This window comes from Argiope bruennichi, chromosome 2, assembly GCF_947563725.1.
Source record: "Argiope bruennichi chromosome 2, qqArgBrue1.1, whole genome shotgun sequence".
In the NCBI taxonomy this organism is placed as follows: domain Eukaryota; kingdom Metazoa; phylum Arthropoda; class Arachnida; order Araneae; family Araneidae; genus Argiope; species Argiope bruennichi.
Genome location: NC_079152.1, coordinates 1,425,395 through 1,548,624, shown reverse-complemented (window position 1 = coordinate 1,548,624; position 123,230 = coordinate 1,425,395). Strand labels below are relative to the sequence as shown.

Here is a 123,230-nt window from a genome sequence, read left to right as displayed (position 1 = left end):
CTTTACACCAAATTTGTAGATTTCTGTCAAATTTTGAGCAAAATCTGTTCAGAGGAAGTCTGTCTATCCAAATATAAGTGAACACGATCACTACAAAACGAAAATAACTAAATGGATAAGAGTAAGCGTATATATTCAGTACCTATATTGTAGAAAGCTGCCAAATCCAACTAGGAATGAAACGTCTATCGGTCTATACTTTCAAAGGCATGTAAACTCAATAACTTGAATATATCACATTGGATGTGTTTTTATAACTACAATCTTAGTTCTGTGTCAAATTTTGATTGGGTGAAAAGCGTCTAAAATACAAATTCAATTTCCGAACACTATTAGCCGTACGCCAAGGATTCATCTCGAAGAAATCACCAAAGATAACACGATAGATTCAGTAAAAAGGCTGAAATCACGCCAGAGGTGAATATTTCATAACTACTGTAATGCCAGGTAAGGCATTCTCTGCCTTACACAAGGTATACATTTTTTTATATTTTTCAAGTTCTCGGGGTAAAATTTTACACGCATAGAGTTTGCATTTCTAGTTCATTCTATTCAATAAAGTTAATTTTCTAATTTGAAATGTATTTAACTTTTAATAGCAAAAATGGCTACAATACAATACAATTTTATCCAATATTATGCGATTTGTATAAAATTTAAAGCCGAGTTAAAATGGACAACAGAAATCTTTCAGTTTAAAGGGTTACAAAATGATTTATTTAAAATTTTGCGGATGGCTTTAAAAATATGTTACGCAAGGAAATAAAGTCGCATCTCTGTCCACGCTTTAAATATTAAAATTTAACTTATGTATAACATGACATTTTCAATCCCCCCCCCCTATTTTGAAGCGTTAAAATAATTAAAGAATATTTATAAATGAATCGATTACTTTTTCTCTAGATTCGAACTGCAGATATATTGAAAAATTTGTACATCAAAATTTTAATAAAAAGTATTTATTAGAATTTATTTTATAAAGTTTCTTTGTAAGAAAATTCCACCAAAGATTAGAATTTCAGAAGATAGCATTTGAAAATGTAAAACGGCATTAAAACTTATATGAATGCAAATATAAAAAACAAAAAAATGAGAAACAAATTTCAAACGGATTTTTTATAATGAAAATTGTTCTCATATTGAACATATTAAATAAAAAAAAAATCGTATTTTTACAAGGAAAAAAAACCCCGACTTTTCAATATAGTCAAATTACAATAGTTTTGTAAAAGAACAATATTTAAACTAATACATTATTTTATTAATAAATTATTGCAGAATATACAAGACAAGCATAGAATGGTACAAAGGGCGTTCAAAAAGTAAGTGACACATGCTCCCTCACAAATGCAGCATAGCGAAACAAGAGTTAAAATTGCCCAGACTATAACTGAGTTCCACGACTTCTTACAACGGTAGCAATTTCATTCGGACAGTAAAAACTGTTGCTACGTAGTAGAAATAGTGCCGAAGCAATTCGAAGACGATTGCACACACTTAACCGATGTGAAAAGGTAAGGAAGGCCAACACCGGTGACCACATCAGACATGGTGCAGCGGGTGGAAGACACTATACTCAGCAATCGCAGAGTGAGCATCGCACACATTGCGCAGGAACTTGGGAATATCAATTGGCAGTACTCATTCCATCGCCCGTCCCCAACTGAATTATCGCAAATTGTGTTCACGAAGGATTCCTTATTCTTTGAGTTCCGAACACAAAGGAGCAAGGTTTGCAGTTTCCCTGGAATTCCTTCAACCTTATTCTGCGGAAGGTAATGCTTTCTTAAGCCGCATCATTACGTGTGACGAGACATGGGTGCATCACTTCACTCAAGAAAGAAAGGATGCGTCAATGGAATGGAGAAACACATCATCGTCTGTGAGAACAAAGTCCAAAGTTATCCCACCAGAGGGTAAAGTCATGGCTACTTTTTTTTTTTTTCGATTGCGAAGGAGTTGTATACACCGAGTTTACGCAGGAGGGAATGACAATTAATGCCGAGTCGTATTACGAAACACTAAGAGGTTTGCGCAAGCCTGTGAAAAAAAAAAAAAGAGAGAGAGAGAGAGAGAGAGAGACGTGGAAAGTTAAGCAGACATTTTCCTCTTGCACGACAATGCAAAACCGCAAAAGGTTCGATGCTTTGCATGGGAGGTCTAGCAACATATAGTCCCTATCTGGTGCTTTGCGACTTTCATGAATTTTGCAAGCTCAAAGAACATTTGGGTAGAAGCCAGTCAGATAGCTGTTCTAAGCTGGCTCCAGGACCAAAAAGCGATTATCTGTAGTCAGAACATAGAATGATTAGTACAACGTTCCAACACATGTCTCCACCGATTGGGATATTATGTAGAGAAATAGTGTGCTAGTATGTGAGTGATATTGTATTGTAGCGTACTTGTCAATAAAGTGTTTCAGTGTAACTTACTTTATGAACGCCCCTAGTATATAAAGCAAATGATGAATGAAGCTGCTTGAACTAGAATAAGAAATACCATGCTTAGACTTGTTTATAACCTCTACTATAAAAGGGTGGTTTCATTACAAAACAGCATTGTTCTTTTCAATACATCAGTGATGGTAGCAAGTGCAAGTTCGTATTATGTATGATATTTAACTCAGTGTAAGTTGTTAATTTTTAAAGGTAATAAACTGATCTATACTGTTAAATTTGATTTTATTTCCTCATAAAGGGAATATAGAAATGAATTAATGAAAGTGTTTTTGGATTAAATAAATATTTTATTGATGCAAAAAAGGCTGTGTAATTATCAATTGAATAACTTAAATATCTTCTCCAAATATACGCTACTAAAACACCGTAAGATTGGGAATGTATTTTAATCGACGAAAATGGGTTAGTCAGCAAAGGAATTTCGGCAGAATCTGCATGTTTCGGCAAAACGGTAAGAGACAAATGTAGTAAAACTTAAGATAAAGTTAAATTTTCTGTTTAAACTTATTGCTAACTATACCAATAACTGGATCATGTAACAAAAGGAATTCCTCTAAATTAATTAAGAATTTTTTTACATTCTATCACTCTGCAAATCATTTTATGATTTAGTCATTTCGGTGAATGTTCATGAAACTGCTGACAAAATAAACTTAAAAGATGTGATAAAAAAGTTTGCAAAATTAAAAGTGAAAAAAAAAAAAAAAGAAAAGGTTGGGGGTAGTGGAGTTAATATTATCTTTGTTTGATTATGCAATAATACATTTCTTTTTAAAGACATTAAAAATGCAAAAATTTTTTCTGATCAACAGTTTGTGAGTAGGTACAGATTTTCTTAATTTTTACAGTTGGCACTACATAATTACCAATTTTATGCCATGTTGCACATTTCTTTTTAAATATATGTGTTTACTATAATTTAAAACGATATGAGGTGTTTATATATATATATAAAGTATTTAAGGACCAGCATTTTGTCTAGGATGATGTAATAGCTAGAGCAGACTCAGACTATATTCCAAACATTTCAGAAATTCCTTGAAACTGCTGAAACCAAATGGTTTGAATTTTTATAGCTGATGCTTTCTCTTTTAATATCAAAATTTTTATATCTTTTCACTTAATAATTCGAAGTATAAATCTAATAAATTTATAAAATAAATGAAGTGAACATTTTCTCATTATGTTATGCAGCAATTTAATGGAAATAAAGAATTATTGTAATTGGTCAATAATATTTAGAAATATACCAAAACATTGACAAGCTTCATTTTATATAATGTGGTCCAAATTCCTTTTTTGAAGCAACTTTCAGGCTATTATGTGATAGAGTTTTGATATTGAAATTCTGCACAACAGCATTTACTATATGAGGTCTGGCTATAAAGGAAATGGCTCTTCAGTCACATGCTCAGGAATAACAAGATTTTTTTTTCTTTTTTGTACTGTCAAGCATAGAAATGATATGATTTAGACCTCAGGCATGCTGCGAATTTATTGTCACAGCAAATGTTTAAACAACTTTAAGACAAAGCAATAAATGGAAATAACTTTCCATGCATAAATATACTAATATCGAATACATTTCTTTAATATCAGTATAAAATGAATTGTAAGTACAGAATATCATACCATGCATATTTCTAATTACAGACATTTTGTTAATGTATAAGGCAGATAATGTTATAGGAGGTATATTAGTATAAAGAAAAAAAAAATACATCAAATGAAATAATAATTTATTTTACCATGCAGTTTTAGTCTTTTTAACAATGCAAATAAATCAATATGAACTTGCAACAACTTATAGAACTATACAAAGAAATTACTTTTACCAACGTGCAAATTTATGTGTTTTGTGCAAGTACGTTATTAGAAATATAATAATTTCATCTCATGTGGGGGAAAAAAAAGCGTACAGTTCAATTTTTGAAAATATCATTCTATGAACCAATCAGTTTAAAATTAAAATAAAACTCTCTTATTTTATATGTTTTACAAATAAGTGTTGTAATGAAAGACAGATATTCATTTTTACTTTTGTATTCTTTCACTATATTAACCAAATTACTTTTTGTACTCTTTCATTATATTAACAGTTTCATTTATATTAACAAAAATACGAAGAAAAATAAATCAGATACATGAAAAATGAGGAGCTTAAAATCCTTTTAAATAACATTTGCCACAGAATTTTAAAAATAGGAACTATCTGTTAGTTATAAATGAATTTGAGGGGGGGGGGGGCAGGGAATCATAATTTTCATGAGATGCCATTAAACTTAAGAAAAATGAAATATAAATGAAAAAATTTTAATATATCAAAATTAAGATACACATAAGTAAAATAAGAAGAATTAAATCTAAAGTGAAATGTAATATGTAATTGAAAAAGGGATATTGTATCCACTAAGCCTTCATATAATTTAGAGGACTAACAATTCATAAAATTTAGAAAGTTAACAGTTTTAAAGCATATCATATTAAATATTTGTTTTTCTAGGCTAATACATTCTTAAATAATTTGATCAAAAAGGTTAATTAATGTGTAAAAATAATATTAATAAGAAAAATTTTTAAATGCTCTTTTAGGGTTCTTAATTTATTACAAGTTTCTATTAAGAAATGCAGATGACTGAACTAAAATACTAACAACATATCAGAACTTTTATATCAATTTAAAAACTAATTAATAATTCATTTCAGGCTACAATATTAACATACTACCTACTAAAAAACTTTTTTTTTCTTTTTTAGATTTGATAAAATTTAGTGATGAGAGTTACTGCTAATAATATCAATACGCTTCATCATTAAATTTTAGCAATGAACATTGCTGCTATTCATTTAGCACTAGCATTCAAGTTTGGCAACTACTGGAGCACTGCTAATGATTTGCTACTTATTTTTAGATAAATTTATATTTAGCAACAATAATAATAAAATATTAAATAATTTTATTTAAAATATCTGGTCCAAAGTTCCATCCTTTATTTTTTATTTATAAGTGTAAAGCTCCTGATAAATATAGCTCAAAAGTGGCTAAGCTCATTTTATAATTTTAGTTTGAAAAATATAAATTATTGTAATGCTTTTTTTAAATATTTTCATTTCATCTTTTAGTACAGAATAAAAGTTAAAGAAAAACATGGGTAGTTTTGTCGTTTAATATTCAATATCACAAAAAATGACTTTTACGGTGTAAATATCGACTATAAGGGTGAGAAAATCTTAAAGGGCACAAATCACAAAAAAATGGCTTTTCCCCCGTATGCCTATTCATATGTGTTTTCAAAGTTTCTTTTCTAGAAAACGAGCTATCACAATAGCTACATTTAAAAGGGCTGTGTTGTGATATATGTTGTCTAATATCTATATACTGGTTTGTAACATAGGGACACTCAAGACACTCAAATCGGATTTTATGAAAATTACCCAATTTCACATTATCAATGAATTTTTTGGCTTTGAATTTCACATTAGGAGAGGCAAATGTACCTGGAAAATAAGAAAATAATTTTAGCTACAGCTTTTATTTACAATATACATAAATGTCATTTAAAAAAAAATGAAGATATCATAAAAATAAATGAAAGGAAAATTGTATATAAATAATATTAATTTTTTTTAAATGTCACTTTTAGTTCAGTAATATTTATTCATTTAAAAACAACATAAATTTATTATGAAATATATAAGTTTGCATATTTTTAAAAATAAAAATATACGAATAATAAGAACTTATGATTTAAAATACTGAAAAGCTTTTAATTTCATTTTTATACGAGAACTGAAGTGACTAAATATTGAAAGGTGTAGGAAAAAAATTATTAATCTGCTTTTACATTTAATTATGCATCAGTAAAATCCATAATAAAACTTAAAAAAGATTTTTCAACACTACTAATTCCTTTATTCACACTGATTTTTATGCATAAGATATATGACTTTCCAAGAATGTTTGCCGCACTTTTAACTTGAACATTGTACAAATTGACTTGCATTCGTGTTTAGATAATCTAGTCATGTTAATAAATGTCTGCGGAAAATGCAATTTTTTTTCAGTATCTTAATTGTATAAACTGAATATATTTACTATTTGCATATTAAAGAAAACACCTTAGCATAATTTTTTAATACTTCTTATCCATAAAGTAACCAAAAAATATTTTTAATAAAGCAGAAACATAGTGAGAAATGTCTACACACACACACATTAAAAAGTTGCTCAAAATATCAAATGATATCACAAACCATTCACAGCAATATAGATATAAAAGTTAGTCAAAAATATTTATTCAACTTGACTGGAATTTCCCAATGGCACTTACAAACATTAACTGATTGAAACATACATTGAAATAGGGCATAAAATGCATATTTTTGAAATTATTAATGTTTAGTTTACCTCCATTTACATCCAGATAAATTTTGAAGGATGAAATCAAAAATGGAGTACAATAATTAACACCACTGATATTTTTTAACTACAAATGAATACATAATATAAAAAAAATGATAGCAGAAAATATTTAAAACAGAATGCTATAGAATAAATATTATTTTAATATCTAAAAACATCAAAAAATTAGAGAGATTATTATTGAATAAACTATCTACAAAAAAAGTTACTTATAGACTCCTGTAACACTGAATACAGTACAAAGCACAACTCAAATATTTGCAGATCCCGTATGCTTCAATCTGTGGCGGTTACGAGAATTTCGATGCATAAAATGCATTGGACAAAGTCCACAAGCATACGGTTTTTCACCAGAATGGGTTAACAAGTGTTGCCGTAAGCTATCGCTACGTTTGAAAGTGTAGTTGCACACAAAACAGGTATAAGGCCGCTTATCTGAATGAACAAGTACATGTTTTTGAATCTGCCTCCTGGAGGGTGTACTGTAAGAACAATGTGGCTCAGGACAATCATATGTTTCATCATATATGATGGACATTGCTTCTTCTGGAGTTTGAGTTTCTGCACTTTTTATTCTAAGAACTGCAGGTTTGATTACTGTTCTTTCTGGATTCTTAAGGTTCTTCTTTGGTTTAAAAGCATGGACTTTGTTATCTGTCAGAAAATATATATATAATTAAAAATGTGTAAGATTTTTCATCTTTAAATCAAATCATGTAATTCATTTCAATAGGACAATGACATAGCTAGAATATTAGGCACGAAAGATATTTAAACTCATTTTATTCATGCATACTAATTTCAGATTCAAATAAAAAGAGACATTTTTCAGCCCTTTTTTTTAATACAAGTAATTTAGACTAATTAGATTAATATTCCATTTTAAAGCTATATAAGGATTATTTTTTGGGTATTATAAATGAAGCACCGTCTTTGTCTCCAAATTTCTATATCATACCAACAAGAGGGTGTTTGATGTTACAGAACATTCAATTTCAATCAGAATTATATAAAAGCTAAATTGTCAATGTAATTGAATTTCAAATTTGTTGTCCACTGCTTTTGCAGCATAGGCTATTTTTTTTTATGTGATAGTGTAAAGCAGGTAATCACATCATACTCTACCTCTAGCTATATCACAGTTAAAAATCATTAAATAATTAATGAAATATTGTCATAAATTGTTATAAAATAACTCATTTGCTTAAATAACGTAGCCATAGCTATATAAATAAGATCAGAGAATAAAAATAATAGTTTATATAATTAAATATTTCATGAAATTATTCATTTTTTTCTAGTCAAAATATTAAGCAGTTCAAACCAAAATAAGAAACTGAAAAAATAAGAAAAAGAATTAAACAAAAATATCTAATCAAAATTGAGAAAAATGCTTGTGCTGCTAAAATTTTATATTTCATTCATTTATAATTTCTTAATAATCAAAACCAATAATAATAGGTAGACGTATTTATTAAAAACAAATAACTCAATCCAAATCCTATTTTATTAATAAATATTAGGAAATAAAATGAAAAATAATAAGAATATATTTAATAAATAAATTAAAGCATAAATTATATAATACATAACAAAAGAATTTTAAATATAAACAATTGGATATCTAAATATTAATTTTATTGAGTTATAAGTGAAAGTGCAAAACAGCAAGCAAATTCAAGATAATAGTGCAATAAAACCAAATTGTCAGCAACAATTTTATTTCAGCAATTTTTTTTTTAACTTTTTGAAATATATAAATAATAAACTCAAAAGAGTGTCTTTAATTTTTTACATATTTGCATTCCAATTGTATGCAATTCCTGCAAAACAAAATTCTATCCATAACATATATAAAATAGCAATTTGAAATAAAAAAAGCTTAAATAGAAAACATATTAATAAATAAAACACCTAAAAGAATTTAAGAAGCATCAAACAAACAAACAAAAAAAAAAAATCCACATATGCTGTCATGTTTCAGTACATATAAATTTAAACAGAATGCTGCAAGCATTTATAATATTGTGAAATCTTCTAGTGCAGAGACCTTCAATAACGCATATACTTAGAGAAAGAGTTTTAAAAAGTCACTAAATCTGAATAGTGTAAAAGATTTTATGAAATTTACCAACATAAATGCCACAATGAAGTTTAACATATCTAAAATTTTCATATGTACACAAATAAGTACAAACAGTTAAATTCTGAATATCTTTCCATATAAAAATTTTATTTAAAAAAAAGGGAGGAAATTGAGGAGAGGATTTTTAAATTTGAATATTCAATTAAAATTTATGTATCTGTTAATAATAGATTTTTAAATTATAATTCATGAAAAACTATGTTAATTACATTTATGAAAAAGAAAAGGTACAAGAGATTCATTAATTATCATTCTAAATATTTTTATAAGATTATAAATCAAAAATTCTGCAAAAAATTATTTCAAATCAAAATAAAATTATCTCTCATTTCTACACACAATAAAAACAATAAATTTAAGAACAGCAAAAAGGCATTCACATAACAATTAGAATCAAAAGGACAGAATTTTTTTTAAAGAATATTAATTATTTAAAGGAGATTTCATTTATTTCAAACATTCAGATGAAGCTAACACTGGTATGTATTAGCAGATATTACTGAACACACAGTATTACTGTTACTGTTTTTTATGTGAAAAATATTTTATGCCAGAAACAGTTTCTTCTCAATGCCCATCAAATGTTTTATAATAAAATACATACTTTTCACTTTGAATTATTAATGTCTTCAAGTCTACATGTTTATGAAAATAATCATGTTCCAACAATATTTCCTTAAATGTAAAGTGAAGAACTAACTTATTAATATCTACTTGCAATTATATAAATCAGAAAACTTAAGACAGGTTGCAAGCAAATAGTATAATGCCTACTTATTACCAAATTTTAAATAATTTTTCTTCAAATCTATAAAAACAGACCTTCTTCCCTATACATGTTTTACAGTAAAATATCAAACTTGTCATTAAAGATTCAAACAAGTTAAAATTTTTTGCTTAAGTGGGTAATATAATGTCGTTTTAAGTTTTCTTTCAAAGCAAAGCCTCGGCCACACACATTGCATGCATGAGGCTTTTCACCTGTGTGGGTAAGAATATGTTTCTTTAAATCAGCATTCGAAGCTGCTTTATAAGGGCATAGTGAACACTGAAATCTATGTCGAAATTGAGTATCAAGGCTATTTTCCAAAATACTTGGCAGTCGGCAACTGTATCTCCAATTTGATGAAGAAGGAAAGTCTGAAAAAAAAAAACCCTAATAATATTAATTAATTTATAATGTCACCTACAATTTTTTAAAAATATTTTTATAGGAAACAGTATTTTTTATGGATATAAAATTCTGAAGCAATATTACATAAAAAAGTATATTTACAAAATAAACTTATAATGAAATGGAAATTTTAAATATAAATTTAATTATTAAATGCCACATCACTCGCCCATTATTAAATATATAATTTTTTTAAAAAAAATTATTAATATTAATAAGAAGAAATAACTTTTTAATTAAATGTATCATATTTTGCACATCAAATTTAAGGAAAAAAAAATAAAAAAAATTTACGATGAGATCGTAATTCTCTAAAAAATCAAATAGGACTTCAGTATAAATAACATTCATTCCATTAAAGTAATAAAGAAGATATTGCCTGATATTGGCATTAACACTAAAATTGTCACAACATGAAGCATGTGGTATTCAAACAAAAGAATAGTTTTTTTTTTCAGTGAAGCACAGCATGTGGAATATTTGTATGTATAATATTAAGAAAAAATAATCTTTTCTGATGAAATGAAAAAAAAAAAAAAAGAGATTTTTTAATTAGTCATATGCAACCATTAATTTCTATTACAAAGAAAATAATTTTTTAAAAAAAATCGTCCACAAGTTTGATATTGGACACATTTCATGAATTAAAAAAATAATAATAGAATATTTTTGCAGATAAAATTTTTAAAGTAATAATATTTCTCTTTTTATTATGAAAAAAAAATGTAAAGTTCCAGAAATATTAAATTCATTCCTTAAAATAATTCTTAACTAGATTCAATTAAGAAAATATATGCAATTAGTTATATTAAAATGATAAACTGATATTTTTACACATAGGATACTATTTTTGAAACAATTTTAATAGAACAGAACAAAATTTTTCACACTAATCTAGCAAAAATAAGGAACAATTAGATTCTTCTTATGATTTCAATTAAATATAATTAGAGCTATAAGATTTATTTTTTCTTTCAGCCACATAACTGAAATTATATATATATATAATCAAATAATATTCCTTTTTTTAGTGAATGCTAAATTACAAGTTTTTTTGAATCGTACAAAAAACGTGTAATGGATAAATATCAGAATCATATAATTTTATAATTACAATAAGCATTTCAAACAAATACAATTAATTAAAAAAATCAGATATCATTTAAAAGTACATAGATAGCAAATCTTTATCTCACAGAACTAAATACTGAATAGAAAAAATAACTGCAGATGGAATCATTTTTACAGCAACTAATTGTTACAGCACAATAAAAAAATGCACAGAAATTAATTACTTAAAGACTATTAAAAAATTCACAATAATGTCTATTTATCTAATAAGAAATATTCATGAAAAAATTCAGGTAATAATTAGAAAAAATGTACAATGATTTTAGTAAATAAAAGTACACGATACAAAAAAATATATAAATTCTGCATTTTATTGAAATTCATTTGTATACTTTGATAGATTTAATCAAAATTTTCTTTTTTGTTGCACAGAAGATTAATAATTATAACATTGTTGTTTTCCAATCAGATTTTGGTTGTAGCTCTCTTGGACAGAACATTTAATGCATACACACAAATATACAAGATCATACAGCATTTTCTGTTCCGTATCAAAAGGCGCATGTCATTTTTTTTTCTTTTGAAAAATTAAATGTATGGTTATTAAAAAAAATCTAAAATAATTTGATGCCTTAATACTCTTATCATTTTAGATATTCAACAGCTCTATAATACATTAATTTATACAAAGATTAGAAAAATCAAGTAAATAATTCAACAAATGTACAGATTCTATGTGAGATTTCAAATACATTGCTAATGGTTACTAATAAGTTTTATTAAATAGTGAGTAGCCAATGAAAAACAAAAATCACAGGGCTATATTTTAGTCTACAATTTTAAATAATATTTTATAATTGAGTACAGACAGGCTTTTAAATTTTTATAAACTGGAGTATTGCTCTTTATATACACAGTAATTTTTTAAAATATAATTTTATACATATCTTTCAGGAAAAATTTCATTTTCCCCTAAATGTTTATAAATTTTATTTTTGACACTAAACAAATGAAACTTCGATCATCTATCAAGATAAATTATTTTTTACTATGCAACTATCTGGCCTAGTTTTCTTTTATAGGAATTAAATGAAGGCAAGGCATTACATTGGCAACGTTGCCAAACCCAAACTAAAAATTGTGTGTTCAGACTCTTACCTAAGGATTACCTTTTCAAATTTGTATAATCATTTAGCAATGAATATTAAAATCAGTTTTAAACAATTTGCCGTGCAGTATATAAACTCTCAGTACAGCGCTGTCTATTACATTTCAGACAACTGCTTCTATTATTCGATACGTTGTGTCTGTGGACATATTCTGCATGGCTTGAGGTAAATGGAGGGCATAGTACTCAATAAAAAGCAAGAAAATTTATATTATAACAGTGAGTTTTGGTATAAAAACTTTGCTCTCTGGTATTGGTGTGCAAAAAAATGTGTTAATAGAACTTCAGCCAAAGCGGCTTTTTTGTAATCCAGTCTGCCCTCCCGCCACATTAGACAAGATACTCGAGTGTATTGCACTTCATTTTTCAGAATAACATATATACATACATATGTATATATAGATAAAGCAATGATTGTTTGTGTGTGTGCCCTCTTTAAACTAAAAAACTACTGGACAGATTTTATTCAAATTCTGCATATAGATTCATTCAGGCATGCAGAAATATCTTAAAATATTTCATAATTCACCAAATAATTATTTTTTGCTAATTAAAAGCTATTTTTCAAAATTCCATCCTCTCTGCCTTGAATCTTTCTACTTCTTTTCCAAATGGAGATTTCCTTTCCCTCTCTGCCAATTATTTTCCCATGCCAAGGAGACAAGGCCTATGATGGCATAGAATATTATTTACACATGTGCAGTATGTTAAAATTATTTTACCAGCCTGTAAAATTTCACAGTGGTTTTTTTTTTCCTTTCTCTTTTTTATGGCAATGAGTATTAAAAAGTATTTTGTCTATTGTTTAAAAAGAAAATATATTTTTAATATTTTATGCATTGGGAATTAAATATTGCTAATTAATTGGTAAACCATATTTTTTTTTGTTATGTACTCTTGAATTAAATTTAAAAATAAACTAAAAGCTTCAAATTTTCATGGCATATAAAGGTGTGGAAAATTAAAATTTATTTTCACACATACACAGTGTATGTTACTTACATTCTAACGAGAATGTTAAATTTTATGAAATTTCTTAATGTTCAGTACTGATTGTGGTTATCTCTATTTGTCAAAAAATGATTTTTATTATTTTTAATTTGGTGAATTATTAATTGTTATCTCTTACTCTTTGCTAAAATTTTACTACTTTGGATACCACGGAATTAATTTGAGTGATATTGAATTTTAAGTCAATATTCTCATTTTAATAAAAAGTTCCAACATCATGTGTACTTAAAAATTTATACATTCAATAGTATTGACCCCAGGCAAAGTCAAGCATATCAACTAGTTAAAAATATTTTATTCTTTAGAACAATATTCTATAATTAACAATTATTTCCTTTTCCTCTATTTTATGAAATGAATATGCTCAAACTATTTAATTTGAATTATTAACTAAATTTGAATTTTAAATATTATTTTGAATTTCCATGAAAACATAATGTAAAATAAATTAAATATCTGTGACTCTATTCGTTAGTTTCGTAACCTAACTTTTTGGAAAAACAAAAATGACTGAATTAAAGAGCTAATACATTTCCATTAGCTTGTCAAGAATAATGCAAAGCCTTATTTTTAAATGAAAGTTTCTAAAATATGCATAAATAAACTATTAACATAAAAAATGATTGTTTTCAATAATATAAAATTTATCTAATTAATGTTAATTAGGTTTACTACTTATCTAAATTTGGAATACATTTCGGTATTAATATAAAGTACTTATAGTAGTTTCCAAGATTCATTTGTTTAAGAATTATGATATATTATTTCAATGTTGGTGAAATTTTGCCAAAATATTTGCAGTCCTATAAAACACAAGTATTACTTTTTTTATATACTTTTCATAGCTGCAATTTTGACATAATCCTAAAGATATCATGCAATCCTGGGGATATTATAATAAGGAAGTACTAATATATGTATATAATTTTAAATGAGTATTTCATTCATTAAAGCTTCAATAGTTTTTTGTTGATATTTAAAAAAAAATCCACATGTTTGAATTCAAAACATTTTAAACAACATTAATAAATGAATCAACAATCAATATTTAGAAAAAACAATGAATAAAGCAGCATTTTAGAACTTAAATTATTTAATATAATAATAAAATATTTTTAAAATGCAATCCTGACAATTTTTATACAACCTTTCATTTTAACCTACTGGCCACTGACTACCCAGCATCTGAACTCCTTAAAATGACAAAGCTTGAATGTCGAATGACTTTCTGTGTTACAGCCATTATTGTTTCAGCATATCATCATCTGTACATTCCAACCAGTAGAAGAGTTAATAATTAATAAAATTTCAATAAATTTATGTACATGTTTATAGAGAAATAGACAATACAGTAACACATTATCATCCATACAATATAGTGCTTTAATTTGAAACGAACTTTTAAAATTTCGAAAGATTATAATTCAAATAATATAAAATAGAAATATTTTTTTTTACAACTTACAACTAAATATTTATAAATAAAATCATCAACTTCAATAATACTCCAATTTTTTTTTTTTTTTTTTTTTTTTTTTTTTTTTTGCAAAAAATATATATGATTTCATTGCTGACTTCCTTCTTTCAAATAAAGATTTGAAAACGGTTGCATTAAGATATGAATGAAGTAACAAATTCCGACAGTTTCGGCCATACACCAGAATCGGATACAAGGAGCCAAGTTGCAATTTTTTTTTCACAGTTAATCACAAGTGGTTAATTCATCAAATGTGTTAATCTTTCTTTAAGAAGATTTACTTTTCTTGTTACTTATCTATATTAATTAGGCGAGCTTTGATAGGATTGGCTAAAATTTATTCCGTCTTGGCAAGAAGCCTAGTATCCGATACTCCTGTCTTACAATTTTTTAAAAAACTTTTTCGTACATAGTAAAATTTCTTTTCTTAACTTTGCTTTATTTTATATGGGGTTCTTTCATCTTTACATCAAGGACAAAACTTACACATATATTTTCTTGTTTAACTGTTCTTAATACCATAAACATGTTTAGAAATAAAAATTAGCTTAGTGTAACCAAAGCATATTTAATCTAAATTCATAAATAATGCAAGATTTTGTAGAACAGAACAAAATAATGATTAATTTTGATGTCTTTTATAAATATAATAGTTATACCCTTTCAAAAAAATTAAAAATCTATCAACATATCAAATAAGAATTCATAAATTCGATGTTTTGAATTTTTGCATTGCCATCATCAATAATGTAATGTTTTCCACTTGCTTTCTGACTGAAACAAGTATTTAAAAACAGCTATTTACATTCTAAAGAAAAATAGAGTTTAACGTATTTCATTTCATTTTTAAGAATAAAAATTATAACGTTTTTTATTACGCTAAAAATTATAACACTAAACGTTTTTTCGAAACTGTAGGCGAAACTTAATGTGCTTTGTGCATATAGCAAGTAGAAATTTTCTGCTGTTGTAGTGAATTAAGAAACTATTAGAATATTACTATCTACTTTAGATACTAAATGGAATGAGAAATTTTGTTTTACGCTTCTCCCCAAAATTTACTGTTTTTGTTTTGTTTTTTATATTATTCCAAGACCATATTTCAAAAATTCAGAAAAAAATACAGCTCAACTCAGTCAAGAAATTATCATTCTGGGATCTTTCTCAGCGTTCAACGCCATTTTGTTAATGTTGTTGTATTCATGAGTTTACTTATACGAAATAATATTCAGCCATGAGTTACTCAAGAGTTCCAAACATTGATGGAATGACTTCATTAAAAGTCGATAATCTAACTTATCGAACAACTCCTGAAGACCTCAAGAGAGTTTTTGAAAAATATGGCGATGTAGGTGATGTCTATATTCCTCGTCACCCTTATACTAGAGAGAGTAGAGGCTTTGCGTTTGTTCGGTTTTATGACAACAGGGATGCCGAAGAAGCCATGGATTCTTTAGATGGTTATATTCTGGATGGACGTGAGTTGCGTGTTCAAATGGCCAGGTATGGTCGTCCCGGCGATCCCAGACGCGGATCCAGGTCTCGACGCCGGCGATCGCGATCTAGGTCTAGAAGTCGTAGTAGAAGACGCTCCCGTTCCCGTTCAAGGTAAACCGCGATTTCTTTTATTATTTTGTCGTATATATTTATTCTGTTGCTTGAAATATTCCTTAACGATTTTTCAATAGATTGATATGTGAAATTCTTCATTTTATATGTTTGATTAAAATTAATTTGGGATGAATGTTAGGTAACTAGAACTGATAAACTTTGAGATTTTCATTAGATGTATAAAGATAAAGCATATAGAAGGGTATATTTTAAAAAGTTTTCATTCAAATCAAAGAATAATAAGTTTTTAATGCTTCTGACCTTAGTTTTTGTTTTTAGAGTGAAAGCAAAAAAAACATATTTTGCATGTAAAGGAAAACAAAACTGACTCTTCATTAGCTGATTAACATATTCCCCTTAATGTTGTGGACATCCTAGGATGAATTGATGCAGGCTTCTCTTCTTGTTAATTACTGCACTTTTCTGTGTCAGCAGTTTCTCTTCAATAGAAGACAAGCTGAAGAACACACATGCGCATAGCTCGTTATTTATCATAAAAATGTTTCATTTCCATGTTTAATGCTTCATATCATTTTTTATTGTTGTTTGGAGTTGATATCACATTAATGAATATTAAAATCATATATAAAGTTCTATGTTAAAATTACAAGAAATTTTTGATTAGAAAATAGTGTACAATGTATTAAAATAATACTGAATAACAATATTGGGTAATGAACAATAATAACATTCTAAATTGCATCTAAAAGAACAACTAAGTAGAACCTTGTATAATGAGCCTGATTGTTTTCCAATTTCTTGTAATGCAAACGCTTTTTTTCAGCAAAATCAATATTAAATAGAACACTGCATTCCATGGAGCATAGTTTCCTTAAAAACTGCTAATTTTTTATAATCTTTAAATAAGGGCCTTAGAAATGCTTTTAAAATGAATGGTGCTTATATTTTCCTTCTAATGGGGGAGGAAAGGGGAAGAAAGCGACTATTTCACTGCATTAGAATTGCCTCGTTATAGACAATTTTCTTTGTGGTATTGAATTTTTAAATGAATCCAGAAGTCAGTGTAAAAGGATTTATCTCAATTTAGCAAAATACTGAGAGAATGAGAAAAGTATATAATTTTCATTTACTTGACTAGGGGAAAATCCTTTCTCTTTAGAGATAATTTTATGTATTCATATAAAACCTCTTAACATCGCTTTTTAACAGACAATTGGTGTTTTTCTTCTCGTCAATAGTTGTTTATAGAGCATTTATTAATTATATTTCATTTAGTGACTCGCCATTAGTGGATTATTTGAATACTTTTATTTCAATTAATTTTTGTGCAAAAGTTTAGAATTTTTTAACTATATTCTGGAATTTGTATTTTATTCATTGTAGATTTCCAAAATTGATTGCTCTGAATGATTTATGTTTTTTAAAAATATAAGTAAAGCAAAATGTTTGATGTGCCAGTTATTTATGTCATTTGTTACTCTTACTAAAAGATATTAAAAATAAGTCAATGCCATTAAAATTCCTTTCTTACTTTCTCTTAAAAGAACTATTCAAAAAGAAATCTAATCACCAAAAATAATTTGAAGAGATTTTGTCCATTCTACCTAGTTTAAGCCTCTGAATAAAACATTGTTGGAATTATGTCTGTTTGTACACAATAACACAAAAGGTTTTGAGTTGAAATTTCGTAACAGTAAATTTGCATATTTCTATCAAATTCTGAATTAAATCCATTTCTGTGATTTTTTCTGTATATTCATGTATAGGAGGACATTTTAAAATGCAAACCAGTACAATGGTAAAATTTGATGTGCAGTTTTAGCATCTAAAATATACTTCTATATCAAAATTTTAAACTAAATCCATCAATGAATTGACCATCTGTCTGTCTTTATTTTCGCATGCATGTAAACACTAAAAGAAAAACCCAATACTAAAAATAGATAAATGAAATTTGGTAAGTAACCTTGTTTCAAAATTATAGTTCTGGATTCATTTATCCAACCAAAAATTTCCAAGCCTTTTTTTTTTTTTTTTCTTTTTCTTTTGCTATACTGAAACTGAAATTAAAAATCTTTCACATCCTTGTCTAAAGCTCTTATTTATGCTAATAATATCCTTGGCCTGATAATATCCCTAGGGAGTATGCAATGAAATACTGGAGAGACATTTTGAGCTGGTGTCACTTTGTTGCAGAGCATATTAAGACATTTTTCAAATGTATCAGAGTGATGACCACATTTGGCTTTTTATACATCTGATATTTATAAATTAGTAAAAATATCACTTTTTTTCAGAGTTTTGAAAGAAAATTTCTCAGTTCAATTTATTTTTTCTTTAAATTTCTAATGCCAGTTTAATTTTTTTTAATCGTGCAAAATTGGTAAGTGAGTGCAGGTATAAGAAAGAACAAATTATTGCCAGTCTTTCATTTCAGAAAATTCATCCAGTAAAATTATTTTTTCAAGTGTGATTGTCAGTAGCATATTTTTAAAAAAAAAAACCCTTTGGGGTACATAATAAATAAATCTCCAACAAAGTTTGCATCAGTTAGAAATTGTTTTGGCAGAGAGACAAATAAGTAGGGAGGGAGGGGGATAAATATGTTCTATATGGTACCTTCATCAGAAAGGATAAACAGATGGCTGTTCTCATAGAGTTTATAGATTTCTTGGTCAAATCATCATTACTTGATTTCTAGAATTTCAATATCAGAAAAAATGAGACTAGATTAGCTGTTTTTATCCTTCATTTGAAGACCTTAAATTCAACAAAACTGTGGAGAATTTCGAAAATTATTTTCATTCTTTCTTGTGAACAATCATCTTTTGTGTCATTTGAAAGAGTATTCAGCATTAATAAAAGTATTGAGGTGAGAAATTTGAATGCAAAATATCATTTCACAACATATAGTCTGTGGTCACAAAGTAATTTGGTAGAATCCACTTGGTAAACATTACTGAAGAATTGCGAATGTTAGCAACATCAACACATTCAAAATATCTATTTTTGTAGAAACGTGTAGCATAAGAAATAGTTGTCAATGGCATATGATTAGGATCTGATTTGTTTGTCTCTTTAAGGGAAAAGAATTTTTTTAGAAAAGGAAATTGCTAAAATTGAATATAAAGCAAATGAACTTTTTCAGAAAAATAATCTAATGAGTTGGGAAAAATTATTTGTGTGGAAATTGAGCAAATTTAATTTAGAAAAGTCTCGAAATGAAAACAACTTTTATGTTCTTAAGCTTTTGAGGAATTGGATTAAGTGGCCAGATTACTTTTTCTCCTCTTGTGCTTTTATCTGTAATTTTTAATAAATTTAAGATATGCAATGAAATAATTAAGTGCACCCAAATAAATCTTATGTAAAAAAAAAATTTAATTTTGATATTGGTGAAAAACATTTGATACTTCCTAGCAATATTCTATGTTTATATTTGTATAAAATTGGACACATAGTTAACAACCAATTTGATTTATTTAACTAAGCTCATAAATCTATAATAAATACTTTATGGTTGGTTTGTATTCCTCCACCCCAACCCCTCTAAAAAGGACTTATAGAGTGCTTATTTTTTAAATAAAAATTAGTCTGTGTACCCTGTTCCATTCTGAAAAAAATACTCAAAGATTTATAATACCACAATTTATTATTTATATAATACATTTTTTCTAATGAAATATAATCCTTTTTCTATACTTCAAAATTTGGTGAAAATGACACAGCATTATCATTATATAAATTTGTGAGTTATATAGCTAGTGTCTGATCAGGATCTGATCAGCTATCTTCTATTCTTTCAACATCGTTCTTTCACAGGAAGTTTCATGTTGTGTTGAGTAGTTATCGCCTTAAAAACTTAATACTTAATGATATTATATATTAAAACTTAATGCTGTGATTTGAATGTGAGTTCCAGAAAATTAAATGATGTATTTAAAAAAAAAAGGTTAAAATACAATTCCTAACTGTACTTGTATTTTTGCTTGCTTGTTATTGAAATACTTCTTCATATAATGTGAAAATAAGATGCTTACTAGGATTATTTCCCCCCCCCCCCCTCTTTTTCTCTCTCTTTCCTGGGCCCTCTATTAACTACGCATCTATGCGAATTCTATATTGGAGAGCCAATTTCTGTTTCAAATGCAGGATGTAAAGCAGGGACATACTTGGTGATAACTCGTTACGATTGAAGTAAAGATTAGTGCCTCCCCCCCCCCCCCAGTTTGTCACCAATATGGCAACCCAACGGAACACTCTTCTAGCAACCATAATGCTGTTTTGTTTATTACTTTTTATAATGGTTTAGTTGTACATGAATTACAACTATTGTATGAAAAAAGTTAAATTAAAAATAATAAAAAATACCAATTAAAGATTTTAATTTTGTTTTTATTATAATTAAAAGTTTTTTTACACCTAGTAAGATACTGTAATTTTATTTTTAATGTGAATATGCGCAGAAATCCTTGGTGCAGCAAGTTTTGGCACATTAAACTTCACTTTTACCCTCATTACATCCTATACCCCTTGTTTGAATCTGGAATCATCCTGCCAAGATAGAATTTACATAGTCAGAATGTTCCAAATTTATTAATAAAATAAATAAAATGTGATATAATTTTTGTTTGCAATAATAAATTTTGCACAATTAGTGTTATAAACAAGTGAGAAAGTTATTTTGTCAAATAGGAACTAATTAGATAATAAATAAGGTACTTATTAATTAATGGGCAAGTGCCAAAACTTGCTAAATATAGCACCAAATTGATATTGAAATCCTATAAACACGCTTCTAGCTTACAAGATAATAAAAACTAAATGATGAAAGATAATTGTTAATAAACATTTCGCTTATTTTTGACGATGAATTGTCAATCCATCACCATTAATTAATAAGTACCATTAAAAAGTCCAAATTATTTTGTGTTTGCTTTTAAATTGTACATTCTGCCAGTTTTATTATAATCAAAATATCTATTGATATTTTGGTTACAGAAGGTCAAGATCACGTTCGCGCTCAAGAAGACACCGAAGCCGTACAAGAAGCAGGTCTGACAGTCGCCATCGCCGAGATGATAGGTATACTTTACTTCCAAAGATACATTATATAGTTTTAAAATTTTATTTCTTATATTTGTTTGAAAATAGTATATGAATATTGCTTATGTATGTCAGACTTACTAATATGTTTCATATGTGAAGAGTTTTTTGTCTAAGTGATAAAAAAAATTAATGTATTTCAAAGTATTCTGAAGTAAATTAAAGTTATTTATACTTGCTTAAGAAATGTTGGGGGGGGGGCGTGTAATATTGTAACATAACATGTTAATGACATAATTTAAGTGAAAGTAAATTTTTGGGGAAGAAAATATTGAATAATTATGGAGGTTTATTGAGTTTGGATGGCATAATTCAAGTTTAAAGCCCTCTCCTCCCCCCCCCCCCCCCATCTATTGGAGAAAATTTTTGCGTGACAGATCGATTTACACACTGAGAAAAGCAAATACGCATTTTATGTACAGGACTATGAATTGTAACAGAAGATAAGTATTAAGTTATATCATGAATGCTTTTACAGTAGGATGAAACACTGGACCACAAAATTTTTTCCATGCTTATGTCGCCAGCTTTGCAAGGGTGGTTCATTTCATGTCAAAAAGCTAGACCCAGGCTATTCAGGGTTTCTTGTTATTTCTGCCTACACTTTTCGTTTTTGACATCATGTTGCTGTAAAATAAAATTTTACATGCTTTTAAAGTTTGGCCATTAATTGTAGAATTGCCTCCAGAATATGTATTTTAAAATGAACAATTTTAAGTTACACTATTTGTTTTTATATTTGAATTATTTACTGTTGGTATTTATGTATTGATTATGTGCTATTGCATACATAAATTATGCAAGAGCTTATTAGAGTGCAATTTTTTTTCCATTAATCACTTTTTGTGGATAATACGTAAGTACTTTTTTTTCTCTATAATATTGTTGATGCAGCCAAAGTTGTGTGTTCATTGTCAAAGAATGAGTAAAGTTTGATATTTTTAAATTAAAAATTAGTTAATTTATTATCTGGTTCCGATTTCGGAAATTGACATGATGTTTGAACAATTACACCCTGCTAATGTATAAAAGGAAAAACCTGTGTTTAAGTGTTGGATTGTGTGAGTACATTATAATATTGTGTTAACAAAAATTGGATTCATTAGCAGTTTCTAGTATTATAATAGTAAGTGACAAATATTTTATTTTTTAGATCTAGGTCTGAAAGTCCCAGTAAGAAAAAACGAGATAGCAAGTCCAAGAGCCGTTCTAGAAGTTTAAGCCGGGATAAAAACGGGGATCGGGATAGAAGTGGAAGCCGAAATAAATCTCGAAGTAGAAGCAGGAGCGATAGTCCTTTAAAAGAACACGTTGGAAATGATGCATTGAGGAGTCCAAGCAGAAGTCGTTCTCGTAGTCCAGAAATGGAGGGATGAACTCCAAAATAATGTGTTAAGCATTGCCATCATTGTGCAGAGAAGCAATTGCAAATGCAGCACTTTTTTAAAGGTTAAAATTTTTCTTGTATCTGTGTTATTTTGTACTTTTATTATGTATGCTTTACGAAATAACAGCTTGTCTTCAAAATTTTAGTAGTTGTGTGAGCATAATATTTGTGTTTCAAAATATCCTGTTAATTTTCATCATTCATGTTTAAGTATAATTTCAATATAAAACTAGAAAATATATTTGTTTTGCAGTTAGTTCTTTGCCAGTATACTTTACTGAAGTATGGTATGTATTTGAATTTAAATAGCTGTACATGTTGTAAGCATTATTATAATGTAATGTGTGTCCATTGTGTATCTTCATTTATGGCAGAAAGCATTTTACCTGTACATTTTGAGACTACCATCGTATCTATTATATGTGTTATTTCAAATTAAAAGACTATTTGTAAAATTTAATCTAGGTGGAAATTTATTTATAATGACTTTCATTTAAAAAATTGTTCTGACACAATTTTTGTATTGTCTGTAACCACAGGCGCAGTAGTATGCTGTAATTGGTGAGCTGTGCCAGATACTTCGTGCTGTTGCTGTGGTGTGCAGTCCCTGACCTGTACCTGATCCGGTTGCTGATTAATTTCCGGGTTCCAGCGTAGCTGTTGTTCCAGGGAATTGCTGATGAAGTTCTAATTTCTCTCTTGATGAGACATAATGCTTAAATTTCAGTTGGAACCCCTTGAAATTAAAATTTATCATTCAAAATTTTAGTAACTCTGATTTTGAAGCACCTGCTTCTGAGCAAAAAGTTAATATACACTGGTTCTGTTTATTAAACAATCCTTTCAATAATATTTTTAATTAAAACTATTGGGATTAAGTTTCTTAAATAATTGGAAAGTTTTGACCTTAAAGTGCATGTGATTAAAACTTTTATTTTTATAGTAAATCCATTTACGGTTTGAGCGATTAATTTTATATTTTACCTTTTTTCCCCCTCACCTTGATTTGTTATTTGTTTACTTAATTATTCACACTCTATTTTCAGGCTGAAGCAGAAAATATTCCATTTGTCATGTGATTTGTACATCATATTTCAGTGTCAATAATAAAGGGGAAAATGAAAAAAAGAAAAAGTGTTTTTATTGAATACGAGCAAGTGTGTCCTTTCCATATTCCAAGACATATTTTAATAATATAATGGGATAAAAAATGTTTATCTGAAAATATGACAGAATTAAATGTATATATAAACTTATATTTGCCACTTTAATATATAAATTTTTCAATATTCATAATACAACCCATGTTATTTATATACTAATAATTGAAATTTTACTCCTTTTTTAAGCAAACCTTATACATTAATGATCAGCTTAAGAGTAGCATTTTCATTCAACCAGGTACAACATTAAATATTTTTTGCTTAATTATTTGTAAGTGGGGACTGAAAAATGACAGCAATTTCAAAATACTTTCACAAAACATTAAAACATTGGCATATATATATTCTTAAGGGAATAATCACAGTTTTATTATTAATTTATTTAAGTTATTTTCACCATGTTTGTTTTATTTGTTATAACCTTATTGTAATGCTTTTTCTCCTTCCCTAATAAAATGCCTCTTTATAAAAACCTTAATGTACTCCTAGGTTTTCTCTAGGAGTTTTTCATATTTCAATTTATATGGCTGTTTTGCATACTTACCTTTTTTAATGCTGCATCTTGGCTGTTTTTACATTAGTGAAGAATATAAGTTTAATAAATAATAGATTTAACTAAACAAATAATAAATTTTGCTATTCTTAAGTTCAAATTCTTTTCTGTTAATTAAAAAAAGGTGAAGCATTCAAAGAATTTCAAACTTCAACTCTGCTTATAAGGTGAAATGGTATACATGGCCTATTGATTTGGTCCAGTTTTCCCCAAATTGAGTATTTTTGCTTCAGGAATTGCACGTTTTAATATAGAGAAAGTAGCAAACCTAATACATTTGCTCACATATATTGCAATACTTTTCATGGCAATTTGAATATAGAAATTACACTGTAAAATTTTTGTTCATATTAAAAAGATAGAGCATGACAAATCCTACCTTATAATAAGGGTAAGGATTATTCTGGTGTGCATATATATGCCTTATTCAAATAAATTGGAACGTTTTTTGATGAATTAGTAAAGTAAGTTTTTTAGTGATAGTAAATATGTATGTCCAAAATTACTTCAGAAACATTTAACTTAAATAACAATTTCATGCATTAAATTCAAGTTTAATATTTTCTAGCGAACTTTATCCAAATAATAGTAGAATTCCATGTTTTAGAGGTTTGTTTAACTTGTAGCATTGTGTTATTGATAGATATTTGTGAAAAGGTCTATGTTCCATTTCCTAAAAGACGTTATGCTTTTGAATATGAATATGTGTTCAATACTAGTCATTTGTAAGAAGAGGTCTAATTAGAAAGTAGTTACACATGGAATATTCGGGAGGTAATAGAATTGCCCCAAATAAATGAATTTATTAATCTATTGGTGCCTAATATCCTGTTGACAAGATATTGTATTTTCTGCTTTACTCAGCAAGTCAATATTTTATTCCCTAAAAGGTTTCAAGAAACAAACATTTCAACCCATTATTTGTTCTATTTTAAATCAATTTCTTTTTCTCATCTTTTTACCCCCTTCCAATTTTTTTGCATTATTATTTTAATATGCATGCCCATGAAAAAGTTTAAATTGTATGATTTTGTAATGGGAAGGCAACAATTATCTGATAATTTTTTATTTAGAATTTCATGGAAATCTAAGCTTTAAATTAAGTTGAGAATTCATATAGAAAAAGTAGACAAAGGTCTACTTATCAAACTGTAGGGGGGAAAAAGTTGTAGTATATAAATGGCTGTAAATCATGCAACATTTTTTATAATTGAAACACAAAATTTTACATTTAAGATTGTCTGTTAACAGAGATGGGTTTGTTTTGTAATAAATTTTAATAAATCTGCTTTTCCCTGCAATTTTAAATTAAAGTTTGAATTATTAATTATATAAACAATAATATTGTTATAGGCATAACATTAATCTTACAAATGGTCATCTCTTGTGTAAAGTTCTTTACTAAATTGTGTTAATTTTTGGCTTTTGATTCGGAATGTATATTCTTGAGGATTAGTTACATCCACAAGTATTGCTTTTTAGAAAATAACTGTAAAAAATGATTGGCCTCATTTCTTTTCAGGTAGTTATAAAATGCCTTTTAGATATGGTGGAAATTATTAGGAAAAAATGCATGATTTTTTATTTGTGGTATAAGTAATAATGCAAGTTATTGGCAAACAAAATTTGCTAACAACAACAACTAAATATTTCAGCTTAACAGATTATCCATTAAGACTTTAAAAGAATATATTTTGTTTTTCCTTATAAATTTCTATTATAACTATCAATTTTCTTATCACTATTGGTATTTCAACACTTGTTCATCTGATAACATCAAAACATAACATAGACTGCCTTTTAATATGGATAGCCTTGTACTTTTAATTGTTTAAAATTGACCTGCAATATTTTATTATTAGCTCAGCATGAAAAAGAAAATTATTGTTGTGTTCAGCCCAACATCAACATTAAAAATTCTATTCGAACAGAATATGGGAGGAAGTAATCATTTTGAAGCTACGCAAAGATAGAGTTGCAAATTTTTTCATGCATAATCACTTTCGTATCGCAAATACATGGCAATTTTTTTCTCAAAAGAAATTCAGTTGAAACTAAATCCTTTTAAAGTTATGCCTTAATTTTTAATGTGTGACTTTAATAAAATGTTCTAATTTGGAATACACAGTAGATTGATAGAATTAATTAACTTAATTATTATACTAAGAAAATTGCTCAAGTACATTTACTTTCCCAAGATAAAATTTAGAAAACAAATTAATTCTTTAAATAGTTAATCAAGTATCTATTTTGTAATTAAGACACCAAATGGGTCTTACAATCATGCAAAACGAAAACCAAGAGATTATTATTAAAATATCTTGCATAGAAAGTCCATGGAGGAATATAATTCGTCATGGTCTTAAAAAATATTCAAATTTCTTAAAACCAAATCAGAATTTTTAAAAAATTAAACATGATCGATCTGCAATAATGAGACTTTAATCACATATATGTAAAATTATATAAAGAGAATACTTCAAGCTATAAAAGAATCTTCACCAAAGTATAAAAAGAAAATGACAGACAAAACAATTCTTATTTAAAAGTTTAATCTGCTCATTTCATGAGATAGAATTTCAAACATTAACATAACATAACAGGTTTCTGAAATTGTAATATTTTTTAAAAAAATGCAATAAAAATAAGTTTTCATCATTTACAAATATTGTGCTTCTTCCCCAAGCTACTATTATAAAAAGAAAAAAACTATACATAGTAAGAATTGGTATGTTGAATATGAACAAAAACCAAATTATTTTCTAAAATTTAAAATATTCATATTCCAGAACATATCACAATTTCAAGTGAAAAGTAATTTTATACATTATAGGTTAACAATGTCAACAGATTTTTAAAAAAATTAATATTATTATATTGACTAAGGTGTTGATTAATTGCTTAAGATATTTTACTAAAAATAATTTCAAAATGAATAAATAATATACAAGTTAAAGCAAGCAATACATTTTAATTTATATAACCAAATATTAAGAATTACATTGAATGGATTCTATTAAAAAAATTAACTAACTAAATAAATAGTTGTTGCCATTTAGAAAAACTGTAAAGCAAAAGACATAACAATTCAATATTATCAACCTCTCATTAGGCTCCTTTTTTAAAATGGGAAGAAAGCTTAAAAATATTTTATTAAAAGATAATTTTCATGTGGACATTTTGGATAAATGTGTATTTTCATGCCGACGTAGACTTTTAATATGTTTAAAAGTAAGGCCACACTGTTCACAAGCATAAGGTCGGACATCATAATGAACAGACTGATGTCTTGAACAATCTGATCTATCAGCAAATCTTACCCAACAAATACCACAAGCATAAGGCTTTTCACCTGTGTGAGTTCGAATATGCTGTTCCATATTCCATTTTGTGGTAAAAGCTTTTCCACATATAACACAAGAAAATGGACGTTCGCCACTATGAATAAGAAAGTGCCTTTTTAAATGAGTTATTGTATTAGTTGAATAAGGACACATTGAGCAAGTGTGACGTAATTTAACTTTGTCTTTTTGATGAGTTTTTTGATGTTTCTCAAGCATTGACTTTGATGAAAATGTTTTACAACACTGTGCACAGGAAAATAATGGAATAATTCCTGGAAACATAAAAAAAAATATATATAAATTTTTGAAAATTTATAATTATGTACAATTATAATGAAACTTCAAATACATAGAATATACTCATAAAATTTGAATTAAATTAACAGATCTTACACTAAATAAGAAAAACTAATTAACTTATAAATAATTTAAGTAAAATAATATATTATAAATAAAAAAAATAGCAGAAAACAAGAGTAACTGAAACTATGTATATATATATTGTAACTCCTAACTTTACATTTTCAATAATATGAATTTTTATGAATGTAAATATCTAAGACTAATACAAAAATTAATATTCTTCATCTATAAACATAAATGCTAATTATAGTATCAAAATAAGAAATCAATTTGTACAAAAATGATAGAATTATGAATCATATTCATATATTGAAATTATAAACACAATGCATGTATCATATGCAATATTACCAATATATTTCAACATTTTCAATGTTGTATTACAAAATTATAAATGATACATTCCTGTTGAAGAGTAAAAATTTCTTAGTTAATGAATAATAAAAAATATTTTAACATGCATAATAACTTTATAGAATTAAAAAATGATAAGAAAGAAATCATTATAAATGAATGTAAAAAAAAAATCAGTTATTCTTTTTTTAATTACATGATAATAAAAACAACCAAAATATCAAATGATAATTTTTCTTTATTTTAACTGTATATTGCAATTTCATTTTCAGTAATTGGATGATTGAATTATAGAGAAATATAAATTTTTAAAGCAGAACATTGTTAAATCAAAAGCTGAAAAAAATAATGAGATACAGAAAGAAAAATCCAATTTTACATTACCAACAGTAAGTAAATTTTATTTCTAAGAAACACTCATTGAACCGGATAATAATTATGAAATTCAAAGTAATTAGTTAAGATTACTAAAAATAAAATTGCTTATTCTGTTTAAATGTATAATGGTAAAATTAGAATCAATCAAAAATATTATTAAATAAGACAGACAGAAATCTATGAATCAGTTTAAAATTCATAAAATATTTCTAAATCAGCAAATAAATGCTAAAAGTAAATTTCTATATGTGTAGCATGATTGTTAAATGCTATTATTAAGCACCAATTCCGTTTGACAAATACAATCATAGTAATGAACTTTCCTTATCATAGTATCTATAACAGAAACACTTGTTTTCAAAATTATAATAGCATATTAAAGAATTGAAAACTTGTATTTCATTTCAGTACTGTAAAAAAAAATCATTTTAAACAGTAGTATCTGAGAAAATTTTGCACTAAAATAATAAAGAAAAAAACACCATAAACCCATTTGTGCTTAAAGACTAGTTTTTGGATTTAGATGTTATACATTTCGAAATCTGACAAATTATTTGGAATGTGTGTGATTGATACGATAGTAAATCGGAATATCGATATATTTTTAAACGTTTAAGAAACTTATCAGTTTGATCACTAATTGATTCATTTAAAAAGAAAAGTGTATTGTTATCCACAATTTTTACAGAAATTAGATATTTTTCAATTTCTTGATACCATTAATTTTAAAATAATTGTTATTTTCATAAACCCTTAAAAAAATTTACAGAATTTATCTGTAACTGTAATTGGAGATCTGAAAGTATATATAAATATTGACGTTTATGTATGAAATGTAAACATTCTAATCTTCATTTCATATTGAATTTTATTTCTGTTTCGCGCAAATTTTATAATTTTGAGAGAATAATAGGACACTTGATTATATATATCAGAAACAAGAGTAGCGAAAGTGCATGGTTGTGTTAATTATTTTTTTTTTATTCTGTAAGGTTATGGCTTTAATAATTACCACTGTAAATGTAATGCAATTAATCACATAACTAAAAAAATTATTGCTTTACTCTCGCTTATTAATGTATATATTATTGATATTTTCAATTAATTTTCTTGTATTTACTTTCTGTATTTTCATTAAGACTTTTAATTATTTTGCTTTTTTACATGCTATTGATTATGAAACTGTTTTTCTCGTTGTTTGTAATAATTTTAAGAAAACTGATTTGTGTATATATTTTTTAATTTTGATTTTCGCTCAATCTTTTTATAATTGTATTGGTATATTTTTTAGCAGCTCACATATTTTTACTACATTAAACGTTTTATTAAATAAATAGAATATGTCTAATCAGAATGAATAATGCCATACATATGTTTTATTTGTACTTCTTGATTTAAATTTTTACTTAAAATGATTTTTCAATAAATTGCATGTTTTAATTACCTGATAAATTTAAATAATATTATTGCTTTAAAGAAAAGTTTTACATAATGAGGAACATTTTCTATTAATGTTATGTTTTTAATTCTTTGCTATAATTTATTTTTATATGTCTGTTATATACCTTACTCATTCACTTATATAAATTCATGAGTGTTATTTCCTCTGTAGCATTTAGTTCCTATTAAACTTTTTTTTTTGCATAAAGATAACAAATTTATGTTGTTGAAATATTTTTTCTCATTATCAGTCTTCTTTAATATACTTGTGATTTGTATAACTAATAAATGAAATCCAAACTAATACTTTAAAATTAAATTAATTTTTGTATTGTTTCAAAATTTGCATTTAAAAAACTTGACTGTTAGTCAATATTTTCTTATTGTAATACTTAACTATTGTAATATTACAGCATTTGTTAACTCTTATTTATAATAATTATTTATAAAGCTATAAAAGTTTATGCAGTTAGGAATATCCATTCAAAAGTCATTTTATGATCAGCATATAACTATGATTTGGTATATATATTTTGTTAACATAATGTAAATTGACTTAGATTGCATGTTCTGATTGTATCTTAAAGCTACTTTGATCATTTTATGAATAAAAATATTTTTTTCATCGCTTGATGCAATATGTATTTATGAAAATAAATTAATTTGTATCCATTTCCATTAATATAAATATTAGTAACATTTTCTATTTTGTAAATGTGTATTTTCTAAAATGTAATCTTTAAAGTATTTAGTATCTGTTACATAGTACCAAGAAATAATTTTTTTTAAGATTAATTTACAGAAATAATTAAAATAATTCTACATTTGTACAAAAGTAGAATATAATTTATTAATGAAATTTTGTTTACTCATTCTATACATTGGCAAGATTTTTTTTAAAAAGGTGGGACACCAAACAAAGTCATAAATTTATTTGAATTATACAAGTAAGTCATTAGTGGCATTGGTAATGCTAACAACGACTGGTCATATAAAAATATGGTTGTAAGAATATGGAAGGGATATAATAGAATATTTAGGGCACTTATTCACAGTTGAGAATTTCACTAGGAGATGTTATCCTAACTTTTTTTGGTACAATAGTTGTACTTTTCTGCGAGAAAGTATGAAATATTTTCTGTTACACCATTTGTGCTGCCTGTAAGGAAAAGGTTAATATTCTTAACCTTTTGATTCCTAATTTGGATGAGATGGCTTGTCATTCAAGCTGAAGCAGCCAAAATGCCATATGCTTACTTACTTCCCCTTTTTGAAATGGTCATAAAACAGGCCGGCGTGACCTTATATTTTTGACAATGGTTGCTTCCTCTCCCATCGCCAGAGTTCATTGATGTTCCAGAAAGTGTTTGAGGGCAGATGTGTGATTTGCATTTTTTTTTTTTTTTTTTTTTTTTGCTTAATAACTATTAAAATCTCTTACTAATGGTTTAACAACAGTTTTGAACTTGCAAAAGACATTTGAAAGAGAAGGGAGATATTTTAACTCAGTCATGTTAGGTGACATACCTACAATATTTGTGAATATTAGCTAGCAAGAGAATATTTTGTCCAGGTAAATATTCTCTGTCCTATGTTGCACCTTTTGCCATTCCATCATTTTTAATTGTGAAATTTCTAATAAATTTAGGTAATTTAATTTTTAAGTAAAGTTATTTTTTTTATGCAACTACATACATCTTAATAGGTTTTCAAATTTATTCTCTTTAAATACTAATGAATAAATCTGAACCATTGCTTTGGAACTAAATTTAAGTTTAAATAAATAAAAAAATTATCTTAATTTTTAAGGATCTGTTAAATATTCACAGTGAGTTATCTAGATTAATTAATCTTAAAATGGAAAAGATGAGAAATTTTGAAGGAGAATTTGTACACAACCCTTCAATAATAGTTTTGATGTTAGAAACATAGTGACACAAGAGCTTTCTTGACGTAAACGAAGACTTGCTTGCATTAAGAGGGAAGGAAATGTTTATTTTCTATTATTTTTACTTTTGGCATTTTGGATTTTAAAAGAACTACATTTCGAAGAGTGAAGGTTTCGGAGGGTTAATGCACAATCTTATTAATTTATAGGAATATATGCATAATTCAATCTTTATACAATTTTTTATAAATAACATTAACTAATTTTTAAAGATTTTATATATGGAGAGAAGATTTTTGCCAGTATTATGTATATTTTTATAATAAGTATTTAAGAATTATTAAAATAATTTAAAATTAATGTTTCTGTGTTTTTTTTATTTGATTAATGTTATTGTTGCCATTAGTAACATTGTTTATTTCAAATTATTTAAAATAGCATCTGTTTTTTGGGTTTTTTTCTATATAACTTTTGTACTTGTAAAATTATGTAAGCATTTATAATTCATTACACTTCTATTACACGTAGTTATTCTCAAAATTCTTATTTATTTTTAATTTTATGTTTTAAAATCTGCAAAATCTTATTGTATTTAACCCATGATTGTTTTTATTTAATATAGAAATTCTCATTTATATTTCTTCAAACACAGAATGTTTATCACTTTCTTTCCAGCAATAAAAAAATAGAATAAAGATATAATAATGATATTTTTTACTATTAATTAAATCATTTTTTTTTAAATTTGTGTTTTTAAACTTGCACTACTCTTAAAAAGTCATGATTATTTCACTCCCTCACTTAATGAATTGTTCTTATAGTCAGATATTTCTTTTCATCTATAAATGGATACAATAGAAAAATGATTGTGTTAAATTGCAAAATTATCGGGAATTTCTACAGCATATTATTGATAGATTTCATAGTTTTGTGTATATGTGTATGCATACATCTTGATACTTTTCAGCTTTTTAATAATATTTTATGTAATAATCATGTTTAGAATTTATACATTCAAATGTTATTAAATGATGTGATTTATTAACATTCCACTTTTTAATATGATGATGTAACCTATATTTGGTGTAATTAATCTGTTATTAAAAATTATTGATTATTGTTACTATGCACTGATATTTCTGAGGATATATAATGTTAATTTTTTAATAATAATTTTAAAATTAATATGTTATACATTCGTTAATGATTGAAATATTTCTCTGTTTGATTACAGTTTGAGTTAAATGATTAAAATATTTATTATACAAAAACTTTATTGCTTTTACTTCTGAAATATTTTTAAAAAATGTCAGTAATTATTCTGTGATTTTTTAAAGAATGCTTTTATGTATGTATTACTTTTTAGGAGTTTCTCTTCTTTCAAGAATGTAAGTTTATGGGTATATTTATTACCACAGTTTTTATATAGTTGTATTTTTATATAATTTTTTTATGAGCTTTGATAAATTTTTAAGAATTCTGAATGGTATTGTTACTTTATCAAATTATTTGCTGTCATGTAAAAAGTTTATTAAGTTATTCTCTAGATTTAGATAAGATCTACTTTTCTTAGTATTGCTTAGATTAGAAAGTTACTATTTTCCCTTCTTAATAGAATCATAGTTTAACATAGAGTTTAAAATTTATCTTATATCTTAATTCATATATAAAACTAGTTAGTAGGTCAATAAATTAAAGCTCAAAATATATGGAAAACTCAAATAATTTGTGCATATTAAATATACAGATTTATTTATATGTTTTAAGTGCATTTATTAAACAAAAAAGAAAGGAAACTTTCTAAAATACTGCTTTGAAAATACTTTTAAAAAAATGTCATAGTTTACATTTTAATTTATATGTATCAATTTGAATTAAAAAAATTAAAAAAAATATTATAATAGAGAGCGATATTTGTTCTTCCAAATGCTGGCAGATAAATTTCAATGGAAATAAATTTTAACTTGAAAGGATTAAAGGCATTATTTTCATCTTTTAGAAAGAGAAAAATAGCCAAGAAATAAAAAATGGCCTATATTTTATCATGTTGGCTGAATTATAAGAGAATTTTATCTAGTAGAATTGCAATTGTAAAACATAAATTAACAAATCAGTATATTATTTTTAGCTGGCTTGATATATTGTATTAAAGTTAAAGATGTTGGAAAGATTAAAAAGAGTTCTATTGATTATTAATTATTAGCTTTTTTACAATGTAGCAATGTTTGCATCTGCATGATTCTTAGATTACTTTCAATAAATTTCTTCTGAGAAATACTAAGGTATTGTTTTCCAATGGATTTTAAAACCTTTTGTGCTTTTGCACATGCATTAGGATGGGTTTAATTTGACAAAATAGGGGTGAGAGGAAAGATGAAAAGCGGAGATGTTGCAATAAAGTAAATACCAGAAATGCACACAGCCTTCTCTGTCTCACCGCTAAGTGAGATAGAATTGTTGAAATGTGGTCATCTCAGGATACTAAAACAAACAATACTATATTGATTTTTGATGTATAAAATTGATGTAGTTTTTTTTTCGGTGTATTCTTCAAATGGCTGAATCTACTATTCTTGCCCTTACTATTTTGTTTCAAAATAGATTGATCGTACATTTTCTTTAAAAATATTCATGGTTAAAACATTTTTGTTGCTACAATGATTTGACTACATGTCAAAAATGGAATTTGTCATAAAAAACAATTACTCAAATCTGAAAAATTATTAAATGAAAATAAATAGCCTTTTGAAAGGTTAAAATGCTATTATTTTTTTCAAAATTAAGATATTAATTCTTATTTTAATTAAATTTAAATTAGTTAGTAGCAGTTATTTAGTTCATTCTATGTATTTAAAATTTTCAAAAACTTATCATCTTTATTTTGTTTGTAACAAATAATACATTGCAACATTTTATAAACTGATTTATATTTGTGAAAAATGTATCAATTCTGTTTCTTTATCATAGGGAACAAGTTGTATTTCCAAGAATCCTCCATGATGTTGACTTTCAGAAATTTTGCCAAAACATTCAATTCAAATAAAGATCAGTCGGAATTGCTCAAATGCTCTATGTGCAACTACTCTACTCAAGGGAAACAACAATTTGATATCCACTGTGCTCGTCATCTGCGACAACACAAATATAGCTGCGATTACTGTAAGAAAGGGTTTGTCACTAAAAATGAAGCTATTGTTCACATGCGTGTGCATACAGGTGAAAAGCCATTTGCTTGCAAAATATGCAAAAAAAGTTTTCGTCATAAGCATACCCTTAATGTGCATTTAAGGACCCATTCCTGTAGATTTTGTAATAAAACATTTGATGATAGAACTATTCTTCGACAGCATGAAGCTGAATGTTGTGAGCAAAATCCATAGATATTAATTTTGAGCACAAAATAGTTATTAGAATTCAGTTTTGCATTTAAACCATTTGTAATTATCATTTGTATGTGTCATTCTATATTAGGATTTATCAAATGAAACATAGAAAAGATTCAGAAATGATTATGATTACTTATTCATCTTGATAAATGTATAGTAAACAAAATATATATTTATCAAAAGATTTTCAGCAATTTGCCATGAAAATTTAAGTTGATGTTCGACAATAAAAATTAATAAGATATTATAACTTATTCATGTAATGCAAGTGAAAATTTTAATGATAAATTTTATTCTTGGTATATTAATTGTTTGACTGATTTATCTTCTCATCATGCATGTGTCTAATCCCATTTTTAAATTCGTTCATTAATTTATTGGTTTATTAATTATATTAATTGGTTTATTAGATGTAATAATTCTATGATATTAGCTAAAATTCGGGAGAGGCACATGTTTGACATTTGATAGCTCATAACAGCAATTTTATTTATTGAAATGTTGTAAAATTTATAACATTTTCCTTATAATTTAATCAAGAATTTAATAAGGTAATTTTTATGATGAATATTTGTACTGGAAAATAAAGAAGCAAAAGGAAACATATAAATAATGACTTATAAAAAGAATTCACCCTTATTGTAGTTAATACCTACTTGGATAATTTTTTTCATCATTAAAATTTTTCATCATTTTTCATCATTGCAATGTTATCTCATGGCTTTTATCAGTGATTTTAGTTTATCAGCTCATATAAGGTGATATTATGATTAAATTTTGCATCATTTAATTGGGTTTTATTTCTAGGCTACTTCTGTGTTGCAAGCTTCTTTAGTTTGTTCTATAGATTTTCTATTAAGTTAAGGTCTGGTGCTATTTCTAGACTATTCAAAGTGAAATACAATTATCTTGAAACCAGATTTTGCACATAATTGCAACATGATGTGGAATTGAATCCTCATGAATTATAAATTCTTCATTGCCTGGGGTAACATCACATGTGGAAGATAGCAATTTCATAATAAGTATTTCATTTATATGTTTTTTGATACTATTCTCATTAATCACACAACTATTACTCATGACTTTTCCTGTTATTAAACCTTAGATCATAACAATAATTAGTTATTTAAAAGTAGGTTATTTATAATGTAACCAGAATGAAAAGCTTTTCTTCTTCTTCTTCTTTTGTATTTTATGCCATCACTACCAAATAGTGAGATTGTGATCTCAACACTCCAAATTATACTCTCTCATTGCGTTGTGGAATTTTTACATTTAGACAAGATTCCTGCAACCTGGATTGAATAGCCCTCCCACTCAACTTCACATTGCATTGTGTCATTCCATTTTGTATGCTCCCATATAATTTTGATCTATCAAGTAGACAGTCTTAATTATTCTATTTGTACTTGGTGTTGTTCACCTCTTCTTGCCTTTACTAATTTGATTTTATAGTGACCTTTTAAAATTCTTCAAAAATTTAAAAAAGTCATTTTTAGTTTGATTCCCTCAATTTTTTTTATCTAATTTCATTATAATTAAAGCTTTTTTTATGCAATAGTAAATTTTTATAATTTGTTTTGTTTATGCAGTAGTGATTTTGGGGGGGGGGCAGCCAGCTTTTTGTGTCCAACTTGAGAACAATCACTAATACACACACACAAACACTTCCTCTCAGCCACAAAATATGTCAATTTCTGAATTTTACTATTAATAAGATGTCACTTTATTGACTTTCTGAAAATTCATTCTTATTGTCGCCAGTTAAATGAAGAAAAGCTATCAACTGAAGCAAGGTGTATTTCTTTATTCTGATTATTTAGGTGTAACTTTAAAAAATAATGATAATTGAATGTAATTTAGCCAAGAATGTAATGCATTAAATTATCTTTAAAAAGGTAATTTAAGGTATCACTACAAATACTATTTCTGTTATGAGTTATCAAATTCCAATATATATATATTCAGAAGGTTTCCACAATTTTGGCCACTGCTGTGTACCAAAATTAAGTGAAATGCATAAACATCTCAAATGTTCTGTGGATTTTTAATGTTCTAAAATTGGGAGGATCATTTAATTAGATAGTAAAGAAAGCTAAAAGTAAGACGTTTAGTATCAGTAAGAGGGTTTGCCCCAATAAGATTGCCTTGAGAGTGGAGTCTCATGAAATGATTTCAGTTAAAACATATTTGACTAAAACTTTTCAATTACTTAAAAAATACTGATTGTCAAAGTATTGATAAAATATTAGATCTTAAAATTAAACAGATAGCATTAACATTTTTAGATAACCTTTGGGAAAAAACTGGAGTATAGTACACAATACTCCAATACAAATAGGAGTTAGATACCTATATGACCAACCAGTAAACGAAGAATAACAAATGTATTCTTCAAAGAATTCTTCTAAAGAATTTTTTCCATTTTTATTATTATTATATATTAATAATCTTATATGAAATAAGATTATAGAAATTGCTTTTCAGTATTTTATTTTACCTCTTGGTAAATGTTTAAAAAAGGCTTTTTTTTTATTATCCTTATGCATATCAATATGTTAATTTGCTAAATACATGTAACTTTTCCTTAAGAATTTTCTTATTGATTAGATATAGTTAATCTACAATTTTGGAAAAGCTTTTTTTGCTATAATTTGTTTTAAATGCTATATGACCTTTTGTTATGTAAATAAATTAACTTTCTTCGTCATGTTTTGATAGAAGTAACTGACCCATTTTTTCTTTTTGTAAAATTTTATGCAATTTCTTATTATATAAAAGTTTTGTTTCATTTTGATAAATTTAATTTGAACAAATGGGGGCAAAATTGTATGAGTTATAAAAAATTATTAGCTCCCTTTTGTCGATCAATTGGTTAATCAATATTAATGACTGCCAAAAATGTCAATTAAATATTGTCTATGCCTTAATCGTAATGGCTTATTCAGCAAAATGTTTTTAAAATTTTGATTGACATATAACTTAAAATATTTTATAAGCCTTACACCATTCTGTTTTTTGTGTATGCATTTTTCTAATTTTCTCTTTATATCTTTATATGGCCAATTATATCACATAAAAGAGCATTATATATCAGACAGTTTAAAAATAGTAGTATTTACAAAGATTTTTCATCATTGCTTTATTCTGAATTTAAATCTTAATTGTAAGTTCAACAAAAAATTTTAAAAGCTTCTTAAAAAAATGTCTTGTATTGAAAGTTATTCAACATGAGAAAATTAGCCAAATCTTCATATTTCATCATCAGTTGAAAGAAAGCCAGTATCACAATAGTATTGATGATATGTGTATCAATGATGAAAAGGATTTAAATCACTTCAACAATGAAATATAGTGATGTAAAAAACATTTAAAATATTTTAAAAAAAGAAAGAAAGAACTTATATGACCAAAAAAATGATATCATTGAAAAAAAAAATAATTTGGGAATTTTAAAAAGGTGTAAAAATAATTTTTTGTGTTGTAAAATATTTGGAAATTATTGTTAAAAAACACCCAAAATTTGCTTAAATTTTAATTAATATTTAAAAAACATAACTTCATTCCCAACTTCCCAACTTTTTATGTTCCAAATTTTGTAGTTCTATTTGAAATTATCTGGCGTGTTGAGTGCCAACAGGCGTACATGCATTCATTTTAATTTTTAATTGAGATAAATTTGGAATTTCACCAATTATTAAATCAGTTATGCATTTAAAATCCTTAATTAATAATATTGTTTCTTACAAGATGCTGATCTTAAATTGACAGAGTTTTTCCTCATTTTGTGCTGTTTCCTCCTACACTATTTGAACGATCTATGTTTCATTTGAAATATCCTTTTATATGAAACATATATGAGATCCATGATTTTTCTTTGTATTAGATCTGATTTAACCAGTAATATTTTCTTTTCATATATCCTAGTACAAGATGCTTTGTCTCAATTTCACTGATATGTCAAAAGATGATAAAATAAGGATTTGGCTGTAAGGATTATTAACAAGATCAGCATCTTATGCTGGTATAGATTCTCACATTGAATTGTTCAGGTGAAATGTCATTTTTTCCCTTGTATAGAAAGATAGCACCCTCCATCTACCTCATCAGTGAATCATTTTAATGTTGAGAAAAGGCTCAAGAAGTAAGTCTGCGTGTAAGTTTCAAATAAATAAACAAATAAAAGCGTAGTGTCACTTATATATGATAAGTGGACTTGCTGGAAAATGTACAAAAACTGTAGAACTTTATAAACACAAAGCATGCAGTTGATATGTATATTATTAATTTATAGTTGTTAGCTTAGATATCAAAGTGTGTGTGTTTTACTCAGTGTTCACTGAAGCATTAATTGCTATAAAAAAAAGACCAAAGCAACCTCACATATTAATAAAATAACCTTGAGTACAAAAATTAGGAAATAGCTTACCTTTTGCAGGTAGGGGAGATTGTCTTGAAACTTTTATTATATCTTTAATACTGTTTGATGGTATGTTTTAATACTGTTATGCCTTTAATACTATGTTTTTTGTATGATGATCATAAGAGTAAAAAAAAAAAAAAAGTTTTTCAGAACAGCAGATTTTTGTGCTACAAATAGGGAATAAGTAGTATTTAATTAATTCAGATTTAAATTTAAAAAATTATTCTTGAAAGTTAGCTATTAAGAGTCATTTAGGAAAGAATAATTTAAAATTATATAAATATGTTTTAAATATTTTTTCCTATGTTTACCATTTAAAGATTAAATATGCTGCATTCTCTAGAATAGAGTTTGATTTGTTTTTTAATCCCCTTCGCTTTTAAGTGTCCTTAATATACTGAAGAATATATTATTTTCAAACTGTGGCTGTTTGGAACTCATACTATTAAAATTAAGTAAATGTACAAATTTTCAATCATTTTTATGTATACATTTTTTAATTATTTCTTATTAATTGCTATTTTGTAAAACTAACATAAATACGCATTTTTTAATCATAAAATTTTCTATTAATCCAAATTTCAAAAATAATTTGTAAGTAAAAAGAGTAGTGAAAGTGAGGATTTGTCAGCTGAGTGAAATGGACACATGTTTTAAAATAAGCAATAATAAATACTTACTTGAGATTTACCAGTTATCTAGATACCTGAATGTGTGTTGTATTGTGAAATGTGTCTTAACTTATTCTATGTCAATGCTTCCTTTGACTTTGCATGTTAATAACGCATTATGATCCACGAATGTATGTAGTTTGAACTTGGTAGGTCTTGATAGGTAGGTATGTCGTTTTAAGCTTCAGAGTAACTGCATGGGGTTTGGAAGTCAGTTTAATTAGTAACCCACCTATTCATTTTTTGACTGTATGAAATAGTTTCACTTTATCATGGGTCCTATTTTTTTTTTTTTTTTTTTGTATAGTTTTTCTTGAACTTTATCATATTTACTTATTTGCTTAAAGGATGTGGATTGTAATTTTCTCCTTTATTTACAGCAAATATATTTAATTATCAATAGCATTTGATTTACTTATACTTATAATTCAGCTAAAAATGTATATTGTAAAAAGGACAAAAGGAAATTCTATTTTATATTAATTTGTGCTCTTTATAACTATACAGTTTGAAATAATTCACTTTAAAAAATAATACTCAATTTCTGCAGTGGTTTTTTTTTTTTTTCCCAGTTTAAATTTTTTTTGTGTGTGGTGTGTTTCTATGAAATGGTGTTTCCTAGTGCTCCAAGAACTTACATGGTTAAAAATGCACTGCTGCATGTGTTAATCAATTATCATTTCAATAGATTTTGCAGATAACATGAAAAAACTTTAAAATAAGTAGCTCAAAGGATAGTAATTTGATGCAGTTTATAAATGAAATTTGAAGCATGTGAAATGATGAATTCAGAAATTTTCCTTTTAATAATGTGAATCAGTACTTAAACAAATGCTTGCTAAAAACATGTTAGATTCACTGGTGTAGCAAGAGTAACTGGTGCCCAAGGTATATTATGATTTTTTATTTGCCCTATGCCATCATCAGTGGCATAGCAATTACAAATGGTGCCTAAGACATGGCATTACTTTTTCTTCCTTTCTAACTGATAAAAAAAAAAATTGATGCAATAATTTGTCCCTGTGATGCCCCCCTAAGATTTGTGCATCTATAACTGCTTCTATGCTTCCGGTTAGATTAACTCCCAAATGTAAGTGGGTTTATATATATATGTACATATATATAATAATTCAAAAAATTATTTGATTTTGCTGAATTAGAAATTCTAACCCTTTAGAATTTTCTGCTTAAATCATTATAAGAAAGCAACCTGATTCTTAGATTAAAATACATATTTATACCATTATTTTAATGTATACTAATTGCTGAAATATATTATATTGCTGAATCTAATAATAGGTACAAAAATATAGATAATACTATTTCTTTGATTTTGAAATTAACAAAACTATTTATTTATTCTTTATAATATGAAAATTTAAAAAGACACTTCAAGTACAAAATTTTTAATACAAATATTTTGCATATAAAACAAGAAGTACAAATATGTGTTTTTAGAAAATTTTATGAAGAGGGATTCAACTATTGCCTTAGATCATTAACGGGTCAAATGAACTATGCAATAAAGTAGTCAGGCGATAACATTTACTATAATTTTTAAACTAAGTAAAATGAATAGTAACTGTTTACCTTATTTTAGAGGATGTACCAAAGGCTCAGTTTGTTTGTTCAATGTTTTTTTTTTTTTTTTTTCAATATTGTTACATGGCAGATTTTGTCAATTTATAAATATGCTAACTTGTAAATTAGCATTATTGATTTATTAACATATTATCTTTTCAAATTTATGAAATTTTTTTTTCTATAAATTGTTGAATAGAAAAATTGGAATAAAACCAATTTCTTTTCTAATTAAAAAATCATTGTTCATTTCAAAAATAAACATTGGGATTTTATTACTTTTACATTCTTTGTTCTAACAAAGATTTAAAATCTTTATGATGTGGGGGGGGGGGATTTTAAGTATCATTTATGATATTTAGTTTTTAAAAGAAAAACTTTTAGTTTTTAGCATATATGAAATAGATTTAATGCTTTAAAGTTTTCATTAAAAGGTTATAAAGTTTTTTTTACAAATTTTTTACTACAAAAACTTCTTAAATCATTAATTTTGAACAATGAAGGCTCTTATATTGCATAGAAATTTTTTTCTATTTTTCATGTGATGAAATCGTGAAAAGTTTGCCATTTCATTTGTAACATTTTGTATATACTATTGTATAACACATTCATAATTATACATATAACATATTTGGAAACAACTATAAATATCACCTATAATATATGAATAAGCTTTTCCATGTGAGCAACATAGATGTAACTTTTCCTTTAGTATAGTGAATGAATACAAACCAAGACTTTCACTTCCTTTTGGAATTGACTTTTTTTTTTTTCTTTTAACACATTAGCTGCCACAATCCCCATTTAGGGAATTTGGAATTTTACATACATCACTCGGCACCAAAAAAATATTTTTTACATCTGATAGTTTAATTTCATTCTATATAGATTAATCAATATTATGTGCAGAAAATGTATATTCTGTGCTTCAGATCTTTGCAACAAGTGAATAAATTTGAATTTGTCGGCAAGTTGAATGGAACATATTGTTATATTTGAAGCATTTTATTTTTATATTATGATGAAATACCGTACATAAATTTGTAATTTAGAGGTTTTAATAACAATCTATTACTTACTCATTTTTTAGGGTTTTTTAAAAAATTTTATTATTATTATTGAAATAATTTTATTGATCATTTTATAATGATATTCTTTTTCAAAAATGTCAAATATTTTCGCACACACACACACACACACACAAAAAAATGAATATTATTATACTGTTACACAACTTTTTGTGCATTTATATAACTTATCCAGCCAAAAGCTTAAAAAAAATGGCAGTTAATGGATTAATAATCCTATGAATAGTTTTATAGCCATGTTCTATTCAGTTTTCTCACACATAATAATGGGATAACTAAATTAATAATTTAGAAGATACTTCTAATGAACTTCTTAAGGGATTTAAAAGAACAACAGATCTTCCATTTATCTAAAATGATAGAAAAGTGCTTTCCTGTTTCTTGATCAAAACTTCTATGTTTGCTCACACTTTCAATCTTAAGACAGCTATGTTTCTATGGTAACAAAAGGCAATAACTTAATGTCCGGAACAGTTCTCTTTAGTAAAGAGACTGTTCTAAATAATATAGCTTATTTTTACTTACACTATGATGTGCAATTATTTTTTGTTATTTACTGAGGGTTTTTTTTTTACAATGTTTGAGTGTTTATTGTTAATAATTGTTGTTTCTAATTATACTTATGAAGTTAAATTGTGTTTGTTTTGTTTTCCATATTTCTTTGTATCACAAAACTGATATATAATGTGATTTAATATTTTATTTATGCATTGTTTTTCATGCAAACTCTGTACCTGATGATCTATAGCCTTAGAGTAGCTTAGAATCATATTTGTGTTTATTGTGCAATGTCTTTTGTTCATAAAATGCATAGTGTTGGAAGTGCCAATTTCTGTAGAATCTTGAATCTAGTGTGATATTTTAGTCAATGTGTAGATTTAATGTTTGTTACAGTAGAAATATTTTTAAAACTACTATTTTAATTAAATATTAAGTACAAATAATTACCTGCAAATAAAGTACAAAATTTCAAAAGAATCTCCGTACCTGTTCAGATATTTTTATGTTTATATTAAATATTTATATAAATTTTTATATATAGGAAATTTTTAAATGTTTGTCATAAAATATGACATGCATAATCTTGATTTTCATTTTTAAAAGTGAGTATATTTTTTTATTCATGTTTTTTTTAAATGGAATTGCTTCTGAATCAGCTGTATCAAGAAATTTCTTATTTATTTTTCAAATAATGAAACTTTGAATTTTACCATGATTGATTATAAAATTTCTTTCAATTTACATTTAAAACTATTATTTTGGATATTTCATCTTGCAGAAAAATGATTATTTATTTCAGTTTAATCATAATGAAAATACATTTTGTCATAGTTTGTTTGAAATACTACTTAATTGTAATACAAATTATAATTGATAAAATTAAGATGTAGATGAATAGAGAATAAATAAAGATTAGAATGAATATATGAGTGTTTTTCTTTAGTTATTTAATTTTTGTAGTAAGAGAAATATCATATAAAAGGGAAACTAAAAAACAATAAAAAAATGTTGCAAAGGTTGGTATGTTTATTCTACATTGTTGTATCATATACAATATATAGATCCACTATTAAATGGTAGCAAGATATGGTAACTATCTTTCCCAGATATGCAATATTATTTTAGCTTGTTTAAATGCAATCTAAACTGTAACTGATTGGCACAGTCAGTTTAACTTTATAGTTATTACTTGTGGAAGAAAACAATGCATATACATACGCAAAACTGTTTAGTGCAGAGTTTAACTTTTTTCTACTCGTGACTATCTTTGATTGATTAGAAAATTCAACAACTAATATGCGACAGCTGTTGAATCTGAAAAATTAGTTATTTAGTTATTTACCTTGAAATCGTCACTAAACCTATCTGAAACTTGATAGTAGCTTGGATTTCTATTGAGTATGAAAAATTGGCATTCCAGTTTCAGTTACATAGATACAGTATCTCAGGTTGGAAATTGCTATTTAATATGTACTGATCTATATTTATTAATACAACTGGAATAGAAATCTCAAGATCTAGAATAACTTTTTCCACTCTAAAATATTTCTTACATGAAAATTGGATATATATTTGATGCAACAGGTAGTGTAATTTTCTCCATATTAGATTTCAAAAAGCATACCTCATATTTTCACAGCTTTCAAGAAGTTGAATAGGGATGAAACTTTCGAGGGATGGTAAAAGGCCTTAGAACAAACATTTTAGGTTTATCTATATATATATAAGTGTGTGTGTGTGTGTGTGTGTGTGTGTGTGTGTGTGTGTGTGTGTGTGTGTGTGTGTGTGTGTGTGTGTGTGTGTGTGTGTGTGTGTGTGTGTGTGTGTGTGTGTGTGTGTGTGTGTGTGTGTGTGTGTGTGTGTGTGTGTGTGTGTGTGTGTGTGTGTGTGTGTGTGTGTGTGTGTTTAACAAAGTTGTTGACTCCATGGTTCCTATGCTGGGAGCGAAGGGATAAAAAATCCTTAATACCTGCACCTCTTTTTAAAAGATACCTAAGATTCCCTTGCCTAAGTTGACATGTGTCAAAGAAATTCCAATCAGAATTCTGAATCTTAAAGTAAAATTTCTGAAATACTCCTTTTTTTGCACCTGTGTCACAATGTAGATAGATGCTTATTGCTTCGCCCTTGTGCATAACATCCCTCCCGGTTAAAATAAATCGAAGTTAAAATTTCAAAAGTTTCTTCTTAGGGACCATGCTTTTGCAAAATTGTTTACACACACACACACAGTAGTAGGCGACATTGTGGAAACGTTTTTGAAAATTTGAAGATTCATAACCGCAACATTATTTAGAGTAATATCATATAGTTATGCATCATTTTAAAGATAATTTAATCCAGAATGTAATGCATTAAATTATGTTCAGATGTAATTTTTAAAAAAAAATTACAGTTTAGCAACTTGAAGAAAGAAACACTTGTTAATTTTGCTGATAAGACATAACTTTTCTTAAATTAAATGTGATAACTGAGCAAGAATGCTTAGACTGCTCTTGTTATTAGTAGAAATTAGCAATTGATAATAGGATTTGGAGGTGAGAGAAAGACCTTTTTTTTCTGTATTTTTTTGTGTCTGCTATCAAGTTGGTTACTTTTTTTATATTCAGTTTTGTGAATTGTGAGTATAAAATAAAAGAAATGGCACACAAAAAAGTGTAAAATTTTACAGTTGCACAAACAAGGTTTTATTTATGATGTTATTAGAAAAAAAAAATTAGTGGAAATCTAACTAAAGGCAGTATTTCATAATTTTTGAAAAATTTTAAAGACATTCAGTCACGAGAAAACAAAATTGGTTAACGCAGGAAAAGATGCTAAAACCAAGTGATGGTAGAATAATCAAAAGAAAGTGTCTACATGATGCATCGAAATCATATGGGAACAAACTAAGTGAAATGGAGCAATGTAATGTGAAATTTAGCGCGAGGCCTATTCAATCTAGATTGCAGAGGTCTTATCTGAATGTTAGAATTCCACAGACAAAAACATTTTTAAATCCTAAGTAAATTTTGAAAAAAAAAAAAAAACATGTTAACTGGATTGCAGAACAATGAGAAAATGTGATTTGGAATGATGATATCACTATTTGGTAGCGATGGTATAAAACACATAAGGAGAAGAATAAGAAAAGATTTTCATTTTGATTACTTCTGTTAAATATCCATTTATTGTTAAGATGGGTTTACACTCGGCCAGTTATAAGACAGCCAGTAGGCAGCGCATGCGTAGAAAGGCTGAAAAATGCTGTACGATTTATGGCAAGTACTTGTCCCAATGAGACAACAACATGCTGCTGTATTGTATTTTTTCCTCCTTACTGCGCATGTGTTTTGTAGAATTTGTCGTGTTTTTTAAAAAAATTTATTTATTATTTTTTTTCGGGCGTGAAAAAAATTGATTACTTATTATAGATTAATTCCATTTTTTTTTTTTTTTTTTTGTTCTTTGTTTTATTTTATACGAGATTCCATCTCCATACCTATAGTTTTCCAAATTTAGGTATGTTGACTTTTTTTTTTACTTTACCATGTTTCTTTGTGTAAATATCCAAATGAAAAAAAGAAAATCAGGGACGGCAATTTATAGCCAAGCATGGAATGCCTGAATCTATCTTATGAAATCGTGGCTAACATAAATCAGTCCCTTTCTGCGCATGCGTTGTCTTACTGGCCGAGTGTGGTTAATGACGGGAAAAGATGTCGGCAAAAGTTAGTGTGATGACTGGGAATATGTGAATGAAATGCTCTTTCCTAAACTGCTGGCTTCCGTGTAAGAAAATTTCTCAGAAGAAGAATTTATATTTCAATGAGATTCAGCTCCATATCTATGCCACCATGTGTGAAAACTGCTTTCGACAGAATCGTATTTCGCTACTGGAAATAGCGCAGATCTTGGGTCAACCGAAAATTTATGGAGCAAGCCGAAGGAACCCAGATATAAAACTCAATTAATTAAAGCAATCATTCAAACATGGAATCGCATTATAAGAGCCGAGGAACTAAAAGCGTTCGTGAACCCCATGACATGTATCACGACACTAAAGATTACCCAAGTATTAATTGCCTGAAGTGAGAACTGGGTTTAGCATATATCATTATTCCCGTCTTCCCTTTTCTTCTTTATAATTGCTATTCCAATACTATTCATTGTCCAAAAAATTATTGTATAATTATTGTTATTTCTTCTTAAGAAAGTGGGTCATGCAGGAGAATCGGGTACATAGAGGGGAATCGCGCCAAGTTGTAACGGGAAGACGATTTGTAGCCAAATGTGTGTACCTTTTTTTAAAAAAAAAATACTCATTATAATAGTTGGTGAGTTTTGATAGGTTTGATTAGAATATTTTCAACTTTGGTGAGAATCAAGTGTCCAATTCTCCTGTTTTACCGAAAATTGTTTTTACGAACTATCAAATCTCAAAACTGCCCTTTTTCCAAATGGTTATCATCATTTTGGCTACTACTATTTATAAAATATGGGAATACAGAGTAATAGTGGAAAATCTTAAAATTGGCGAACTTGGCGACTTCTAAAAAATAATGATGTCAAGGCTAGAATGTTAACTATTTCTAATAATAATGTGTCTTAAAAGAACAAAAATGATTCCAAAAGACAAACGTTTTAAATCCATACAATTGAAATTTTAGCTTGTTTATAAATAAAACGCGTTATTTGATAAATGAATATTCTGAAATAACAATCCGCTGAATTCGGATATCCGTAGATGTCTGTCTCACGGACGTTTGACGATATTTCTGCTTTAATAGGGTACACTCCATTCGTAAGATATTCCTTCACGAATGGGGATTTCGAATGAATGCATGCATCACACTTTCTCGGGACTATGAGAATCCACTAATGCGTTTTATTATGAACATTAGCATCTGTCGTTGAAAGGCTTATCCGATGGAATTTCTGGAACTTCCTGGTTTCTTCTTTCTTTTGGGTTTGAATTAAAGATATGCAGCTTTTGGTACCTTTAGTAAACATGTTTTATAAAAACTTGACAGATTTAAAATTTTTTCTAGCCAAAATAGATTGTCTTGCCTTGGAAAGTTATGCATTTACGTGCTTCCTTTTTTAGAAAATCACTTGCTTTTACGTATGCAGCAGTAAAATCTGGACTTATAAAATCCAAGTGCAGTTCAGATTTGATTTCCTTCTTATATTCATAAGGAGGAAATCTTCTTGCATTCAATGATACCTGTAAGTGAGGAAGAAGATCGTGAGAAGTTATTTCTTAATCCATTTATAGTCCCATTTTATTTGTGTTCTAAAACTTTATTTTTTAATATAGAAACAGATATTAACAGTTTAATGGTAACCAGCGGGAGCGGTCAATCCAAAACTTTTTCTCCTATTTTCTAATAAAGGTATTATCCCAGAGAACGCCTTATGAGGCACTGGCTTACAATAGTTACGTAACATTAACCTTTGGAGTGAATTTGGCATTTTTTCTGAATCTATTTTGTGATTTTCGGCGAGTGTTTTGAAGATAAATCCCTGACATACGGTTAATAGATCCAAAAATCAAATTCATGTGTTAGACGCCTTTTTTTCAAAGGATTGAAACAAAAATGTAACACAAAACCACATAACAAATTGGATGCATTGAAGCAATTGTGTTTTTGAGTGTTGCGTTTACATGCTTCTGAAAGTACAGATGGCCAACACAGAGCCCGACTTAGCCTCATTGGGGCCTGGGGCAAAAACTTCTTTGGGGACCCCCTCTGCTTCACTACTTTAATAATGAAGAACCGATTCATTATTAAAGAAGGAAGAAAACTAGAGATAAACTTTCTATTCGATTTCGGGGGTCCCTCTGATGTGGCGGCCCGAGGCAACTGCCCGGTATGCCCCTGCCTTAGTGAGGCTCTGGGCCAACACTTTGTTGGATTCGGTTTAAGATTTGATAACTGTCTGTCTATACTGTAGATGTTAAATCTGTGTGCTGTTCATTACTATAGATGTTTGCAGTTATCGTATTAACTTATATCCGAACGGCCTCAGATAGAGATCTCCTGTAAACGTTGATAGAAATATACAAATTTGCTGTAAAGACAGTACACCAAATTTCGTCCATTTATCTTAAACTGTTTTTGAGTCATCTTTGTCACATATAGATGGACATTTAAAAAATATATATATTTTGAACTCGGAAGGTCTGAAATAACCATCAGGAGGAGGAGGTCTAATGTAACCATCCTGTAATTCAGCTTATCTTTTTACTTTCCCTTATTTGAAATATAACGAAAGTATTGTAATCGCCAAATTTTGTTTAACGATTTCTCAATGTGTTCCTGAACCATGAAATAAATAATTTATTCATTTAGAAATATTTTATTCTTTTGATGTTTCACAATGCGAAAAAAATTGAAAATTTCATGTTATTTATCAATTGAACATTAGTGTTTAAAGAGTGGATAGAAATATGACATTTTTTATTTCAGTATCTAAATATGCTAGTTAAGCTACGTTCAAATCATTTGATAAGCCTCTAAACTAAGAGATAAACCTCTAAATTGTTTTTTTATAGCTTTTTTTAATAACGCATTTTTTTTCTAATTAAAAAAATTTGGCATTAAAGTGCTATATTTTAGTTCCATAGATGGTTTTTTTTTCAGTTCCTTCTTTATGCAAAAACTTATATATATATATTATATCACATCTCTATTGACACAAGATATTGTCTATGGTATTCTTCGACATTCTGAATAATATGGTAAAAATGCTGTTGAGAATTTCGTGCTATCTTAAATATCCTTTATATATAGTTCCCCAAAGTAATCACTATACAATGTCCATTATAGTTGCAGTTATAGTTACTTACTTCTTCCCAGTCATGAGTGTTGCCGGTTTGCACCCTCGCTCCAACTGATAGCGCAAATAATGCTCTTCCAACACTTTCGGGAGGTATTTCAACAGCTTGATACCTAGTTTGTCTGGGAGGTATGCGGGCATGTACGTGGAGAGGGGTTCCTCTGAAGTGAGGGCGTCCTCGAAGCAGTCCAGGACATCCCCCACCCTCGAACTGGAGCGACTCAGAAGCTTGCGGGTATTTTCCAAAAAGTTATTCTTATAATTCTCACCGTAGTCCTCCCGCGTTTGTGGGTCAGATTTAAGCCACGTTTTCTCTGTCAGTTCAATGACTGTATCCTCGTTTGTTAAAGGAGTTCTGGAAGGAAAAAGAAAATTTCGCTTAATATCGATAAGATTGTACACCAAAGTAGAGGATTTAGTTTTCACAAAACTTTCTCGCATGATCTCTAGTAAAGATGTTCTCCCTTAGAAGTAACATTGTGACTTTAGACAAGATCATGGGCCTTATGAGTGTTCAGATTTTTAAATTCTGGGAGTTGGAAAATGAGGCACGGAAGAAGTGTAAATACAAGCGGAACAACCCTTCCCATGCCCGACCTGATTATAGTGCAGAATGATAGATTCCTGCACATGAATATTTTGTTCTTTGTTATGTAATGAAGAAACCGAGTATGCAATTTGTCGCGCCCCTCACGACTATATATTAGATGGATAGCCTTGCATACGAACATTTTGTGCGACTTTGTAAAATGAAAAAAAAAAAAAAAAAGAACCCGACTGTGCAATTTTGTAGCCGTCTGACTGATTAGAATCAAAATCTGATACTGAACCAAAATTAAGATTTCGACTATTTATCTAAGTCGTTGCGTTTTTGTGTCATCGCTTATACATATATTCGAATATATAGATCAGACCTATCAATTTGCCTCAAAATCTGATGCCTATCTACATTTCCGATGCTAAGATTGTGTACTAAATCTCATTCATCTAGTTCTTTATATTTCATAGTTATCTGCTAATGAGACAGATAAACTCCTTGTAGATGAATTTTTTTTCAAAATTTATTGGAAAATTATAAATTGGTGTAAAGTCCATAATTTCATCCGTCTCGCTCAAAGCATTTTTGAGTGATTGTACTCAAAAATAGAGAGACGAAACGGAATATAGATATAATATTTCCGGATCCTGCATCTTCTTTTCTCTTCCCATTTTTTTTTTCTAGTCTGCATCCTCTGAAGTTACAGCGAGGTTAGGAAAGCCTTGAAAATTGCAACAACCGCAAGCATGAATGTTCCTTCGCTCCGACTTCCTTATGTTGTGAACACGATAATTATAAAATGTAAAAAATAAAGCAATCTTCACGTGAAGCCTTCTATTGCTTTGCAAATAGAAGGACCGCCTACTTCATGAAACCATGTGACCTCAATGGTACAGTATTCGCATAAGGTAACTACTTGCCAGTGTTCCTATCACGTTGTCTCTATTATTTACATTAGGACAATATTGGGGCAATAGCAGAAAGACCCAATTGTTGACCTTAACATATCCGGGGATTGGTGAGAGAGAAGTCGCTCTCTCATCAGTCCAGGGAACAGCATGCGCAATATGAAGCCTCTACCCTAACAGGAGTAGCGCACCTTCTCGTGGTCCATATATTTATGGAGGGAACACTCCGCCATTTCCTTGCGAAGTAGTGTAGCAAAACGCCGGGATTCAATTCCAACTCTGTTCGTCTCCGCTCGCTCATCTGAGTTGCCAGATTCCGGGGATAATAGCAGGTTTTCGGTCCAGTGTATTGCTGGCCGGTTCCAAAATTGTCACTTCGCAGGCTCAAGGAACGGTAAGTGGCTTGTGACACCACTCCGGTCCCTGCTGTAGGTTGGACTGTTAGTGGATGAGCCGCCGGGGCTCTTGGAAGGGAGGGGCACCAGTTTCAAAGAGTCACACCTGTTTCACCTCTATGTTTCAAAGAGTCGACCTTGTTGGTCACTTTATCGCTTCCTGTGTATGGTGACAGTCAAATTCGGACTTGAACAGCTTCAGTTGCGGGATCTTTCTTGGATCCGAGTCTCCCAGAGAATAATGATTACGGGTCTGAAAGGCTTCGGCTCGCAGGACTCCTAGGAGCGTTCTTCACGAATGGACTTTTCCGGCTGATTCTATGGGGCCCGCGAGGGAGGTTGAGGCTTTGCAGGTTGTGACTAGATGATTACGACCCTCCTGTAATACTGTGCAAGACCACATTATTGGCCGGTCAGGAGTGTTGCCGTTCTTTCTTTCTGTTGACCTTAACAGTTGGCACATTTATATAAATTTAGGTTTACACTCAGTTAGTTTTAAAATACCAGAAAGATCACGAATGCGCAGAAAGAAAATTGCGCATGCGCTGTAGTAGTGGGCAGTGGTAAGTGCTTGTTTCAACGGGACAAATACGTGCTGCTGTACAGTTTTTGCACATGCGCGGCTTTACTGGGTTGATTGGAGTTGGTTGAATATAAAATCTACTTAAAGTTAGGTCAAAGTCTTGGGGGGAAAAAATCGAACGATTATTAAATTGGTATTATTAAAAAGACAACTTTTTAAATTTTGAAACGATATAAAATTTATTATTGTTTGATAATATTTTTAAGCTATCGCTAAAAATCTCCAGAACTTATTTAATTTCTAAATAAAAACCCCCTCTGAAGTACATCTTTCCGCCCTCCAAAGTATATATGTGCCAAATTTGGTAATTACATTAAATGGCTTAGCCTATAGAACACCAATACATACACAACGCACATTCATCTTATTATTAGTATAGATTATTAGCCAAAAGCATTTGATAATTCAATATATTTCGGAGTGTGTTTTTTCCCGTTGTAGATAATTATTAGTAAACACTACCGAATATGCAAAACTTTTTCACTGTTGAGCTCAATATCAAAATATCAATATATATTTTACTCACTTGTAGAGAAATGGTTGAATGCTTATGACCTTGACACCCCACTTCATCAATTCGATGCGGAGACCGACGCTGAGTGCGATGGCAGCACTTTTACTCATGCAGTATCCGACGAATCCTGGACAGATGAACTCACCTGCAGGAAACAAGACTGCATTATCCCACTCATTGATAAAATAAAAGAACTAAGCAGAAAAGTACTCCTTATCAGCAAATCTGTCATCACCTTTTAGGTGCTGCGGGAATAAAATAAAAAGAATTGATTATAATCATTATCAGCAATCTGGAATTAGGTGCTTTGGGAATAAAATAAAGGAGTGAATCAGGATAACATTCATTTTCAGCAATTTGACATTAGGCATTGTGGGAATAAAATAAGGGAGCTAATTCGGATTATAATCCTCATCAATTAATCTAATGTTATTTTCTGGATGTTGTGGTGACAAAGTGAGGGTTTTAGGATGAAAAGGTCATATTCTAGATCTGCTTTCACCAAAATTTATCATGTGAGGGAGGGGGACCTAGTGCTGCCTTGTAATGAATGTCATAACATTAGTGTAATATTATTGAATGGGTGGATTGTAGAATGCTCATTCATATGCCATTAGATGATTTGACTACGGTCCGAAAGAGTGAGGTACGTCCTAAAGAAAGCTCTAGTGTAACCAATAGTGGCTTGTTCAGTGGAGCTGCTGGATCCTCCTTGAAATGAAAGTTTTTAAAATTTGTTTTTTCGTTTGTCCACTTTAAAATGTCTCTAGTAAAGTATTAATAAATTTAATTATCGTGACACCTGGTGTAAGACGAATTATTGAATCCTATTAGCAATCTCTATGTATAAAAAGCTACTATATGTGATACAGAAACCGCTCTTATTTTTTATTTTCGAATGGTAATAGTAAAATAAAAACAAATTATTATGTGAATTTCAGAATGGTTCGTTGAATGTTTTTAAATCTGCACTTAATTCAATGTTTCGATCAGTTAATTCATGAACTTGAAAATATTATTAAAAAACTACATTTTATATTAATAATTTAACAGAAAAAATCAATAATCTGGGTCAAAAAAACTGGCCGCCAAAGGTGACTAGTATATAAGAATCATTCATGTTTTTAAAGCAATAAATGACAAAGCAAATTATGGTTTCAGCCTGTCCATAATCGGGCAAAATCAGCTAGCGTGGAAAAACAGAGCATTCGGTGTTCCTCCTACTCATATTGGCTCAATTTGACGCAGATCGCGAAATCGTAATGCACATGCGCAGAATGCTCTCGTTTTTGAAAGCATTTTGTAGTAATAATATGTAAAGATGTCTCCATGTCAAAACTCTTACCACAAGTGCTAGTGTTGTTGATTAACCTTCCCGTCGACTTCTTGAGAAGTGGCAAAAACGCTTTCGTAACCTTCAGAGTTCCTGCGGCGTTGATTTCGTATACTCTTTGAAACTCCTCCAGAGGTGTCCAGTCGATTTCTCCTGCCTGAGAGACACCTGCATTGTTCAGTACAGCCCACAAGACTGCAAAGAAAAATTACACAAAATTAATTTTTAATGTAAAGGCAAAATGATTAATAAATGAATAGCATGCGAACAAAATCTGCATCTTTTTTCTGTCACAAAGAAATATTTGATTTTTTTCTAGTAATTTTTACTACTTACTATAGCGAAAAGCATAAAATCATTTTCTGAGAATCTGTATGTTTAAAAAAGTAAGGAAAGCCAATGATCAAACTTCCAACTTCAGCCATTGATTCGATTTTATCAATTTTTAAGTCACATGAAAGCTTCTGACTTCTACATATGCCATCATTGATCGCTTGTCCATTTTTACTCTCCATTTACGAGAAAAATGAAGAAACATTGCTTCACAATATATTCTATTTGAGGAGGACCTTTAATTTTAATTTTGGGAACCTTTAATTTTGGGAGAGCAAAACTAAACAAATACTACAATTGTTGTTTGAGTGGTTTTTTCGAGTATTTTTGGTGAATGCAGTCTTAGATGTCGATCTTAATGCAATTACGTTGAATGCTAAAGTTTCATTTGAGATATTAGGTCTCATCTTATCATTGATACAACAACACAGCACGAACGCATTTTAGGTTGGTTTAAATCGATATTATGCGAGATAAGTCTTTTACATGTTAGCTGAAAATAAAACTTTTTCAAAATGAATTAAATTTTAAAAAATATCAAGATGAACAAGTCAGTATGAAAGTAAGAAAAAGTCTTGTTTATTATTACAGCAAATTTTATAAATGATTAAACAATCTGTCTTTCAAAATGAATTACAAAGTAAATACTTCATTTATGACATTTTGAATCATAACTGCCATCGCAAAGATTTTAACATTCTTACTTTTGTGTCATGCAAAATGAGGGCTGTTATTGGTTGAAGATTAGGATAAGTCAACTGGTCGTAAAATGAATGCGTACTTGTGAAAAAATGCGCACCGGTAAAGGCCCCCCTCATTCCAAGAGGCTCCTCGAAGCACATAGCCTTAGTAAAAACCGGTATAAATTCTGAATATATGTATCAGGTTTCCGATATTGCCGTAGTTAAGAGGCCTCGGACGCAGCATTCCGTGCCCTGTGATCAGTACGTCCAGTTATTCCGTTTCAGACCTCATTTCGAGTAGCCTGCGGCTCTTGAGACGAGGAAGGAATTAAATTGGTAGGGAGGTGAAACCATTAATTTTTGGATTTTTTTTAACTGACCGCCTCTGGCGACCAGATTGTTCTCCCAGATCATTGACTTTTTAGACTGTAAACGATAAATATGGAACAATTTTTTCAAACTGCGCTTTATTATTTGATACAAATGAAAAATATGAATTTGATTGAATCAGTCTGCTATAAATTATTGTGGTTGCAAATCAAGCATTGTATAAATATGGCGAAATAAAAGAGGAAGAGAAAAGATTAATATTTCGTAGTTGGTGTGCAAACAAAGCAATTTTTATATCTTAATTTAAACATTTGCAAAAGCACGCGAATCAAAGTTTTGATAAGAGAATAAAATTAGTTTGAATTTCAACTTAATGGTAAAAATATTTTATACCATTTATTTGATTATCACATTAAATTTTTAAAATGTATTAAAAATAAATGAAAAAAATTCTATGAAAATAAAATTTTTGTAAAGAATGTAATTTTTTAATAGCAGTTTTGGAAGAAATAGTCATCCATTTCCGTAATTAAGTCATAGCGATTACTCTACTCATTCGGTGTCGGTGAACCCTAGTTTCACTCTTGATTAAACTTTCTGTTTGATACCATTTCTTGGATTCTTTTACATCTTATTTCCTATCATTAAATGGTGTGTGGGGCGAGCCATCTTCAGAGCATTTCTAATAATATTTTGCGGCTCCATTCATTTGCTAAGCGAAGTGTTGAATTCCGTGCTACTGTAAAATCGTTCAATCAAGCAGTTTGAAAGGTTTGCATAGTGATTTGTTTACATTTGACTGTTGCCATTAGACAAGAAGTAATAAGAACAATTTCTATGAAACGTACGTTAGCGTTTCATATATATGGATTTCTTCATTATCAATGCATGATTTGTGAGTAGAAGGAAATTAAATTTTTCTCGAAGAAAAGAAAAGCCATTTTGAATTTTTAAAAAGCTCGCTGTAAATTAATTTTTTTCTCATAATGTCTATTGTTTGAGGCACATTTTGTTAATGTTAGTATTAGCTGTGTTTGGCGACCAGCTTCTCCGTCCAGATTATTGACTTTTCAGGCTCAATGGTTCATATAAAATGCACATAAATATTTTATTAAAAATTCACCATAATATTTAATACAACTAAAAAACATGAATTCAAATGAATCGGCTTCCTACAAATTTAAAAGTGTATGTATCATGAAACAAAAACCGAAATGAAATTCCTAATGTGATATTAGCAATTTGCAAAAGCAGATTTCGATGAGTGATTTTGAATTTCATCATAATATTTAAAACATTGTATTAAATCAATTATGTATCGAATTGAATTTATTACATTTTATGAACATTTTACTAAAGAAAAAATTCTATGGAAATGAAAGTGATGTCATTGCAAAGATATTATTTTGAAAGTCTTAATATAAGACAATTTTTGAAGATAATTTTCATGGAAGTTATTTTGCCCGTATACCATACGTGCACCGATGGATCGAATTTTGATAGTTGTAAGCAAAAAATAAACACTTCATAACGATTATAATTCAATATTAAAATGACTTCAAATACATAGATAAGTCAAGTATTCAATGGATTTCCATTCGAATCAAAATAAGAAAATATTCCCAAAATAGAAGGTGTCATCTTATTAGATAGTAAAGAAAATAAAACAGTTAAGGGGTTAATGTGTCGTTTGTTAACAAATGCTTGTTTTCTTCACGATTGAATGGACATTTTGGTGATATGGCAAATACGCTGCAGAATATTTCGAAAAATATTTTGCAGCTCCTTTAACTTCCTAAGGGTTGAATTCAATGTAGTTATATCTCTCTCTCTCTATATATATATATATATAGAGAGAGAGAAAGCTTTATAATTGTAAAAAATTATTTGACCATAATAGTTTTTATTCAAGTTTCAAATCTCCCTGAATTTGAAAAATGCATTTTTAGAATTATGTCTGTCTATGAACAGAATAACTCAAAAATGCTTTAAATTAAACGCTTTTAATTAAACGCTTTAATTTAATTTAATTAAATTAAGTCAAACGCTTAAAATTTGGTACGAAGTCTTGACATTTATTTGCAGATTTCTGACAAAATAAGACCGGAATCTGTCCAAAGAAAGTACTGCTGAGTGTCTGCGTGCGTTGGAACACGTTGACTCCAAAAACACAGCGCTATATGAATGAAATTCGGTATAGAGATTTATTATCAAAAATATAGAATTATAATCAGAAAAACTTTTTTTTTATTTAAAATATTAGTATTTTTTTTAGAAATTTATTCGAGAAAATTCTGATACTAAATGTGATTGATATGACCACGGAACTATAAAAGCAGTGAAAGTAGTCTGCCCAAAACTTTTTCGCATACTTTTTAATAAAGTTTTTATCCCATATGACGTCTTGAATGGCACTGGCGTACAATGGTTACGAAATATTAACTTTTGGCATGTATTTAGCATTTTTATTGAATCTACTGTGTGATCTTTGGAGAATTTTTTGGCGATATATCCCTGAAATGCTGTTAATAGTATCCGAAAATCGAATCTGCGTTTTAGACGCATTTTCTCCAATCGATGAAGGCAAAAATTTGACTCAAAATGGCACTTATAGTGATGAAATCCGATATCCAAATTTGATATTTTAAGTCACCGCATTTTGAATTGTTTCACTTCATTGTTTTGAATGAAGTCACTGCATGCTTTCTGAAAGTACAGCGGTCGATTCCTTGTTTGTTTTGACTCAAAATTTCATAGATTGTGAATATTAAATTTGTGTACTGCATTTTATTTATCTTCCTATCTTCGTTTTGTTGTAGTTATATTCGTACAACCGGCCAGATAGACTTCCTCAGCGCGAATATTGCTCGAAATTTGACAAAAATCTACAAATTTGGAGTAATTTTTGTCGAGACACACTTTTCCAAACAGGTGTTTTCCGAACTCTGAAAGATCTGAAACGAGAAGATTCGTCAAAATAAGAAGGTCGTTGTTTTATTTTATTTATTTTGATGATTACAGTGCTTTGCTTATATTTCGTATAGAGGAAGGACAAAATTGGCAAAAATCGGTACACAGAATTAATATCTAAAGAGTAAATACCTGTAAATTTGCGATATAAAATTTTGAGCCAAATTCAGCAAAGAGTGAATCGTCTGTCGGTCTGTACTTTCAAAAACATGTAAACGTGATAACTCAAAAACGCATTAACTTAAATATAGAAAATTTGGATGGGATTTTTTTTTTATCTACAAGTGTAATTCTGCTTCAAATTTTGGTTCCAATCAGCTGGGAAAACGCATCTGAAACTCAAATTCGATTCTCGTGTGCCAGGAATGAATCGCCAAGGATGATATGATAGATTCAGTAAAAAAGCCAAATTCACTTCAAAGAATAATATTTCGCCACCATCGTGGAGTGACATGCAAGACGTTGTCTGTCGCCCTACCCAGGTTCACAATTTCTTGTAGGGGCTGGAGGTTAACACCGTAATTAGAGAATATGCGAGAAAGTTTTGTGGAGACCATTCTAACTGGTTGTAACAAGATGTGGTTGATCAAAGTAAGTTGACATGACTGAATGAATATTATGAATATGATAAGTGAGCAGTTAATAACCGAATTGAACGATTCTTATTTTTAAAGAAAGTGGAATGAATTAACGTTGATTTACTGGGCTTTCACTTTGGGTTTTGTTACTAATTGAATTAATTTGAAATAACTATCCTATAGCAGTTGTTCTCAAGCAAATTCGATTATTGTAGAGAATGAAAGAGAGTACCATTGTTTCCCAAGTGCTTTACGACGTATTCTTTGGCAGCCTGGACACTTTTATCACTGGTGACATCCAAATGTAACACTTGTAGCCGAGGTGAACATAAGTTGATTAGCTTCTTTGCACCGTCCCCCTGAATATTTAGACAAGCAGCAAAAACGTAGTACCCAAGATTATCCATGCGTTTTGCAATTTCATGGCCGAACCCAGAATCACACCCTGCAATTAAAAAAATGATTTTATACAAAAATGTTTATAATGCATGAGATCAGAATGCTTATTTATGCTTATAAAACGTTAACGCACGTGGTTCAGAAATGGCTCTTATTACTTATTATCGAATGGCAACAGTCAAATGTAAAGAAATCACCATACGAACATTTCTGACTGCTATATTGAATGCCTTTTACGGCTATACTTAATTCAACTCTCCGCTCATTAATCAAGCTAAAAAAATGTTATTAGAAATATTCTGGATAAGATTCATCAAATCCACTAGAGGAAATAAGATGCAAAAAGAAAGCAAGAAACAGAATTCAAAGATAATTTCCATGACTTATCAACGGAAATTCATGGCCAAATCTTCCAAAACCATTATCCCACAAAAATGGTTTTTGCACCCTTTTAAAACTAAAAAGAAATTTACTTTTTAATGACATCAGTTTCTTCTCTGTATAATGTTTCCTTTATTTTTAATAATTTTTACTTTATCGTACACGTTCTAAAAGAATGAAAAGTAATCGTTCAAAAAAATTTGAACTCGGGATGTTGACGAATTTTCACCTTTTAAACTTTCCTGAGTTCGAAAACCACATTTCTGGAAAATGTCCGTCTGTCTGTGACAAAAATAACTCAAAAACGCATTTATCAAGACGGATGACATTTGGTATAAGATCTTTATATCCAATTTGTAGATTTCTGTCAACTTTTCAGCAAATCTTGCTCAGAGTAAGTCTGTCTGTGCTACTGTTCGAATATAATTATAATTGCAAAATGAAGAGAGCTAGATAGGTAAAATTCGATGCTCAGAATTAACCTGTATAATCCACGCACGTATCAAATTTTGAGCCAAATCCCATAAGGGATGGACCGTTTGTCGGTCTATACTTTTAAAAACATTGAAATGTGATAACTCAAAGTCGCAATGACTTAAACAAATTTGATGTATGATATTGTGAGTACAAGTGTAGTTTTGTTGAAAAATTCTTTTCTTGAAAAATGTTGTTTCACTCGGTTGGGAGAAAGGCGTCTAAAATACAAATTCGATTTTCGGATACGATGAATCTTCTTTATCTTCATTTTTACACTGGCAAAAGCACGCATTTCTATCATTGGATTGATATTAAATGACTTGATAAGAACAATAGAAACATTATGACAGGTTGTGGATCAAATTAAATGTTAAAAAATTTTTATTAAACTTAGAAAAAGAACTGTACTGAAATGAAGTTGATATATTAAAAACAGCATTGTAAAATTCATATTGTGAGATAATATTTTAGGAAGATATAAAAGAAAAAACAACAACAAAAACTTAATTAATTTTCAGTTAACTGATATTTTGATATTGTTTTGACTTCGAAAAGTTGAGAATGACCTTCCTCCTTTGTTGAAGAAAACTTGCGAAAAATGTCATTAAGAATGCACAAAAAGTGCAAATTTATATACAAAACATACAGACATTCAGGTTTGTTTGTAAAACCTTTTGCAAATCTGGATATTGTGCTTAGTGTGCAAAATCTATATCGAAGCTGGTTAAATCCTTGATGTAAGAATCTCCTAATTAGATTACTTGTATTTTGAAATGGGTTCTCTTTGAATATGAATGATTCTATTCGATCTTCACACGCATCAGATATTTAGGTATGTTCAAATAAATTAATTTCTATTATGACCTGGTATTAAAAAATTTAAATATTAAAAATTCTATAAATTGACGCATAAATGAAATGCGCCATTTCTGACGAGTTAATAGGATTAAAATACTATTTTTATGAAACTATTTATACTTCAAAAAATTGTTCTTTTTTTATGTAACAAGAAAACCCTGTCAAAGCTAATTTGTATGAAGAATATAAGAAACCTAAAACTATACATTCTATCATTCATAATACGAATTTGAATACGAATACGAATTTTTAAAACTTTGCATGAATTTATGACGCACCTTATATATATATATATATATATATATATATATATATATTATTTCATAAAAAGTGCTTTTTACAGTGTTTACTCTGTGATTTTCTTTTAAAGTAAAATAATGCTTTTTCAATGAAAGTAATGTTATTTCTAAGCAGTTTTTCTCTGTTTAATTTTCATAATTTAAAATAAATTCTGATTTGCAATTCATAACAATATTTCTATCGTAATGGATGAAATTCGAACTATTTTTACGTTTTCATTTTTTATAAAATAATTCAATCGCGTGCGTTTGTTACTTTTATAATGAAGACGTGAAATTCACTTTCTTTGCACATAAAATCCGAAGTAAGATTTTCATTTCCACTTTTGTTTCGTAATTTATATACTTTTTTAAATTTTGCCGTGATTTGTCTTGGACTTATTCCAGTAAAAATGTCATTTCTCTGTCTTATTAAATAACGAAGTCAAATTTAAAACGAATGAATTCTATATGATTTCTATATAATAATGAATTCCACAATAATAAAAATAATGAATCCTATAAGAACTGTATATAATAATGAATTCTACAATAAAAATAATGAATTCTTTAAAAACTGTATACAATACTGAATTTTACAAAAATAATAATGAATTCTATAACTCTAATTCTATAACTCTAATTCTATAATAATCTATAATATAATTCTATAATAATATAATAATGAATTCTAACAGTTTAACTGCCAAGAAACCCGTTTGATTACAAAATGACTGATTGCTCAAAACATATGATGCAGATATAATATTTAAAGTTTGGTTTAGTTTAGTTATATTAACGTCCCATTTTTTAAACTATATTATTTAAAAGCGAAATGTATAAGAAAAGACTAAGAAGTAAAAAAAAAAAAAAATGTCAAAATTACCTGTAATGAATATAGCTTTGCCATCACTTGATATTTTTTTCCTAAGAAAATATCTCCGTGTAATTGTCATAAGATATTCTGATAATCGAACTATAGCTAAAAATGTCGAAGCTCCCACAAAAGCATTGTACAGAGAAGGAAAAATCGAAAATATAACGTAAATAAGCGAGAGCGAAAGAACAAAATTGCAAAAATTACGGTACTCCATTACATTAAGCGATGCTTATCAAACTGCGTCAGCAGGATGCTAAAAACCACTGAAGAAACAGTTCGGTTGAAGCGGAGGCGAAATCAGCTAAAGTGAAATTCGAACGCCTCATCCCCCCCCCAGGAAAAGAAAACGAGTTTCTTTTGTTTTCTTTTTTTCTTTTTATTTTAATAAATAGCTTTGTTGGACTACTTTACTTCTTCTTCTTCCCCAAACTGAAATTATATTAATGCATATCATTTAATTATCGAATTAAAAGAATAGCAGCAATCTTAATACATATAAAAGTGGAATATATTAGAAAAGGAAAATCCACAGTAATCTTATATATATATATATATATTCTGCTTTGTATGCATGTATATTCTGATTCGCTTCCTAAGTAATTGGGTCGAATTTAACCAAATTTTGCACTGTAACTATCTAAAGAGAAAAAATACTATCACGTTTTGAAAATGCGAAATAATTAAATCTTCAGTGAATTAGAAATTAATAACATTTTAAAATATCGAAAAGAAACGTAGCAATAAATTGTACAACAAGAAATGTTTTTAGGAAATCTTAAAATATAAAATTTTGCGCTTTCAATTATACATTGTTTTTTTTTTTTATTTCAATGCATTATTTCTTTAAAATTTATCATTTTTTTTTCTCAAACCTTAATGAATAAAGGAACAGATACAGGTGAGTTCTGAGCAAATTTTCATTTAATTTCTGTTAATTTTTCAAAATTCATTAAATATTTGAAAGGATGAATGACAGATTTTAGAAATAGGAAAATTTTTTTGATAAGCAATGTTAAGCAATGATAAGATTTTGAATTACTCTAGTTTTATCTTTTGATGTTTCTGTTTTATTTTTAAAATATTTTTTGCAATGCTTTTATTGATTTTAAAACAATTTTGAATAATATTAATTTTATTAAAATTAATATTCAGATTAACAGAAAGATTCTGTGTATATAATATTTTATATAAGATACGTTTTTGCATTAAAATGAAGTTGCATAGAAATCGTTTGCTTATACAGATATCTTGGAATTCCTTCCTTCCAAGCTGTTTAAGTTCTTATTTTTTGCAAACGACACTTACTTAAAATTTCTTTCGCAGATGTTCTTTATTAAGTAAAGTTTTAATGAAATTTTTGTGTCAATTTATTAAGCCTAAGTTTGTAATTAGTAAAAAACAGGTAAAGTGAACAATATTTTGTATTTTGAAAGAGAAAAATGGGGGGAAAAAAAGAATCTCAATTGCACGAAAAAATCCAGAGGGAAATAGATTCCAGACGGAAGTCCAGAGGGAAATATATTTCTCTGCTGCTGAATGATTTTGTACATCTTTTTTTGAACCGATAGAAACCAAAATTTAACAATCAACTATAACTGTAATCATAAGGCAACATAAATTTCACTTATTTCTGTCATTACGTTTTTTAATTAACGCATTTGCACTCATATCCATAAATTAAGGATAATGCAAGTTCAGGAAAAGAAAGAGTCAGAAGCAAAACAAATGTGACTTATTTGTAAAGCCTATTTATTAAACAAAAGGTAAAGAGCAAAAAAGATGTTATTTGCTTGATGTCATTAATAAAAATTGCGATTTTTTTGCTCCCTGAAGCATATTACAAAAAAAAAAAAAAAATCTATTTGCAAAATCCAATATTACATGGTTGGTATGATGGTTAATACATAGTATATCTCCCTGAGTATGCAATACAGTCCGTACAACGCTTAGGCATGCTGAGTATCAAATTATTGATCTGATCTTGGGAAATATTACACCACTCATCTAGCAATGCTCTCCGAAGTTCCGGTAACATATAGAAGGTAGTTGACGGGCTGCAACTCGTCGGCCAAGCATGTCCCACACATGCTCTACTGGATTCAAGTCCGGTGAGAATGCTGGCCAGTCCATACGGATTATATCCTCCGATCCCTTATTGGATCGATTCGTTTACGATATTTGCACGGTGAGGACGGGCGTTGTCGTCCATAAACACGAATTCTGCGAAACAAACGTACATGTTGTTCCAGAATGACGTCCCAATAGATTTTGCCTGTCATGGTTCTGATTTTAACATGCAGGTCAGTACTGGAATCCAGAATAATTCCTCCCCAAACGACCAATCCTGCACCACCGTAACGGTGTCGTTCAATGATGTTCTCTTGGTGGTAACGGATACCTGCGTTCTCCATATGAAAGTCCGATGAGAATCAGACTGCAAGCTAAACCTGGACTCGTCGGAAAACATCACACAAGCCCACTGTTGCGGTGTCTACAATGCATGCTCTCTACTCGAGGCTAACCGCAGGTGACAGTGAGTTGTAGTAAGTGAAACACATCTGACAGTCCTACAAGCATATAGACCAATCTGCCCTAAGCATCTGTACACGATCTGCCTTGAAATTGTCGTACCAGTGGCTGAAGAGAGCCGACGAAACGGGTCTGATGCTGTGCTCCGTCTGTTACTTTTGGCAGTAACTGCCTAATACCGGTCATCATTCGGCGTTGTAACTCGGGGGAGACCTGTGCTGTAACGTCTACTCACATTACCATCATCTTGGAATCGTTGCCAAAGCCTGGAGATGACACTCTGGGCGATTCCAAGTTCCTCGGATACTTCCAACTGGGTGTGCCCACATTTCAGTCGGCCGATAATTATACCACATAAAAAATCATCCAAATCCGTCCTTTGTGTCATGACTGTAGGGTTATTGCACTGAAAGGCTAATAAAGCGCTTGCGAACAATTTTACTTATTTTTCTGTATTCCTTATACATCACTCTCTTACACTCTCGTCATTGTGAAGTACTATCGGTGTCATCTGGTGGCTTCCGGCAATTTGCATATGATTTTTGAAGATGTGTGTAGTCATTTTACGGGTGATATATGTATTTTAGAGTTCGATTTCCGCGGACTCTGAATTGTCCTTAATTTATGCACATGAGTGTAGATGCTTTCAAAAGCACAGATCAACTTTTTAGCTGTTTGGCATGAAATTTGATGAAGATGCTAAAACTATGTTTCAAATTTTGTTAGTCTAGCTTTTACGTTTTGTAGTATTCACTTGTATGTGATACTTCCTACGAATGAGTTTCATCAAAATTTGATAGAATCTAGTGTAAAGACCACATACCAGTAGTCTGGATTAAAGCATTTTTGAGTTGCATCAAAATTTGATAGAATCTAGTGTAAAGACCACATACCAGCAGTCTGGATTAAAGCATTTTTGAGTTGGATCAAAATTTGATAGAATCTAGTGTAAAGACCACATACCAGTAGTCTGAATTAAAGCATTTTTGAGTTGCATCAAAATTTGATAGAATCTAGTGTAAAGACCACATACCAGCAGTCTGGATTAAAGCATTTTTGAGTTGCATCAAAAATTGATAGAATCTAGTGTAAAGACCACATACCAGTAGTCTGGATTAAAGCATTTTTGAGTTGCATCAAAATTTGATAGAATCTAGTGTAAAGACCACATACCAGCAGTCTGGATTAAAGCATTTTTGAGTTGGATCAAAATTTGATAGAATCTAGTGTAAAGACCACATACCAGTCGTCTGGATTAAAGCATTTTTGAGTTGCATCAAAATTTGATAGAATCTAGTGTAAAGACCACATACCAGTAGTCTGAATTAAAGCATTTTTGAGTTGCATCAAAATTTGATAGAATCTAGTGTAAAGACCACATACCAGCAGTCTGGATTAAAGCATTTTTGAGTTGCATCAAAATTTGATAGAATCTAGTGTAAAGACCACATACCAGTCGTCTGGATTAAAGCATTTTTGAGTTGCATCAAAATTTGATAGAATCTAGTGTAAAGACCACATACCAGCAGTCTGGATTAAAGCATTTTTGAGTTGCATCAAAATTTGATAGAATCTAGTGTAAAGACCACATACCAGCAGTCTGGATTAAAGCATTTTTGAGTTGCATCAAAATTTGATAGAATCTAGTGTAAAGACCACATACCAGTAGTCTGAATTAAAGCATTTTTGAGTTGCATCAAAATTTGATAGAATCTAGTGTAAAGACCACATACCAGCAGTCTGGATTAAAGCATTTTTGAGTTGCATCAAAATTTGATAGAATCTAGTGTAAAGACCACATACCAGTCGTCTGGATTAAAGCATTTTTGAGTTGCATCAAAATTTGATAGAATCTAGTGTAAAGACCACATACCAGCAGTCTGGATTAAAGCATTTTTGAGTTGCATCCTGCTCTCAGACAAATATAATTCCAAATAGGTGTTTTTCGGATTCAAGAAGATTCGAAACATGGAGTTTGAATAATAATTTCAAAATTAAATAATTCCAAATATGAAGTCTAGTTGGAATTATTTGAAGACAACAGAACTTTTTTTGTTTTGTTTATCAAAAAGTAAAAAATTAAATGATTCAGTAGACATAAATTATCTAAATTACTATATTGGTTGACAGTTAAGTAGACATTGGTATAGACGATAAAGAAATCCCATCTGAATACACAAAAATTCCATGAAAGACTAGCGAACTAGCGAAACTTAGCTATCTTTACATAGCTTAGTTTACATAACTCTAAATCCCTTTTTATCTGCTTATTCAGTGGCTGCTTTTAATAGAAGATGAATAGCAGATATGTATATCTTAGAATGGTGAGCATGAGATCACACTAATTGCGTTAGCGAAAATGTGCATTTGTCATCTGGATTTTTCTTCCTTTATTTTATCTTTTCACTAATCACCTCAAGTGACTAACTGGTTTACTGGGAATATTAGTTACGTTTAATTTCAGATAAAACATTTAGATATTCCATCAAACTGTCTGTCTTTAAAGTTGAGTTACTTTAATTGTCCTTCTTTTATTGTGCACAAGAGCTTTTCTCATCAAAATAATCCTAAATATCCATTTTATCAATCTTTTTAATTTATCGAAAAGATTGATAAAATCTAGTGTAAGGGGTTGACGGACTGTAGGTGATCACTTGCAGAATCTTGTAAAGGCGATAACTCAAAATTCCAAAGGCTTAAATATGTCAAATTTGGTATCTAATTTTGTGACTCAATCGATTTGAAAAAAAAAAAAAAAATGCTTCCGAAAGGCACATTTTGTAGAATCATGTTAATCATCTGTCATAAATAGGTGGTAGTAAATAACAAATTAAACTACGTCCTCTTTTTTATATTATTTTTTGTAGTTTCTTATATTTTAAGTACATAAATAGTAAATTTGATTAATCTAATAAAATTAAAAACAAATTAAACTGCAATGAATTAGACGTATAAGTAAAAAATTATTTACGAAATGGTACATTGTGTTTATAACAAAATATATTTACATGACGATTAGTATGATAATACAATACTCATAATGCAAAATAAAACAATTTGATTGCGTGTCAAATGCAAGAATTTTAATTTTAACTCTTAAAATAAATTACAAAGAAAACATACGTGCGAAATACAATCCAAAGCATCAAGCTATTGAATTAAAAATTTTCAACGTTAGTTTTAAAATTAGTATTTTGAAGTGCATTGAATTACCATCGATAAATAAAAAATGCTAACGAACGTGGCACAGAAATCGTGTTTATGACTTACTAGCCGCTTTTGGCGACCAGCCGGTTCGCCAATCTTTATGCTCGTTAAAATTTTAATAATTAAATATTTTTGTAACTCTTATTTTAATAGCTTCTTCATCAAAATATTTTAAAGCTTCAAGCTTTTATAGTCATACTAGCAGACCCGGCCACTCGTTGCTGTGGCTAAGGTTTTTGTTATATTACATAGTAGTAAACTATTCAAAGGAAAAGGTAGGAGAACACCAGTCATGGGGACCACCATGCTTTTTTACACAGATGCCATTTGTAAAAAAACATGGGGACCTCCATGATTGATTTTCTACTACCGTTGATATTGAGCAAAAATCAATACAAAAAAATAAATTTAAATTTCTTTATTTTTTGTATTCAAGTTTGTAACAAATGAGTACATTACTAAGTTGTTAGTAAAAAACACGTAACACTTAAACTTATAAATGAGGGAGGTAGGGCAGATAGTTTTAAATCTTTGACAATAATGTTTATTATTTTGAATTATAAATACTTTTAATTTCAATTTAATTTAGCACTAATCGGTGCACAATATTTTTGGTTAACCTGTCTTTAGCTAACACAAATAGATTTGACGGTTTTCCTACACGTGAACATGCAACATATAGTTGCCCATGAGAAAAACATGGATTTTCCAAATCTAAACCACAAATGGACATTGTTTGGCCTTGAGACTTATTTATAGACATGGCAAAAGCTAAAAGAATTGGAAACTGTAACCTTTTGAAGGGTATCGTAGATTCTGATGGTATCATCGGAATACGTGGCAACAGGACCACTTCTCCTTTAAACTTTCCAGTTAAAATGGTAGCTTCAAGTATATTTTCGGTGATCTTTTTGATGACCAAACGCGTACCGTTGCATAATCGAGGTGGATTCAAATTACGCAGGAGAATAATAGGTGAACCAATCTTTAATCGAAGGTTATGTGGTGACATTCCAGGTATATCTAGTGAATTTAAAAATTCAATTGGAAAATTTACACTATCATTTTCATCAGCAACAGCATCGATTGATTTAAAAGACATCAGATCGCCTGGTAACAACTGTTGTATTTGGAAGTTAATTTCGTCAACATCAACATTTTTGGCTGCCAAAATAGCCCGATCACTGAGCCAGTTATGATTCAAGTAATTACTCTGTATATCCGGAAAAATACTCTGAATCAATTCATTTTTTCCCTGAAGAACAGTGCAGAAATTGTCTGGTAGTTTAATGCATTACGTATTTGGTTGCAGTTCTATTTTACCGTTCCCAATATCTAGTAATTGTTCAGAAAATATTTGTGGTGATGGATCATTTTGCAACTGTACACGCATATTTATGGCCAATCGAAGTGTTTCAATACTTCGCCATAAGAATGATTGTTTTAAACATGCATTTTAATTAAAGATTGTTGAACAATGAAGCACTAATAATTAAAAAGCAAGAAGAATTCCACTGTATTACTTTTATTATAATATGAATTAAATTTATACTTCAGTCTAAATAACACGTGGTCGGCTATGCTAATACCAAAAATTGAAAAAGTAAGAACAATTGAATTTCATTGTATTGCGTTTACTACGAAATAAATTTAACTTACACTTTAGCCTCAGCAACACGTGGTGGTTATGCCATTAAATTGTAGCTTATGTGAAACGTTGGTACTTTTAACACAGCGCCATCTGTTAGAATACTTACTCAATCCAGTCAACAGATACCGCCATTTGTTAGAATCGCTTGGAGCTAACAGATAATTGTGACTGTCAAATAATGAACAAATAAATTGTTCCTTTTTAATACCTTCCTTCTTAGTATAAACCCTTTATGATGTATAATAAATCCTCTAACTTCAGTGATACAGATTCTGGCTTCCTGAGCGTAAAGGAAAGATTTTTTTTTTTTTTAAAAAAAGTTCTATATTCCACACATGAAGCTGCCATGAGATTTATTCCGTCATTGATATATTTGTCTGTTGCAATAATTCAAAATTCATTTACAAAATGAAATCAGTTTCAGAAACATTTATTAAATAATGATAAGCATTATAGCTGAAGTGAATGATAGCTGACATAACTTGATATGTACATGCAGTTTATTAGTAAAGAAATGGAAAACTGAAACGATTATTGTAACCATTTTTTATTATCATATCTTCAATAATTTATATAAAAAAAGATTAAATTTCTTTTAGCATACAAATGAGTTAATATTTTTTTATTATCCGATTAGAGGAACTTATTATTGGCTCGTTCACTTACCTTTTTTACGATATCCTTAACAAAAGAAATAAAATCATTTAATTGAAAATTCAATGAAGGTAACAAATGTTATTGCCGCACAACATTTTTCTTAGTAAACAGTCAGATAAAGAATCGGAATTCATTCAAAACGAAAAGTAATAATTATCCGTGTGCACCTCCAAGTATTTTTCCAAACTTCTTTATAATTAAAAAAAGCAGAATTTTAGTATGTTATATTAATCAGTGATCCGTTAAAGCGTTTGTAATTAATCATTTTCAAATAAAATATCTTATTTCTGAGAATTGCCACCGTGCACAGTAATACAAAATTCAAACATAAGATCGTGATACTTTATCCGTTGCAACGTATCAAATTTATTGTATGCATTAAAAAATAATTGTGGAAAATGATATCTTATTCCTGAGAAACGTTTTCGGATAGGATCATAAATAATTCGAACATTCAGATTCGAAACGTAACGCAAATGCGTGAGTTTTTCTAAGCCAGTTGGGGTAACGCTATGCAGATTAGAAATTTTTAATTTCCTTTATTCTGTTTTATTTTAATTCAAAAGTACTTAAGAATGAATCTGAAAGATCGATTCATTAACAATGTTTAATTTTAAATGCATCAAACATTAAGAAAATAAACAGAATCGTTTCAAATAATCAGCCGAAAAATCTTAAGCCTAGCCTCATGACTGTTGGGAAAAAAAACTGAAGCCGTACTCCTTTGGCGATGTGAAAAATGAAGACTTTTTTGGCGGGAAAGTGAGTTTTTAATTAATAATTAAAATTCTAATTAAAAATTCAAAAAAAGGGCTATCCTATCTTTTAAGTTAGATCAAACTGCACACGGTGTGCAAATTTGATTAAAATTGGGTAAGTAGTTTAGGAGTCCATCGCGGACAAACAACGTGACACGTAATTTATATATATTAAGATAATTCATTCATAATATTATAAAGGCCTTCAGCCATAACATAATATTTTTCTCTCTCATTTTCTGTTAGCTCCCTTAGAAATTATGCTTTAAATTAAAATGGAAATGGTTAAATTGCAATTAATATAAGAACTTTTTTACTAAAACGAAGCATTTTTTTAATATGAGTACTGAAAACAGAATCGCTGAGTATTTAAACCTTATGGACACTAAAGAATATCTTTCTTAATTTATGTAATATCTCAATAAGTTTTCTACCAAATTTTCTCAGATTCATCATGAACGGATCAATTAATTAACAATGTTTAGTTTTAAATGCAACAAACTCTAAGAAAAGAAACAGAATCGTTTGAAATAATCGGTCGGAAACATGTTAAGCCTTCAAAACCAAGTTCGAATCTGCTGAAAATAGAGTTGTCAACAATCAGAACACAATGAGCATGCGTGAATTTTTAACGCCAATTATGGTAACGCAAATGCATGGAATTTCTACGCCAGTTGGGGTAAGGCTACGCAGATAAGAAATTTTTAATTTAATTATGTTTTATTTTAATTCAAAAGTACTTCAGAATGAATGTACTTTTGAATTAAAGTATTCAATCTCAAAGATCGATTCATTAACAAGGTTTAATTTTAAATGTATCAAACACTAAGAAAATAAACAGAATCGTTTGAAATAATCGGTATAAAATATGTTAAGCCTATCCTCGTTAGCGTGGGAAAAACTGAAGCCTTACTCATTTGGCGGTGGGGAAATGAAAAGATTTTTTGGCGGGAAAGTTAGTTGCATTCCCGACCTCCAAGGTAAGTATGTGCCAGAGCGCCAACACACACACACACACACACACACACACACACACACACACACACACACACACACACACACACACACACACACACACACACACACACACACACACACACACACACACACACACACACACACACACACACACACACACACACACACACACACACACACACACACACACACACACACACACATATTGAGCTTTATATAAGTATAGATTGTCGAATGGCAACAATAAAAATAACATTCGTTTTTCAGACTGCTTCATTGAATGTTTTTTACAACGGCATTAAATGTATCGCTTCATTAAATGATCTCAAATATTATTAGAAATGTCATGGATATGGTTGGTTGTGCCACCAGATATAAAAGAAATCAAGAAATTGGCTTCAGATAGTAAGTTTAATCGAGCTCAAAAGTAAGCACAACAGCCACCGTATAAATAATCATTATGACTTGCCTGTGAAAACTTATGTTCATATCTTCCTTTCAAGTCGCATCACATAAAGCACTGACCATATTAATCATTTAATAGCTTAAAAAGTTAATCGTTTGGGCGAACAAACGGGTCGCCCATGGCGGCTAGTTACAACTATTTGTGCACCAAATTCCTTGTTTGTAAGAGTGATCGATTTCTCTAAGCATTACAGATACATGCAAGCACCTTCTTTCATAAGACTTGAACTGAAAAGGTATTGTTAATGCTTTCTTAAAACGTTTTTTATACATAAATATTGCTGATGATATAAACTCTTATCTATGAATTCTTCTTTTTGATTTCCTTTTCTTTTAAATGCTCCTCCAAATCGCAATCGAAAGTCACCTTTTTTCTCACGAAATAGTCCACGAGGGTCTTGGGCGCCCTCTTCGACAACCACAGATTCAGCAGACTCTCCGTGTTCCCGGGAACGTAGGAGTAGTGAGGACTGATCGCACACACAGCTTCGACGAGCAGATCGATGACTCGCTCTATGTGCGGCAGAGCCGTGGATTCGTTGAATTTGCGAACGCAGTCGCTAAAAGCTTTCATGTAATCTGCATCGTAGACATCGTTCTTCAGCTGGGTGGAGCATTTTTCCCAAGTATTCTCGATGCTTTTCAGAACAGTTTTCATTTCCGTCATGTCAGTTCTGTAAAATAAATAATTAATTAACCAATATTAGCGAGACAGGAATCATAAAGACATTCGCAACACTTCGTAAATAATTTTGTTTCATATTAGTCAATATCGATATATTCAATCGATTATAATAGATTTTTTTATTCGATTCTTGACTGAAGGGATTTTGATCAAAATTAAATAGACATTCAAAAATGTTTTGTAAAGACAATACATGTCGAATTCCATCTGTCTAGCTGAAAGTGTTTTTAAGTTATCTTTCTTACAGACAGATATAATTTAAAATTGTTTTTAATTTGTTGAGGATTGCGGTATATTCTCTTTGCATGTTTCGTATACTCAATAAAAAGTTATTTAAATGTTTCATTCAGATCTCTACTTTCTCATGACGCACCAGTCTCCCTTGACGACAAATGGGTTCGCCAGGAATATTGGTAAAGTTTAATTTCCTTTAAACCTCTTATGCATAACTTGTTCGTGGTTTCCTTATAAAAGTATTTTTAAACCATCCAATTTTGATAGACATAAAATTTCGTTATTTTAACTGCCTGACAATTATTCTATTTATTGTGTGCGTGAACATTCATAATGGAGTCGAGTCCCATGACATAATATTGCATTGAAAGAATAACTATGCCAGAAGTCTATTTGCATGTTGTCTTTCGCGGTATTCTAGCTTCGCTGTTTCATTCGCCATGTGAATTGAGCTGATAATATATAGAATCTTTCTCCATTAGCTTCCAACAATAGGGAAAAAAACAACATCTATGTCAATATTAGATAAATCGTGCATGTAAATACTTGAATTTCAAGCCAACAATAAAAATTACAGATGAAAATTAGGCAAATAAAATTAAAATTGTCAAAATTTTTATTACAAAAAACTGCGCGATCATTGAATTGGTCTCATAAGATATAACAAATGAAAAAATTTTAAATTTTAAAATGATGAAAAATTATTTTTATCAAATGATCCATTTCGGCATTTATTTAAGTAAAATATTAAAATCTCCCTGTGTTTTTAATTAATTTAAATGCCAAAAAATTGCTTTAAGCTGCACATTTTTACTTTCAAAAGTGTATTTGTACCCCTTTCATCGTTCAGAGTCAAACGATTTGGCATAGCCTTCCTCTTCATTGTAAACAGAAATAGAAATCATATTATTGAAAATATTTTCAGGAAACGGATTGAATGTCAATATCACACAGGGGGATTCCCAATTCATGGTTCAAACTTGGAAGTATAAAAATACAAATAATATTCGCATAGGAAACCCAGATACGCAATCCATTTTTTTAGTCATAAATGTAGGATATCTTAATTTCACTGAAACAAATGTTTGGCTTCTCATTTCTGTACTAGTGAAAATATTTTAAAGAAAATTTCAACAGTGATGCATTTATTGAAAACAGTCATTTGTTATGCAGAAATGTATGACCCAAATCGCGTACACAACCAAAAATGCCAGGTATTTTACGCACACGTGCAGCAGCTACTGATATGCAAGCAACGAGATCTTCGGCAGACTCAACTGAAATTTCATAAACAAGACTCCTCCCATGTCCCCAGAAAAAGTAACTGATGCACTATCAATCGGAAGATCGGGGTGGAAAAGGGACTGACTGACCCACCACGGCCAATTCATCACAATCTAAACACTCTACCAGCAACGAGATCAAACAATAACTCCATTTCTCTTTCATTTTATGTCATTTTCTGTGTTTGGCCGCTCGAGTCACTTGCTCCCATACAGACACAGAGACGTGATTGTTTTAAATAAATGTACACTGTTGAAAATTTTATTAAAATGTCTTCACTAGTGTAGAAATTGGAACATCTTGTTTCAGTTGAACCGAGACATCCTGTTTTTATGACTCAAAAAATGGATTGCGGCCTGGGTTTCCTGCGAGAATATTATTAGTATCCTAGTTCTCACTATCCCCTTCCAGTTTGTATCATGAATTTCAAATCATCCTGTAGTATTCTGCTCTGTTTTACAAATGATTTTAAAAATGAAAAAGAATGAATTCTACCATTTCTTCTTATTGAATGGATGAGAGGAGACTCACTGATAAGAGAAGGGCTCCACTGTGACCACTTTGACGCCAAACTTCTTCATCTCCAGTCTCAGGCCGTCGCAGAAGGATGTCACTGCATGCTTGCTCATGCAGTAAGGCACGAACCCGGAGAAAGTGTGACGACCTGAAAAAAGAGAAACGGAAATCAGACAAGGTTGACAAACACGATAAATTTGTGAGAAAGGAGTAAGATCACGAAAAAAAAATATTAAAGCTTTTCATGCATTTAAAACATCCTACATTCTATTTTGAATCAAGGATGTTTTAATGTTCCAACCTTTTAGCATTGTACTGTGGTATAATTTTCTCTAAACCAGAGGTAGTTCTCTCCTCCAAACCTTCCCTACTAAAAGTCTTATCCCAGAGAATGCTTTTCACGACGTTGAGGTAAGATAGACATGAAATATTCACTTTCGACGTACATTTAGTAATTCTATTGAATCTATTGCGTGAACTTTCGCACGTTTTTTGGTGATGAATCACTGGCATGCGGTTCATAGTATCCGATTATCAAATGTGTGTTTTAGATGCATTTTTCGCAACCCATTGAAACAAAAATTTAACATAGAACTACCGTTGTCATCACAAAAATCACATAACACATTTGATGTATTTCAGTTCATTGCGTTTTTGAGTGATCGAGTTTGTATGCTTCTGAAAGTGCAGACCGACAGACGGTCCATTCCTTGTCGGATTCAGCTCAAACTTTGACAGGTGTCTACACTATAGACGATGAATATGTTTGGAGAATTTTATTCCTCCAGCCTTTTCTCGTTTTGTAGTTGTCGTGCTCATTTATATTCGAACAGCCGGACAAACATACTTTCTCTGAATGGGTTTTGCTCAAATTGGACAGAAACGAACACATTTGAAGTAAAGACCGTATACCAAATGTCATTCATCTAGCTCAAATCGTTTTTGATTTATCTTTGTCAAAGACAGACAAACGGGCGGACAGACAGACATTTTCTAAAAATATGTTTTCCGAACTCAGGGAGATCTAAAACGAGATGGTTTATGATCATTCTCGAGTTCACATTTTTTGACAATAGGAATCATTTTTCTATTCTTTCTATACGATAAAGTAAAAAGGGGTAAAAATAGAGAAGAGCTAAAAAAATGATTCAAATGAATAATCATAACTAGAGGTAAATTAAAAATATTGAACCATTATTTAATCTGAATTTGGAATCTTAAGTTTTGGGTCGAAAAGAACTGAGATAATATTCGAAAACTTCGTGACCTTGATTCAAAAGTAATCATATCATGTATTTCTGCGATTTAAAACATTTCATATCCATTGTCCATAGACTGATTGGAAACGTTATGTAAGTGCACACAATTTTACTGAGCTAGGTTAAAAACAGACATAAAATAATAGATTCGAATTTCCAGATCAAAAAATTTACATAGCTTCTAGCTATGGATTGAATTTACATTTACTATTACACTAGTCGACTTTGAGGGAATATGGATGGCATTTCATTTCACTCAAATCCTGCATCAAATCTGGGCAAACAATGAAGCAATGTTATTTTAATAGCTTTACAATGGCACAGTTCATTGTTTACATGAGGATTCCTACTGAAGTGAAGCCCCATGACGTCATAGTGCTTTCAGAAACGTATATGTATGGTTCATCCCTCTTCTTACTTTCGCGCAGTGTAACTTCATCGTAATCGTCAAAAAAACCGAATTCATTTTGTCGAATCTCTGCATTTCAGTTTTCCCCGATTACGGAAACCTTTTTTTATTATTGTTATACTTGTTTGTCTATGAACACAATCACTTAAAAACGCTTTCAGCTAAATGGATGAAATGTGTTAAATAGATACACCAAATTTGAATATATCTACCAAAATTCTGGAAAAATGTGTGCAACTAAATTTCTATCACTATAAAGACATCTTTTTTTTAAATTTTAAAACGATTTAAAATTGTATTTCTATGCAATAATATTTTCGAATCTTAGTGTAAAATATCGTCAAAATCTTCCTTAGTTCTTTTTTTAACTAAAATTCTCATTATAAATTTCAAAATGAATTGCCCTACACTTCATATTCTCACTCTTCAAAGTATATCTGTCCAAAATTTGATAGCTCTACGTTAGATGGCCTGATTGTAGAGCATCTATATACACATGCGCAGCCACATATTTTCATTTATTATTAATAGACAAGACGTATATGGAATATTTATTTTATTACATTGCTTATGTTTCTTCCAATATTAATCGATAATCATTTATCTCTGTAATGTCTGTGCCCTAGGAAATATGGAAAAAAAAAAAAATCGATTGACAATCACTTGTCTAATATAAGTTCCATTAACCTTTTCATAACTAATCCGGCCCAAATCGGCCGTGAAAGTTCTATACTAACGGGCGGTTTCTTTTTCAAACGAAAAATGCAGGATCTAAAGCATTGATGATTTGCTTTACATCCTACACCACTCGTTTGAAACTGAAACCGGCCCGTTAGTATAGAACTTGTACGGCCGGGTTGGGCCGAATTAGCAATGAAAGGGTCAAGCACTGTTCATTAAACCCTATTATATATTAATCACTATTTTATCAAATCTCCTCAGAGAAAACATTTATTTTAAATCTTCATCATTGTTAACTTTTATCAATTTTTCACAAATTAATAAATTTTATTTAGAACAGTCATTTTTTCGCATTTTCGCCACCTTATTTAAAAAACAATAACCTCACTTACCACCAACGCTGACCATAGTGACGACTCTTCCTTTGAATTTCCGCAGAAGAGGCAGAAAAGCCTGGGTGACACTGACCACTCCGAAAGTGTTCACTTCGAACTGCTGCCGATACAACTCTAAAGGTGTCCACTCCAGCTCTCCGCGCTCAATGACACCGGCATTATTCACGACGGCCCAGAATTCTGGGGGGAAAAAAAAAGCTCAATGACAACTAAACTTTATTCATAACATATTTCATTTTTTTAATGTTAAATATTGATACAATATCGTTTCTCTACCATATTAGTATTATAGTTTGAAAAAGAGATTTGAAGGTATTTCTAATGGGTGATTCAATGATCCAGGACTTTGGAGACCACTTCGAGTCAGTTTTAGAAAAAAAAAGGACCTCTTTCTATTAGAAGCCGTGATCAGAAAATGCTTCAAGAAAATTCCACGTGATGTCACTCCATGTCGAGAGACTATATAAAGTGAGGTGCTCCCACGAAGAATTAATTCTCTGTCTAGAGCAACAACTCTTTAGTGCTGAGTGACAATATTTATAAAAATCTATCTACAATATTTATATAAAAAAATACACTTAAATGTGTGTGCCTAGAACGAGCACGGAATTTTATTTATTTAGTTCGTTGCATGTTAGAATCATAAAAATGACAAATAGAAAGCAGACGAATGTTTTAACAGATTTCGTCTAAACTGAATACAGATTTACATTTACAGTTTAAAAATCATATGAGGCCATAAGGCACCAAGAGGATTTAGAATCACCATACAACGCAGGGTCCCAAACGACGTTTAGTATGTGAAAATCGTAAAAATATAGGGAGCCCTAAAATTGTTGGAAACTGCAAAAAATGATAATAAATAGCAAACGATGTTTGAACTATGAATTTTCTTTTAAGTGAAAGCACATTCTTAAATGTTATTTTTCATTCTTAAATGTTAGGTAACTTGCTTATTTGATGATCCAGGGGGTCATAAATGACTGAAAACGAAAAAGTAGTTTATAATCCTTTTCTGCATAAATATTAAAACGAAGAAAAATAAAAGCTTGAAAATGTAAGAAATATCATGCTCTTTAATTTGATGAGATATTCAAGAGAAACTAAAATGTGCAACAGGAAACAGCGCTGCAACATCGGTGCTTGCAGAGGGTATTGTCAAATTCAAAAGATAAATTGAATGAGATGATAGTAAGCATTAAAGAGATGAAAAATGACCAAGAAAGCATAGGGTCGCAGGCGATGTTTATTCGGTGAAAATCGCAAAAACAGATGTCGAAAAGACAATGAAGCTGGCGAAGAAAATGGCCCTATGAATGCGAGGATTAGGAATAAGGTAGTCGAGAAGAGGAAGCCTTCTCGTATGTAAAATTTTCATGCGTTCTAGAAAAATAAAAGCAGCAAGGAAGTATTCATTAACGAGCATTGTAGAATGGATGGCCGTTAAACTTCATTCGCAAGCAACATGTCAGAATTCACGAATGCAAACAAAATGTGCTGGTGTACCATCACGCATTACCAAATGTTCTGGCGAACATTTCAAATATCAAACAAAGTACAAATCAATGAACTTAATAATAATAATTGTCAATACTGCTTAAGCATTATTGACAGTGTGACATTTCAAAATGCGTGGAACGAACTTGACAACAGATTAGATTGTTGTCGCATTACGAAAGATTCATACAGCCAACATTTATAACTAAAAGAATAACAGAATGTTTTACTTTATTTACGTCTATCACTGATTATATTATATATTGTTACGGAAAATTCCATAAAATCAACGGATTTAATGTTATGGGTGTACAATAAAACAGTCGGTCAGGTTCAACAACAAATAGCGGCGCTTTGTTCAATACGAATACACGAACACACAGGCAACAAAACTCAGCCAAAGTATACACAAAAACAGCACTTGCAAAAAAAACAAAAAAAAAAAAAAAAACAGCAAACCGCAAGCAGTGAAACAATAATAAACAACACGAAACACCCAAAGAGAGAATTCGTTGAACTGTTCATTTGCGCTCACCTCTAAGTCTGCCGGCTTTTTTTAGCTTCTAAGGTAAGGCACAAAAAACTCCTCGAAGAATCACTATAATTCTTCTCCTGATTTCCCTATTGCCAAAATTCCTGTCGCCAAACCAAGGGAGTGGGGGGAGGGGAGGGATCCGTTATCTATTTAGCCTCATAGTTATCTGTAAAACTGTCTTCCTTGCGATGTCATTAACCGCGCTAGGACGCAACATTACAAATTCGAAACAATATCACAGTTTATAAGTATTTTCTTTTTTTAACATACCATAATTTCCAAGCTTATTTTCGACAGTCTTCAGGGCATTTTGGATGCTGCTAATCTTCGTGACATCCAGAGGGATGACCTCCAGGTGACTGGAGATGGTGTCCTTCAGCTTCTTCGCCTCTTCTCCGTCCGGGTCCAGGCATCCGGCAAACACTTTGTACCCCATGCTGTCCAGTCTCCTCGCCAGCATTCTTCCGAAGCCCTTATCACAACCTGTGGGATTTCAGCAATTTTGTAACCGTCTACAGACCAAACTTCTCAGTTATATACTTTGGAGAATAGAAATATGCACTATATTAGCTTAAAAATTAAGGTAGATGACTATGTTAAAAATCGATTTTTTTTGTGCAAATATGAAAACTGTTCTATTTAATATTCTTATTGTTTGAACAATAAGAATATTAAATCGAACATTTTTTAGAAGTTGCATTTCTCTAAGTCCATTTTTTTTTGAGAAGTTGCATTGATTTTTATGTTTGCATTTATACATTTTTTAATGCTATTGAACGTCTCTAAGAGCATCTCATAGCTAAAATATAGCGCATATTTTTTTCAAACTTGGTGTAGTAATTTCTCAATATGTTCTGCAGTTCCTGAATTAGAGAAATAAGCAATCAAAAGATTAAGAAATATGAATGCTTCACCATTCGAAAAAAAATTAAATTTCATATTATTTATCATTTAGACCATCAATATTTAAATTATGGATAGAAAGACGGCTTATTTTTTAGTTCAGGAAAGAAGCTCTATTTCTAAAGCTATTTGCAAAATTTGAAGCGAATCATTTGATATATCTCTAAACTAGAAGATTTTTGATTTACAGCTCTTTTTTTGCCATAAAGAAAGCTGTTTTTTTTTTTGTTTTGTTTTTTTGTTTTTTTTCTTCCCAATTTGTAAAAATTCTTTTTGGTCACTTAATTAGTATATTTTGGTCTCATAAATGTTTTTTTTTTCAGAAATTCGAGAATACAACTGTTTTAGAGAGTTTTCCAAAAAATCCAGCTCGAGCATAGTCACTTACCTTAAGCAAAATTGTGTCGTCTTTCACGATAACATCAAAAAATGTTACAACACAAAAATAATTTCTAAATCATCTTAAAATTTTAAAAATTATATTTTCAGGAATATTAATTTTTGGCCTATATATTTTTATAATATTTTAAGCATATTTTATAACAATATATTTCATCATGGAAGGAAAATTCAAATTGTTGTTGCTATTAATATTTCATCTTGATTTTTTTTCCGATATTGATGATCAAGATATGAAAATTCGGCTTATTTTTTATATTGAATAAGTTTCAATACAAGGCATGCTTTCAGTAATTTCTTTTGAAATTTTATTGTATTTACAATTAAAGTTTGCTTTTAATACCAAACAATGGTGACATTTTTTTAAAGTGCGCCCATTTTTAAACACCTCTCTTTTTTCATAAGATATAATTGGATGCATAACGATACATAGAGAAAATGAGCGAAATTCTTAGTACAATGAATATAACAAAATAAGATTTTTAACATAATTTGAGTTACATATCTATTAAATCTATGTGTCTATTAAATTTTAAAGTTTAAAAATATGGTGCAGAGGAAACCATTAAAAGCACTTTTTTTTTGACGTTTCGTCGCTGATATGAGGTCAATAATGTCCGAAAATCGGATTTGCATTTTGACGCATTTTCTTCAATCGATTGAAACAAACATTTGACACATAACTGCACTTTCAGCTATAAAATCCATTCCAAATTTGAAATATTTAAGTCGTTGCGTTTTTTCAGTTTTCGCGTTTACATGTATCTGGAAATACTGACCGACAGACGGTCATTACCTTGTTGGATTCAGGCAGTATTTGATAGGTGTCTACACTACAGGCGTTAATTCTGCCTACCAAATTTTATCCATCTAGCTTCCTTATCATGTTAAATTATATTCTTACAGCTGGACAAACTGATTTCCTCTGAAGGAATTTTGCTCGAAATTTGATAAAAATCTACAGTAATATACAGTATCCACAGTACTATTTGGTGTTAAGACCATGTACCAAATTTCATCCGTCTAGCTGAAAGCATTTTTGTGTTATCATTGTCATGGGCAGGCAAACAGACAGTCAGATGGACGGTCATTCCCCTAAATTGTGTTTTCCAACTCAGGGAGGAACGAAACATCGATATGGGTCGAAATCTCGAGTTCGAATTAAAAAAAAAACTTGATCAAACTAAAGGATATTTTTGAAAAAACAGGACAATGAGGTAAAAAACGGGATTATGTTAACAAAGTAGTCAAAAATTCTATAAATGGGAGTGTGATGGTAGATTTAAGGAAAAAAAGGATTGCCATTTTAACAGTTTTTCCGTGGAATTTTTAATTAACATGATGAAAACTGCAGGAACAGTTATTATTGGTAAGATTGTAAAAGAACAATAAAAAAAAATCATTCTGAGTGAAATTTTTAGTTGTTAAGCATCAGATTCAGCAGACCACTCTTTTGTTCTAGTAAGCACATATTTAGAAAACATCATTTCGAATGTTGTTTTTTTTTCTATCACATATAAAAAAAAACATTTATACTTTATAGGACAGAATGTTTGACCTCGAACTACTAAATTTAGCACAGATGAAGTTTAAAGAGCACAAACATTCGCGATTTTTTTTCGAAATTTTAATTAATTAAAAATGAATCTAGATTTTTCCATTTTTTCCATGATAATTCAAGAAAATACTTTCGTACAAAAGCAATTTTTATATCATTTTAAAATTTAGCATTTTTATACCTTTTTAATAATATCAGTTTAGTTGGTGGGCAAATGATTCTTGAATTTTCGGTCATTTTTATATTATTTTTTGTTAGCTTTTCAATAGATTTATTTCACTTTTATTACTAACATTGAAAGAAGCTTTTTCAATGCTTCAGTAAATATTGAATCGTTTGATTTTTTTTCTGTTGTTTGAAAATGAAATAATCCAATATAAATCTACGCAGTTTACACTTGTAACAATAGCATGAAATGACGTGCATTTGGAAGACAGATTATCCCCAGAGTTACATTTTAATAGCATTACGATGACAAGGGATTTGATTTCATTAGGAAAGTTCCTGTACATAGTAAACAGAAGAGGTGCAAAGCTATTAAAATAACATTATTTTATGTCCATCACAGTTTGATGGTTAAAAATATTTCGCCGAGAAAATTATAATCAATTAGGCTTTGGAGATTCAACTGGAAGTAAACACAACAGTATGCCTAGCAATCAGCTGATCGCCAAACGCGGCTGGTTCAACCCGTTGACTTGGAATAACGAGTTACACTCGGGATGCATTATTGAAGCCAAAAAGCATAGTGACGAATCAGACTCGTGCATATGTCACGAGAGTTTGATCCCCTTGGTGTGGTGTGGAAGCTTGGACAGGGGAGTGCCAGCTCAGATGTCGTCCTCGTCATCTGACCGCGGTTCAAAATTATAAGGTCCGTCCTAAAATAGCTCTAATGTTGCTTTAAAACGGGACGTTAATATAGCTCAACACGAGAATCTGAGTTTAGCTTTCATCCAGTTTGAGTAGAGAGTTTAATTTTATAGCCTATTATCTTTCTACATAATTATAAAATAATTTATCTTGTGAATACGTATCTGGATAAGCGTAACAGTAATTTAGAATATTACAGTGATAGTGGTAGTGAGACGTAAGAAAACGTGTTAGACATTTATCTTACGAAGATTCTGAAGATGATGCGATTGATACATCAACAGTGAAAAGAATTCTAATGATGGAATTGGATGTTATCGAAATGAGGCAACGCATTCTTTCTTATCTCCTTTTTTTCTGCATATTATCTCTCTGCCTATACACACTCTTATAATCAGGTTTTTGAATGCTGTGTTGAATGCACCGTTATAAAATGACTCAACACGTCCGTAATGTATACAAAATAATGGGTTAAATATGGGAATGTGTTTAGAAAAATCTTACCTGTGATAAAAACGGCTTTGTTTGTGGCTGTAACTCTAAATCTTGGTAAAGCATTGTCCACATAATTACCTAATAAATAAACAATGTAGAAGAAAAAACCAAGCCCGGTCAGTGCTAAGTAAAAGCAACCGATACAACTGTAGGTAAAGTATCCGATGGTGCCGAGAAAGATCGCCGACACCGCGTGTGCCGCTATGGTGTTGAACATCTTTCAAGGTCAGGTGAGCCTCCAATGCGGCCTCGTCGTATTTCGCAGATGCGCTTCATCATGCTCCACATAAGCATTCGAGCTGCCGTTCGGGTTGCCCGAATTTGCTACATATGGCTAAAATGGCGAAACCAGTTTATTGCTGCGTGGTCCGTTGATTTCTGATGAAGAAGAAAGCAATATTAAGATGCATCACTGAAAGTTAGAATTCTGCTTGCGTCCAGATCGAATACACGAAATTTTATTCTTTGCTATCGCCTCAGGCGACCAGCTTGTTCGCCCTTTCTTATTGATTATACTTGATTTCAGATAATTCATTCTTTAAATTTCCATTTTCATGATACTTTTCTAATGGAGACCCGTTCCGTAGCTTTATTGAAAACATTAATATCTGGTTCGTCTATCCTCTGAATTTCGCAGTATTTTGACCTCTTTATATTTCTTGTAAACTGCGGAGATATTAAACAGAATCCCTCTTCTTTCACTTTCAACAATGGAAGAAAATCAGCGATTCAGTATTTGATGATAATGAAGACGATTTGAATTTCTGGACAAGTCATGTAACCCATTGTCGGAAATTAGGAAAAAATATTTTTAAAAAAATTGCCAAAATGTTGGAAAAATTCACACGACTATTAAATTGGTATAAGTAAAAATGAAAAGTTTTGAGTTTCGAAACGATGTAAAACTGATTTTTGAGCAATAATATTTTAGAAAATGATCGCGGACGAAAATTCACTTCATTTTTAATTAAAATTCTAATCAGAATTGTCAAAAAATCACTCCGAAACGCACTTTCACACCTTCCAAAATATATATGTTACAAGTTTGGTAAGTGTAGTTCAAACGGTCTGGCCTGTAGAGCGCCAATATATACACATTTTCATCTTTATTATTAGTAGAGATTTCGCCAGTTCAAACTGGAAGAGTTGAATACGATGGACATGCAAGGTTTTATCTTTTTCACTCTTTATAATAGGAATGACAGAATGATCGACTGCCCGTGGCCTTATGTAATATTTTCAAGGTCATTTAATTTTTTCTCTGATTTGTTTTACTGAAGCCATCAACGAACTTATTCAAATTAGAATATTGTTTAAGTTCCAGACAACTATTTAAATTGTTTCAAAGTCGCTAACAGATGAATGTGCCCCTCTGAATTTTCTAATTGCTTATCAACAAAACTTGCTTCATTGTTTAATTAACATATAACTTTATTAAATTTTGAAAAAAATCGTGACCTTTTTCTTGCCTCGAGGAATACGCGTGCCAAATTGTATGATGATAGGATAAAAATTATAGATTTGTACTAAAGATATAAAAACAAAAATTCATCTCTATATACTTCTCTTTTGTAATTTTATACTCTACTAGGCGTAGCAAACTGTCTGGTTCTTGCATCATTCACCAAACACCTACATTCAATAAACCTCTTTTAGACCATAAAATGATCACCTTAAAAAAATTTCAAAAACAAGCGGACAAATTCAGCACTTTGATCAGATGGAATGTAAATCGTGTTTATGGCAAACCTAGTAAAATGTAACTTTCCTCGTTCTTTAGGATTAACGTTGCTTTGTAGTTCGCTAAGTGGAGCAGTGACCTTGATACGTGCATTGTTCGGCTCTACGCGCTATCAGGATGATTCGACCGGTAATTTGAATTTTAAAAAATGCCTCATTTAAAAAATGCTTCTTAAACAATACATAAAATTCATTTAATGTCTTCAAAACCTAATAAGTACACAACTGATGATTTTCATAAATTTCATGAAGAAAATAGTTTTACAATTAATTCTGATATTTTAAGAGAAAAATTAAATTCAATATGTTATCTACAAATGAGAAGTGCAGATCAAAGGAGGCAGAGTTTAAAAAGTTATATTCGGAAATATCAGAATTATTAGAAATTCCTCAGATTAAAGAAATCATGTTGAATAATGTAGTTAGTTCTTTGAATAATTTAGTAGCTAGGATGCGTGGGTTTTTGAATCTTAAAAATAATCCGGCTTCTGTTACACTTAAATTTTAAGTTGCACCTAATCAAAAAATTAATCCGCAGATTAAGCTTTTTAAAACTTCTCATAGAAAAAAAAAAAGGAACTGCTCGGCCCGTGAAAATTGCAATAAGAAGCAAAAATTAAATGAAGAACTCTTTGATGAACCTAATAAATCCTTTAATGTTAAAAATTCTGAAAGTGTTAATCTTGATGTGTTTCATAGATTTAATAAATATCACAAAAGCTATTGCTACATTAACTATTAATAATAATGATCTTTCATTTTATATGTTAAAATCTTTAGATCCATATGTTACTGTCAAAGAAGAAAAATATCTTAAATCAATATCATCAAATTGAAAAAAAGGTTGGCTATACGATTCAGTTATTGATGCATTTGATTTTGTATTAACTAGAAGATTCACAAATTTCAAAGCTATAGAATCTTTTCACTCTTTTGATTTTTAATTAAAAAAAAACAAAACATTCTTCAATTTCCTTGGATTTGAGAAATAGCAAATTTTGATTTTCTTATAATTCCTGTAAATTTAAATTCCCATTGGGCTTTTATTATAGCCGATTTGAAAAATAAAATGTTTGAATATTTTGACCCATTTTGTTATAAGCCAGATAAGGATACCTCAACATTAATAAACTGTTGTATTAAATTATTCGCTCGATTCAAAGAGCCACTGGCAGATTGTTTTTCTACCTCATGTAAAACAAATAAAGGATTTTAATTGTGGTGTCTATATTAGTTACTATGTACATCAAAAATGAAACAATTTATCATTGACTGAAAATTTCGATATAGTTGTTTTTAGAGCATTAATGTTTGTACAAATCACTGCAGGCTTAAATTTTTAAAATGCTAGTTTTGTTTTGAATACACATTTTCAGCATTGTATGCTCACTACATATCTTTAAAAAAAATGGGAATTGGACAGTACATCATTAATGTTTTAAACTTTAAATTAATAAAATTCCCAATGGTCGGGTTTAGGTGACTGTCTAGACATTTTCTGGCTTTCACTTAAGCTCTTAACGTTTAGGAAAATTCCTTGTTTATTTTAGTTTCAGTAACAATCAAATGCGAATTATCAGTGTTGCACTGATGTGAGAATGGAGAGCCCAACTTCCTAGTAAGTATATGGAATTTAAATCTGTAATATAAATTAAAAGATTATGATGCGAGTTCTAGAAATTGAAGTGTGTGCTTGAAGGGTTGAAAAAATTTGTAAGTATTCATGCTGTTGCTTGCGTAATTAAAAATTCCATCTTATTTATTTTGTTTTCTAATAAAGGAATAACATTCCCAATGGTTGGGTTTAAGTGATTGTCTTGATATTTTCTGACTTTCTCTTTAGCTTTTAGGAAAGTTCCATTTAAGTATTTTAGATTCAGCTGAAGTAATCAATTCTGCATTGAAATTGGAATGGAGAACTAATTTTCAGGAATGTTCAAGAACCTTTTTAAATGTGGGAAGCTTTATTTAATGTAAGCTGAAATGTACTGTAAAAATTTTTCAGTAATAGGAAATGGAAATTCAGTTACAGTGGTTTTCATTTGCATCTGAAATAATCATCTTATAAGAATTGAAAATGTAATCAAATGTTTATTAAATATCCTTATGCATGCGCTTGAAAGAGGACAACTTTGTCACTTTTACTTGTTATACGAACCCTCAGGCATAGTCACGCCTCCTCCAGGATGATTGACATGGTACATTTTGTCACCGATCCGAGTACTTTTCCTACCAGGCATCTGGTTCCGTAAATTAATTGTGAATATCGATTCATCGTGAACCACTAGGCGAAAGCGGAAGTATAATGGAATCTCTTTTTTTATGCACATATGCTTAAATGAGAAAATATGAGCTGTGAATAAAATTGTGAATTTAATCTGAATTAATCCTCTTTGCTTTTATTTCTGAAAATGAATATTTAGCGATTAAACAAAGGACAGCCTACAACAGCAAATATTTTTCCATAATGGTATCATTCAGTTAGGGAACAGAAAACAGTTTCTTCCAAAATGACATTATTAAAACAAATATTTTGATATATTAGAATATGACAGGATTTATAGAGATATTAACAAAAATTCTGTATTAAAGTGAAAAAGAATAAAAAGCAAAAAAAAAAAAAAAAAAAAAAAATTTCAAAACAAAATTGAAAACACAAATTAATTGCAAATATCTCTTTATTGTATCACGATTTATCGTGAACATGATTTCGATAAATAGATATTTTTCGTAAATTGACCCATCCCTATTTGTAACTACCATGTATGGCGATGGTGAAGGTCATGCAAAGTTTTCGCAGCCTTGTCCAAGGTCCACAATTTTATGCAGAGATAGGGAAATCAATTGGAAGTATGTTAGAATATTTCAGAAAAACCATTCCCATTGGTTGCTATTTAAGAATCGAAATTTTCTTTTTATTTAAATCAACCTCAAGTTGAATTCTGAATAAAAATGAAACATTTTTTAAAAGTTTATTAAATTTTTTCAAAGATATACATATAAATATTTCTGTACATAATTCTTTGATTTTCACACATATAGTGCAAAAGTTCCATTCAGAGCTGCAAGAGGATTAAAATAAGATTTCTAGCAGAAGCACCATATCTGACATTTTAAAAATTGCTTGGAATCTAATCTTTTTCACAAATACACACCATAAAACAGCCGATTTTAGATTACTTAAAATAACATTTAAGAAAGAACTAGAACTATTTCATACTTAAAAATATTAACCACAAATAATGTAACAAATATTATAAATGCAAATATATGAAAGTCTAAAAACTGTATATGAAAAAAAAACATCTGTTAAAATTAAGTGAAAGTCATTTTGAAGTAATCAAACATTTCATCTTTAATTGAAAAAAAAAAAAAAAAAAGATATTCTAAAATATTTCAAGTTTCAAGTAGGTGTTGAACTTCCCAGTATAAATTAGTTTAAATGCACTTTCAGACACATTTGACGCACGTCAGGAAATTTTTTTTCTTAAATATTTTATTAATTTTTTTAAACAAAATGATAGGAAGCTTAATTCACAACATGAAACAAATTAAAATCTGAAATAAAGTATTCAAACAAAAACTAAATAATAAAATATTATATTTTCTCATTTTACTGTTGCATTTCTGTCGTTCAAACCGCAATATGTTATCGATCATATCAAAAATAGAGACAGTTTTAGATTACTTAAATTCTACACGTTTTACATTCACAATGAAACTAAGAAAGAAGATAAGAGAAAAAATCCTATGAAGGCAGTAACAAAACTTAAGAGTTCTAAAGTTGGAAATCCTGAGCTATCTGTATAAATAAAAAACAGTAGCTTGAAATAAAATCTATTGATGAACATAACTTGGTTTAATTTAAAATTAGATTTAAATTTAATATTGAAGTAATAAAATCACAATCTGAGGATGTTTCAATATAAATCAGCTAATGATAGAAGACACGAAATTTTAAATACTGAAATCTATAAATGTAAAAGAAGTCATTAAATGCATTGAGATTTATGTATTTATATGCATTCATTTTGAATTCTATCACTTAAACAGTTACAAACATACATTAATGTTTTATGATTGAAATGAATCAATGCGATCATTTATTTATTTTTTTACTTTAATACAATACTTTTTCATAAATTATTCACTTAATGACAATAATCATAGCAATAGTTAATATTAACTCAATAATGGAATATCATAAAAATATAAGTGTTAGTTGGCATTTGTAGTAACTGAAAGTATTTTTTTCTTTAAATTTCCTTTGAACTCAATGAAAGACATTATTATGGCACATATTTAACATATAGATGGGCAGAAAAGAAGAATGTAGATAATCTGCATAAATATGATCTAATGAAGTCTATCTCTCAGCTGGAATACATTTATTAAAGGGACTTAAATAATGAAAGTTTTTTAGTGCCCTTTCTCCTTTTTAAATCCATTTATTTTAATCTGCAAGTTAGAAGCTTTAAAAAAATAACATTACAAGCTGCAAAAAAAAAAAAAAAAAAAATCTGATTACAGATCACCTTCCGGAAGTTTAATTGATTATCTCACATGTAAAAAATGATTTAAATTTTTTTTTTTTTTAAATCACAAAACTTTTTTAACACAATTTACATACTATAATAAAAATTTGGAGAGAAAAATAAAGCATTAGTCTACATTGACTTATAGGTATGAAAATAAAACTGTAAAATAATATTATGAAAATTTAAAGTAATTTAGAATAAAATGAGGGAAAAAAAAAAACACCTACACAACTTTTTAAATATAAATACATATTATAATAAAAACTAGGAAAAAAAAATTAGATCATACTGACTTATAAGCATGGAAACAAAAATAAAATTTAATGTTCTAAAAATTTAAAAGTGATTTAAAACAAAATGGAGGGGGGGGGGTTAAATTTTTTAATACAAGTCACATATTATGATAAAAATTTGAAGGGGGAGGGGCGAAACATTAGAACACATTGACACACAAGCATGAAAATAAAACTGTAAGAATACTGTTTTGAAAATTTAACTGATACTTGATAATAATTTGAATAAATTACAGTAGCTCTTGTAAAGCAAAATGAAAAGCACAAAATCAAATATGCTGAAAAAGGCTAGGGGGAGGGAGGGATTTCAGTGTCCTCTAAAAGTTGTCCTATCATCTTGATGATCAGGAAAATAAGTAATACTAAGTTCATCTATGCTTACCAAATCTCACTTCAATGAATTTGTATTTCATATATCTGAAACTCTTGATTATAATCAGATGTTGAAAGTAACTATTGAAAGAAAATGAACCCAACTATCATAACAAATTTTGTGACACTTGTTTACTGTAAGTTGGTATAAAAATTATCAATAATTAAATTTCATTTCCATGAAAGTATTAAAATTGCAAATTATTAATTTTCGGTTCCAGAATTTAGTGATACATTTTTCAGAGTAATAAATTTTTTTTTAACCATAATAAAAATAAAACTCTGCAGTTCAAATATTCAGAAGCAAAGAAATTAATTTTAAAATATTTTTCTTGCAATAACACATATGTATTTACTTTCTTTATGCAATAAAAGTGCTGATATTCTATTCTATTTTCAACTGATGTATTACCGACGTATTGATAATAAGCACATAATACAATATTCTGTAATAAATTCTTTATAAAATCAATCTATTTTATATTTTGGAATATCTATTTCATTAAAAATCTACATTACAATATGCACTTCATTTTATAATAGTATATGCAATTTTATCAAAAATCTTTTCCCATAAATTTGAAAAATTCTTCAGAGTAACATATTTGAATACTTTTTTCAGACAAAAACAAAAATTCTAAAAATACAGAATTTGGAATTATAAATCAAGATTCCTTGCAACTGTATAATTTTCTCCTCTAATCAAAACCATAACTTATAATATTTTTAAAAAATCAATTTCCATTAAGTGGCCAATTATCATCTCATATATTCACACACAGACTTTGGATTTAGCTTGCAAGACATTTAGATTCTGAATCACAGTATTGTCCAATTCATCAAGTTCCCAGAACTCAGGCATTGGAACTTGCAACAGGTAAGGCAAATTTCAAGTTATTCATGAAGCAGCGACTAGTTGAGGTGCTTCTTTTCTCCTCACCTTCTGCTTTGGTTCTAGAAATAAATTTAAAAAAAAAAAATCTCTATTAATAATAAAGAATATCTGTGTAATTGAGCTAAAATATTTGCCCAGATGATTCCAAATTTAATGGAAAAGAAAAGAAGGCGAATATTTTTTTCAAATTTTTAATTAGAATTTTAAATTAAGAGAGGTTTTGGTGCTTTCACATGATAATTTCCAAAAATATAAACACATTTTTTAAACTGTTTTTAAAAACCATTTCAATTATCTTTTTTATGATACCAAATTATTTATATCTTTTTTCCTTTGAATTTCAAAAATAAAAAATATATATATATTCTTACATAATTTTTAACAAGATATTTCAGTGTCGCGATGAAATTCAAGCAACTTTCCTCTTTATATCTAATATTTAAATGTGTGAGTTTTTCTATTGTTAAAAAGTGACAAAAGTCTGCTTATTATCTCTGCAATTTACACAGACAATAAGAAAATGAATTCACAGTATAGCAAAAGATGACAATTTATTAAAAAATAGTTTACTTGGACATTTTAAGAGCATTATGGTAATCGATTCTACAGAAAAAATTCATTTAAATAATAAAAAGCATAAGTGTATGGCTATTAAAATAACAAGATAATAAATTAAATACCAGCCTGTCATCATTGTTTTTACATTTTATTAAAAAAATGAGAGACAAAGTAAAATTACTTTATAAATGAATTTTGTAATTTTTACTAATTTTTATTTCATTTTGATTCATTAATGAATTCTGTTCCATCAGAAAGATCAATAAAATAAGATTATTTTAATGTAATTTAAATGCAAGATGGAAAGATAAATGACAATTTGCAGAAAGGAAAAACATAATAGTTTCAGTGTGATTTTTCATATGACATTTCAATGTGATTATCAAAAATTATGGCAAACTAATTTTTACAAATGCAACAATTAATATTTTTTTTTTACATTCAATATATTTTTTAAGTTCAATACTACCTTCTGTGGGTATTTCTGGCAGATTTAATTCCTCATCTTCTATAGGCACCTTATCACCTTCACCAGCAATGGGCTCTGTTACAGGTGTTGGGAGGCTTTCTGCTATAATCGATTCCAATTCATTCATTACAGCTTCTTCATCTTCATCAGTCAATTTACCTCCAAGTATTTCATCAATTTCCTAAAAGTACAAAATGTACACTTTAAAAAGTATTGAATCCCTAATAGATATACATTTGGATTTTGTGTCCTTGCTCATAAATGAAGTCAAAATCAGAGTAAATAATTTTTTTTTTATTTGTAATAAAAAGGTACAAATACAACATTTATTCTTATTGTATTATTTAACATGTCAAACATTAATAAAAGAAAAACAAAATTAATATAAATTTATTTTTGTTGCTTTAACTTCAGCCATATTTTTTAATGTTTTAGAAGTAGCCTCCCTCCCCTCCTTGAACATAAGGGAAAAAATTAGGATATCAGTTCATGGTTAATCTTTTTTGACAGAGAAAGTTATTTATTGTGCTAATCTAAAAAAGCAAAAGTTCTGGTAGAAAGATAAAATGACTGTTTCAGCATTATTTGTAATCTGAATATTCCAATTGATTAAATATAAAAAGTATGGTCTTCTATGCTGAAATCTGTTATTATATTAATCAGCAATTATTTCTAATACTCACAACCACAATTTATTGTTTCTTCATTGTTTAATTTTTTCCCCAGCCAGATTGTTCCACTTCATTAGTTTACTTCAGGAATTTTACTGAATCATAAAGTATAATATATCATGTTTCAAGCATGTGCATCACTATCAGTAAAACAAAATACAAGGGGGCGTTCAATAAAATAAAGTAGCAAGTACCCATAGAGAATAAGTTTCTTATGAAATAAAAATCTGTGGAGGTAGAAATACACTCGTATATATCACGTTTCTCCATAATCACCATGGTTGTTGAAACATTTGTGTCATCAGCAAACAAATCTATCCACACCGGCATTTAGAAAGAAAAAAAAAAAAAAAAAATCAAGGCCAGGGTTGTAAGACCAAACAATAATAGATTCCTAAAATTTGGCTCCGACATGCTCTTTTCATATCAGATCAGATGATGCATCCAAATTTCGTCTCTTGTAACAATATGGTGCAGAAATGAACCTTTCTGATATCATGAAGGGACCATCTTTTTCACAAAATTTGCCATCCGAGTGGTACCAAAGAATACATGCAGTATGTTAATTTTTTGTGCATGATACTTAATACCTTGTCCATAGAGATGTTGAATTTGTATACAATCTTCTTCACATGGGTGCAATGATTTGATTCAAATTAACCTTTGACAGGTGTATAGTGTCATCTGTGGAGGTTGAACTCATCCATTCTTACTTTAGCTCGTCTTGTAAATTTGTCCAGCCCGATTTACATTTCTTGCACCAAACCATATCTCCTTTTCTGACATTACACACACTCTGTAAATTTTCACTAACTGGCGATGAATTTCTACTAGGAATGTTTTCTTTTAACGAAAAAATTTTATAACATTTTGCATTTCAATCACTGACCATGTTATTCATCAATAGTGCATCTTTAATGAGATTTCAGAGAGCTAAGATACAAATTTTTCTATTTAAAGGTGATGTTTGAATGCTGTGATTGTCTTTTCTACTGAAAGAAAGAGTTCAATTCAAACATGGAATTTGCATACCAAGAGAATTCTTATTATCTTACTATTTGAACCACCTACATATATATATATAGTTATTTTCCAAATAAAAAACAAAATTTGCCATTTTTCATAAAATGAGAGCAGCTTAGTGTGCCAAGTACAATAATTTTCCAACACAAAACATACACTAAAACAACTTTCGTACAAACAGAAAAGTGACATTTTGAGTTAATGCTTAATCCCGGTTGTGGCTGAAATTAGGTGAATGGAAATTTACTACTAGTTTCAACTTACTTGTTGTTTTTCAATACCCTCACGTGTTTCATCCATGATTCTTTCAATATCATCTATAGAAAGCATCTAGAAATAAAATATAAAATAACAAACAATAAAATATCTTATTTTTGCTTCATTTTTATGCTTGAAAAACATTAATTTTTTATGATTTAAATTTTTAAAAAATATTTCAAAAATACTTACCTCATGTAATGTTTTCAAAGATTCATTTCCAACTTTTAATCCCTGAATTACTTGTTGTTCAATTTGAGCAAATTCAATGTCATGGCACTATAAACATAACAAAAAATTATATAAATATTATGTTTCATCATTAATAAAATTTTTAATCATTCAAATTATTTATAACATCAATGTGATACATTTTGTTTAAGCTTAATGCAATAGTTTAATCCTTAATGCAGATCTCTTAATATTTAGCCTTCTTAATTCTTTTCTAACATGGATAAATACCAAAGAAAACAAAAACAAACGAGAATAGACCGCTTAGACAAATAAAAAGTAGAAATAAAAAAAATTAAAAAAAAACCTACGAATGGTATGCACAACATCTTTTATCAGGTGTAATTCATAATTGCTAAATAGCAGATCTACCTAAATGATGAAGAATTCAATGACTTCCAAATACATGTCTAAAAATATTAGATCCATCAATATTTATTCATTAACTAAAATACTGCACAAGCAAAATGAAATTGATGTTCTCTAAGATCAATGCACTAATTTGAAACCAGAAATGGATGAGTAGGAATATGTGTCTTAGCTGAAAATATGACCAGGACTAAAAGAGCAGCATGTTCTCAATATCTGTACACTATATCACTACAAAATTATATCACCTCCACAAATTTAGCATGCATCAACCTGGCACATACAAGAGTTATTTGATGGAATCAAGACCCACAATAATCACAAATCTGACACCAGACTTGAGTGCATTAGTAACCTTATTTCCATTACCAATTACATATTAACCACTATATTTACTAAGAGGTCAATTAATTATTGTATTATAACAAGATAAAATATTTAAAACAGTCAGAATTTCTTAAACTGTATATAACTATTAAAATATTTAAAAGTGTTTAAGAATATTTTTATTTGATGACAATAAAATAATACTTCAAGTGAACCAAAAATTCAGTATGAATCAAATGTGTAAAAAGTATTTCCTTTTCACAAAAATTTTAAGAACATAAAAAAATAAAAACATAAGAGAATAATAATGCATGCCATAAATATTTTCAAACAATTTTTAAACTTTACCATTTGTTCTAAATTTAGTAGCTGTCCATCAGTTTTAGTAAGCATTTGCTCCATAAATTTTTTCTTGCGTAGCAACAATTTGGCTTTGCTATAAAAGAAGAAGAAGAAAAAAAAAGAATAAGTAAACTCAATATCTGTGGTGTAGAAAGAATGTATAGCAGATAAGTGGTTAATGAACATTTCAAATTCAGACTATAAAGAAACCAGGCAAATATTTTCACATGTTTTTTTTTTTAAATCTTAGGAACACATTATTTACTATCATTCAATGCAATTCCAAATGGATTACTTGCTTTAAATGCCCATTTTTACATATAGTAGAGGCCCATTAGAGAAAGTACATTTTTGAGATTGATGGCTTGTAACAGTAATTTTATTAAAAAATATTCTAATTTCCAAGATAATTTAATCTAGAATTTAATAAACTAATTTTCATAATGGATATTTGTACCAGAGCAGCAGCTGTAAAAAAAGAAAGGCCATATTTGGAAAGCAGCAGTTCAGAAACAAGCATTTCTTTTATATATTTTGGGCATTTATATTTCCATTACATTTACACTACTCCTGCCAATGTCTTTTAGTATCATACACTCCCAGATCATAGCACTGACTGGATGTTAAAAGTGTGTAATGCAATCAGGAAGAAAGATTCCTTTTGGTCTTATCACTCCAAAGCATATTGTTCAGCCATCATGTTAATATGAATTTGAGCTCAGTTTAAATTTTCAACCTTTGTTTAAAATTTAAAAATAAAATTTTCCATGGAATTCTTGCATTTAAATTTTTTTTTTTTTGAAAATACATTGAATGGTCCTCACAGTCAACTTCACATTGCATTGAGCAACTTCACTTTGTATACTTTCAAATTATTTTCTTCTATCTTATACACACAGCCTTTTCCGTATTATATTACCACTTGGTGTTACGTATCTTTCCCTGCCTTTACCAATTAATCTTTTAAGTGAAGGGTCTTTTTTTTAATGTTTTTTTTTATTTAGAAATATTATTTTTAGTTGGATTGCCAACCATTATTTCACCCAGTTTTATTAATAACTAAAGCATTGATCATGCAATAGTAAAAGCTTTACAATACTGTTTGAGTGATTAATCAATTTTTTGTGCCTTACTTTATACTTTTTCACATTTTAATAAAGCACAGAAAGGAAGAACACCAAAAAACAGAGACCAACTTGACAGCAATAACAAGAAAAGATCTGCTCTCAGTTCCAAAACATGGCATTATTTATCAAATTCTATTGATAACTAGACACACCTCAATGGATAATTAAATAATAATGTTTGTAAGCTATATTATAATGAAGAAAACTGTATGCCACCTTTAGTGCAAAAGTTGTGTTTGTGTACATTTTATTTTGTCAACTTAACCAAGATGTGTTCTTTCTTCATGCGATTTTGCTATAGTTTTAAGAAATAATGGTTGAGCATTATATATTATATCATTGATTAAATTATCTTTAAAATGATACACAGATTTATGATATTATTGTAAATACTATTGCTGCTTTGAGCCATTACATCTACAAAATGCCCTTTTCCAGTAATTTTAGACACCACTATAAGCTAAACTTGCAAATATACTTCAGTTACTCGGTTTTTTTCCTCCTTAATACATAAATCATAGAAATTAGTTATCTTTACATTTGAAAAATTCATATAAACATCTTTACATATAAAAAAACATCTTATACTGTTAATTCATAAATCATATGTGCTATTTTAAATTTTTAACAATCATTACTATACTTACTCTTTCCTTCCATCTTGAAGAAGTTGTTTAGCTAATTTTCGTTCAGATTCTAAATTATTTAATATTCTCTTCTGGTATTGTTTTAGTTTATCTCTTTGTTGTTTCAGTTGCTAAAATAAAAATATTAAATTAAAATATGCATTAATAATATTTGTATTGTGATATATAAATATATCTATGTGTGTGTAATGACCATTTAATTTAATTTAAAACATAATTAATCTCATAATTTTTATCTTAAATCAGTCTATGTTACTTAGTTCTAAAACTTACTCCTAATTCTTGATCCATATCCCAAGTTTTTAGTTATTTCTAACACACTTTCTAAAAAAATTGCTACCCATCATAGTCTCTTACTCTCAGAGTGAAGGGATAAAAATCCCTAACTCCTATGCATTCCTTTCAAAGATATCTAAGATTCCCTTTCCAAAGTCAATATGTGTCAAAGAAATACTTATCAAAATCTCTCAGTAAAATCACTAAAAGGAAAAATTTCTGTCTTTAGCTCTGGTGCAAACAAATATGCTCCATTTTTTTCTTGTTTAGAAATTACTGCCCTCCTGTTATGAAAAAATTAAAAGTTCATTCCAAAAATGTCATCTTTTTGGCTATGCATCTACCAAAATTATGATATGTATAAAGCTCAAAGTTTATTATTCTTACCCATTCTAAAAATTTTTGCTTCAAAAGTTAATTCGGCAACCTAAAATCTCTCTGCAGAGATACTGTACTAATTTCAAACAATCACATCATAGAAACTAATTTCCAATTAAAAGCAATCCAAGAAATCCTTCATCAGTTTAATTAACATTTATACTGTTATAAACTAATGTATTAATTGTTTTTAAAGCATCATTCAAACTGCAACTCTAAAAAATTATAAACCAAATGTACACTTTTAAAATAATATTTAAAATAAAATTAATGCTGCTATTTTGTAATAAGATCCTTATTTTACTCTTTTATATCCTTATATTACTCTTTTAGGTTAGCACATTTATTTTATAAATATATAAAAGACAATTAATAGATGATCATAAAACATTTTTAAAAGCTTTTTGGAAGAGAATATTATATATATATATATAGAGAGAGAGATGATAATTATAACCAAAAAGATATTCCAGAAAAATAGTTTGCTCGCTTCATACTGATAATTAATATCGATGCCATACAAGTTTAAAAAAGCATAAGTGTAAAATTATTTTTATATATCAGAATCTATTTATATAATTATTTAAATTCCAACCAAATAATAAATTCAACATACATATGCAATTTTTAAAAAAATCTGTATTGCATACATATTCTGCATGCAAATCTGTATGCATATTTTTTAAAAAAATCTGTATTATATGTTTAATGAATGAAGTACAAATAAGTTACATATTATTTTTTTATTAAAAAAATGTCTTTAATTTTAAATAATACTAACTATAATAAAATTAATATTATTCAATCATTTTTACACTAAAAATTGAAAAAGTTACGATTTTTCTTTTTTAAAAGCCTTGATAATAATTGTTTTTAATTTGTCTTGAAAATAATCAAAAATTCAGTTAAAATTGGTAGTATTGAGACAGAAATTTTTTTTAAAAAAATAAATAAGAAAACAGCAGTGGAATCCCACATAAGCCATTATTTTGAAATTAAATTACATTTTTATAATATTCTACAAACTTATCATGTCAGTTGATTATAACTAAACACTTTTATTTAAAGTGTAATATATTTGGTGATGCAGAATTTGTTTCATTGCAAGGATGAGATTCTATTTATCTGCTCTCACAACTAACAAAATCCTAAAATGTTACTTAAATCTAAGGGCAGCCAATTGAATATTTCAAATATTCCAGAATGCTTACAGAGATTACTCTACTTTTGTACAGTTCAAAAGTTAATTATTTTAAATACACAAAAGCATATGAATTCCTGCTTCCAGGATTAATAAAGTGGCAAGAGACTTTAAATGTACAGTTCAAAAATTTCTAATTATCAATGTACCAACATACATAAATTAGATTCCTTTTCCCAGGGTGGATGCTTTGAAAGTTAAATAAAATGATTGTCCATATTGATGCTTTAAGCTTTTGAAGAAGCATTATTCCTGAGAACTTACCATTCACTATCCAGCTCCCCGGGCAATTTAAGAACCTGAACTAAAATCTGAAATGTATTTTGCAATAAAGGTAAGCCTTCCAACCAATAATTATGTTATTAGTTAAATTTACATACGGTGCAAAAAAAAGAAAGAAAAAAGAAGCATATTTCATTACATTTTTAAGATAATAGAACAATTTAAAAATGTTCAAAGCTAAAATTATAGGAAACAAATATATGCATATATTACGTTAACATCATGCTATCATTTGTATTAAATTATACTTCTGTAAAACTTATTCAAGATACACACTGTAAATAGTTTATTGTAAACAAAACCTTATTAAAAAAATTATACAATACGAATAATAAAATATTCACTTACCAAAACAGCCTTATCTTGCTCTGTAACTCTAGTTTCTTTCTTTTTACTTTTTCCAAAAAGTATACCCATATTGTAATTTTTTATTATTATTACTAAAAAACGAAAACGAAACTAGTAAATTGAATTACACGGAGGACGACATTTTAAATTTTGTTTACAGTGACAATTGCAGTTCAATCTATCCCCTGATAGATCTAAATTTAATATTTTATATATTAATTTACATGTATTATTTATTATAATTCTCATTATAACTCTCCACGATGAGAATTTTAAATTTATTTATCTTATTTCTGTTAATGAAAACTAATATACAATTATTTATATGCAATAACGATTGAGCATTTTATTTCTGGTTAATAGCGTGAAAAATTCTTTACCTGCGCAGAATTGGTGGACAGTATCGACTGCTCGCCGCTATAGAAACTTGCTTCTGTATAGTTTCTGCGCATGGTCATAGAGATGCTTGCCAACTATTGCGCACAATAGTTGTATGTTTAGCTCAGAAAAATCACGTGACATAATTGGGATAATAAGAACAGGTAACGAACAATTGAAGACAATAACTGAGAGACAAATATTGCGCACAATAATTGTCTCTTATATAGACAGTTGTTTAGTAGATTGGTTCACAAAGAAGGACTGACATTTTGATTGAATATAAAACACTAACGGCTATTGAAAAATATGTGTGTTCAGCATCCGTTTTTAAATAAAAGACCCAGTTCTTGTTTATGGAACATGGATCTTGGTATAGATTATATATTAGAGGCTGGTATGTTTCGTTTTATTGTTGTCCGGCTTTTTCTTTTTAATTATTTTTTTACTTCAAAGAATTATTTTTATAAAATGTTGAGTAAATAATAATTAAAAAAAAAACTGTTGTCGTACTATTCCGATTAAAACTTTTTTTGGAATTATTGTATCTTGTGAAATAAGAAAAATTTAAATTGTTTTTATAAAAGCGTTCGATTAAATAGGTACTCCAGGAAAAGTCATGGAGAATTTTTTAAGAGTATAAATGGAATGCAATTTTTTGGCTTATAGTGAATTCGTATTTCTTTCTTTCTTTTTTTTTTTTTTTTGCATGGAATGTATTTGCATTTTTTGTCAAAAATAAAGAATTTTCTACATCTTAATTGCATCAATAAAAATATCTGTTCAAAGAATATCAGTTCTGTCATTATTTTAAAAAGTGAAATACAAAATATGCGTTATGAAAAGCAAAACTTTTAACAGATATTCGGTGAAATCAATCTATAAAAATGTCTGTTCATTGAGTAAGGGAGAAACATGTGTAAAAAGAATCAATTTAAAGGAATTTATTCCTGAGATTGATCCTTTCCAATGGAAAAGATCTAAAAAGCTTCAGCGGTTCAATTTAATTAATAGCAGAGCACTCAGCATTTTTTTTTGTATCTAAGCCTCATGAGGAACATGATAATATTATATAAAATGTATAGTGTAAATTAAAATTATTTCATTAATAGAATATGACTTGAATTCTTTTGAAATAATATTCAATTAAAAAGCATAATAATTTTCTTTTATTTGAGTATACAGTATATTGCATTTCAAATCTTTCATGTATGTTAGATTGAAAATCAAACCCATTGCTTCCTTTTCTGGAACTCCAAACATTATCTATTCTTTAAATGAATTGCACAACCATTCATGAGTTTTAGATTAACAATATGAAATCTGTTAACTAATTTTCATGAGAATTGTACCATTTATTTTGGAGAACATCCCTTGATATTTTAAAGGTTTTACTATCCTAATGGTCACTTGAGAAGATTTAATCATATTATACTTTTAGTTTGGCAAATTACAATATAAGAATCAAATTTAATGGCAATGAGCCTTTTTATAAAATGTATTTTAACAAAGTATTCAAAGTTTACTTAGAAGGATTAAATATCATCCTGATGTGTTGATTAATTTTTTTTATCATATTTTCTTAGAATAGCAGTTTGGAAATTGAAAATCAAATGTCAGATTAGGTAGATCATTTGTTCCAAATATTTAACAATTAAATCGCATTCTGACCAGAAAGGGCTGGTTTGGAATTGATTTACCTCTACATTTTTTAGGCCTTCAAACAGGAATATGCAAACTAAATTACATATGAATGGATCCAGCCATTTCAAGATGCTCTATAATAAACATTCACATTTGTGTATATAAAAGTTGAATGCCATATATATATATATAAATTGGACACAGAATATTTTTTATAAAAAAAAAAAGCATTTGGTACACAATCCCAGTATTATATAGTTATTTGTTGCAAAATAATTTATTTCATTCATGTGGGCTAAACGAATTAGATTGAAAGAAATATAATATTGTCATTTGTTCAACTGACCTATCTTATCAGGCTAAAGTATCTTAAAGGTATTAAAAAATTGTATGTGTGCATTTTTTAAAGAGTTATTTGATGGACATTTTAGTAGATATTACTAAAATTTCTTCAGTTATGCATTTATCTTGCTATTATTATTATTATTTTGCCTCTTAATATTATATTTGGAGTAAGATTTCTGTAGTGAATATTATTTTCTGTATTTCGATTCTTTTGTGGATAAGATATAAAAATCAGTTTTTAAAGTCTTATCATATATGTTTTAGGTGCGAAAGCAGAATGTGATATAGAATTAATCACCAAAGCACTTCTGATGTACCACAATTTTGTAAGATATGTTGGAAATACTCCATATGATCCTGCTGTAAGTAGACAATGACTGTCTAAAAAAAATTAAATTATTTTTTTATATATATAATGAGACAAATTTCTAGTTGGTCATATTTGTATTTGTATGCTTTTTGTAGTTTTAATTTTGTATGTTTTAAAGATTTTTCTACTTAATCCATTTCTATTGGTATATTATATTCATAAAGATATAAAATAATGCAACAAAAAAAGCTTGCATTTTGGTAGTGAGCTTTTATTACAAAATATCTTTTGTACAGTTTAATACTGTCATTTCCCAGGTATAGAAACCATTCATGCATGCACCTGGAAGCATTGATTGTGCGTAAATATTAGCGAGCTGAAAAATTGAGAAGATATTTAGCAATAAAAGTGAATCTTATTTATTCATAGAATTAGAAAACTTAGTAATCCATGAAACTGCTTTGAAAGGACATGCATTTACATGAAAATACTTTAGAACAATAACAATTTGTATTTTCAATAAATGACTTAAACATTGAATTATAATTAAGTAAACTGTAGATTTAAAATTTTTTAAATTCATTTCTTCATTTTTTTTTTTTTTTTTATCAAAACAGGAAGTCATTTAATTCTAGCGTTCTTTCTCACTTAATATAAAAGTCATAAAACTTCATTTGATCAATTTTGATTAAATTCATCTCCTGCTGCTTGGCAAATCTTTTTAATGGCATTAATTGAAATGCTGACAATTTGATAAGTGTGTTTTAAAGTATTATCATCTAGAATAGTGAATTTTGTGTTTACTGCTCCTTGTTTACTATATTTAACTTTTTGCAGGGTGGTGCTCACAAAAGAGGACACAATTTAAAAATTTTCTATAGAAAAAACTATTGGCTTTAAAATCCCAAAAATTGGTGGAAAGTTAGCTTTTAGTCTCCTTTAGGATGATAGATGGCAACAGGAGAAATTTTAGTTTCTTTTATGACATTCATTTTATGTTAAAGATACCCTGATTTTTTGCTTCAAATTTGGAAATTTTTTCGAGTTTTTAAAAAATGAAATTTTATCAAAATCAATTGCCTATTTTCCTACAGTATCCATGAGGTTTTAAATTATAATTTTGTTTAATCTTCAAATTAATTTAAGAAAGAACCAAACTGGCTGAGCCCGTCTAGGGCGTCTGTTTCTTCGTTCACCTCCTGGGACACACAATCCTCTCTTCCTGAGAAAGGTGCAATTTGATATTTTGTAGAGAAGGATGTGATGCTGATTCTCTGTTCAGGAGGGAGTTTTGTTTATTTATCATCGAATTATGATGGGGGGGGGCATGTTTGAAGTCAGATAAGATTTCAAATTTGTCATTCGTAGTACAATATTCTTTGTACAATTCCTGAAATTTTTATTACTGCTTAAACTAGCTATATGAATATAATGCTCATATAGCTAGCCAGTATACATAACTTATGCAAATTTCAAATTAAAATGTTACAATCGAAAATGTCAAGCTGAAATAAAAACTTTAAGAAAATTATGTAGTGGCATGAAAATTAAGGTTAAAGCTTCACATATAATTCCAGAAATGTGCTCATCATACTGTATATCACTCCCTTGTGAAATGCCATCATCCAAAATTGCTAATCCCAAGATCTTGATATGAACAGTATTTACTTTTCATTTCTTTATATGATATGTTAAAATTAATTTTTTTTTTTTTAATACATGTTTAGATGCTGTTTTGGAGGGAAATTCTTTAAATGATGTATACAAAAAAAGGGGGGCTGAAGGAGAGTTTCAATATTAAATAAGTATGCAAAATATAAAATAGAGCAGTTCTCATTCCATAAAAATACTGTTCCTTTAATAATATCTGCGATGATTTTATTCTATAGAGGAAGAACGCTTTTTTACAGTTTGTTATGCATTTTCATCTTCTTTCCATTTTAGTGAAAAACAAATTCTGATTGGCACATATACGAAAATTCATATTGTTTCTATATCTCAGAATGGACAGCGATGGTATTATTTTACAATCCCTCTATCATGAATTAATTTCAAAATATAATTAATTATTTTCTAGAATAAATAGATATTATTAACTGAATCAAACACTATAACAAAATTCATCAATTAATTCATGTAATACTTAATAATTTTATAAAATAACTGAATTATATAATATAATTACATTTATATTATTTAGATGGTTGCAGCTTCAGCATTGCATTTAAGTAGCAGAGCTGTAGAAAAAGAACTTGAGATAGATGCACTTGTATTTTTATTTTACCAGTAAGATATATTTTTTATGTTTCTTTCTGTATTTTCTAATTGTTATTTGTATTTTTATCTTACTTATGAAACATTATTCTATATTACACTTAATTTCAAAACTAACATACAATTTTAATTTAACTATGCATATTGACAAAAATTTAATGCATTATTTTCTTGTAAATGTGAATATATGGAGCACTATCATTATTTACTACCTTTGATGACCAGCTGCTATGGCACGAATATTGGTTATGTTTAATCTACACATATAAAACTAGAACATATGTAGCTTAGAAATCACTCTTACTTTTTATTGTCAAATTTCAGCAATCAAATATAAATAAACTCTTGCATGAATTTCAGAGTACCTCCTTTAATGCTTTTATAGCTGCACTTTCCTTAATTAATTAATGTAGCTGCAAAATTTTAGAAAAAAAACATTCGCTGTTTCATTATTGAGTCCAATCAATTGAAAGATGATGTAACAGAAATCAAGAAATAGACTTAAAACAGAAAATTTAACCCATCACCAAAACAAGCTGAACTGTCTCCAAATGGATAATTGCTTGCTTATAAAAATCAGTGTTTATATCTTACAAAGCAATTATTTACAAAAATGGTCTTTGTAATTCTTAATACTCAAAAAATTGCCTTTTTAAAGATATTTCATTTCTATACAATTTTTTCTCTTAATCTTAATAATATTTTTTTTATTCTACTTGAATCAAAGATTCTATCCTGTTCAAAAAAATTTATTATATTCTCATCAGAACACTCAATTGTGGGCTTTTTAACTGTCTAGAATTTTCACTTCTGCTTTTATCTCGTAAATATTAACTGTTTAATTTTCTGTAAACTGTTTGAATTAAATTCATGTTTTTCAATCATATCCAATAACAAGGTTAAAAAAATTTTTTAAACCAAGAATGCATTTTATGTTAATTATTTAATAGTCTAAAAAGTAAATTATGTTGACAAACATACTGATCACCAAAAGTGGCTAGTAACTTGCTGAGTTAGCCATGTATCCAGAATGATGAAATCCATCCTGCCTAGTTACTTTGTCAAAGTTTTATTTTGTGATATCTTTTAGAATTTGAAGAGCAAAAATCAGTGATGTATTTGGGCATCATGAACCTTCAAATGAAATAGGAATTGTTGAAATCAGTACAATGGTTGGAGTTAGGAGATTCTGTCAAAGTTTTCTTCCCATAAAGAATGTATATTGAAATAATGTTTTTAAAATTTCTCTTAAGAATGGCAAGTATTGGCTGGTATAGGTAGTTTATGTTAAAATATATAGAGTGTCTTGAATTCTTGAGCTTAACTTTAAGGATAGGTAAAATACATATGAAGTAGCAATATATAGTATATATTTCTACTTTACTATTACTTTTTGTACAGCAGCATGGGGTTGGAAATGAAAGTGTAAATGGAAATAATAAGAAATACATAGGATATGTCTACTTTCTCCGAGAGCATGAATTGCTGCATCAATAAAAAGTATTCTGACAGCAAAGATTATCTGAAACTTATGTGATGCCGTTCAAACTCGATAAAATTGTTTTACAGTTGATTTGATAAGCAAACTTCCATAAATATTCAATATTTTTTTACAAAACATTAATCTTCATTTAAACTATGTCACTAATTATATATCGTGTACTTTAAAAATATTGTGTAAATGAAGAGATTTTTTCCCCCATTTCCTCAGCATCCCCCCCCTGACTACAGTTTTTTTTTGTATTTTTTTCTCAACCACATATTGCTGTACAAAAGATGCTTTTTATATGTATTTTATCTACTCTTAAAATTTAGCCCATGAATTCAATGACACTCTGCATCATTTATTGACTATAAACATATAGTCAGTAAATGGACATAAATTTAGATTTACGATATATATGATTCAATTATTAGTTAACAGAAATTTGTATCTTCAAAAACATTTTTGTGTTTCTAATTACAAGAAATAGAAATGTGGAAAAATTTATTAAAAAAATCTATAATCTTTAGGTATTTTTCTTTATCTTCAAAGAACTTCTCATTTTAATGGCTGTTAACTTCTAAATTCAAGAAAATTACTAATCAACTCTGCAAAGATTTTTTTAAAAATAAAAACATTAAATATTTTATAGTAATATTTATTGAAATTAAATGTGCTACTACAATAGACTCAGTATGCAAATGTTATTTTAAATATGCTTTGTTGGCAGTTAGTTATGTTATAATAAAGCCAGTTTAAGCATATATATATTAATAAATTGATTTTGATATAATCTCAATTATGTGGAAGAAGTTTAAGAGATATATAATTTCACTTATATAAATAGTCCCAAATACATACATTTAAAATTATTTGAAACAAATTTTAGTTTAGTCTGAGTAATATAAAGTGATTATAAATTCTGCATATAAAATAAAAGATATTTGTTTTTGATATCTTTTTACTGTTATTAGTTAAATAGAAACATGCACTGCATAATCCACTGATAATAAAGTTGTTCTTAGCTATCTTTCATTGAACTGTATTTCATATGGTGAAGATATTTTATTTTAATGAAAAGTTTATTTGTCTTTTCATATTATATTGACAAAATTATTATTTGTCTGCCCCCTCCTCTTTCAAATTTTTTATAAGCATGCCTATTGCTAAACTGATATCAAAATCTTCAAGAAATAAATATGCTGTTAAAATTAAATCATCTAAATTTTTCCAAAAATATGGTACTTTATTAAACTGACATATATAAATTTCTAATCTAGGTAAACAAGATTTCAAAACTATTAAATTTGGTTTATATTGCCTTTAATTACCTATTCTATTATTAGTTAACAAGAGTATTTAGAAATAAAAAAACAGTTACAGAATATTAGGTATATGCCTTATGTTATTGTTATATGTTATTATATCCAACACTCATTAAATATTTTACCTTTAGATTGTTATCATATCACAAAAGATGAATTTTATATTAAACCCAATATAACTAAGTTTGAAGCAATATAAAAAGTTTTTTACTTGTTTGTAATACCCAGTATTACAACTTTATGATATTTTTGATCCAGCCAGAAAGTTTTGTTCATTTTTGTCCAGTAAGTAAGTTTCGGGCTTATTTTTAGAGAATTAAACTCAAACACATTTTTTTAGTTGTGTCAGTATATTTCTATAGGAATTATATGATGAAAGCATTTTTATATTTGCTAAGTGCAAATAATGGAGCTTTATTTTGCTTTAATGATTAAGTATTTTAGTACTTTGCCAAAAAACCATGTTAGTAATGTCATTTTCAAGTTTTCTCAAGGTTAGGGAATTATGAGCATCATCTCTTTATTGTTATTATCTTTCATGTGTTTTAGTACTAAAGCTGTTCTTATTCAACTGATTTCTTTAAAATGTATCATTAATCTTTTGATTAATTTTTGTTGATGATGGCTTTTATTTTGGAAACTTAATCCACATTTTTGTATGGTTTTTTTTTTTTTTTTTTTTTTTCAATAATATTGTATCAAAGTGAAAATTTTTAACTTTCAAGAAAACTACCTAATCTGTATCCACAAAACAAAAGTCTAATATTTTTTTATTTTTCTAATCATTGAAATCAAAATTCTTTTAAATAAGTAATGTTTAAATAAAGATATTTATTTTCCATTTTGTAAAATTCAGGATATATACCAGTTAAAAGGAACAAAAAATAAATGCTTATCAATTCTCTTAAAAGTTAATTTTTTTCTCCAAATCATGTGGATTTTCTTAAGTTAAAGCTAAAAACAAATTTTTAAGTACCATTTCCATCTTCAACTTGGGAGGGGGAATGTCAGCTTTATTCTATACCGCCATTTTTAAGAGAAGCAGTTTTTTTTTCTTCCTTTTTTTCTAAATTGATTTAAAACCAAATTCATTGAACTTTATGAATTATAGGACTATTTTTTCTGTAAAGTGTTGCTTTTAATAAATTACAATCAAATTATATATATTTTTTTTATGAATTATGAATCTGTAATTTTATATGCATGAATTCTCAATGCCTTATTGAATTGTAATTTTTAAAAAATAATAATAAATTGTTTTTGATTTATTATGCTTAATGTACATAATATTGAATATGATTTTTGAGTAATTATTTAGCATGGTAAATGGAACTGCCGATAACTTGCACCCTGGAACCATGAAATTTAGTGTTCTCAAGAAATCCTTGATTACAATTATATGCATTATGCAAAGAATGCTTGTATTTAACCTCCGATACAACATAGCTCATCAGGTATGAAATTTTTACTGATATTTAAAAATGTTATTTAATATATTGCATTGCAATTAAGCAAAAATAGTTCTGTAACACTTATAGATTTTTGAAGTGTACATTATCTTTTCCTGTATAAAAATTGTGCATTTTAAAATTTCCCAATTAAACTTTTTCTTGTTAACTTCTGAAGTAAAAAAAGTGGGATAGCTTGTGTTTGAAAGAATATTAATATGTCTAAAGGCATATTTCAAGTTTTGAATGAAAATTCAAATGATTATTGTTTTTCCCTTTGAGTTAAACATAAGAATTAAGTATTCAACCTTGCAGGAGTCTAAAAATACCAAATAAATTTATCAAAAATGTATTGTTAGATTGTTACGAATTTTTTGAAAAAGGGAAATACTTTCATACTGAATATTATGAATAATGCTTTTGCTTTCATTATTTTTTAAGAAATGTTCTAACATATTTATTTGATTCCAAAATCTACTTGATTCCTTTCTTTTCCTTAAGCTTATTTATTTTACTGTGCATATAGCAAAGTGTTTCAAATGTATTCGAAAGAAAAACGCATATAAACTGCTTCACATTGACTCATATTAAATGCAGAACCATTTAAAGTTGATCACACAATGGTTTTAAAACATCTGGAAGCGTAAGGAATTGTTCAAAAGCAATATCATTGGGTACTGAATTCGTTGAAGTCAGGTATGAACAGCTGCTTCAATTACAAAATAGGAAATGAATTTCTGCATCATATCATGTTTGGCGATGAAAAATAGATATTCTTTCAGCTTATAACATATCATAGAAAGTCATGAAATAAGTCTATTCTCCATGCTCTGCATTTGGTAGGATCAGCTGGGTGTAGTTTATTATGAGTTGCTCAAATGAAATGAAACTATAAGAGAGATCAGTGTCAATGACAGTTTAAATGTTAGAACCCAGTATTGAAGGGAAAATTATTACTATATGAATAGAGATGCAACAAAGTGTTTTTGCAGCATCACAATATTTAGTCTCAAAACTGATGAAAGTCTATTTGGAAACACTTAAATGAGAAGTTCTGTTTCATTCACTATTTTCACCTGATAGTATCTCTTCTGATTATCATTTTTTTTTTTTAATGATGGTCTGACTGAGTAGCTTTTCTATTCTTATGAAGGTATAAAAAAATGAGATGACTCTGGTGTAGTGTTAAAAGATTTGTCAATTTTATGATGGGGAATTCAAGTTCTCCATAAAGAATGGAGAAAGTGATGACCAGTGAGAGTCAATAGTTTCAGTAACATGTTTTTTACTAATTATTTTAAATAAAGTATTAATCTTCAAGAAATCAGTGAGAGCTTATTTAACATCCTAATAATTATTATAAAAATTTATTTAAAAAACTTTTAAATTCAGTATACTTCCGAGTGTCAGGTTTACATCTATCCGTCCTAGTTTTCCTTCACCGTAGTTAAATGAGGAAGGCAAAGTATTGCATTGGCAACATTTAAGTTAGGCATTACAGAATTTATGTTAAAATGTGAGCAATTTATATATTGTAACTTACTTTTTCTCTAATAAATTCTTGAAGCATGCAGTGCAGTATATAAACATAATATAAATTACCAGGACAGAGTCTTCTATTTTAACTCCACACTTTACAGGCAACTGCTTTTATGATTCACCAGATAACGCTCGCATTCACATTCTACATAGCTAGAGATAAATGGAGGGTTTAGTATTTAGTAAGACATAAGAAATTAGGTGTTATAACAGTGAGCCTTGGTATAAAAATTTTGTCTGCTGATATTGGTGGGCAAAGAAACTCCAGCCTATTTGGGAGTTTTGTTATCTGGCCTGCCTTTCCGTCACATTAGGCCGGATCCTCGGGAATCTTCTGTATTTTTAAATATTTAAGCATTGTTCTAATTTCAATTATAGTAAAACAATTTTTCTAATAAATAAGCTCTATTGAATAATAAAATATTGATTATTTTTTTACTTTTATTGACATAATACAAAAAATATAAAATGATATTTTATTGTATTACATTTTTATGTTACAAGTATGATGAGCTGTAACATTTTTTTCTTTGTTGATATCACTTTGAGTCTCTCAGCATTGTGTACTATTATGATAAAATCATATTTGTATTAAGAATAATGAAACTTTGAAAATTCATTATTATTTCTAAATGAATGTTTGGGTCCTTTCTATAAACATAAATTTATTTCATTTATAAAATAAATGCTGCAAATAGTAATACAGTTTTTGTTCTATGATTTTGTTTTGAATATTTAGGGTTTCTTAGCCACTCATAAATTAATGTATATTATCATAAATGTATTCAATTTTTTGAATTAAATGTTAAATATTGATAGTGCAGTTTTTAATCTTTAGAATATTTAGTGTTTCTTAGCCAATCATGAATTAATATTTTGATCCTATGTTATCAAATTTTCATCCTACTATTAGAATCTAAGTTTTAAATAATATTTCTAATGGTTTTCTGTCCTAAATACCTCAAGCGAACTAGCAATAAATAGATACCATTGAATTTACAGACCTCTTTTGTTTTTTATCTGTAACCTTTGCTATAAGAAGAAATGAATGCTTGAATGAGGAACTTATCAAAGATGTTAATTCACTAGTTTGATTCCTGCCTTTCTAAAACTTTGTATAGTTTATGTTTGACTATTGTCCCTTTAAAGGTCATTTACGCTGATCTTTTCATCACTTTGAATCGTATCTTTACTAAAATATGTTACGGTGAGTTAGTTTTTATCATAATTAAATTTCCATTTTAAAAATTTTCTTGATGATTATTGTGTAATATTAATTATTTATGAGTATTTTCAACAGTTTTCAGTCTATTTATTTTTATTTATTTATGTTACAGTATTTAGCAACTTTTCTAAGTGTTCTTCAGCAAAAAGCTAGCCATATAGATGGATTTCTTGAAAAAATGGGTGACACAAGCCTGAAATTTATCAATGATTTCTACATAAATAAGATGTGCTTGAATTATAAACCTGCAGACATATGTATAGCTTGCATTGAGGCAGCATTGCAGGTTCATGGATATCAGTCTCACCTGTCAGCATTGCAGCCTTGGTTTCATGTAATATTTTTTACTTCATTTTTTGAAATACTTGATTTATTATTATTAAATATAAAAGTCATTGTAATATTTTATTATCATCAGACATGTCCAACGGTTTCGGGTCGAATTAAAGCATTTATAACATTTATTTCTGATATTGTTAACCCATTTGTTGAAAAAAGCCCAGTTCTCTTCAAAACAGTGCTTTTTACTTTCTCATATGCAAAGTATGGAGAAAGTAGTGTAATTGTCAATATTTAAACTCAAAATTTTCACTAATCTCCATGTTTTAGACCTCACTATGTTCGAAGAATACATTTTTGGAAAATTTCTATCTGTCTGGGACAAAAGTAACTTGAAAAAATTCTGAATAGACAGATGAAATTTGGTATATGGTTTTTACACCCATTTTGAAGATTTCTATGAAATTTTTAGCAAAATCTGTTCAGAGGAAATCTATTTGAATACAAAACGAAGAGCTCTAGATGGATACAATTCGATGTACAGATTTAAAATCTGTAGTGCAGACACTTTTCAAATTTTGAACCAGATCCAATTAAGGTTTGACTATCTATCAGTCTGTACTTTCAGAAGCATGTATGCGATTACAAGTGTAGTACTATGACAGAATTTGATTCAATAGATTAGAAAAAATGTATCTAAAACAAAAATTCTATTTTTGGATACTGTGAACCACATGCCAGGGATTAATCACCAAAAACTCCTTTTTTATATGCCAGTGCAATGCAAGGCAATATCTGGAATAATACCTTTATTTGAGAGTATGCTAGAAAGCCATGTTTGCTGGTTACTTTTCTATTTATTGTATTTATCATCAACTGTTCAGAATTCTATTTGTTTGCTTACATTTTGTTTTTAATAATCATATGGTGTTCATAGTATAAAATGCCAATCTTTATTCTTTTTATAATGTGGTAAACTATGGAACATATTTTCTTATAAATACTATGAAGCATAAGCATGATTTTAATGAAAATATCATTTTAATTAACAAAATTGTTAATTTTTTTTAGTTAATTAAAAAATGATGCACAGTTTTGCAACTACTTGCAATAAATTGGTGCCTAAAATTTGCTTAGTAAATAAAATTTAAAGAAGCTAATGCATAATAAAGAGATCTGTTTAAATAAGACTTGTTTTACCTAATCCTGAAAAAAAATGTTTTGTTAACTTTAAAAAAATATATATATTTCAAAGTTTCTTTTTACTCAAAAATTGATTCAAAATTTGACTACTTGCTTTTAGTTGTACTTTCTCAACTTTCTTGGAATTCAATTAAAGGTGACTCTCTTCATATTCTTAGCTGTGAAGGCATATTCAAATGACCTCTTACAATATTTAACTACATTTTATATAATTTTCTTTATCGCTTACAGGGCAAATGAACTTTAAAAAAAATTGTTTTGACAGTATAATTTTCAAAAAAACAAATAAGAACAGCCTAAAATTCAGGTAGCCGGTACAATAGATTTTTTTTTATTTTAATTAAAAATAAAATTACAAATGATAGAAAGGTTTTGTTGACTGCGATACTTTCTATAAAATGTTTATTTGCTATTAAAAAAAGTTACTTCAAAAACATTTGTTTATAGACATGGTGGAATTCCATCAAGTGCTAATATTAAATACATATTTGTATTTTTAATATTTATTTGTATAAATAAATATTTAATAAATTTTCTTGCATGACGGATGTTTAAAATATTTCATTACGAGAAAAAAACAAAATTTTTAACCCAGTATAACTAAATATGCTGGTTACTATTTAAAATTTTTGGCATTTTTGAAATGTTTCATCTTTTTTGTCAATATTTTGTAGTGTTACTCTATTTATTTACTGCATTAAAATTTATTTTTCCATCTCATTCATTATTACACACTAATGAGCCAATTTTTTATTTTGAAAAATTTTCTGAAAAATGTGAATTATATTTCCTATAATACGTGGTCTTTGATAGAAGCATGGCTGCATATTTGAATATTTTACATTCAAAGATTTCTGGAAATTTCCAATCATTAAATCACTGAATTGAAATTACATAACTTCATCAACACATCTACAAATAGTAAGTTTTGTTAAACATGAAAAATACTGCAAATATCAATTTAAAAAAAAAGAAACTGAGAAAATAACAAATTGAATTAATCTATAAAAACTTACTTATTTTACTTTTTGTTTTGTTTACGGTGGGTTTCAAGTGTGACACATTTCCGTGGAAGTGAAGATTTAAATTTTTTAAATTAAACTTTGTCTTTCTGGTTATTAATTTTCTTTTATGTAATAGTTTTATGATATTTTTAATATCTCAGACATTTTTTGTACTATTTATTGTTAAATGAATCCTAATTTTACTTTTTGGTGCTTATTTTTGGCATGGTTCATTATTTTATGTTAATACCAGATATATGTAAATGTAAATTTCATATCTTTAGTAGAATTAAACATCCAAGTCTCTTCCATCTCCTACCTTTTCCTTTCATTTACTTATTTTTCAGGTTATAAAACTTAATGTAACTCATTTGATGTCCAAATAGTAGCTATTTCTTGCCAAAAGTGACATTTATTTATCTCATTAAATTTGTCGCACATTTGCAGCATTATAAATTATTCATTACATATTCTTTTGCTAATGTGCAGTAGCATTAATACTTTCTTTTAAAATATTTAATTGATGCTAATGTCATACTAATATATTGTTTTGAACTTTTTTGCTTTTTTTTTGTATGAAATATGCAGAGAGAAGATAATATAATTGTCTAAAATTTTAAATTGATGAACTTTTATATCTTGTATCTCTCTGAGTCTGAAAAACACTGCCTGCCTGTTTTACACTGTGTTTGTCTATCTGTAAAGACAATAGCTCAAATACATTTTGACTTAAATGGATGAAATGTGGTATTGATCTTTACATTATCAAATTTTTAGTAAAGTCTGTTAAGAGAAAATCTGTCTCATTATCCAAATAGAGGCGAATATAACTACTGTCAGTCTGTACTTTCACAAACTTGTAAATGCAATAACGTAGGAAAATCAAATTTAGTCAACAATTTTGGCATCTAAAATGTTGATCCTTATCATCCTTATGAACCAAATCTGTCTAGTGATTGATAATATGAATTGTCTGTGCTTTCATATGCATGTGAACATTATAAATCAAAAGCACTATCACTTAAATAAATGAAATATAATATGGGATCCTGTGACTACAATTGCAGTTCTGTAATTAAATTTTGGGAAAGAAAGGGGAAAAAAAAGAAAAAGAAAAAAAAATGGGGGGGAGGAGGATCCAAAATATATATTTGTTTTTTCTTGCCAACACAACTCAGGTATATAACTCTTGAAAATAAAAATCTGAGCACTTGTAACTATTCACAATCTTGCCTAGGATCCAGAATTTTATGCAGAGCAAGGGGGAATAACATGTTCATGAGATAGAAGCAAATTTTAAGGAAGACATGTTGTCTAGTTTATATTATTAACTTTCTAAAAATGGCAACATTTAACTTGCTTATTATTTTGAAATCTATTGAATTATCAATGACATTGTTTTCACTCCCCTACTATTATAGTATTTTTTAATAAAAGTTTTAGTATATTTTAAATCTGTAGAAACTTAAATTATGTCAATGACAGTATATTTTAAATAATGTCAAATTTTTATTTACAGGGATTTAGTGATGTGTCTGAAAATAAAGTAACCGAAATGGTGCATAATATATTTCTGTTGTATAAAGATAAAGATAAGATGGTGTCATCTACAAGTGAAGAAGATGATGATTCTGTAGAAAAGAATAACAATACGGTAGAAGGATGAAATGAGAAAAATCATGTTGCAAGGTTTTCCTAATTTTTTCCCTTTAGCAATTTTATTATAGAAAAGATCAATGTGTCATTTTGAATATGTGTATTATTTATTGATATATGCTACCTTGTATTATCTGTTTGTTGTAAATAATGTAAAGAAATGTCATTTTCACTTGTGAATTTTTACATTTGCATGGCCATAGCCTTACGTTTTTCCTTAATCAAATTACAGTTTCTGCTTTGGGAATATGCATCAACTTTGGTTAAAATCAACCAAAAATCTGTGTTATATTTGATGCTTGTTGATTCCATGTGATTTTTTATATTAAATTTTAATATTTAAGCATGGCTTAATTTGAACTTATAAATGAAAAATACAGTCAGCCAACACAATTATGAAGCATAAATGTAAATATTTATCAGGTTAATATTCATTTGAGTATCTTTCTATAATCATATGAAATAATGCTTCTGTTCTCAAATAAAAATTAAAATTCTCTTTTTGGGCTGCTTTGTAGCATTTAAAAGACAAAAGCGTGCATTATAATTTTTGTTGCAATGATACTTCAAAAATGTTTTATCTAAAGAATATTTAATTAGAATTTTTGAAATTGCTTGTGAATGTGAATTGAATTATGTATTGAAATGCTTTGATCCAAATAAAGAAAGGATTGGCACATTTGCAAGTTGAATAAGTGTTGATGTTTTGAATTGCTTGTGTTTTGCCAATGTTTTATAGTGAAAATTTCAAGTTCAGTCCAATCTTTTATTTATTAAGGATTTCTTTTATGGAGGATGTATTTCTTGCTGTTTCTCTTCAAGTTATTGAATATTATTATAAGCATAAGCATATTTGTGTATTACATGGAATTTGTGAATAATTTATGAATCTGATATCAACAATTTTAGTATTCATTAGTGCTCTGTTTATTTTGTGCTTCATTGTATCTGTGCAGTTTAGAACACAAATAAAACAATTTTTGCATGTTAAATCACATTTCAGATTTGTGTCTGCTTACTTAATGCTATTCTTGGGTTAATATCTTTTTGTCTTGAAAATACTTATATATATTAGCCATATATATAATATATTAGCCATTGCATCTTTTTTTTTCTAGTTTGTAGTAGTATTTAAAAAGAAAATCCATGTACAATTGTCAAGTTTTCATATTCAACTTCTTAAGAAGTTTCAATTAATAATGCTGAATTAATTACTTTTTGAAAGCTTTTAAATAAATGGCATTTAGTTTCACCATTCTACAGGGTTATTATAAATATTGTTTGGAATCCAATAGTAAGAATAATTTAATACCAAATGCCATAAAATACATTTGCATCTCAATATCAAATGTTATTAAAAAGAGTTTTAAATAATGTGCAGGTGAAAGGTAATAACTGTATACTCAACAGAAATATATGTGAGCATATTTTTGGTTCAGATTTTGTGATTTGCAATTTATTATACAATTGTTAAAGCATTGATATCCAAAGTGTATTTAATCTAATATTAAAACCTGCTTTTGTATTTTGATTCCTGCTGATAGGATAGGAAAAGTAAGTTATTTAATTCTAGATTGTGAAAAGTAAAAAAATAAATTGAAAAAAATTGAAATCTGGTATCGAAAATTTCTAGTTATCATGCAAGAACATTATTTTTTTAAGTCACATGGTATCATTCTGATAGAAAAGCACCATGTTCAAATGACTCATGTTTTGCAATCATCAACATTTAAAAAAAGTGATGGTTTTTGATATCAATCAAGTTCTAACATTTTTTTTTTCCTTGGTGCCAGAATTTTTTTTTTTGGGGGGGGGGCAATTTAAAACAGTTTTAAACAATAACATGACTCTCAGATTACACATGCGTTGATATTTAGAAATCAATGGGTATTTTTCTTCCATCTCAAAATCGTTCAAACTCTAACACTGTCTCAAGGCCAGATTTTTTAAAAAATCTGATTGGTTTGGAATGATCATGTGACTATTGTATTGTGCAGTCAATAACTTTTAGAAAAGCAATGGTTTTTATTCTGATTTCAAAATCGTTTGAACTCCAGAACTTTTTTTACTAGTTATAAAAATTGAAAATTTAATATATATATATAACTTTCAATACCTCACCTCGCTGTTTCATGTTTATTCCCATTTTCTTCTCTCTGCTTCTTCGAGCAATAACTTCGACCCTGTGTACGACCCTGCCCTTTATTGGCCAGATAGAAGAATTGGGTACATGGTGGGTGTTTGCATCAAATTGTAACGTTTTGTTGGTGATAAGTCGCCAAATGTGGCAACCTTTTTTTTTTTAATTATTATTATTTTTTAATAACATTAAAAGTGAAAAATTGGAGCCTCAAAAGTGATAATTGGTTGTGATTATTTTTTTTCTCAAGATTTGAAATATATTTAGGAAAGATTCATTCATTGAAAGGAATTTTTCTACAACTTCTTTGGCTAAACGATCCATTAGTTTGCTCCAGATTATATTGAAATGGCCAGATACCCATTGAAAGGATATTCTTAGGTTAAGACTATATTTTGACTATTCTTTGTATGATTTTTTACTTTACTTTTACTTAGTATAGTCTTTGTTCAAGACTATGTATGATTTTTTGGTGACTGGATGGAGATAATTTTCAAAGGTGTAAGCACTAGTTAGCTATCTGTAAGAATTATGTATTTTTTTTACAGAGATAACAACAACATCCAACACTTCTGCGATATCCAAACTTTCTGCAGTAAAAATAGAGTTGACTAGGTGGATTCGAAATATGAATTTTCGAATAGAGGAGAAACCAATGTCTGAAGTATATTGGAATATTTTGGAATACATCAATAGTTCTGAATACATTCTGCAAAATAGTTTTTTTTTTTCTTTCAGCTTCTTGAAATTTAAAATAAGTAAAAATATTTCGAAATAAGTGGAATCAGCCAAGAGGATTTCAGTCATGGTGATAATTAGATTCGAAGAGCGGTTAATTTTTTTAAGTATCAACACGGTAGGTTTTTATTATTTATTTGTTTGTTTGATTTTGCCTTTGGTATTTAATTAATTTACCCGATTATTGTGTGAATGCTGTATTAGAAGTGTGGAATATAAATCATTAGTTATTTGGTTAATGAAAAATTGGAGCGTCAGCCGCTTGATTTTTTCAGAGAGAAACTCTTGAGAAGCAATTTTTCGAAGGATATTGTTCAGGGCTCATTTTAGGAAATCAAGAGCAATTCTCAGTGCCATTGTATGAATAGTATTGCATGCCTTAAACTGAGTTTCTGAAAACTTATTGATTGTGGTGTAATTATCAAATATGCTGAAATTGCTATCATTTGTCCTGGAACCATGTTTTTTTGTTTTTTTTTTAATTTTATTTTATAAAACGAGACCGTTTATATTTTTGAATACATAATACCTGAAATTTTTGTGCATTATTAAATTTTGATTCTTTTTTTTAAAAAATATATACCAAGAAATTTTTGATTCACCTCATTGTAAAGAATATTCTACATAAGAAAGAATATGTTATTATTATTATTATTATTTTGAAAAATTTAGCTATTGCACTTTTTTTTTTTTTTGGAATGATTTCTATCTTCCAGTAATTATACCACTTATATATCTATTTACTAACGTATTTTGAATTTTTTATAGTAAATTCCCACTAAGCATAGCTGCAAAAAGAAATAAAGATATCATCCGCTAAAAGAACACCTTTCTTCATAGTTTCATAGAAATCGTGCATAAAAATGACGAATAGGATGCGTGAAAGTACTCTACCCGTGTAGTCCTCTATTCCAGTCTGAAAAGTTTTGGGTTGAAAGAAGTTGGCTAACCACTTTGCCATATTGTCTGCTTTATGCCAAGCTGTAAGCATTTAAAAATATGGCATCGATGTGGACAGAATCGTATGCGGTCTTGATATCAAAATTTGCCCCAATGATTTTTTTTAACGAGTTTCTGTGGTTTGTGTCTCAAATTGCAGTTTGTTTGTTTCTGAAAGGCAACAAAATCTATTCTAAAAATTTTTTTATTGCTAATGAAATAATGATGCGTTCAAAGACTTTGCAAAAAACTAAAATTAGGACGATAGGAAGAAATTTTAGTTTTATCTTTGTTTGGTTTGAGAGTGGGAATGTTTGACGCATATTTATACTGTTTAAATATGTCTGCCGGATCAAATGGATGTTGACATAACTTCAAAATTACATGGAATTGGTCATTATTAAAATTTTTGTATCCAATGGCTGAGATGCTGTAGGAACAGAGTTTTTAGTTTCGGTGGGTTGCTTTCTTAAGTTTTCAAATATCAAATTTGTTGTTAAGAAGCAGGGTGTTTTTTTTTTCAAGTAAGTTTAAGGGAATAGGTTAAATATGTGTTATTTGATTAGAAAAGTTATCAGCAGGTAATTCACTTTGATGGGCTGGATCACAAATATAACGATTGTTTCGTAAAATAATGCTGTTTCATTTAAAAATCGGGTTTGTATAGTTCAAAAGTTTATTTAAATTTTTTAAAAAAATTTCCGATTTCGACATATAGTATAAAAATTTCCCTACTATTCTCTTTTCATGTTTTTTACGTGATAATGTAATCGACTGGCGAATTTATGTTTTATCCATTCTGTTCATAGAAATGTCTCTAATTGCTTTTTTCCCTTGAAACTATTTGTTTAGCTTTGGATAATTCTGGCAAGAAAGATTCCACCATGGAGGGGAAGTTCTGTGAAGCAAGAATTATATATATATATAAAAAAATGAATTAATTATCTTAGTTGCGTTCACCGCGAAATCTTTTATGGAACAATGATTGTCGTAGTTAAATATTGTGTTTGTTGTGAAATTCTCTATCAGTTGATTGTTTCTAAATTGCGTGTCTCCCAATGCCGACCCGCTAACAATTAAGGGTTGTGATCGCTATCGAAAGTTGGTGAATCCTCCGCAGAGTAAATGGTTTGATTATGACTATCAGCAGAACAAAGACTTGGATCTAAGATGAAAGGAACTAGCTGTAGTAAGAATTGTGTAATTCGGAGTAATTAGCCAATCAACGAAATTGTTACTTGGAGCTGATGAACGGGATGCTTCACAAAGAATGTTTGGAAGACCTGCATTTTTCCTGGCAAAATGCATTGGATCTGCAGATTCATAAAAGAATGACATGTCGTGAAACCTGACATCGGCCCGTGGCCGTGGAGTGGATGTCAAGTTGACTCCGTATACGACATATTCGCTTCATACACAGGCACATCCACATCGTCTTCAATTTTTTCATTTATCGTCATTAACTTTCAGAGATTTAGTGAATGAGAAATACCCTCAAATATCTTTAACTTTTAAATTGCATTTAACTCGGTAGCAAGTTTTTTCTGTTTTGTCTCGTCTCTTGAAATCATTGTGAATCATAATTTTCACATTTTAC

General features: G+C 28.7%; 6 protein-coding genes across 11 annotated transcripts; 2 read left to right on the top strand and 4 right to left on the bottom strand.

The window, feature by feature from the left end:
* Positions 1 to 6,215: 6,215 nt before the first annotated feature.
* LOC129959537 (transcriptional repressor CTCF-like) lies at positions 6,216 to 15,606 on the bottom strand. Of its 2 annotated transcripts, none has more exons than XM_056072426.1 (3): positions 15,416 to 15,606; positions 10,010 to 10,168; positions 6,216 to 7,536 (listed from the first exon to the last, which is right to left on the bottom strand). In XM_056072426.1, the coding sequence occupies exons 1-3, from the start codon at positions 15,417 to 15,419 to the stop codon at positions 7,133 to 7,135; spliced, it is 567 nt and encodes a 188-aa protein (XP_055928401.1). In that variant the 5' UTR covers positions 15,420 to 15,606; the 3' UTR covers positions 6,216 to 7,132. The 2 variants fall into 2 exon arrangements, with proteins under 2 accessions (XP_055928401.1, XP_055928393.1); XM_056072418.1 differs by lacking the exon at positions 15,416 to 15,606 and adding an exon at positions 14,600 to 14,954.
* A 459-nt stretch (positions 15,607 to 16,065) lies between these two features.
* Positions 16,066 to 24,116, top strand: LOC129957874 (serine/arginine-rich splicing factor 2-like). 4 transcript variants are annotated; one of them, XR_008782989.1, is made up of 4 exons: positions 16,070 to 16,537; positions 21,503 to 21,586; positions 22,761 to 23,056; positions 23,534 to 24,116. XR_008782989.1 is itself a non-coding variant. In XM_056070180.1 (3 exons), exons 1-3 carry the CDS (start codon positions 16,164 to 16,166, stop codon positions 22,981 to 22,983), a joined length of 678 nt encoding a protein of 225 aa, XP_055926155.1. In that variant the 5' UTR covers positions 16,067 to 16,163; the 3' UTR covers positions 22,984 to 24,116. The 4 variants fall into 4 exon arrangements, 3 of the variants coding, with proteins under 3 accessions (XP_055926156.1, XP_055926155.1, XP_055926154.1); XM_056070180.1 differs by having other exon boundaries at positions 16,067 to 16,537; positions 21,506 to 21,586; positions 22,761 to 24,116; XM_056070179.1 differs by having other exon boundaries at positions 22,761 to 24,116.
* Positions 24,117 to 47,553: 23,437 nt separating this feature from the next.
* On the bottom strand, positions 47,554 to 63,680 carry LOC129956151 (retinol dehydrogenase 16-like). Of its 2 annotated transcripts, XM_056068278.1 has the most exons (6): positions 63,397 to 63,680; positions 60,350 to 60,562; positions 55,236 to 55,418; positions 53,903 to 54,035; positions 50,963 to 51,307; positions 47,554 to 49,336 (listed from the first exon to the last, which is right to left on the bottom strand). In XM_056068278.1, the coding sequence occupies exons 1-6, from the start codon at positions 63,602 to 63,604 to the stop codon at positions 49,327 to 49,329; spliced, it is 1,092 nt and encodes a 363-aa protein (XP_055924253.1). In that variant the 5' UTR covers positions 63,605 to 63,680; the 3' UTR covers positions 47,554 to 49,326. The 2 variants fall into 2 exon arrangements, with proteins under 2 accessions (XP_055924253.1, XP_055924254.1); XM_056068279.1 differs by lacking the exon at positions 60,350 to 60,562.
* Positions 63,681 to 73,350: 9,670 nt separating this feature from the next.
* LOC129961593 (retinol dehydrogenase 7-like) lies at positions 73,351 to 85,591 on the bottom strand. Its single transcript, XM_056075097.1, has 5 exons — positions 85,368 to 85,591; positions 81,401 to 81,613; positions 79,096 to 79,278; positions 76,370 to 76,502; positions 73,351 to 74,309 (listed from the first exon to the last, which is right to left on the bottom strand). Exons 1-5 carry the CDS (start codon positions 85,573 to 85,575, stop codon positions 73,937 to 73,939), a joined length of 1,110 nt encoding a protein of 369 aa, XP_055931072.1. The 5' UTR covers positions 85,576 to 85,591; the 3' UTR covers positions 73,351 to 73,936.
* A 4,167-nt stretch (positions 85,592 to 89,758) lies between these two features.
* LOC129955046 (charged multivesicular body protein 6-A-like) lies at positions 89,759 to 102,070 on the bottom strand. The gene is made up of 7 exons (XM_056068191.1): positions 101,704 to 102,070; positions 99,219 to 99,328; positions 97,451 to 97,538; positions 96,368 to 96,454; positions 96,182 to 96,247; positions 94,224 to 94,404; positions 89,759 to 93,255 (listed from the first exon to the last, which is right to left on the bottom strand). Exons 1-7 carry the CDS (start codon positions 101,770 to 101,772, stop codon positions 93,200 to 93,202), a joined length of 657 nt encoding a protein of 218 aa, XP_055924166.1. The 5' UTR covers positions 101,773 to 102,070; the 3' UTR covers positions 89,759 to 93,199.
* Positions 102,071 to 102,207: 137 nt separating this feature from the next.
* LOC129955030 (cyclin-Q-like) lies at positions 102,208 to 118,808 on the top strand. The gene is made up of 6 exons (XM_056068190.1): positions 102,208 to 102,478; positions 104,335 to 104,432; positions 106,581 to 106,666; positions 110,781 to 110,916; positions 113,787 to 114,008; positions 117,680 to 118,808. Exons 1-6 carry the CDS (start codon positions 102,391 to 102,393, stop codon positions 117,824 to 117,826), a joined length of 777 nt encoding a protein of 258 aa, XP_055924165.1. The 5' UTR covers positions 102,208 to 102,390; the 3' UTR covers positions 117,827 to 118,808.
* The last annotated feature ends 4,422 nt before the right edge of the window (positions 118,809 to 123,230 follow it).

Coding starts and splice junctions, on each gene's coding strand:
- LOC129959537 (XM_056072418.1), bottom strand. Junction 7,537..10,009: donor ACATATTCTTACCCACACAG/GTGAAAAGCCTC, acceptor ATTTTCTGACAG/ATAACAAAGTCCATGCTTTT.
- LOC129957874 (XM_056070179.1), top strand. CDS start 16,164: ATGAGTTACTCAAGAGTTCCAAACATTGATGGAATGACTTCATTAAAA. Junction 16,538..21,502: donor CGCTCCCGTTCCCGTTCAAG/GTAAACCGCGAT, acceptor TTTTGGTTACAG/AAGGTCAAGATCACGTTCGC. Junction 21,587..22,760: donor CGCCATCGCCGAGATGATAG/GTATACTTTACT, acceptor TTTATTTTTTAG/ATCTAGGTCTGAAAGTCCCA.
- LOC129956151 (XM_056068278.1), bottom strand. CDS start 63,604: ATGGAGTACCGTAATTTTTGCAATTTTGTTCTTTCGCTCTCGCTTATT. Junction 60,563..63,396: donor CAAAGCTATATTCATTACAG/GTAATTTTGACA, acceptor TTTTAATTGCAG/GGTGTGATTCTGGGTTCGGC. Junction 54,036..55,235: donor CAACAACACTAGCACTTGTG/GTAAGAGTTTTG, acceptor TGTTTCCTGCAG/GTGAGTTCATCTGTCCAGGA.
- LOC129961593 (XM_056075097.1), bottom strand. CDS start 85,575: ATGTTCAACACCATAGCGGCACACGCGGTGTCGGCGATCTTTCTCGGC. Junction 79,279..81,400: donor AAATAAGCTTGGAAATTATG/GTATGTTAAAAA, acceptor TTTTCCCCCCAG/AATTCTGGGCCGTCGTGAAT. Junction 76,503..79,095: donor CACTATGGTCAGCGTTGGTG/GTAAGTGAGGTT, acceptor CTCTTTTTTCAG/GTCGTCACACTTTCTCCGGG.
- LOC129955046 (XM_056068191.1), bottom strand. CDS start 101,772: ATGGGTATACTTTTTGGAAAAAGTAAAAAGAAAGAAACTAGAGTTACA. Junction 96,455..97,450: donor TACTAAATTTAGAACAAATG/GTAAAGTTTAAA, acceptor TTATGTTTATAG/TGCCATGACATTGAATTTGC. Junction 94,405..96,181: donor AGGGTATTGAAAAACAACAA/GTAAGTTGAAAC, acceptor TTGTACTTTTAG/GAAATTGATGAAATACTTGG.
- LOC129955030 (XM_056068190.1), top strand. CDS start 102,391: ATGTGTGTTCAGCATCCGTTTTTAAATAAAAGACCCAGTTCTTGTTTA. Junction 110,917..113,786: donor GATACAACATAGCTCATCAG/GTATGAAATTTT, acceptor TTTATGTTACAG/TATTTAGCAACTTTTCTAAG. Junction 114,009..117,679: donor CATTGCAGCCTTGGTTTCAT/GTAATATTTTTT, acceptor TTTTATTTACAG/GGATTTAGTGATGTGTCTGA.